General features: G+C 45.1%; 1 protein-coding gene and 1 non-coding gene across 3 annotated transcripts; one reads left to right on the top strand and one right to left on the bottom strand.

The window, feature by feature from the left end:
* Nucleotides 1–11,977: 11,977 nt before the first annotated feature.
* LOC144500989 (uncharacterized) lies at nucleotides 11,978–91,118 on the top strand. Of its 2 annotated transcripts, XM_078224491.1 has the most exons (4): nucleotides 11,978–12,108; nucleotides 43,570–43,704; nucleotides 70,970–71,172; nucleotides 90,941–91,118. In XM_078224491.1, the coding sequence occupies exons 1-3, from the start codon at nucleotides 12,055–12,057 to the stop codon at nucleotides 71,156–71,158; spliced, it is 378 nt and encodes a 125-aa protein (XP_078080617.1). In that variant the 5' UTR covers nucleotides 11,978–12,054; the 3' UTR covers nucleotides 71,159–71,172; nucleotides 90,941–91,118. The 2 variants fall into 2 exon arrangements, with proteins under 2 accessions (XP_078080617.1, XP_078080616.1); XM_078224490.1 differs by lacking the exon at nucleotides 90,941–91,118 and having other exon boundaries at nucleotides 70,970–71,650.
* A 5,061-nt stretch (nucleotides 91,119–96,179) lies between these two features.
* On the bottom strand, nucleotides 96,180–96,248 carry trnac-gca (transfer RNA cysteine (anticodon GCA)). Its single transcript has one exon. It is a non-coding gene; the product is annotated as a tRNA-Cys (tRNA).
* Between the last annotated feature and the right edge of the window lie 24,258 nt (nucleotides 96,249–120,506).

Here is a 120,506-nt window from a genome sequence, read left to right as displayed (position 1 = left end):
GACGACACAAAATTGGCAGGACTTGCAGATAGTGAGGAGCATTGTCAGAGGCTACAGAAAGATATAGATAGGCTGGAAATTTGGGCAAAGAAATGGCAGATGGAGTTCAATCCTGATAAATGCGAAGTGATGCATTTTGGTAGAAATAATGTAGGGAGGAGCTATACGATAAATGGCAGAACCATAAAGGGTGTAGATATGCAGAGGGACCTGGGTGTGCAAGTCCACAGATCCTTGAAGGTGACGTCACAGGTGGAGAAGGTGGTGAAGAAGGCATATGGCATGCTTGCCTTTATAGGACGGGGCATAGAGTATAAAAGTTGGGGTCTGATGTTGCAGATGTATAGAACGTTGGTTCGGCCGCATTTGGAATACTGCGTCCAGTTCTGGTCGCCACACTACCAGAAAGATGTGGAGGCTTTAGAGAGAGTGCAGAGGAGGTTTACCAGGATGTTGCCTGGTATGGAGGGGCTTAGTTATGAGGAGAGATTGGGTAAACTGGGGTTGTTCTCCCTGGAAAGACGGAGGATGAGGGGAGACTTAATAGAGGTGTATAAAATTATGAAAGGCATAGATAGGGTGAACGGTGGGAAGCTTTTCCCAGGTCGGTGGTGACGTTCACGAAGGGTCATAGGTTCAAGGTGAAGGGGGGGAGATTTAGCACAGATATCAGAAGGACATATTTTACACAGAGGGTGGTGGGGGCCTGGAATGCGCTGCCGGGCAAGGTGGTGGAGGCGGACACACTGGGAACGTTTAAGACTTATCTAGATAGCCATATGAACGGAGTGGGAATGGAGGGATACAAAAGAATGGTCTAGTTTGGACCAGGGAGCGGCACGGGCTTGGAGGGCTGAAGGGCCTGTTCCTGTGCTGTATTGTTCTTTGTTCTTGTTTGTTCTTATTCCACATGGTACGAACACCCCCTCCCCTCCCTGCCCCCCTCCCCCCCCATTCAACACACCAATATCCTGCAATACCCCACCCTTCCGCAACAACATGAGGGAGAAAGGAATAAAAGGATGTGTTGATAGGGTGGGATGAAGAGGGGTGGGACAAGACTCATGCAGAGTATAAACACTAGTTTAAAACCATTTGGGTGGAACAGGCTGTTTCTGTGCTGCAGACTCCATGTAACTTTTTAAAATTCATGAGATGTGTACATCGCTGGTTATGCCAGCATTTATTGCCCATCCCTAAATGCTCTCTAGAAAGTGGTGTCTTCCAGAACCCCTGCAGTCCATGTGGTGAAGGTGCACCCATAATGCTGTGAGGGCATGAGTTCCAGGAGTTAATTTTAATTTAATTTATTCATTTGTGGGACATGGGCATCGCTGGCTGGTCAGCATTTATTGCCCATCCCTAGTTGCCAAGGGCAGTTGAGAGTCAACCAATTGCTGTGGCTCTGGAATCACAAGTCGGCCAGACCAGGTAAGGACAGCAGATTTCCTTTCCTAAAGGACATTGGTGAACCAGATGGGGTTTTTCCGATAATCGACAGTGGATCTCATGGTCATCAGCAGATTCTTAATTCCAGATATTTTTTATTGAACTCGAATTCCACCATCTGTCATGGTGGGATTGAACCCGGGTCCCCAGAACATTCGCTGAGTTTCTGGATTAATAGGCCAGTGATAATACCACTAGGCCATCGCCTCCCCAAGTTTTATCCAGCGACAGTGAAGGAACAGTGACATATTTCCAAGTCAGGATGGTGAGTGGCTTGGAGGGGAACTTGCAGGTCGTGGTGTTCCCCATGTATCTGCTGCCCTTGTCCTTCTAGACGGTAGCACTCAGGGGTTTGGAAAGACACTTGCTTCAAAGGAGTCTTGATGAGTTGCTGCAGTGTATCTTGTAGATGATATACACTGCTGCCACTGTATGTCGGTGGTAGAGGGAGTGAATGTTGAAGGTGGTGGAGTTGAAGAGGTGCCAATCAAGTGGGGCTGTTTTGTTCTGGACGGGGTCAAGCTTCTTGAGTGTTATTAGAGCCACACTCATCCAGACAAGCAGAGAGTATTCCATCACACTCCTGACTGGTGCTTTTTAGTGGTGGACAGGCTCTGGGGAGTCAAGAGGTGAGTTACTCACTGCAGAATTCCCAACCTCTGACCTGCTCTTGTAGCCACAGTATTTATATATGGGGGCTGGTCCAGTTCGTGATATGTCTGACCCAAAATTTGCAAATCCCTCTCCCTGCTCTGCTATCCCCTACACAGTAAGAAGTCTCACAACACCAGGTTAAAGTCCAACAGGTTTATTTGGTAGCAAATACCATAAGCTTTCGGAGCACTGCTCCTTCGTCAGATGGAGTGGATATCTGCTCTCAAACAGTTCCGCACACATCCCGGTTTGGGCCGTCCTCATGTGCGCGGAACTGTTTGAGAGCAGATATCCACTCCATCTGACGAAGGAGCAGTGCTCCGAAAGCTTATGGTATTTGCTACCAAATAAACCTGTTGGACTTTAACCTGGTGTTGTGAGACTTCTTACTGTGCTTACCCCAGCCCAACGCCGGCATCTCCACATCCCCCACACCAGCCATCCTCAACCTAAAAAAAAACACCATAAGAGGCTCATGGAGTTTACTTTCTCACTAAGTTTAAAGTCACGCATTCATCCGCCCTTGCTGAGCCTCCTTGCTCACCATGCCAAGCCACCTAATACGCCGATATGCTGCGACACCCCTCCCTTTCATAACAAGTCATGAATTTACAAGCTTCTATTTTTGTGCTAAAGGGAAATAAATGACACAAGCATCTGTGGAGTATTTCTGGTCGGGGAGCTGCACCTGTTAACAACTAGCAGAAACCAGCGGAACAAAGGGAAAGACATGTAAAGGTTATTAAGGGCGAAAGTTTTTTTGTGTCAGAGTTAATTTGTGGAGGTTGAAATACGCCTTTCCCGTGACGCTCTGGGTTGTGGGCACGCTGACTGCTCATTCCTCACTCTGAACGAGGGGATTGTTTAAAAACCTCACAGCACGGGGTATTATCTTTCACTTCAAGGTCTTGCTCCTGAATGAATAAAGAGAGGGGGGAAAAAGGTGTGGTTTTATGCTCTGCCAGCATCACTGCAGAAATCTCTTGCCTCTGGAAAAGAGCCAATAAATATGAGGTAATGCCCTTTGATCCTGGCATTCCTCACTTTGACAGATGAAGCATGGATGGAAATAGGAGGAAGTCACTCCCTCTTGCTTATCTGCATTTTAGATCAACATTCGGACAGCATGGAAACACAATTCACTGGAAAAATACCCTCCAGCTGCACTTATAAAACTAAAAAAATTATTAATTCACAAGCATAATAAAGAATTACATTTATATTGTACTTATTTTAAATTTGTTTAACCCTGCTATTCTCTGTTTGCCTGAAGCAGGGTGCTGGGTGCTTTTTAGTCAATATTTTCCCCTTCGAACACTGTGAGTTGTGTGGACTATTTGGCCACTGAATGTACTTTTATTCGGGGGTTGTGGGCGTCCCTGGTTGGGCCAACATTTATCGCCCATCCCTAATTGCTCATGAACCAAGTGGCTTGCTCGGCCATTTCAGAGGCATTGAGGAATCAACCACATTGCGGTCGTTCTGGAGTCACCTGTAGGCCAGACCAGGTAAGGATGGAAGGTTACCTTTCCTAAAGGGCCTTACTGAACCAGATGTGATTTTACCACAATTGACAATGGTTTCATGGTTATCATTAGACTGTTTATTTTTTATTGAATTCAAATTTCACCATCTGACATGATGGGATTCAAATTGGGTCCCCGGAGCAGTACACTGGGTCTCTGGATTACTAGAATAGAATCATCGAATCACTATAGTGCAGAAGGAAGCCATTCGGTCCATCGAGTCTGCACCGACCACAATCCCACCCAGGCCCTATTCCTGTAGCCCCACCCATTTACCCTGCTAATCCCCCTGACACTAGGGTCAATTTAGCATAGCCACTCAACCTAACCCACAGATTTTTGGAGTGTGGGAGGAAATCGGAGCACTCAGAGGAAACCCACGCAGACACGGGGAGAATGTGCAAACTCCACACAGTCAGTGACCCGAGGCTGGAATTGAACCCGGGTCCTTGGCGCTGTGAGGCAGCAGTGCTAACCACTGTGCCACAGTGCAGTGACAATACCACTATGCCACCACCTCGCCCATTACACAATATTGATATGAACAAAAAACTGTAGGTATATAGTACCTTTAAACTAAACTGTTCCAAGGTGCTTCACAAGACATTATAAAGCAAAATCAGACCATATTTGATTTGATTTGATTTATTATTGTCACATGTATTAACATACAGTGAAAAGTATTGTTTCTTGTGCGCTATACAAACAAAGCATACCGTTCATAGAGAAGGAAATGAGAGAGTGCAGACCCTAACCTACAAACGGCAAGATTAGAGCAGGTGGCTAAATGTTTGTAGGTTTTAAGGAGTGTTGAAAAAGAGGAAAGCAAGATAGAGAGGTGAAGGGAGGAAATTTCAGAGCTTAAGGCCTAAGCAATCAACAGTAGAGTGGTTAAAGTTGGGGATGTGCGAGTGAGATGTTAAGGGGTTGAAATCTCGGGCATCTCATGTTACTAGAGCTTGCAGGATGCAGCTAACAGCGCCTTCTTCTTATTAAGCTAATTTGACATTCCGCTTGCCACACTTTGGGCCTCGCTGGCCCTTCTAAGATGGCTTCTGTGGTGCTTGCACTATGGTCACTGGGAAATAAAACAATACGTGCAGAAACTAACTGCAAGATTAATGCGTACGTGACTGACTGCAGGATCACCTGCGACCAGCATTCAGCTTGCGGTTAACCAGGGTATATAAAAAGCCCCAAGACAGACAAACAAATCCACTTTGGGGTCTGCTTAGCTTAAGAAAAGAGGAACTGAAACTTTAAGTCATGGGTGTAGTTAATGGTTGTTTTGAAAGGAATGTGATTGGAAGCTAATTGTAGCTAAGCGTTGCTGGCGTCCTAATTGGCTAGTTGGCTAATCACGCCCCAAATGATGCATCAATGAAGAATGCCATAAACACGCTAATGGTATAAAAAGGGGTCCTCCCCCTGCGTCTATGCCTAGTCCCAACACTGTGTGGAAGTTACGTAGCAAAGGCTTGCCAGCTTGCATGTAAGACACACAAATTACTTTTGAATCGGATCAAGAATGTAACGAGTCTCCTGAAAACGAACTTAACACGAGAGGCCAGAGTTGGATGAGCGCAGAGATCCTGGAGGTTTGTGGGGCTAGGAGGTGAAGAGAAGGAGGGGAGAAACTGTGGAGAGATTTGAAAACGGGTGAAAATTTTAAAATCAGCATGTTGCTGAATCAAGAGCCAATGTGGGTGAGTGAACACGGGTATGGGAGGTGAACAGGACTTCATGACTCCAAGATGGCACCACAGCGAGGCGACTTCCTGCGAGCTGTGCCCAGCATACCTTCTAATTCTACCTTTTACTCTCGTTCTATGCTTCTAAAACTTCATTCTAACTCTTTTAAACTCTCTAACAATGCTTCAATGCAATTCCTTACAGATTTGGCTAATGGACCTACCATGCATTAAGTTGATCTTTCTCTATACCCTAGCTATGACTGCAGCACTCTCTCCTTTTCTTCTCTATGAACAGTATGTTTTGTCTGTTTAGCGTGCAAAAACAATTCTTTTCACTGTATGTTAATACATGTGACAATAATAAATCAAATCAAAAAGACTTGGTGCGTGTAAGGACACAGGCAACAGAACTTTGGACAGCCTCAGATTTCCAGGAGGTAGAATTTGTTTTTGTTCTATTCAGGAGATGTGGGTGTCACTGGCTAAGCATTTATTCTCCATCCCAAATCATCCTTGAGTGGTTCATGATGAGCTGCCTTCTTGAACCACTGTAGTCCATGTGGTGGATGTACCAATGACTCAAGAACAGCTTTTTCCTGCTGTCATCAGACTTTTGAAAGGTCCTATCACACATTAAGCTGATCTTTCTCTTCACCCTATCGGTAACTGCAACATTATATTCTGCACCCTATCCTTTCCTAGGGGAATTTTGCAGTAACTTCAGTGCAGTGTTAATGTAAGCCTTACTTGTGACTAATAATAAATAAACTTTTAACTTTTTTTCTCCCCTATGTACACTATGAAAGGTATGTTTTGTCTGTAACAGCTCGCAAGAAACAATATTTTTCACTGTATCCCAATGCAGGTGACAATAATAAATAAAATTCAATTCAATTAAGTGTAGGTATACACCCTACATTTGCTGTTAGGGAGGGAGTTTCAGGATTTTGACCCAGCAACAATGAAGGAATTGCAATATAGTTCCAAGACAGGATGGTGAGTGACTTGGCGGGGAACTTGGAGGTATTGATGTTCTTATGTGTCAGCTACTCTGGTCCTTCTCGGCAGTAAAGTAACTGGTTTGAAAAGTGCTGACAAAGGAGCCTTGTGTTGCTTCAGTGCCTTTTGTAGATGGTACACAATACGGCCTCTGCACGCCAATGATGGAGGGAGCGAGTGCTGACGATGGTGGATAGGGTGCCAATCATGTGGGCTGCTTCGTCCTGAATGGTGTTGAAATTTTTCAGTGTTGTTGGAGCTGCACCTCACCCAGACAAGTGGAGAGAATTCCATCAGACTCCTGACTTGTGAGCGGTGGACAGGCCAATGGGAAGTCAGGAGGTGAGTTACTCGCTGCAGAATTCCCACCTGCTCTTGTAGCCACAGTATTCATATAGCTACTCCAGTTCAGTTTCTGGTTTAATGGTAACCCATAGAATCTTCACAGTGCAGAAGGAGGCCATTCAGCCCATTGAGTCCGCACTGGTTCGCTGAAAGAGCATTCTACCTAATCGCACTCCCCTGCTTTATCCACATAACCTCACACAATTCTCTCTTTTCAGATAGCAATCCTGTTCTCATTTGAATACTTCGATCTGCCTCAACCACCCTCTCAGGAAGTTTGTTCCAGACTTCAACCACCCTTTGGGTGAAAAAGGATTACCTCCCATCACATCTCCTCCTTTTGTCAATTATTTTGAACCTGTCCCCTCCAGTTCTTGATGCTCTCTTGTGTGGGAACAATTTCTCACTATTTACCCTGTCCATATCGCTCAGGATCTTGAATACCTCTATCAAGTCTCCTCTCAGCCTTCTTTTCTCCAAGGAAAACAGTCCCAACCTCTCCAATCTAACCCCCAGGGTGTTGATGGGAGGCCTGTCTGGTGTGTATTGGAACAGTTAACTCTAAGGTAACAATGGCATGGATCAGGATATTTAATTGTACTTTCTATTAAAACTGAATGAAGAGGAGCCAGGAGTAAGAACCCTGGCTGATATTTTGCCCTTCCGAGAGGCACCAAGACCAGCTTTCCTTTCGATTAGTGTCATATTTGCTTAGATCAACAGCATAGGATGTCTGGGACATCTTGTTGAAGTTGTACAAAACATTGGTAAGGCCACTCTTGGAATACTGTGTACAGTTCTGGTCACCCTATTATAGAAAAGATATCATTAAGCTAGAAAGAGTGCAGAAAAGATTTACTAGGTTGCTACCGGGACTTGATGGTTTGAGTCATAATGAGAGGCTGGATAGACTGGGACTTTTTCCTCTGGAGCGTAGGAGGCTGAGGGGTGATCTTATAGAGGTCTATAAAATAATGAGGGGCATAGGTCTTTTCCTAAAGGTAGGGGAGTCTAAAACTAGAGGGCATAGGTTTACGGTGAGAGGGAAGAGATACAAAAGGGTCCAGAGGGGCAATTTTTTCACACAGAGGGTGGTGAGTGTCTGGAACAAGCTGCAGGAGGTAATAGTAGAGGCGGGTACAATTTTGTCTTTTAAAAAGCATTTAGACAGATAAATGGGTAAGATGGGTATAGAGGGATATGGGCCAAATGCGGGCAATTGGGACTAGCTTAAAGCTTTCAAAGAAAAGAACTGCATGGACAAGTTGGGCTGAAGGGCCTGTTTCCATGCCGTAAGCCTCTATGACTCTATGACTCATAGCTCAGGATGATCATCAAAGCTGGAAATCTGTTGATCGTCTAGGCGACATAATGTCACTGATTAGCCCATTGATCCATTGGGAATCTAGAATTAATTTAATGTTTCTTACATAGAAAAGATCTTGGGTCCAAGTCCAACTGCGGAGACATATATAATCTGGCCTAATGCTTCCGTGCAGTACATTACTGAGTGCTGCACTGTTGGAGGTGCCGCATTTCAGTTGAGGGATTAAACCAAATCTTCCTTCTCGAGTGGAATTAAAAGATTACACGTCAGTGTTTCGAAGAAGAGCAGGGCGGATTCTCTCCCATGACCTGGACATTATTTATCGATCAAGCAACATTACCAGAACAGATTATCTGATCATTAATACATCTCTTGTGGGAGCTTGCTGTGTGCAAAGTGGATGATGCGGTTTCTACATTAAAACAGCAATTGGACCTCAAAATGTACTTCATTGACTGTAAAGCACTTCGAGAGATCCTAATGTCATGAAAAGCAGCATATGATTGAGCATCTTTCTCTAATGGCCAGACACAACAGTAACCGTGCCAAACTGAAGTGCGTTCTGCTATAATGCAGAGTTTAGAAAGCCACTCACAGAATCACAGAAGGAGTCCATTCAGCGCATCATGTCAGTGCTAGCTCTCTGAAAGGACCACAAATTAGTCTCACTTCCATGCCCTTTCCCCGGAGCCCTGCAATAGATTATTTTTTCATGTTTTTATCCAATTCCCTTATTTATTTCACCCTTTGTTTTGATAAAGTATCATGAAGAATACTATAAATCCACCATTTAAATCCAGGGTCAGTCTTTAATACAGGGGGAATGTCAGGGGGCCACTTGGCTCCCTTGCTTTTAAATCATTGGTTTCCTAACCTCCCTCCTAACCTTCATGCTTCTGCACCAGGTAACGGTCTAATAATTCATGTGTCACAGTTCTGATGGATTTGTTTCTCCTCTCTCTCTACATGTTTCAGCTGGGTTGCTGGTGGGAAGTGTCAAGGTCACAGTGGAAGATTGGAGGTGGGAGTCTCCAGGCCACGCAGTGTAAAGGTCACCTGCTGGTTAGTCCTAAAAGAAACTGGGAGCCTGTTGCCTGCTGTACCCCAGGAGTCAGATGTTGCACAGAGGTGAGGACGAAACATCTTTAAGAAAGGCGGTGAGACTTCCTTTGATGTGGCGCCTTCCACTATCTCAGGGCATCACAAAACACTTTCCAAGCAATAAAGTAAATTTGAAGTGTAGATTGACTCTTAGCTGCCCTCCAAAGGCAGGTGCTCTGCCCAAGACCGCAAGAAACTACAAAAGGTCGTGAATGTAGCCCAATCCATCACACAAACCAGCCTCCCATTCATTGACTCTGTCTACACTTCCCGCTGCCTCAGAAAAACAGCCAGCATAATTAAGGACCCCACGCACCCCAGACATTCTCTCTTCCACCTTCTTCCATCAGGAAATAAATACAAAGGTCTGAGGTCACGTACCAACCGACTCAAGAACAGCTCCTTCTCTGCTGCCATCAGACTTTTGAATGGACCTACCTCGCACTAAGACGATCTTTCTCTACACCCTAGCTATGACCGTAACACTACATTCTGCACTCTCTCCTTTCCTTCTCTATGAACAGTATGCTTTGTCTGTTTAACGCGCAAGAAACAATACTTTTCACTGTATGTTAATACATGTGACAATAATAAATCAAATGAAATCAAATCAAAAGCTGGCCTAGCAAGTCATTTAGCTGTGCAATATTGCTGCCAAGTATCCACAGAGACTGCAAAGGTTCAAGAAGGTAGCCCACCACTGTTGCATGGGAACTAGGAATGACAACAAGTGCTGGCCTTGCCAATGACTCCCAGATCCCAAGCATCAAAAAAGAAGTTTTGCACCAGAAAAAATATCCAAACTATTTATCCTCTGACTAACGTACTTCAATGTTATTCATGACAAGGAAATGCCCCATTGTAGGCCCTGAGGATTTTGATTGTGTCCTATTTTATCGGGACAGTAGACCGAAGCAGTATCTTTCAGTTATACAAGACCTGGTACTTTGGTCTGCTACAGAGGTTAATCTGGAACAACCAGTGCTCAGGTTTACTGCACAGAAGAGATCCTATTCAGTCCCTGTGAGGATCCCTACGATGAGTAAACTGGGCAGTGTTCAAGGAATTTCCCCTTCCTTGCTTTTAACATTGTCTTTATACAGCTGATCTTAAAATTATTGAATTCAAACAAAAGTTTGCTTTGCCTTACTGCTTTTCAACGAAAGCAAATATTTATTATCGTCCAGGTTTCTTACAGGGAATCTCCATTTTACAGATAATCTCCATCTGTGACTTTAAAGGGTGCTGTCCAAATGAAATTGAATTCGGCAGGGACATTTTCTCTCCCACGTCTTGCACCGCACCCCAAACATTTTCTACCCATTTCCTTCCTCTCCTTTCCTGATTTGTTCTGAGGAATGGCTCCAGGCATTTCCGATATGCCCTGGCACATTAGCCAAATGGTCTGACCATGTGGAAAGGTTATCATGTGGAAGCGTCGACTGTGAGTGTGAGGGGGCTATTTGACAACACGGGGCATCACAATTGAGTATGATTGGGATTGTGCCTCTGTCTTATATTCTTGCATGCCCCCATTAAGCAGAGGTCTATAGCATGAACCTTGGCTTATTTTTTTTTCTCTAATGCCCGAGGCAACCTACTACCAACCGGAATCGGCAAAAAGAGAACTAAATTTAGGTAGCCTCTTACGCAACCTCAGGACATGTCAAAGAGCTTTGCTGCCAGAGATGGAGTGTAAACACTAGTTTAAAGTCGGAAATGCAATCAGCCAAAGAGCACAGAGCAAGCTACCACAAATAGCAATGTGATAATGACCTGACAAAACTGTTTTAGTCCACACAGACTAGCAGCCTGACACCAGGGACAACTCTTCAAAATGGTGCTATGTTTCTTTACATCCACTTGAGAGGACAAACGGGGGCTGGGTGGGCAGTTGGGGGCTGAATTTAACATTCTCAACTGAAAGAGGAGGCACCTCCAACAGTGCAGCACTCCCTCAGCATCGCTGCGGGAGCCTCAACCTGAATTTGCTGCTCAAGTCACGGGAAGGGGAGTTGAAATCGGGACCTTCTGAGGATCCGAGGCAAGAGACTGATGAAGGGTCATCCAGACTCGAGACGTTGGCTCTATTCTCTCTCCACAGACGCTGTCAGACCTCCTGAGATTTTCCAGCATTTTCTGTTTTGTGCAAGTGAGTTCACCCCACCCAGTCCCAACGAACACCTGCAAAATAGTGAACAAAAAAAGGGACTGGTCACTTAGCTGGGAGTCTCAGAGTGGATGGTTTTTGGTGCTGTTCGATGGCTCCATGTTCACTTACAGGGTGACGCAGTTCAATTCCTGGCTTTGGCCACTGTGTGGAGTTTGCACGTTCTCCCTGTGTCTGCGTGGGTTTCCTCCCAGAGTCTGAAAGATGTGCTGGTTAGGTGCATTGGCCATGCTAAATTCTCCCTCAGTGTATCTGAACAGGCGCTGGAATGTGGCGACTAAGGGATTTCCACAGTAACTTCATTGCAGTGTTAATGTAAGCCTACTTGTGACACTAATAAATAAACTTTATTTCCTCTGACATGTTGAGCGTGCAAGAAACAATACTTTTCACTGTATGCTAATACATGTGACAATAAATCAAATCAAATCAAATGACAGGCAGCTGAAGACTCGGCAAATTTGAAGTTATAAGATAAACACTGAACTCTTGGAAGTGCAGAGAATAATGTTCCTGATATACATATCTCAGGAAAACCCCGGGAGGACAGCATTTGGACTCAAACGGGGAGAAATAGCAAATTTCCGACCAGCCAAGATCTCGTCCTCCTGGGGTTTTCACTTCGACTTGGTGACCCGGGAACCAAAATAAAAAAGGGGGCGGACATTGCAGTTTTATCTTCCGGCTGTAGTTTGAGCTTTTAGACCTTCCTGGTCGGTGCAAGATCACAAGTTAACAAAGCCTTCCGACAAGAAACGGGGCTGAGTGAACTTCTGCAGCGCCTCTGCAATGAATGGGCCCCGAGCTCTGAGTGTACAGGGGCAGCGCGCAGTGTCAGTACAGGTGAGTGGGACACAGGTTCCTTACCCATTGCAGTTGTCTGCTTTATCTGGTCAATACGAAAACATTATCAACCTTGTGCTGGACTATTATTTTCAGCCACCTTGGTAATTATTCTAAATACCCCCCTTTATTTTTTTTTAAAAATCAAGTGATTTGTGACTCTCTGACAATAATTCAAGCCTCTGACTCGGCAGGTTGTGAGTTTAATTTACACTCCAAAGACCTCACCTCATAACTCAGGTTAATCCACTCCGTGCCAGAGGAAGCACCCAGATAAAACGTTAAACTTCAGCCCTCTGGGGTAGTTGGTAAAAGATCCCTGGACACTATTTTGAAGAGAAGTTATCACCAGTGTCCTGATCAATATTTATCTATCAACCAAAAAATAGATTATAATAAATAAAAGCAGAAAACGCTGCATAAACTCAGCAGGTCTGGCAGCATCTATGGAGAGAGAAAGTCTTACCATTTCAAGTCATTATGACCCTACAAAATTATGGGATGGGATTTTATCCCACCCGAGGTCAACGGACCTTCACATTGTCCGCCTCTCACCCACTCCGATTCCTGTGGCGAGTGGGCGGGGTGGTAAAATTCCAGCGTAAATGTTCACTGTCACATTGCTGTCAGTAGGAACTTGCGGTGTGAAAATTGTGTTTCCTAAATTCCAGCAATGACTACATGCTCCTTCTTAATCTCCACCCCCTTCACTGTGCTGATTATCAAATACTGAACCACCCCCTCTGCTGATGAGTCAGTACTCCTCCGTGTTGAACACCACTTGGAGGAAGCACTTGGAGGGAGCAGTGAGGGTGGCAAGGGCACAGAGTGTACTCTGGGTGGGGGACTTGAATGCCCATCACCAAGAGTGATTTGGTAGTGGTACCGGGGTGGCACGGTGGCACAGTGGTTAGCACTGTTGCCTCACAGTGCCAGGGACCCGGGTTCGATTCCCGGCTTGGGTCACTGTCTGTTCTCCCCGTGTCTGCGTGGGTTTCCTCCGGGTGCTCCGGTTTCCTCCCACAGTCTGAAAGACGTGCTGGTTTGGGTGCATTGACCCAAACAGGTGCCGGACTGTGGCGACTAGGGGATTTTCACAGTAAGTTCATTGCAGTAAGCCTTACTTGTGACACTCATAAATAAACTTTAATACCATGAGAGACCAAGTTGGCCGGGCCCTAAAGGACATAACTGCTAGACTGAATCTGTGGCAAGTGGTGAGGGAACCAACGAGAAGGAAAACCTACTTGACCTTGTTCCCACAAACCTGCCTGTTACAGATTTATCTTGTCCATGACATTGTTGGTTGGTGTGACCACCACTCTGCGACCAGCCTGAACGAGTACGCCACCACAGTAACTGACTTCATTAATAGATGCATAGAAGACTGTGTGCCAAAGAAGCAAATCTGTGTGTTTCCCAATCGGAAACCTTGGATAAACAGGGATATCCACTGGTTGCTGAAGTCCAGGTCTGAGGCGTTCAAGTCAGGCCACCCTGACCTATACAAGAAAGCCAGATATGACCTAAGGAGATCCATCAAAGATGCCAAAAGACAGCACCGGACCAAGCTAGAGTCCCAGGCTAGCCACACTTACCCTCGCCAACTATGGCAAGGCCTGCAGGACATAACAGACTACAAGATGAAGGCAGGTAAAATCGTCGGCACCAACACACCCCTCCCTGATGAACTCAATGCATTCCATGCATGTTTTGGGCGCTGTTTTGAAGAATAGTTATCACCAGTGCCCTGATCAATATTTATCGATCAATCAAAAAATAGATTATAATAAATAAAAACAGAAAATGCTGCATAAACTCAGCAGGTCTGGCAGCATCTCTGGAGAGAGAAAAACGTGTTACCATCTCAAGTCATTATGACCCTACTAGATTATGGGATGGGATGTTATGGCCTCGTTCGCCCTGAAACCATAAAATCCCACCTGAGGTCAGCGGACCTTCCCATTGTCCGCCTCTCACCCACTCCAATTCCTGTAGCAAGTGGGTGGGGTGGTAAAATTCCAGCGTAAATGTTCACTGTCACATTGCTGTTAGTAGGAACTTGCGGTGTGAAAATTGGCAGTTGTGTTTTCTAAATTCCAGCAATGACTACATGCTCCTTCTTAACCTCCTCCACCCCCTTCACTGTGCAGATTATCAAATACTGAGCCACCCCCTCAGCTGATGAGTCAGTACTCCTCCGTGTTGAACACCACTTGGAGGAAGCACTGAGGGTGGCAAGGGCACAGAATGTACTCTGGATGGGGGACTTGAATGCCCATCACCAAGTGTGGCTTGGTAGTGGTACCGGGGTGGCACTCCACACTGTGGTGTCACAGCGCCAGAGTCCCAGGTTCAATTCCTGGCTTGGGTGACTGTCAGTGTGGAGTTTGCATGTTCGCCCCATGTCTGCGTGGGTTTCCTCCGGGTGCTCCAGTTTCCTCCCACATTCTGAAAGACGTGCTGGTTAGGTGCATTGGCCATGCTAAATACTCCCTCAGTGTACCCGAACAGGTGACGACTAGGGGATTTTCACAGTAACTTCATTGCAGTGTTAATGTAAGCCTACTTGTGACACTAATAAATAAACTTTAATACCATCAGAGACTGAGTTGGCTGGGTCCTGAAGGTCATAACTGCTGGACTGAATCTGTGGCAGGTGTTGAGGGAACCAACAAAAGGGAAAACCTACTTGACCTTGTTCCCACCAACCTGCCTGTTACAGATTTATTTTGTCCATGACATTGTTGGTTGGCGTGACCACCACTCTGCGACCAGCCTGAACGAGCAACTGACTTCATTAATAAGTGCGTGTGCCAAAGAAGCAAATCCGTGTGTTTCCCAACCGGAAACCAATGGATGAACAGGAATATCCACTAGCTGCTGAAGTCCAGGTCTGAGGCGTTCAAGTCAGGCCACCCTGACCTATACAAGAAAGCCAGATATGATCTCAGGAGATCTATCAAAGATGCCAAAAGACAGTACCAGACCAAGCTAGAGTCCCAGACTAGCAACACGGACCCCCGCCTACTATGGCAAGGTCTACAAGACATAACAGGCTACAAGATGAAGGCAGGTAAAATCGCCGGCTCCAACGCACCCCTCCCTGATGGACTCAATGCATTCTATGCCCGTTCTTTGTTCTTTCTTTGAATTTGATGCTGCTATATTGATTCCAGCAAAATGCACCAAGAAACACACGCATGATCCTCTGTTGCAAATGGTTCAGCGTCACAGCATATGGTACAGTAAGAAGTCTCACAACACCAGGTTAAAGTCCAACAGGTTTATTTGGAAACACGAGCTTTCGGACCTGACGAAGGAGCAGCGCTCCGAAAGCTCGTGATTCCAAATAAACCTGTTGGACTTTAACCTGGTGTTGTGAGACTTCTTACTGTACCCGCCCCAGTCCAACACCGGCATCCCCACATCACAGCATATAGTGTCATTGCCCAGGTGAAAACAAATGGATAGTTTGTTCACTTGAGCTTGGGATAGATTTAGTTAAAAATATGGTTTGAATGATTGATTAGATCACTTGAATTAAACATACCACTCTCTGCATTCTGTTGCAGAGCACTGCTCCCTCCTGATATGAGTGTATGTCTCCCACCCAACCAATTGTTCTCTGTCTTTTATTGCTGTTACGAATGGACAATAAGTAGTTTGCTTTTTCGGACAGTCTGTCACAATGTACAAATACCTGTAACCTTTGGTCCCTTTATATTCTGATAACATTCCACTGTAGGGAGTGAGATAGCAACATGCACGTCAGAAAGAGATTTGTTGACGTACCTGTATGTATTTTAGGATTCCATTTGCTTAACTCCTAGTAAAAAATAAATTGACTGATGTCGTAAATCACAACATTGGACCTCCGCGGGTGGCTGTTTACCGGGCAGATGATGGTACACAGGAATCCGTGCAAACCAGGAACATTCCAGAGGACCGAGAGAAAATGGGATGAACAACATAGGACCATAGGCATTAGGAATGGGAGTCAGCGATTCAGCCCTTAGAGCCCGCTCCGCCATTTAACCTGATCATGGCTGATCTTATCCTGGTCTCAACTCCACTTTCCTGCCTGCTCCCTTTATCCCGCCTTTCATCGGAAACATACCTATCTCTTTCTTGAATCTGTTGATGGATTCTGCCTCCACTGCACTCTGGGGCAGTGAGTTCCACAGATTCACAACCTTCTGGGAGATGCAGTTTCTCCTCATCTCAGTTTTGAACCTATCTCCTCTCATTCTATATCTATGACCTCTTGTCCCACAAAGGGGAACATCTGTTCAACGTCCACCTCATCAATCCCCTTTAGCATTTTATATACCTCAATCAGATCCCCCCCATTCCTCTAAACTCTAGCAAGTACGAGCCCAAGCTATCCAACCGCTCCTCGTATAACAGCCCTTTCATCCCTGGAATCAATCGGGTGAACCTCCTCTGAACTGCCTCCAGTGTCAGCACATCCTTCCTCAAGTAAGGAGACCAAAACTGGACACAGTATTCCAGCTGTGGTCTCACCAATGCCTTACACAATTGTAACAACACTTCTTTACTTTTAAAGATTCATTTGCCTTTCTTGTTATAAGCTGCACCTGCATGAAGATTCTTCTTCATGCAAACTGGTCTCATGTCCAAGGCTTGCCCATGTTTTTGACTGTATCACTTTGCAACAGTCTTCAAGACAAACAGAAGCAGTGCTGTTTAGTTTCTTCAGCATTACGGACTGAATGCCCTATTCTTGGAGTGCAGTTAAAGGACAGAAACAGGCCATTCAACCACAACAGTACATGTCCGGGGATTATCCAGCTTCCACTTAAATGTATCAAAGCTATTTGTCTTGATCATTGATAGTGGTAGCAAATTCCGCATTCTCACTACTCTCTGAGTAAGGAAATTTCCCCTGAATTCCCTATTGGATTTATTAGTGACTACTATATCGACAGCCCCCGTCTTGGTTCCCCCACAAGTAGAAACGTCTTCTCTGTGTCTGCCCTATCAAACCTCTTCATAGTTTTTAAAAAGGCCTCCATCAGGTTACCTCAGCCATTTCTGATCAATATTCCCTGGCAGATATAACCATTTCTCATATCAACCTTGTAAATTTTTATTGAATGTTCTCCAAAGCCTCTGTATCCTTCTTTACAATATGGACACCAGAATCTACCAAGGTAGGGGAGCATGTTTGTTCTATTCCACATCTCAAATGTGATGCAACGTTAGAAAAAAAATTCCATTTGCAAGATTCCAGTTATTTCACAGTTTATTTTAGAGTATCATTTATGTAACTGAAAGGCCCTTGTGGAATGGGAGTTGTGGAAAATGCATTTAAAAGCAAGAAATAACCCAGCGAGGGACCAAATGTTGCTGGCAAAGAGGTTAAGTTGGCGGAGGCTTTTAGTTAGTTAAAGTTTATTAGTCACAAGTAAGGCTTGCATTAACACTGCAATGAAGTTACTGTGAAATTCCCTGAGTCGCCACAGCCTGTTCGGGTACACTGAGGGAGAATTTAGCATGGCCAATGCACCTAACCAGCATGTCTTTAAGACTGTGGGAGGAAAGTGGAGCAAATCCACACAGACACGGGGAGAACGTGCAAACTTCACACAGACAGTGACCCAAGCCGGGAATCGAACCCGAGTCCCCGGCACTGTGAGGCAGCAGTGCTAACCACTGTGCCACCGTGTCACCCTGGCACTTTAAAAAAAAAATGAGGAGATGGAAATAGTGAGGTGGAAGGGCGTTATAAATTTCAGGTTAGCACCATGTAATTGCTGGTTCTGCTTCAACAGTCTCTCTAATAAGCAGGAGTCAACCCTCTACTTCCCAATATCTGAATCACACCACAGCATTAGCTAGAGTTTGTAAGAATGAAGTCACCTGTCATGTGAACTGTTTTGTTGTCAGCCTCGATTCAATGTAGCACAATCAGCCCCGAGTCAGATGCTCATGATTTCAATCCACAGATTTGGGCACTTAATCTGGGTTTACAGTTCAGTGCAGTACTGAGGGAGTGCGGCAATCTTAAAGGCGTCGTCTTTGAAATAAAGCATTTAAACTAGACTTCAAAATCTGCCCTTTTCAGGTGGATTGTTTAAAAATTCTTCCTCGGAAAGTGGGTGTCACTGGAAGGTCAGCGTTTCGTGTCCGTCCCTGAAAAGGTGGTGGTGATGAGTTGCTTTCTTGAATTGCTGCAGTCCATGTGATGTAGGTACATCCACACTGCTGTTAGGGAGGGTATTCCAGAATTTTAATCCAGTGACAGTGAAGGAACAATGATATAATTCCAAGTCAGGATAAATTATCAGTAATTTAGCGTTTTGACCTTGTGTTGTAAAGTTTATTTCTGTTTGTTCAAAATGTATGGAATTTTATGGCTTATTCACTGAGCAAGTGGCTTGAATCTCAAACTTTGTCCACTGTAAACAAAACAGTAAGAAGCCTCACAACACCAGGTTAAAGTCCAACAGGTTTATTTGATAGCACGAGCTTTCAGAGCACTGCTCCTTCATCAGGTAAGTGGAGAGTTGGGTTCACAAACAGGGCATATATGGACACAGACTCAATGGCAAGATAATGGTTGGAATGTGAGTCTTAACAGGTAATCAAGTCTTTACAGGTACAGACAGTGCGAGTGGAGAGGGGGATAATGACAAGTTAAAGAGGTTTTGAATTGTCTCAAGCCAGGACCGTTAGTAGGATTTTGCAAGCCCAAGCCAAATGGTGGGGGTTACAGATAGTGTGACATGAACCCAAGATCCTGGTTGAGGTCGTTCTCATGTGTGCGGAACTTGGCTATCAATTTCTGCTTGGCGATTCTGTGCTGTTGTGTGTCTTGGTAAACAAAACATTATTTATCCTTTACCAAATCTTACCAACAACTTGAGGATCTGATCTAGGATCGTAAAAACACTCAGGGCCCTCTGCTGCTGCACCTCCTTTAGAATTACTTGTTTAAAAATAACTCCTACGTTGAAACAGCTGAGAGAAGAATATCCTCACAATTATTAAATATTTGCTTGTATCAGCAGTAGTAATTTCTAGAATCAAAAATGTACAATTCTTTGCAAGAACAGAATGTTTTTTGTCTTTTGTTAATAGATCACCCTCGCATTCATGCTTTACCATTAGGTTTCAATCAAGCTTTGTATTACGGCCCTCTTTATAGAGTAATTTATACACTAGGTGGCATTTCCATGTCTATTAAAAGTCTACTCTCCAACTTATTTATCCTTCAGCATTGGCCATCAGAGTAGCAACCATTAGTGGGAGAAAAAGCAATAAAAATAAAATAAAACTGACCTCTCATTCACACTGGGCTATAATTTACATCAGCAGAACATCTGATGGAGCCTGCTGTTAGTGAGACTTGCTGTTTCATAGTCAGGTTTTAAGGTTATTTTGTAGTTAAGTTGCGGAAAAGGCGACTTGACAATGTCACAGCGAAGGAAACAACATCCTGGACCTGAATAACCAAGGCAAGCAACTGCGTATCTCCTTAACTAATCAGATTGAAGGGTTGTGAAATTAACAGCACAGGGACTGAGAAGGAGGTAAAGCTTGGGGCTGGATGTTACGACCTTCCGCTAACTGTGCCTCACATAGAATATGCTGGGTGGCTAGCAAAAATCGCCTTCCCGCCTACCCTTGAAACCCATCCCCATAACACAGTGGGTGCGTACAGCCCCTCTAGCCCTATTAACTGGGCAGCACGGTGGCACAGTGGTTAGCACTGCTGCCTCACAGAGTCAGGGACCCGGGTTCAATTCCTGGCTTGGGTCACAGTTGGTGCGGAGTCTACACGTTCTGCCCGTGTCTGCGTGGGTTTCCTCCGGGTGCTCCAGTTTCCTCCCACAGTCTGAAAGACGTGCTGGTTAGGGTGCATTGGCCATGCTAAATTCTCCCTCCGTGTACCCCGAATAGGCACTGGAGTGTGACGACTGGGGGATTTTCATTGTAACTTCATTGCACTGTTAATGTAAGCCTACTTGTGACGCTAATAAATAAACTTTAAACTTTAAAACTTTAAACTTACAACTTTAAAACGGAGACAGTCAGAGGCTTAATTCCTCCTCCTTCACTATAATACTTTGGAAGACAGACAAGACTGGGCAGGCTGGATTTTCACCGACTCTGATATTAAAAAAAGTGGTTAGGAAGGGGATACCTCCGCTGTTTAGGTGCATTGACCTGAACAGGCGCCGGAGTGTGACGACGAGGGAATTTCACAGTAACTTCATTGCAATGTTAATGTAAGCCTTACTTGTGACTAATAAATAAATAAACTTTAACTTTACTTTAAAGGATGCCCCGTGCACATCAGTACCCCGCTCAAGGTGGCATCCCCCAAGATGGCACACCACACCCTCCATCCACCCCCCCGCCCCCACATTCCCCTCTATAGACAGGCTGGGCTTGTTTCCACTTGAGTTTAGAAGAGTGAGGGGTGACTTGATTGAACTATACAAGATCCTGAACGGTCTTGACAGGTTGGAGGTGGAAAGGATGTTGTGGGTGAGTGCAGAACTAGGGGGCACTGTTTTAAAATTAGGGGTCACCTATACAGGACAGAGAGGAAGAGAATGGTTTTCTGTCAGTGGTTTGTGCAACTTTGAAACTCTCAGCCTCAGAGTGAAATGGAGATGGGGGTCATTGAGTATTTTTAACGCAGAGGGAGATAGATTCTTCTTAGGCAAAGGGATCAAAGGTAATCGGGGTAGATGGGAATTTGAAACACAAAGAGATCAACCATGATCTTATTGAATGGTGGAGCATGCTTGAGGGGCTGAATGGCCTACCTCTACTTTGCATGTTCCTTCTCTCCAGGGTGCTCAATCCCTCCATGCCCAGAATTCCCGGACTAGTGTTCAGTGCCCTTGTTATCTTCTCCATGGTGCTGCTAAAGCCCCACTCGTGAATTCTGGGGCTCTTGGCCAATCAGATTGGCCTCCAGTTCCTGATGGTCGGACTTCCTACCACTGGGGGGGACGCAAGTCTCAGTCTTTGTTTGTTAAGCCCGCCCACAGCGTATTATCATTGTGGGGCAACCTCTTTTAAAGTCAGTCGCTTTGTGATTGATTTTTCTAGTGGCACAGTGGCCCAGTGGTTAGCACTGCTGCCTCACAGCGCCAGGGACTCGGATTTGATTCCTGGCTTGGGTCACTGTCTGTGTGGAGTTTGCACATTCTCTCTCCAGGTGCTCCTGTTTCCTCCCACAGTCTGAAAGACGTGCTGGTTAGGTGCATTGGCCATGTTAAATTCTCCCTCAGTTTACCTGAACAGGCACCGGAGTGTGGCGACTAGGGGATATTCACAGTAACTTCGTTAGAGTGTTAATGTAAGCCTACTTGTGACACTAATAAATAAACTTAAAAATTAAACAAATGCTTCCCCTCCTGACAAACCACCCCCCATCCTACCGCGCCCAAGTTAAATCCTAAATAGAGTTCATAGAATCTCTATTGTGCAGAAGGAGGCCATTTGGCCCTTCAAGCCTGCACCGACTCTCCAACAGAGCATCTTACCCAGTCCCAGCCCCGCCCTATCCCCATGCATTTACCCCACTAATCTGCACATCTTTGAAATGGGGAGGAAACCGGAGCACCCGGAGAAAACCCATACAGACATGGGGAGAATGAGGAAACTCTGCACAGTCACCCGAGGCTGGAATCGAACCTGGATCCCTTGCGCTCTGAGGCAGCAGGGCTAACCACTGTGCCACCATGCCGCCCTTGGCTGGTGGGTTAATTCAATGTCAAATCAGATACAAAAGAAATGGAGAGAGAGGGAAAGAAAGATTGGATAAGGAGGGAGAATAATGCACAAAGTAAAAAATAATCTATTTCACATTTTTAACGTTTCTAAAATTAAAATCCGAAAGAATTGTAGCTAATTTTCAATACCGAAAGAGTAACTGGCAACAATAAAAATTATCATGTGGTTAAAAGGCTGCTTGGAGTTGAAATTCCTTGATTTAAGTCTCTGTGGCAAGTTTAGTTCCTATCAACCGACCAAGTACAGCAAATTCACAACTTTTAATTGTGAGTTTAAGTAGAGGTCTCCCTTTTAAGACAGAGATTAGGAGATTTTTTTTATCTCTCGGAGGTCACTAGTCTGTGGAATTCTCTTCCTCAGAAAGTAGTGGAGCCCGGGATCACTGAATTTATTCACGGCAGAGTTTTTGATAGTCAGCTTTTTGATAGTCAAGGGATACGACGGGACAATGGAGTTGAGAAACAGCTTGATCAGCCATGATCTTATTGAAGGGCTGAATGGCCTACTCCTGCTCCTAAATCCTATGTTCCTGTGGCGGATAACGAGATGCCATTTCCATGAAACGAAAGAATGAACAGGGATTTTTGGACAGCAACCTGCTGTTTACCATGCATCTTCCCTTGCCTGAAGTTGCTGTACGATTTGCACATGAATAATAATTTTGAGAGCAAAATCTGGGTCACGTATATAGATATAAATTTCAAGATTTAAGAGAGTCATTAGAAAACAGTGATAAAATTTCTAGCCTCTGATGATGGTTATGTATCTTGTGATCACACCTGTTCCCTACATAAGTATTATTCAATCTCCAACAAGCAACATTCTCCAGAAAATTGAACACTCTTTCATGCCAGTTGACTTAAAGGGTGGAAAAGAGCACCATAGCAAAAGCCGCACAGCTCCGTGGAATAGCCGTAACGACTGTGGTCACTGGTAATGAGGGAGTGTCGGCAGTAACAATAGACAGAAGCTCGAAAGTGAAAGTGCACAAGACCTTTTTTTTTGGTTACGAGTGTGCTCCAGATTATAGCGCTCTAGAATTGGCTCAAGTTTATAAATTATTTGATCTTTACTCCTTCTAGTTTATGGAGGTCATCCAAAGTCCTCTGGTGTGTTCGACGTGAAACTTGCTCCCAGCCATCTGTTCTCTCAATGCATCAGTTAATGTACCCCATCTGTGAGATATTACATTTGCTATTTGTCGCAATTATATTAAAAACAAAATCTGGGTACAAGATAGCAGCCTTGACAGAGCATTGGAATGGGCAGGTTTCAAATAATATAGAACTTCAAATTTTCTGTTAATAAGAACGGGATTGCAATAGTGTATCATATTAATATTAATTAGTGTATCACATTAATATTAATTAGTGTATCATATTAATTAAATCCTGCCTCTGTTGTGCAGTCATAAACCACTTGAAACACATTGCTTTGATTACAGAATTGGGCACAGTGTAAAAATACAAATGCACCACTTCACACCTCTTTTAAAACTGGTGATGATTTTATGGCTTCACTTTTTGCAAACAGAAAAGTCTGACTTTTTTTAAATGCTGGAAAGCTAAATTTCAGAAATAGGCTTTCTTTCTGGAGCTTTCAACATTTGATTTTTGATTTGATTTATTATTGTCGCCTGTATTAGTATACAGTAACAAGTATTGTCACTTGTACGCTACACAGAACACCTGTTCAGAACAGCGCTGTGAAGCTTGTCATTTGGAAAAGGGGTATCGTAAGAAGTGGAGCTATTTAGACAACTTACTCTGGGACATACTGATCTCTGAACCCTGACAATACCACTCACCCAACCAAACACTATCCAAACTTTGATATTCTTATTCACTAGTTTGTCTTGTTTAGACTTTTGTAGGTGTGTAGATTTGGAAAGGGTTCTGACACCTCATTGGAAAAATGATACTTAATATTATTGAGGGCGACATGGTGACACAGTGGTTAGCACTGCTGCCTCACAGCGCCAGGGACCCAGGTTCAATTTCAGCCTTGGGTGACTGTCTGTGTGGAGCTTGTACGTTCTCCCCGTGTCTGCGTGCATTTTCTCCGGTTTTCTCCCATGTTCTAAAGATGTGCAGGTTCGGTGGATTGGCCATGCTAAATTGCCCCTTAGTGTCCAAAGATGTATAGCTTAGGGGAATTAGTGAGGTAAATATATGGGGTTACAGGGATAGGGCCTGGGTAAGATGCTCTGTCGGAGAGTGGGTGCAGACTCAATGGGCCAAATGGCCTCCTTCTGCATTGGGATTCTATTTGATGATGAATATTGGTTACTATTTGCAGCTTAAAATTTATGCACATTAATGGGAGTAACCTTTTGAACTTTGCATAAGGAAACAACAACTTACATTTATTTGGCACCTTTCACCCCTGGAAACCTTCCACTAGCATGCCTCTGTGGCTGATAAAGACAAATCTTTTCTCATCAAATATTTCTGTTGCTATTGCAAACATAGTTGGAAATTTTAATGTCTTGTGCCATTCACTTGTTGAATATCTTTGTTTGCGGGCTAGTAGTTTTGACTATTGTTTTAATTTTCTACAGTCACTCTCAGTGATTCTTCTAAATCTTAGAATCTTAGAATCCCTACAGCACAGAGAGAGGCCATTCGGCCCATCGAGTCTGCACCGACCACAATCCCACCCAGGCCCTACCCCCATATCCCTACATATTTACCCACTAATCCCTCTAACGTACGCATCCCAGGACACTCAGGGCAATTTTAGCTTGGCCAATCAACCTAACCCGCACATCTTTGGACTGTGGGAGGAAACCGGAGCACCCGGAGGAAACCCACGCAGACACGAGGAGAATGTGCAAACTCCACACAGACAGTGACCCAAGCCGGGAATCGAACCCAGGTCCCTGGAGCTGTGAAGCAGCAGTGCTAACGACTGTGCTACCCTGCCGCCCCCGGTGCCTTATCCCAGTGAAATAAGTCACACGCAATGTGTGTGCAAGAGAGAGAACCTTTGTTTTACATATGTTACTAACAGCAACACGACCCTGCATCCTGAAACTGGTACCAAACAGGAACAGCTATCATCATATTATCATTGTAAGAAGCCTCACAACACCAGGGTTAAAGTCCAACAGGTTTATTTGGAATCACGAGCTTTCGGAGTGGCCACTCACCTGATGAAGGAGCAGCGCTCTGAAAACTCGTGATTCCAAATAAACCTGTTGAACTTTAACCTGGTGTTGTGAGACTTCTTACCTCAATCCAATGCCGGCATCTCCACATCATATTATCATTACATGACGATGCCTGAATATTTATTGTTTGTGAGTCTGATAGCACAATTAAAAAGAAATCCCTTCAAATAAAGAATGGCAAGATGCCTAGGGAGCTCACACTCAGAATTAGGAGCAGGAATCGGCTATTTGGTCCTTCAAACCTGCTCTGCCATTCAATAAGATCATAGCTGATTGGATTGTGGTCTCAATTCCCACATTCTGTCTATCCTTGATAACCTTTGTTTCCCTTGTTACTCAAGAATCTCTCTACCTCTGCATTAAAAACATTAATTGACTCTGCCTCCACTCCTCTTAGGGAAGAGAGTTCCAAAGATTCATGACCGTCTGAAAGGAACATTTTTTTCTCAACTTAAGTGGGAGACCGCTTATTTCTAAACTGTGTCCCCTAGTTCTAGTCTCTCCCACAAGGGGAAACATCCTTTCAGCTTCCATCCTTGGCATCTTAGATGTTTCAATAAGATCATCTCTCATTCTTCTAAACTCTAGTAGCAGATACAGGCCCAGCCTTCCCAAGCTGTTTTTGTAAGATAACTCTTCCACCATAAAACCCTTACAGTGCAGAAGTAGGCTATTCAGCCCATCAAGACATCACCAACTCTCCGACAGAGCATCGGTCCACCTCCCACCCCGTCCCTGTAACCCCACGCATTTACCCCACTAATCCCTCTAACCTTGGGCGGCACGGTAGCACAGTGGTTAGCACTGCTGCTTCACAGCTCCAGGGTCCCGGGTTCGATTCCCGGCTTGGGTCACTGTCTGTGTGGAGTTTGCACATTCTCCTCGTGTCTGCGTGGGTTTCCTCCGGGTGCTCCGGTTTCCTCCCACAGTCCAAAGATGTGCGGGTTAGGTTGATTGGCCAGGTTAAAAAAATTACCCCTTAAGAGTCCTGGGATGCGTAGGTTAGAGGGATTAGTGGGTAAAATATGTGGGGGTCGGGCCTGGGTGGGATTGTGGTCGGTGCAGACTCGATGGGCCGAATGGCCTCCTTCTGCACTGTAGGGTTTCTATGATTTCTACACATCTTGGAACACTAAGGGGCAATTTAGCACGGTCAATCCACCTAACCTGCACATCTATTTGGACTGTGGGAGGAAACCAGAGCGCTCGGAGAAAACCCACGCTGTTACTGGGAGAGCATGCAAACTCCACACAGACAGTCACCCAAGGCTGGAATCGAACCTGGGTCCCTGGCGCTGTGAGGCAGCAGTGCTAACCACTGTGCTACCATGCTATTCCAAGTATCAGTCAAGTGAACCCTCTCTGAACTGTTTTTAATACATTTATATACTTTATTAAATCAGGAGACCAAAACTGTACACAGTACTCTCGATGTGGGTCTCACCAATGCCCTGTACAAATGTAGCAATACATCCCTACTTTTATTTTCCATTTATCTAGCAATAAATGACATTATTCCTAATCACTTGCTGTACCTGAATACTAACTTTTCCTTATTTATGTCCCAGGACGACAGATCCCTCTGTAGCTCAGAGTTCTGTACTCTCTCTTAATTTAAATAATTTGCTTCTTTTCTATTCTTCCTGCTAAAATGGGCAAGTTCACATTTTCCCACATTATATTCCATCTGACAAATTTTTCCCCACTCCCTTTGCAGATTCCTTATGTCCCCTTCACAAAATACTTTCCGACCTATCTTTATGTCATCAGCAAATTCATTGACATAAATTGTAAAACGTTAAGGCCCCAGCATTGCCACTCATTGCATCTTGCCGACCTGAGTTTGTTGACTTCACTTCTTCTCAGGTTTATTCTGATATCCCGAGGGATTCACTCTCGTGGCTACCCGGGTAAGTATAGTTAAGTATACTTAAGACACTATAGTCAAGAAAGCCCACCAACGTTCTCAGAAGACGAAGGAAATTTGGCATGTCAGCTACGACTCTCACCAACTTTTACAGATGCACCATAGAAAGCATTCTTTCTGGTTGTATCACAGCTTGGTATGGCTCCTGCTCTGCCCAAGACCGCAAGAAACTACAAAATGTAGCCCAATCACACAAACTAGCCCCCCATCCATTGACTCTGTCTACACTTCCCGCTGCCTCGGCAAAGCAGCCAGCATAATTAAGGACCCCACGCACCCTGGACATTCTCTCTTCCACCTTCTTCCGTCGGGAAAAAGATACAAAAGTCTGAGGTCAAGTAGCAACTGACACAAGAACAGCTTCTTTCCTGCTGCCGACAGACTTTTGAATGGACTTACCTTGCATTAAGTTGATCTTTCTCTACACCCTAGCTATGACTGTAACACTACATTCTGCACTCTCTTGTTTCCTTCTCTATGAACGGTATGCTTTGTCTGTATAGCGAGCAAGAAACAATACTTTTCACTGTATGTTAATACAGGTGACAATAATAAATCAAATCAAAATCAAATCAAAGTAGAGATTTTCAGGAGGTGAAGACTATCACACTTCTGTTTTGTCAATCATCAGGTGTTATATTTTTCTGTACTTAATGACTTGTATGTTATATGGAAATGTATCGACAGTTAGTGTGGTTACATTACCTGACCCCTCACTGGGCGTCACTTCACAGTCATCTGTGTTATACACTTATCATTACAAGGGGGTAAACAACCGCCCTTAGTAAATAACTGGGTTAACGAGTCTTGCACTGCCATTAATAATCATGGGTGATAAGAATGTGGAGCTCACTACCACATGGAGTAGCTGAGGTGAGAACATAGATACATTTAAAGATTAGCACATGAAGATGATGAATAGAAGGATATGTTGATGATGTGAGAATGGGGGGGGGAGGAGGCTCATTTGGGGAAAAGCCACCCACCTGATTTGGCAAAATGGCTTGTTTTTTTAAAATATAGAATCCCCACACTGCAGAAGGAAGCCATTCGGCCCATCGAGTCTGCACCGACCATAGTCCCACCTGGGCCCTATTCCCGTAACCCCACGTATTTATCCTGCTAATCCCCTGACCCTTAGGGTCAATTTATCATGGCCAATCCCCCTAACCCGCACATCTTTGGGCTGTGGGAGGAAACCGGAGCACCCGGAGAAAACACACGCAGACACGGGGAACTCTTTTTTTTCCCAACCAAATAAACGAAATCAAATGAACTTCGGGACAACTCAAAAGGGGCAGCTCCCTAAAAGGAGGGGAACCACCTGAAACAAAAGACAAAGTGGAAAGGAAACTTAAAAATCAAATTAAAATGTGATTAAAGGGGGTCAATAATACACCTCAGTCCCTGCGGTGCCCAGCGGGCACGGAAGGCATCAACGGCGTCCTCGGACATCGCATGCTCCCTTTCCAGGGAACCCAGCCGCGAATGTAGCCACGGTAGAGGGGCAGACAGTCAGGTTGGATGACCCCCTCGATCACCTGCTGTCTGGACCTGTAGATAGCTAGCCCTGATGTGAAGATGCCGGCGTTGGACTGGGGTAAACACAGTAAGAAGTCTAACAACACCAGGTTAAAGTCCAACAGGTTTATTTGGTAGCAAAAGCCAATAGCTCGCCTTGCCAGGCCGAGGAGCAGGTTCACAAGGAGGTCATCCTCCTTCCCCGCCCCACCTCCGCACCAGGTGCCCCTAGATCAGGAGCGTGGGACTGAATGCAAACAAAACATCAACCAAAGGTTTTTGAGAAAACTGAAAAGGTTGTGCAGCCTACAACACAGAACATAGACATGGTTCATGGACTCCACAAGGTTGCAAAAAGGGCACACTTGGGAGCCCGTGAACCAGTGCAACCTATGGTTGTACGGTACTGCTGCGTGAAGCATCTTCCACCCCAGGTCCCCAAGATAGTGGGGGGAGTTCCCTCCATAGAGGGGCCTCCACTGGGAACCTCCGCCGCCCGGTGGCAACAAGGCCCGCCAAGGTGTGTCCGGGCGACGGGCAAGGGCACGGTAGTAGAAGGTGTGCAGCAGCAGCCCGTATAGGAAACACCTCTGTGCAGTAGCAAAGGGCTCGGAGGGCATTTCCACAAGGTGACTCAAGCTGGGGCCTGACCCAGGAGAGAGGGTCTAGGCTTGGGGCCAATGTGAAATTCCGTCCGAGCAGGGGAATGCTCGGGTGGGATCCCACTGCACAGTTGCGTCTCCTCGAGACTACGTGTGCCCTCGGGTTCGAGCACGACTGTCCTAAGGTCTTGGATGGCTTTGGCCACGCACCTGACAACCACTCAGCCAGCACGTGGGGGTTCATCCAGCCCGCTCCTCTGCCATCCAGCACGTCCCCGATCCTGGTCACCCCGGCGTCCACGGCTCTCCTCTCCGCCAGCCACCTGAAGTTAAACGGTTGGAGGAGCGGATTCCTGAGCAGTGGCTCTTGCACGAGAAGTGCAAACACGGGGAGAATGTGCAAACTCCACACAGACAGTGACCCGAGGCCGGAATTGAACCCGGGACCCTGGCGCTGTGAGGCAGCAATGCTAACCACTGTGCCACCGTCTTTGTGCCATAAATTTATGTAGGCCTTATTTATTTATCCGATGCACCATCAATTCACGAGGACTATAGCGAGTGTGAAATAAAACAGGCTTTTAATCCCAAAGAACTGGAACACACCCTTGTAGCTAGCCTGGTCCAGACTGAGGCAGAGGGGAGGAACCGTTACCTTTATACCTCGATCAGGTGGAAAGGGAGGAGTCTCGGGTCAGGCGCAGCAGGGGTGTGTCCAGGCATATAATACGCAGTTACAGTGGGTCACCACATTCACCCCCTGTTTAAAAAAAAGAGTCCGGCAGGGGTGAGATGGGTGGAACAATATATACAAAGTCACAGAATATATACAAAAGTCACGGCTGAAGCAAGATGTTGACACCTCACAGGTTCAGCCTGTTGGGCGGTTTGATCCGTCGCTGCGACCGCCGTAGTGCTGGTTGTGGTGTTGTTTCAGGTGGCAGCGTGAATCCGCTCGAGTCCGCCGTCGTCCCTTCCGATTGGGCACTGCGTGGTGACTCCGAGGGCTCAGGCGAGCTGCACACGGGGGACAGAGAAGTAAGCGGACCTGGTGCTACCTGAACAACAGAGGGGTCTAGGGATGTGGGGTGGGGGGTCATAGTGGGCTCCGGGGCACCCGCAGGCGCCAGGTCCCGGATAGAGACCGTGTCCTCCCGCCCATCGGGGTACGCCACATGGGCATATTGGGGGTTGGCGTGGAGGAGCTGGACCCTTTCGACCAGGGGATCTGACTTATGGGGCCGCACATGCCTCCGGAGCAGAACTGGGCCTGGGTACGTCAGCCACGACGGTAGTGAGGTCCCCGAGGAGGTGGAGAGCGATGCGTCTGACTTCACCCTGGCCGCCACCCTTAACCAGGCGGGCAGTTCTGTTGAGGACGTCCGGCCTATAACCAGACACTGCCAGGTCTGCGCGGAGTGTAAGCTGCACTTCTATCGGCCGGACAGGGCACACCTCATCAAAGCTGCCCGCCTGGTTAAGGGTGGCGATCTTTCTTTGCTTGTTTCCCCGTTCCCTCAGAATTGAGGAGTAGGCTTGTGTGCCTTATGCACATTTCTTGAAGCTGACATGGAATTGTTGTATTTAATATCAACAATTGTATTAAGCAGTATCCATTCAGAAATGATCCTTGGGCCTCGCGACCCTTTTTTTTTGTGGGGTGGGGATGTGGGGGGAGAGAAATATTTGCAATGTTTTTCCACCTCGACAATGACAGACCCCCGTGTATCCAGAGGGCATTTTTTTGGTTGCAATATCCCTTTCTCCATTGCTTTGTTTTAAATAAAGAGATTGGAAATCTTGAGGAATATTTTCCCAGACATTTCCCTGCAGCTATATAATTTACTTTATTGCCGATTGACAGCAAAGAAAAATCAAGTAATCCCGTCAATTAAAATACAGCACTTCCCACTTTAATGTAAAACAGAATAGGTTAATTCAGGGAGGCAGGAAGAATTCTGTGATCCAAATGGAATATTAACATTTAGCTGTTTTGGTTGTAAAATGGGGTTAGGTGATGTTTTCCCAGTTGTTGCTAAGATCAGGATAGGTCTTCCTGGCTACAGTTCTTCTTGCTTCCTGAATCTTCTGGATAACATTTGTTTCAGTGAACATTATCATAGAATCCCTACAGTGCAGAAGGGGACCATTCGGCCTATCGAGTCTACACTGACCACAATCGCACCTAGGTCCCATTCCCATAACCCCCCATATTTACCCTGCTAGTCCATAGAACCATAGAAACCATAGAAAATTACAGCTCAGAAACAGGCCTTTTGGCCCTTCTTGTCTGTGCCGAACCATTTTTTGCCGAGTCCCACTGACCTGCACTTGGACCATATCCCTCCACACCCCTCTCATCCATGAACCCGTCCAAGTTTTTCTTAAATGTAAAAAGCATTTACCACTTTATCCGGCAGCTCATTCCACACTCCCACCACTCTCTGCGTGAAGAAGCCCCCCCTAATATTCCCTTTAAACTTTTCTCCTTTCACCCTTAACCCATACCCTCTGGTTTTTTTCTCCCTTAGCCTCAGTGGAAAAAGCCTGCTTGCATTCACTCTATCCATACCCATCAAAATCTTATACACCTCTATCAAATCTCCCATCATTCTTCTACGCTCCAGGGAATAAAGTCCCAACCTATTCAATCTCTCTTTGTAACTCATCTTCTCAAGTCCCGGCAACATCCTTGTGAACCTTCTCTGCACTCTTTCAACCTTATTTACATCCTTCCTGTAACTAGGTGACCAAAACTGTACACAATACTCTAAATTCGGCCTCACCAATGCCTTATATAACCTTACCATAACATTCCAACTTTTATACTCGATACTCCGATTTATAAAGGCCAATGTACCAAAAGCACTCTTTACAACCCTATCCACCTGTGACGTCATTTTTAGAGAATTCTGTACCTGTATTCCCAGATCCCTCTATTCAACTGCACTCTTCAGCGTCCTACCATTTACCCTGTACGTTCTACTTTGGTTTGTCCTTCCAAAGTGCAATATCTCACACTTGTCTGCGTTAAATTCCATTTGCCATTTTTCAGCCCATTTTTCTAGTTGGTCCAAATCCCTCTGCAAGCTTTGAAAACCTTCCTCACTGTCCACTACACCTCCAATCTTTGTATCATCAGCAAATTTGCTGATCCAATTTACCACATTATCATCCAGATCATTGATATAGATGACAAACAACAATGGACCCAACACCGATCCTTGCGACACACCACTAGTCACAGGCCTCCACTCAGAGAAGCAATCCTCCACAACCACTCTCTGGCTTCTTCCATTGAGCCAGTGACTAATCCAATTTACTACCTCCCCCATGTATACCTAGCAACTGAACCTTCCTAACTAACCTCCCATGTGGGACCTTGTCAAAGGCCTTGCTGAAATCCAGGTAGACAACATCCACCGCCTTCCCTTCATCCACTTTCCTGGTAACCTCCTCGAAAAACTCTAATAGATTGGTCAAACATGACCTACCACACACAAAGCCATGTTGACTCTCCCTAATAAGTCCCTGTCTATCCAATATTTGTAGATCCTATCCCTTATCACACCTTCCAATCACTTGCCCACCACCGACATCAAACTTACTGGCCTATAATTTCCTGGATTTCTTTGGGAACCTTTTTTAAACAACGGAACAACATGAGCCACCCTCCAATCATCCGGCACCTCCCCCATGAATACTGACATTTTAAATATGTCTGCCAGGGCCCCTGCAAGTTCAACACTAGCTTCCCTCAAGGTCCGTGGGAATATCTTGTCCGGTCCGGGGGATTTATCCACTCTGATTTGCCTCAAGACAGCAAGCACCTCCTCCCCTTTAATCTGTAAAGGTTCCATGACCTCCCGACCTGTTTGCCCTATTTCCGTAGACTCCATGCCCGTTTCCTCAGTAAATACGGATGCAAAAAAACCATTTAATATCTCCCCCATCTCTTTTGGTTCCATACACAGTCTACCACTCTGGCCTTCAAGAGGACCAATTTTATCCCTCACTATCCTTTTGCTCCAAACATAGCTGTAGAAGCCCTTTGGATTTTCCTTCGCTCTGTCTGCCAAAGCAACCTCATGTCTTCTTTTAGCCCTCCTGATTTCCCTCTTAAGTAGCTTCTTGCACTTTTTATACTCCTCAAGCATCTGATCTGTTCCTTGCTGCCGGTACATTTCATACAGCTCTCTCTTCTCCTTAATCAGTGTTACAATCTCCCTTGAGAACCAAGGTTCCTTATTCCTATTTACTTTGCCTTTAATCCTGACAGGAACATACAAACTCTGCACTCTCAAAATTTCTCCTTTGAAGGCCTCCCACTTTCCATTTACATCCTTACCAGAGAACAGCCTGTGCCAATCCACACTTCCCAGATCCCTTCTCATTTCATCAAATTTGGCCTTTTTCCAGTTCAGAACTTCAACCCGAGGACCAGATCTATCCTTATCCATGATCAGGTTGAAACTAATGGCATTATGATCACTGGATCCAAAGTGTTCCCTCACACTCACATCCATCACCTGCCCTAACTCACTTCCCAATAGGAGATCCAATATCGCACCCTCTCTAGTTGGCACCTCTATATACTGATGTAGAAAATTTTCCTGAACACATTTTACAAACTCTACCCCGCCTAAACCTTTAACAGTATGCAAGTTCCAATCTATATGTGGAAAATTTAAATCCCCTACTATCACAACTGAGTGTTTCTTGCAGTTGTCAGCTATCTCTCTGCTGATTTGCTCCTCCAATTCTCACTGTCTATTGGGTGGTCTATAATACAACCCCATTAATGTGGTCATACCTTTCCTGTTTCTCAGCTCCACCCATAGGGCCTCTGTAGACAAGCTCACTAATCTATCCTGCCTGAGTACCGCTGTAACATTTTCCCTGACCAACAATGCCACCCCCCCCCACCTTTTATCCCTCTGCCTCTATCCCGCCTGAAACATTGGAACCCTGGAACATTGAGCTGCCAGTCCTGCCCCTCCTGTAGCCAAGTTTCACTAAAGGCTATAATGTCATATTTCCATGTGTCTATCCACGCCTTCAGCTCATCTGCCTTCCCCACAATACGCCTGGCATTGAAATAGACACACCTCAAAAGGTTATTTCTACCACATTCAACCCTTCCATTTGTGATTTTGCTTGAACTAACCTGTCTTTTTACCCCTGCTCCACTATCTGCTCTGGCACTCTGGTTCCCATCCCCCTGCAAATCTAGTTTAAACGCTCCCCAATAACACTAGCAAACCTCCCTGCAAGTATATTGGTCCCCTTGTAGTTTAGGTGTAACCCGTCTCTCTTGTACAGGCCCCACCTGCCCCAGAAGAGGTCCCAATGATCCAAGAATCGGAAACCCTGCCCCCTACACCAGTTCCTCAGCCACGTGTTCATCCACCCAAGCATCCTACTCCTGCCCTCACTGGCACGTGGCTCAGGTAGCAATCCTGAGGTTACTATCCTCGGGGTCCTGCTTTTTAACTTCCTTCCAAGCTCTTTGTACTCACTCTTTAGGACCTCCTCATTCTTCCTACCTACGTCATTTGTACCGATGTGTACCACGACATCTGGCTGATCACCTTCCCACTTTAGAATGCTGTGCACACGACCAGAGACATCCCTGACCTTGGCACCTGGGAGGCAACAAACCATGCGGGAGTCTCTGTCCCGACCACAGAACCTCCGGTCTGTACCTCTGACCATTGAGTCCCCTATCACTACTGCTCTCCTCTTCTTCATCCCACCCTTTTGCGCTGTGGAACCAGACTCAGTATCAGAGTTCCGGCTGTCGCAGCTTCCCCTGACACTAAGGGTCAATTTATCATGGCCAATCAACCTAACCTGTAAATCTTTGGACTGTGGGAGGAAACCAGAGCAGCCGGAGGAAACCCACGCAGACACAGGGCGAATGTGCAAACTCCACACAGGCAGTGACCCGAGGTTGGAATTGAACCCGATCACTGGCGCTGTGAGGCAGCAGTGCTAACCCACTGTGCCACCGTGCCATCCTATTCATCAATTCTAAAGTGGTAAAGATGCTGGATAAGTGTCTCCAGGAACAATAAGGTACCAGTATTAAAAACAGAAAATGTTGGAGAAACTCTGCAGATTTGGCAGCATCTGTGCAGAGAGAAACAGACTTTTGAGGCCAGATGACCCTTTATCAGAACTTTGGTCTTCTGTGGGTGGCACGGTGGCACAGTGGGTAGCACTGGTGCCTCACAGCGCCAGGGATCCAGGTTTGATTCCCGGGCTTGGGTCACTGTGTGGAGTCTGCACGTTCTCCCCGTGTCTGCGTGGGTTTCCTCCGGGTGCTCTGGTTTCCTCCCACAATCCAACAGACGTGCTGATTAGATGCATTGGCCATGCTAAATTCTCCCTCAGTGTACCTGAACAGGTGCTGGCGACTAGGAGATTTTCACAGGAACTTCATTGCACTGTTAATGTAAGCCTACTTGTGACACTAATAAATAAACTTTCCAATGAAGAATCATATTGGACTCGAAGTGTTAACTCTGTTCCTCTCTCCACAGATGCTGCCAGACCTGCTGAGTTTTGCCAGCATTTTCTCTTCTTATTTCAGATTTCCAGCATCTGTAAGACTTTGCTCTTATTCCAGGGTATCAGCGTTGATCTGCATTCCTTCATTACATTACACACATCGGGACATCAGTCCCAAGATTTCTCCAGTGTCGCTTATTCACTTGTTGTTGTATATAAAAATATAATTTCTTTTCAAACTAAAGAATTACAGTTTTGGGGAGGTTTGCTTATCATAAATAACCTGGTTGACAATTGAAAGTGATCTCCAAAATGCATTGATAGCAAATTGATTAGTTGTGTTTGGCGCAGTGTCTGAAGCTCTAGAACCCAAACTGGAAACCACACTGGGCTTTTCCCAGGTCAAAAGAAAGTTTGGAAAATCAAAGCCATATCCGGATAAAGAGGCAAATGATACACGTTAAAGCCATCCTACAAGAAATGGTACAATTAAATGCAAATTGGGGGGCAGCATCTAGAATCTTACAGCATAGAAGGAGGGCCATTCAGTCCATCATGCATCTGCCAGCCCTTTGAACAACTATCCAATTGGTTTCATTAATTTATCCAGTAAACCCCACTCCCCTGTCCCTATCTCCTCAGCTCCCCTACAATGTTCTCCCATTCCAAGTACTTATCCAATACTCTTTTGAAACTTGAGAAACATCTTCATACTTATGATTTGATTTGACTTATTATTGTCACATGTATTAGTATACAGTGAAAATATTGTTTCTTGCGCGCTATACAGACAAAGCATACTGTCCATAGAGAAGGAAACAAGAGAGTGCAGAATGTCGTGTTACAGCCATAGCTAAGGTGTAAAGAAAGATCAACTTAATGCAAGGTAAGTCCATTCAAAAGTCTGACAGCAGCAGGGAAGAAGCTGTTCTTGAGTCGGCTGGTACGTGACCTCAGACTTTTGTAACCTTTTCCCGACGGAAGAAGGTGGAAGAGAGAATGTCCAGGGTGCGTGGGGTCTTTAATTATGCTGGCTACTTTGCCGAGGCAGTGGGAAGTGTAGACAGTGTCAATGGATGAGAGGCTAGTTTGCGTGATGGATTGGGCTACATTCACGACCTTTTGTAGTTCCTTCCGGTCTTGGGCAGAGCAGGAGCCATACCAAGCTGTGATAGAACCAGAAAGAATGCTTTCTATGGTACATCTGTAAAAGTTGATGAGAGTCGTAGTTGACATGCCAAATTTCCAGTGAGTGGTTGGGGTCTGGAATGCACAGCCCGAGAGTGTGGTGGAGGCAGCTTCGATCGGGGCATCCAAGAGGGCATTAGATGATTATTTGAAAAGAAACAATTTGCAGGGGTTACGGAGAGAAGGCAGGAAAATGGCACTGGGTGAAATACTCGTTTGGAGAGCCAGTACAGACACAATGGGCTGAAAGGCCTCCCCCTGTTCTGTAACAATTCTGTGACTGTGCCAATTGAATTTCCCTCCACCAGCCTTTCGGGCAGTGCACTCCAGATCATCATCAATTGCTGGCCTCTGGCCAATGACCTTAAACCAATGTCTTGCACCAAATAAAGTGGCGTGGGGGATGGGATTCTCCCAGTCTGCTGTGCTGCTTTTATAGTGGGCCGGGAGTCTCAAGCGGAGGCTGTTTCGTGGGCTCCCCGCTGAGTGCCAGATCCTCTGCACGCCTCCGGCAGCCAGATTTCTGCATAAATTATTCAAATTGGCATTTTAATGTATTTGAATATCATTATCGGGCCCGGGACTGAAGTCTCGGGGCCCATCAGCCTCTCCCCCGCTGCCCCTCCTCCCCAGGCCAAGAGTGGTTCACTCCATCGGGGTTTAGTTTGGCTCCCAACTTGTGGGAGTTGGCGGCCTGACCCCGCTGGAGTGAAGGGGGGGACAATCAAGACCCTCCAGAGGGTCGCTGGTAAGGGATGTGTCCCCTGGGCATTGCCATCTTGACAGTGCTAGCCTGGGCCACCTGGCACTGCCCAAGGGACAAAATAGCAATGCCCAGGGGACCTATTGGCACTGCCCACTGAACATAGGGTAGTGCCAATGGGGTGGGGCGGGGCCTGGTCTAAAGGGGCATTGCCTCTGGGATCGATCATTGGGAGTGGGGGGGGGGGGGGGCTGCCACTCTGCACTTTGGGCTGAGTAACAGAGGGAAGTCAACAATCGGAGCTGGCCATCGGGTGGCGGAGGCAGCCTGCTAGGAGGTTTGGGCCTGCAGGGGGGGTTTTCGGGCTGCTGGGGGAGGATCAGCACTGCAGGAAGGGGCTGGGGCTGCTGTTCGGGGGACATCGGGAGTTTGGGGCTGCGGGGAGGGGTTCGAGGCTGGCTCAGGCATCTTCACGGGACCAGTGATCAGGCTGAGGGGGTGGGGGAAGGGCCGGCAATGCGGTGTCACGGGGCTGACCAGTGATCAGGAGGCCGGCAGACAGAGGCCACAGATCGGCACATGCGCAGTGGCCTGCGCAGCGCTATGCTGCCGACCTCTCCATGGGGATAGGCCCTTCCCATTGATTTTTAGACTGATTCACACTAGTGCATTGCACAGAGCGTGGGAGATTCATTTTGAAAATCCCCCTGAAAAAAACCAACAGGATTTACTCCAATTTTTACACAAATTCAACACTTAAATTTTTTGGGGGGAGAATCGCCCCACGATTCCTGGTCCCCAATTTAAAATTGCACAAATATAATTTAGCCTCTTTTCCTCGCCCCTTTAATACTTTAACCATTCAGAGACACGTCACCCACTTAATAACTGGAAATAACTTTGCCTTGAGGAGGGAGGCGAGTTTATTTATGGTGAGGATTATGGTGAGCGGGTGGTAAGTGGAGCTGAGTCCACGAAAATATCCGCCATGATCTTATTGAATGGCAGGGCAGGCTCAAGGGGCCAGATGGCCTACCCCTGCTCCTAGTTCTAATGTTCTTATTTCAATAGAAATCAGAATTGGGGGTGTCACCAACACGCATGTGGCCAGAGCTCTGCAGGTTGGAACACAAATTTCCTGCTGCCGCGGCAAAGCAGCCAAGGAACCCCATGTACATTCTCTCTTCCAGCTTCTTCCGTCGGGAAAAAGATACAAAAGTCAGAGGTCAGGCCAACCGACTCAGGAACAGCTTCTTCCCTGCTGCCATCAGACTTTTGAATGGACTTACCTTGCATTGAGTTGATCTTTCTCTGCACCCGAGCTATGACTGTAACACTACATTCTGCACTCTCTCCTTTCCTTCTCTATGTACGGTGTGCTTTGTATAGCCCGCAAGAAACAATACTCTTCACTGTATAGCAATACATGTGACAATAATAAATCAAACTGCAGATGGTGAAAATCAGAAATACAAACAGCAAACGCTGAAAGCACTCTTCCAGCTCTGATGAAAAGTCATCAATCTGAAACCTGCTAAATGTTTCAGGCAGCAACTGACTTGACTCTTTGTGATGTTTTTCTCTCTCTCCCCTGTGGTTTAATAGCGTCAGGTCATTGTCAGCCGCTTGTACACTGAGCTGATGTTTAGTCAGGATGGCAACTGGCCATTAAACTCAGGTGTGTTACTCCCCCTGAGATGCCACGAATTTGCATTGGGGCGTTTTTGACTTGGAAGGTAAGTTGCTCTGCTTAAAAATTGAGACACCCCCAGGAAACACACCTGCATACCCACCCTACTAAATCCAAACCTCTCCACCAGCACTCCTACATTACAAGCAAACGTGGGATGATTGGGATTTAACGGCTCAAGCAGTCCTTAAACAGCACAAGGAGACACAGAGAGATCTCTCGCTTCCCAGAACAAGCAGATACTGGCACTGAACACACCCACAAACCCTCACCCCAAAACGAAAACCCGCACCTGAACCCCCAAATTATCCTCTTCACAGCCTGCTACTCAAAAAAAAATGAACCGACTTGCAGCGTTTGAAACGCAGACGAGATATCATGGAAACCAGACCCCGGGTCTACTTGGCACAGTGAATATAAACACTACTGTCTGGACCTCCTCTCTCTCCCCCACTCTGTCTCTTTCAGTCTCACCGTCGCACGCACATCCAGAAAAAAGATTTTCAGATGTTGCCAGGGCTCACAAAGGACAAACTCCTTCAAAACCCTTCCCAATTCTTAGACTCACCTCCCTTTTTTTTATACAAAGATCTCGCTCTCTCTCCTTTCTCAAATATACATTAAATTTTTACACGTGTTTATTTATTTTTCCCCTTCGTTCAAATCAGGAGATGTTGTCAATTTCTGCTTCCGATATTTACAGTTCTCACGGGATAGTAGATTCCGCAGACTTAACATATCACCCAGCTAAACTTAAAAACCAAATTTATCTTGGAAAGGAAACCCTTTTTTTACCCACCAGAATCTTCAGTCTGTGAATTACACTGAATTGATGGGAAGCCATGTTCACTTCGCGTTGACTTACATTCAGAAAATTAATTTTGGACCAGTTGAGGGGTTTTGATAAATTAAGGTAAATGTTTCAGAATCTGCTGCCTAATATAAATATATATATTGTTAAGAGTGGGGGAAATGTCGAATTGAACCTAGTCTGCGCTGAACGGGAGCTTCCCGACATAGTCAGGATTTAATCCTTTTATTATATATATGTATGTATGTATTTTTATTCTTGACTTGATAGTGAATCTTATTTCCCTCACTGCCGGTAATTGTGGACATCGAATGTATGGACCTCTCCAGGCACCCCAAGGTTGAAGGATATTTTACTGAGTAAACAAGAAAAAAAAATCTAATTTCCTTTCAAATTAATAAGATAAACAGAACCCCCTCTAGACTCAATCGTTTGTTTTACTAGATAGTCCAATAGATCTAGTTGTGACATGGCTCTGGGTGTAATTCCCAAACACTTGGCAGTGAGGAGAAGCAGACTTGGCACAGGTTTAAAGGGATTGCCTTGCCCATCAGCTGAAACAAAAAAAACCCCTGAACTTTTAACAACCCTTTGTTCCCCGTCATATTCAATCCTGGGATCATACAGCACTAAAAAGAGGCCATTTGGCCTGTTCTCTGTATGACAGCTCTTCAAAAGAGCTATCCAATTAGCCCAATCCCCATCCTCTTTCCCCAAAGTCCTGCATTTTTTTTCCATTTCCAACAGTCATTCCCTTTTCAATGTGCGGACAGCAGGGTGGCACAGTGGTTAGCACTGCTGCCCCTCACAGCGCCAGGGACCCAGGTTCGATTCAGCCGACTGTCTGTGCAGAGTCTGCACGTTCTCCCTGTGTCTGCGTGGGTTTCCTCCGGGTGCTCCGGTTTCCTCCCACAGCCCAAAGATGTGCAGGTCAGGTTGATTGGCGATGCCAAATTGCCCCTTAGTTTCAGTGGGATTAGCAGAGTAAATACCTGGAGTTACAGGTTTGGGTGGGATTGTTATAGTGCAGGCTCGATGGGTCGAATGGCCTCCTCTGCTCTGTATGGATTCTATGATTCAATCTGCTTTCACATTTCTGTTGGAATGACAATTTACCTTAACTCCTGGTGTTATTTGATTTATTACCCAAATGTATAGATCTCTTGCACAGAAATACATAAAAGTCCTTCTAATATTTCTTGTATCAGAACAATGTCTACATGTAAAGCATACTTCATAGACTGTGAACTAAGTGCTTTGAGATGTACTGAATGGTGCTACATAAAGAAAAATCTTTCTTCAGAACATTCTGCCGAACTCACCCATGGTCGGTGTTTACCCTGCACACCATTACTCGTCCAAATAACATGTGCCTACCGCTTTCCATATACTTTACCTATTCCCCATTTATTGATATAACCTTCACTGAAATGTTGATATAGTCTCCTGCCAAGGTATATTAAGTAAGAAGTCTCACAACACCAGGTTAAAGTCCAACAGGTTTATTTGGTAGCACAAGCCACTAGCTTTCAGAGCAGCACTCCGAAAGCTTGTGGCTTGTGCTACAAAATAAACCTGTTGGAATTTAACGTGGTGTTGTGAGACTTCTTACTGTGCTTACCCCAGTCCAATGCCAGCATCTCCACATCAAAGGTACACTAACCCTTTCTAGTTAGCTCCTCACCCCTCCCCATCAGATTGACAAAACAGTGTTTAAGTCACGATTTCATTTTTAAAATAATCTCACCCCTCAGCCCATGCCCCCAGTCAACGATGTTGATTGTGGCTTAGGTATGATTCCATTGGTGTTGCCAACTTGTTAATGCTTCATCAGAGTGTGGTGATGATGTGTGAACATTGGCGATCTTTGTCAGGGTGCTATGGGGCTGAGACTGGCGCTACTGCAGTCTTTTCCCGACCTCTGTGAATGTCTGTTTCCCTCTGTGTGTCCTTGGACACTGACTGGGAAGAAACACTTTTGCTGAATATTGTTTTCTTCTGTTTCCAGTCCACCCATACCTCAAATTTAAAATTCTCATCCTTGTTTCCGAATCCTTCCATGGCCTCGTCCTTTTTTTTTCCTTCTTTCATGGCTGGGCCAGCATTTATTGGCCATTCCTAATTGCCCTTCAGAAGGTGGTAGTGAGCTACCTTCTTGAACTGCTGCAATCCATGCATGGCATGGTGGCACAGTGGTTGGGCGGCATGGTGGCACAGTGGTTAACACTGCTGCCTCACAGCTCCAGGGACCGAGTTCAATTCCGGCCTTGGATCACTCTCTGTGTGGAGTCTGCACGTTCTCCCCGTGTCTGCGTGGGTTTCCTCCGGGTGCTTCGGTTTCCTCCCAGTCCAAAGATGTGCAGGTTAGGTGGATTGGCCATGCTAAAATTTCCCTTAGTGTTCCAAGATGTATAGGCTAGGGGATTAGCGGGGTAAATACAGGGATAGGGCTACAGGGATAGGGCCCCCCAGTGGTGTTAGGGAGGGTAGTGTCAGGATTTTGACCCAGCAACAATAAAGGAACGGCGATATATTTCCAAGTCAGGGTGGTGTGTGACTTGGAGGGGAACTTGTAGGTGGTGGTGTTCTCATGAATTTGCTGCCCTTGGCCTTCTAGCTGGTAGCGATCACGGGTTTGGAAGGCGCTGTCGAAGGGACCATGATGAGTTGCTGCCTATCGCTGTAACTTCCACCGGTCCCACAACCCTTCACCATCTTGCTGTTCCTCCAGTTCTGGTTTCTCAAGCATCCCCTGCTTTAATTGCCTCACCACCCTGCTTGGTCTGGATCCTATAAAACTGGAGCTAAGGACATTGGCTGAACCTGTGCTGTTTCAAAATCTGCTGCTAAAGTTTGAGGTTCTGTCTGACACCCTAAGACACAACTTAAACAAGGCCTATCTTTATGAGTAAACTTAAAAAAAAACAACTGTTTTGTGAGGGGAGGTGATGGCCTAATGATATTATCGCTAGACTATTAATCCAGAAACTCGGGACCCGGGTTCGAATCCCGCCACAGCAGATGGTGGAATTTGAATTCAATAAAAAAAAATCTGGAACTAAGAATCGACTGATGACCATGAAACCATTGTCGATTGTCGGAAAAACCCATCTGGTTCACTAATGTCCTTTAGGGAAGGAAATCTGCCATCCTTACCTGGTCTGGCCTACATGTAACTCCAGAGCCACAGCAAGGTGGTTGACTCTCAATTTGGGCAACTAGGGATGGGCAATAAATGCTGGCCCAGCCAGCGATGCCCATGTTCCACGAATGAATGAAAAAAACATTGGCTTTCTTTGAAAGCTATTGCTCTGAAAAGGGTTTTTTGTATGTATAACGATATCAATAAATACTTCAATAAAAACAGAGATGGGGGTCCTAACTACTCAATGAAACCTGTCACTGCTGACGATTAATGCAGAAGGAAAAGTCCAACGTTGTGACTAAACTGGCTGTCAGTTGCTAACCGTAACAAGCAATGATAATGAGAATCCCTTGGGCACCAGAACCACCAACTAACATTTTTGTATCATTTTGTCTCCTTCCATGCACAGATAAGAAATCATTGGTACTGCACATCTACTGCTGCACCAAAGAGAGCTGTCATTGCAGCCAAACATCCCTTTGAAGCAGAACTTAAAGCAGCGAGACTCTACGCATGGTGTGCCTGTGGGCGCAGCAAAAAGCAGGTATTTATCCAATGTCTGTATATTTAACACTGCTGAGCTACCTGTCGCACTGATTACGGGCACAGGGCCCTTTTTGTCCTCAGAGTGGATCGAACATTATTCTGTACATGTCCCCATGTGACGTGCTCAAACCCACTGGGCAATTTTCCAAGTTCGTACAGCCTTACTTGTTGGCTAAACACTTCAGGAATTCCCAGGTATTACACCCACAATTTTCCAACCATTAAGACGTCCAGATATTTACCCAGTTAGGTGTGGTCCCGGCATTAGCACAAGGCTGTCAAAATAGAAAAAGATTGAAAATGTAACTTCACTACTAACCTCCTTCACTTTGACAAGAGTGAGAATTAACCTCAAAGTTAGCCTGGTGTTAATTCACAAACATTCTCGCAGTCAGCCCCCAGTGATTGCTTCAAATAATTTCCGCTCACACACTGAAATGACAATACACCTTTTCTGACAAAATAACAGTTAATCTTTAGGTGCCCCAGGAAATAAAATCCTTTTGATCAGGGTCAATGACATTGCTGGTTTTATTTAAATCAAACCACAACACACTTTTTTTTTAACATTTGTTTCCGGATGTGGGCAATTCTATGGCTTTGGGCCCTCGAGCAATTGCTTACTGGGTCTCTTCAGAGATCATTTAGAGTCAACTGCATGGGTTCTAGACTGGCACTCCAGTATTGAAGGAGTGCAACATGTTCAGAGGGACCATCTTTTGTGGGTGACATGATGGCACAGTGGTTAGCACTGCTGCCTCACAGCACCAGGGACACAGGGTCAATTCCTGGCTTGGACCACTGAGTGTGCCAGGGACCCGGGTTCAATTCTGTGCAGAGTTTGCACACTCTCCCCGTGTCTGCCTGGGTTTCCTCCGGGTGCTCCGGTTTCCTCCCACAGTCCGAAAGATGTGCTGGTTAGGTGGATTGGCCATTCTAAATTCTCCCTCAGTGTACCCGAACAGGAGCCGGAGTGTGGCGACTCGGGGATTTTCACAGTCACTTGATTGCAGTGTGAATGCAAGCCTACTTGTGACACTAATAAATAAACTTTGAGCAAATGGATTTTGCAAAGAGCAGCTGATCCGCTTGGACAGATTTATTTCTGTCAGCGAGGGAGCCGTCCTGGGAAATTGAGCGGAATGGGTCTATATTCTATGCATCTTCGAAGACTGAGAGGGGGTCTCATTGAGATATGTAACATTCTTGAAGTGCTTGCCAGAGTAGATACTGAGGGACTGTATCTATCCCCTGGATGGTAATTCTTGAAACAAGAACCTTGATCCCAGGATAAAGAGATGAGGAGAAATTTTTTCACTCAAGAGGTTTATGACTCTGGAATTGTGGCTACACAGTTGACAAGTATAGTCAGGGCTGGCATCAATAGACTTTTTGACAGTATGGGAATCGTGGAGAATGGGGGGAGAGCAGGAGAGTAGAGCTGACGTAAGAACTCAACATTGACCTTATTAAATGGAGAGGCGGGCTTGAGGAGTAGTATAGCTTACTCCTGTTACTGTCTTATCATGAAAGTGAAGATTCCCTGCTGTGCCTAAGTTGGGAAACAAATAATAATCTATTTAATTTGTCTCATAAATGGCCATTATTTATATGTAGGTCTTAACAGCATCAACAGCTATCAGCATACCCTCTTCCATCTTCTTCTGTAGGGAAAAAGATACAAAAGTCTGAGGACACGTACCCACCGACTCAAGAACAGCTTCTTCCCTGCTGCCGTCAGACTTTTGAATGGACCTACCTTGCACTAAGTTGACCTTTCTCTACACCCTAGCTACGACTGTAACACTACATTCTGCACCCTTTCCTTTCCTTCTCTATGTACGATATGCCTTGTCTCTATAGCACGCAAGAAACAATACCTTTCATGATATACTAACACATGTGACAATAATAAATCAAATCAGCAGGAAAGCATCAAAAGTTCTGACACATGCATTTCAGGCAGAGACAGTGATCAGGATTGGTGCATCCGGTCAATTCCACTCTTTTTTTTCTTTATTCTTTTATTGGATGTAGGCATCGCTGGCTGGGCCAGCATTTGTTGCCCAACTCTAATTGCCCTTGAGTGACTTGCTAGGCCATTTCAGAGGACAGTCAAGAGTGAGCCACGTAGCTGTGGGTCTGGAGGCACATGTAGGCCAGACCAGGTAAGGACGGCAGATTTCCTTCCCTAAAGGACATTAGTGAACCAGATGGGTTTTTCCGACAATCGACAATGGTTTCATGGTCATCATTAGATTTTTAATTCCAGAACTTTTTATTGATTTCAAATCTGCTGTGGTGGGATTCGAACCCGGGTGCCCAGAGCACCGTGGGGTGGCATGTTGGCACAATGGTTAGCTTTGCTGCCTCACAGCGCTGGGGATTCGATTCCCGGCTTGGGTCACTGTCTGTGTGGAGTTTACATGTTCTCCCCATGTCTGCGTGGGTTTCTTCCAGGTGCTCCAGTTTCCTCCCACAGTCCAAAGATGTGCAGGTTAGGTGCATTGGCCGTGCTAAATTGCTCCTTAGTGTCCCGGGATGCATGGTTTAGAGGGATTAGCAGGGTAAATATGTGGGGTTATGGGGATAGGATATAGGTGGGTTTGTTGGGGATAGGGTCTAGGTGGGATTGTTGTTGGTGCAGACTCGATGGGCTGAATGGCTCCCTTCTGCCCTGTAGGATTTCTATGATCTTCATCCCTTAACTGTGGGTGGCTGAATGCCGATTGCAATGGGCAGGTTTTGCTGTCTGGTCTCTGGTGGTCTGTTGCCTGGTTACGGCAGATTACGGTGGTACTCGAAGGAAGATAGATCGTAATATTTTTTAAATGATGCAAGGCTGAGAACTGTAGAGGAGCAAAGAGCATGAGGAGTCTCAGTACATAATGAAATAATATTGGAAATAATTTAAAATGGCTGATGGAACATGGGTTTTACCTCAACGGGGCTGGAATAGAAAGGGCTGGAAATTATGTTGCAGTTTTATAAAGTTGGGTTAGACCCCATTTAGAAGGCTGCATCCAGTTCTGGGCTTGGAGCTCCGAAAGCTTGTGTGGCTTTTGCTACCAAATAAACCTGTTGGACTTTAACCTGGTGTTGTTAAACTTCTTACTGTGTTTACCCCAGTCCAACGCCGGCATCTCCACACCAGTTCTGGGCACCAGACTTTGGGAAGGATATATTGGCCATAGGGGATGCAGTGCGGATTCACCAGGTTAACTTTAACTTTAACTGTTCAGGCTAATGAAAATTTCAAAGCTGTGTTTGATAAATATTTATTAGGCAAGGTTATTAAAGATGATGTGGAGATGGCAGCATTGGATTGGGGTAAGCACAGTAAGAAGTCTCACAACACCAGGTTAAAGTTCAACAGGTTTATTTGGAATCACGAGCTTTCAGAGCGCTGCTCCTTCATCAGGTGAGGGTTTCCTCTGGGTGCTCCGGTTTTCCCCCACCCTCCAATGATTTGATTTATTGACTCAGCTGAGGAAGGGGCAGCGCTCCGAAAGTTCGTGATGCCAAATAAACCGGTTGGTCTTTAACCTGGTGTTGTGAGACTTCTTACTAAGGTTATTAAAGGTGAAGGTGCCTGGATGAGTGGATGCTGTTAACATGGAGCTATGATCTGATGTGAATAGTGCAACCAACTCGAGGGGCTGAATGGCCTGCTCCTTTCTCTATGGTCTTATATTTCTGGTGGCTGGTTGCTGATTGAGGATTTGATTTGATTTGATTTATTATTGTCACATGTATTAACATACAGTGAAAAGTATTGTTTCTTGCGCGCTATACAGACAAAGCATACCATTCATAGAGAAGGAAACGAGAGAGTGCAGAATGTCATGTTACAGTCATAGCTAGGGTGTAGAGAAAGATCAATTTAATGCAAGGTAGATCCATTTAAAAGTCTGACAGCAGCAGGGAAGAAGCTGTTCTTGAGTCAGTTGGTACGTGACCTCAGACTTTTGTATCTTTTTCCCAAAGGAAGAAGATGGAAGAGAGAATGTCCGGGGTGCATGGGGTCCTTAATTATGCTGGTTGCTTTTCCAAGGCAGCGGGAAGTGTAGACAGAGTCAGCGGATGGGAGGCTGGTTTGCGTGATGGATTGGGCTGCATTCACAACCTTTTGTAGATCCTTGCGGTCTTGGGCAGAGCAAGAACCATACCAAGCTGTGATACAACCAGAAATAATGCTTTCTATGGTACATCTGTCAAAGTTCTGGTGGTGACAGTTGATGGGTTGACTAATCTGAAGAGTCTGTATAGCTCAGCTGCTTCATTAGATAAAAATTACTGTAGGTAATTTTTAACCTTGCTATAAGGGCAGTAATCTTGCAAAACACATCAACTGCTCTTTACAGAACAAGCTAGATTGTCATTCTATCAATGATGATGCAAAGAAAATTGGATGAGTTCTATCAATGGTTTAGTGATCCACTCTTCCAGGTTTATTGCCCATGCACAGACCAGGAAGTATTGCATACTCCACGATTAATCAAATTACCATTGCTGAATCCCACACTATCAACATCCTGGGGTCACCATTGACCAGAAACTGAACTGGACCAGCCCTATAAATACTCTGGCTACAAGAGCAGGTCAGAGGCTAGGAATCATCCAGCAAGTAACCCACCTCCCCAATGCCTGTTCACCAACTACAAGGCACAAATCAGGTATGTGATGGAATACTCTCCATTTGCCTGGATGAGTGCAGCTCTGACAGCACGCAAGAAGCTCAACACCATTCAGGACAAAGCAGCCGGCTTGATTGGCACCCCTTCCGCAACCGTTCACTCCCTCCACCAGCGAAGCACAGCACCAGTGTGTACCATCTACATGATGCGCTGCAGGAACTCACCAAGACTCCTTAGGCAGCACCTTAATCCGAATCCATGACTGCTACCATGTAGAAGGGCACCAGCCATATGGGAGCACCACCACCAGGAGGTTCTCCTCCAAGCCACACATCATCCTGACTTGGAACTATATTGCTGTTCCTTCACAGTCACCGGATCAAAATCCTGGAACTCCCATCCCAACAGCACTGTGGGTATACCTACACCACAGGGACTGCAGTGGTTAAAGAAGACAGCTCACCACATTCTCAAGGGCAATTAGAGATGGACAATAAGTGCTGGAATAGCAACACGGTGGCACAATGGTTAGCACTGCTGCCTCATAGCGCCAGGGACCCCGGTTTGATTCCTGGCTTGGGTCACTGTCTGTGTGGAGTTTGCACGTTCTCCCTGTATCTGCGTGGGTTTCCTCTGGGTGCTCCGGTTTCTTCCCACAGTCCAAAGATGTGCACGTTAGGTGAATTGGCTATGATATATTCTCCCTCAGTGTACCCAAACAGGCGCCGGAGTGTGGCAACTAGGGGATTTTCACAGTAACTTCATTGGAGTGTGAACGTAACCTACTTGTGACACTAATAAATAAACTTTAAACTTTAGCCAGTGACACCCCATCCTTAAATGAATAAAATGGTCTCTTTTAACTGCAGGGTGTATTTTTTTACATCTGGAGGTATTATAAACATCAAGGCTTGTGGTAAATAAAATTAACAAAATATAATTCAAAACACTGGCACCTAATAAGAACATAAGAAGAAATAAGAAAGCATGAGAAAAACTGAACCCCCCCCCCCCCAGCCATCCCAAACAAATTTCTTGCCTCAAGAAAATCATTTCTGAAATTGCCAGATCAGCACTGATGATAACATGCCCTTCACAGCTGAGAGAGTGAGAATGATTTATCCTGGTTGTCAAAGGTAGCAGCATCAAACAGTAACTGTTCAAGACCATTCGTGGCCTTTCTCCACCCTATCTCTACAATCCTCTTCAATCCTCATTCTCAAAAGCTACCCTCCACTCTTTCTAACCTTGTAGTGCTGTTCGCCCAGTTCACCGTCGGTAGTGAACCAGTCTTTACCCAGAAAATGGTTAGGACGTGAGACTCGCTACCACAAGGAGTAGCTGAGGCAAGTTATGCATTTTAGTGGTCAGCACGCGGGAGGGAAAGGAATAGAATAGATAGAGAATACACTGAGTGGGAGGAGGTTCGTGTGGAGCACGAGTTGGGTGTAATGGCCTCTATGTGCTGTCGACTCCATGTGAAACCAGTTTCACAGTATGAAAGGCTGTATAGAAATAGGAGCTTCTAGGATTTTGCTAAAAATAACAAGGATAGGGAATGTTACTGCTAAATATATAATAGCGCTACACATAGCAATCAGGAACTTATATCTTGAAGTTACTGAATCATATCAGCTTTATATGTACTTTATATGTATGTACTTCTAGGGGTTTAGTGGTGGTGGGGGGGGCGATCACTGGTAACTGGAGAGAGCGGAACTGTTGATTAATCCCCTCCCCGTGACCAAAGGTGAAGTCAGTTAACCCGTGCCAGGGCGCCATGGTAGCACAGTGGTTAGCACTGCTGCCTCACAGCACCAGGGACCCGGGTTCGATTCCCGGCCGGGGTTACTGTCTGTGCGGAGTTTGCACATTCTGCCCATGACTGCGTGGGTTTCCTCTGGGTTCTCCGGATTCGCCCACAGTCCAAAGATGTGCTGATTAGGTGCATTGGCCATGCTGAATTCTCCCTCAGTGTAGCTGAACAGGCGCCGGAGTGTGGCGACTAGGGGAATTTCACAGTAACTTCATTGCTGTGTTAATTACCTGTGACTAATAAATAAACTTTAAAAACTTTTAAATTTTAAACTCTAATTCGGTCTGGATCGGGAATGTAACCTGGGCCATTTCTGGCTGGTTTGAGCTGTGACTGAGGATGTCATTAAGTCCATGGTGCTCATAAAAACCACATGCAATGCATTCCAACTCACACTGAGGTACTGCGGTATTTCTTGAAGTTCCTATGATTTCTTGGGAGGTGTAATGCTGACTCAAGGAGACCAGAAAGTTTTTGTTTTTAAAGGAATAATTTTCATTAATATAGCTCCTTGCTTCTTGTGCCAAAGCATTTCACAGCTCCTGACGTCAGGTTAGTGTTTTAATACAGGATATGGGCAGCACGGTGGCACAGTGGTTAGCACTGCTGCCTCACAGTGCCAGGAGCCCGGGTTCAATTCCGGCCTCGGGTGACTGTCTGTGTGGAGTTTGCACGTTCTCCCCATGCGTGTGTGGGTTTCCTCCGGGTGCTCCTGTTTCCTCCCACAGTCCAAAGATGTACGGGTTAGGTTGATTGGCCATGCTAAATTGCCCCTGAGTGTCAGGGGGACTAGCAGGGTAAATAAATGGGGCTATGGGGCTAGGGCCTGGTTGGGATTGTTGTCGGTGCAGACTCGATGGGCCGAATGGCCTCCTTCTGCACTGTAGGGATTCTATGATTCTATGATTTGGGGCAGCCAATTTCCTCGCAGCAAGTTCCTACACACAGCAATGCACCAAAGACCAGATCATCTGTGTTAGTGATGTCAACTGAAGAATAAATGTTGGCCAGAGAAACAGAAAGAACACCTCTGCTCTTGAAAATAGTGTCATAAGAATGGAGAGATGCGACCATGGCTTAATGTCCTGAACCAAAAATGGTACCTCCGACTGTGCACTGCTCGTGCAATGCTTGGCTGTGAGTGACAGTCTGGTGTCAGTAAGTAAGTGAACAACTTACTAGTATGTCCCTAGAGTGGGGGTTGAATTCACAGCATTCTGACTGAGAGGGAAGAGAGCCTCTCACTGAGCCAAAGCTGGGCACTTGAGTTGGGTAGCCTTAACTAGGATGGTGGAAGGGGGTAGGAGGACTACAATTGGTTTCATTGCTTCTGGACCAGAGACAGGTGATAAAAAAATCATCCAAGAATTCCACTCTTCATCGCTAACCAATGACCAATATTGGAAATTGCATCCTTCTGGATGTTGATGAGGTTACATGAGGTTGATGAGGTTATAATTGGGTTTGTCTATGGTCACCCAGTAAGGTCAAATAGCCTGGTCATCCCCACTAGCTACAGTCACACATGATAGAATTCCTACAATACAGAAGGAGGCCATTGGGTCCATCGGATCAGTACAGACCACAATCGCACCCAGGCCGTATTCCCATAGCCCCACACATTCACCCTGCTAATCCCCCTGACACAAGGGTCAATTTAGCATGGCCAATCAACCTGACCCACACATCATTGGACTGTGGGAGGAAACCGGAGCACCCGGAGGAAACCCACGCAGACACGAGGAGAATGTGCAAACTCCACACAGACAGTGACCCGAGGCCAGAGTTGAACCTGAGTCCCTGGCGCTGTGAGGCAGCAGTGCTAACCACTGTGCCACCATGCCGCCCACATGGCGAACGGCCACTTGGTCAAGGTAGTGAGAGAGTTCTAGACGTCCATAACCACACGATATACTGATATCTGCTGCTCTGATGTTCAAAGGTCATTATTATAAGACAACTGTAAGTCATCTCTGCTTTTCTCACCATTCCATTGGCCTCCATAGCTCTGTGCAATGTAACAAAATATTACCTTGAATATTCTTTTTCAGGGAACATGCTGTGTCAAATGTGACTTATAACATAGAAATCTTGTAAAGCAGGGTTTTTAAAACCTTAAACTATGGATAAATTCAGGGGATTACCCACTAGAAACACTATATTAAAGTTTTTGACTCATTTTGGTACTTTACTGTAATGACTCAGTAACCACACTCTTTAAAAAGTGTTGCTTGACAGTTTAAACTTGCACCCAGTTGCATGCATGGGCAGCTGTGTAGTCCTGCGCCATGAACACTTGTGCACCGTGCTGTCATTCCTCTTCTCTTCCGTTCCTAGAAGCATGTGAGAAAATCAATTTCCCCTCCCAGCATACTGTGCTCCAGCTCATTTTCAGAACTCCTGATGTGCCTTATGTGCCGCCCCCACAACCGCCTCCCACGTGCACCCCCACCTACTGGGCATATTTTCAGTGAGTGTGTCACGGGGGCGGGGGGACGAGCGACGAGCTCACACCTTCCTGCTCGCCCCCCCATTGACCCAAAGAGAACAAAGAAACTTACAGCACAGGAGCAGGCCCTTTGGCCCTCCAAGCCTGCACAGACCATGCTGCCCGACTGAACTAAAAACCCCAACCCCATATCCCTCTATTCCCTTCCTATTCATATATTTGTCCAGATGCCTCTTAAAAGTCACTATCGTATCTGCTTCCACTACCACCCCCGGCAGCAATTCCAGGCACTCACCACCCTCTGTGTAAAAAAACTTGCCTCGTACATCTCCTTTAAACCTTGCCTCTCGCACCTTAAACCTATGCCCCTTAGTAATTGACTCTCCCACCCTGGGAAAAAGCTTCTGACTATCCACTCTGTCCATGCCCCTCAATCTTGCAGACTTCTATCAGGTCACCCCCCTCAATCCCCGTCGTTCCAGTGAGAACAAACCAAGTTTCTCCAACCTCTCCTCATAGCTAATGCCCTCTGTACCAGGCAACATCTTGGTAAATCTATTCTGTACCCTCTCCAAAGCTTCCACATCCTTCTGGTAGTGTGGCAACCAGAATTGAACACTATATTCCAAGTGCGATCTAACTAAGGTTCTATAAAACTGCAACATGACTTGCCAATTATTAAACTTGAAGCCCAGGCCGATGAAGGCAAGCATGCTGTATGCCTTCTTGACTTCTTGACTACGTTCTGCAAAAATGGTAGGAAGGCGCCAAAACCAGCGCTAAAAATAATTAATCGGCAATTGAATTCATTAACAAGCCAACTGGCTTCCTTGCTTCAACTCACCACAACCTTCCATTCCTTTCTTATCTATCTATCTAGCTTTCCCTTAAATGTATCTCTATTATACATCTCGGCCACTCCATCTGATAACAATTTCCACATTCTGACCACTCTTCGAATGAAGATGTGCAGACCTTAACTTCAGAAAAAGCATTCTCAGTCATGGCCTTCCTCAGTGGCACTCTCGTTTCTATATGAGTCAGACGGTTTCAGTTTCAGGTACCACTCCAGAGACTTTGAACAGAAAAACCTAGGCTGAAACATCCAATGTGACATTTGAGGAAGTGCTGCACTGTCAGAGGAGTCACTAAAGCAAGATCCTCTCAGGTGGACCGATTCAAGAACAGCTTCTTCCCTGTTGCCTTCAGACTTTTGAATGGACCTATCATTTATTAAGCTGTTCTTTCTCTTCACGCTATCTGTAACTGCAACACTATATTCGGCACCCTCTCCTTTCCTTCTCCGCTTTGTACTCTATGAACAGTATGTTTTGTCTGTATAGTGAGCAAGAAACAATACTTTTCACTGTATCCCAAAAATGTGACAATAATAAATCAAATCAAAGATCCCAAGGCACTATTTTTGAAAATGATGAAGAAAATTATCCCCAGTGTCCTGATAGTTATTCCTCAATCAACATCATTAAAATAGATGATCTGGCCATTATCTCATTGCTGTTTGTGGAACCATACCATGCACAAATTGACTGTAAAAGTGCTCTGGGACATCCTGCAATTGTTGCAAAGTGCTATGGAAATTAAAGTTCTTTTCTTTCGCTCAGCTCCACTCTGATGTTGCCTGCAAGAGGCATCCTATAGCTTGAGTCAGACTTCCCGATTGGTGCTGAATTGGGGAATTGTGCTTATGGCCCATTTTAGAAGTCAATTGACACTGACCAAACACTCATTGTACATAGGTACCCTACTGAAACGCAGTGGTGTAGTGGTAATGTCACTGGACTAATGGATTCAGAGTCTCAGGTTAATGATCTTGCCAACACCTGTTCAAATCCCGCTGTGGCAGCAGGTGGAATTTAAAGCCAATTAATAAAATCTGGAACACTAAACTAAACTTACTATTGGTGACCATGAAACTATTATTGAATTGTATAAATGCCAACTGGTTCGCTAACACTTTTAGTGAAGGAAATGTGCTCTCTTTTTCTGATCTGGCCTACACGTGACTCCAGACCCGCAGCAACGTGGTTGATCCTTAACAGCCCATCTGGCCTAGCAAACCACTCTGTTCAAGGGCAATTAGGGATGGGCAACAAATGCTGGCTTTGCCCACAACATTCACATCCCGTGAAAGAATTTAAAAAAAGACAAAGGAACTTTCAACTGGTCAATGTGGTTGGATTTGAGCCTTGGTTCTAGAATCATAGAACCCTGACAGTGCAGAAAGAGGCCATTTGGCCCATCTGAACCAGGGTCCTATCCCTGTATTTACCTTGCTAATCCCCCTAACCTAGGCTTGGGACACTAAGGGGCAATTTAGCATGGCCAATGCACCGAACCTGCACATCTTTGGAGTGTGGGAGGAAACTGGAGCACCCAGAGGAAACACACACAGACACGGGGAGAACATGCAAACTCCACGCAGACAAGTAACCCAAGCTGGGAATCGAACCTGGGTCTCTAGCACTGTGAGGCAGCAGTGGTAACCATCGTGCCACTGTGAGACGATAGAAAGGTCATTGTCTGATGAACTAGCCAGCCTGTAGCTTGGAGGGGTTTGGAAAGTGAATATCCTGTTACGCTTAAACCTTTATGTGGTCATTTATTGGCTGGTTCTCAATATTAACTTCAGGCAGGAAAAAGAACTGAGTTAGAGGGACATTAATCTGCACAGTCTATAATGTGCAGATATTAAAAAATAAACATTTTCATAAAACTTCACAAATATCAGCAGAGGAGGAAGTTATTTCGTTTTGCTTGATGTCGGTCGGTTCATTAAAGTTATCGACTCCAATCCAATTTCCCATCTCTTTCTCCACATACTTTAATATTTTTCTTCGAGTGTTTTATTAAATTTTGTTTTGCATGCCATGAGTGACTTGGCTTGAAGAGCCACTGGGGCTTATTCACTCCATATTCTAGTACCTCCCGTATATGGAATCCAACCTCCCCCAGGATGCTTTTACAGTTCGAATCCCAAATTCATGCCTCATTTATTGGCATCTATTTAGTGACCAATAAAAATAGTATTTCACTGTTTATATTTTAAACTCTTTCAACTTTTTGAATGATTCCAGTAGCATTCCATTACACGCTAACTCAGTCTGTGGCAGAAAGTCCCAGCTTCTTCTTTCAATCATCTTTAGAAACAGTTGTGACATGGTGGTACAGTGGTTAGCACTGCTGCTTCACAGCGCCAGGGACCCAGGTTCGATTCCTGGCTTGGGTCACTAAGTGGAGTTTGCACGTTCTCCCCGTGTCTGTGTGGGTTTCCTCCGGGCGCTCCGGTTTCCTCCCACAGTTTGAAAGACATGCTGGCTCGGTGCATTGACCCGAACAGGCGCCAGAGTGTGGTGTCCAAGGGAATTTCACAGTAACTTCATTGAAGTGTGAATGTAAGCCGACTTGTGATTAATAAAATAAACCTTGCTGAAATTTTCATAGAATCACAGTGCAGAAGGAGACCATTCGGCCCATCGAGCCTGCACTGACAACAATCCCACCCAGGCCCCACCCCCATAACCCCATGCATTTACCCTGACACTATGGGTCAATTTAGCATGGCCAATCCACCTAACCTGAACATCTTTGGAGTGTGGGAGGAAACCGGAGCATCCGGAGGAAACCCACGCAGACACGGGGAGAACGTGCAAACTCCACACAGACTGTCACCCAAATTAAACCTGGGTCCTTGGCGTGCTGAGACAGCAGTGCTAACCACTGTGCCACCGTGCCGCCTGCGCGGCAGGGGTACCACTAACGGGCCTAAAATGGGGTGGGGGGGGATGTTGGGAAGCGGTGAAGAATTACCCAGGTTAAGCAGTTTGTGGGACCTGGGGCCGTATTTAACTAAATGGGTTAATTGGTTGCCAGCGGGGCTCTAGTCCCCATCAAATCTCACTAGCTGTCCCAAGGAGTAGTTGGCTCCTCCTCTCACTGGGAGCAGTGGCCGCACCTGGAAGAAGAGGGTGCCATGGAAGCACAGTGCCTTCCCAACTTGGTCAGTGGGGCCTGGGTGCCCAGGGCCAATCATGGAGACCTCGATGTGGTGATGGTGTTTGTTGAGGGCAGATGGCACCATTGCCACAGTGGTTGGCCTTTGCCATGAGGCGGTGCCTCTCTATGGGCCAGATAGCTTCCATATGAAAACAGATGGAGCTCGGGAGGAATACAGAGAGAGTAGGAAAGATCTCAAACGGGGAGTTAGAAGGGCAAAAAGAGGTCACGAGATGTTCTTGGCAGGCAGGATTAAGGAGAATCCTAAGGCATTCTATTCATACGTTAGGAACAAAAGAGTTGTCAGGGAGAAAATCGGACCTCTCAGGGACGAAGGAGGGGAATTATGCTTAGAACCCAAGGGAATAGGGGAGATCCTAAATGAATACTTTGCATCGGTATTCACAAAGGAGAGGGGCGTGTTAACCGGGAGTGTCTCGGAGGGAGGTGTTGACCCGTTAGAGAAAATCTCCATTACAAGAGAGGAAGTGTTAGGTTTTTTAGGGAACATTAAAACTGACAAAGCCCCAGGGCCTGATGGCATCTTTCCTCGACTGCTCAGGGAGACGAGAGGTGAAATTGCTGGGCCTCTGACGGAAATCTTTGTCGCTTCTTTGGACACGGGTGAGGTCCCTGAGGATTGGAGGACAGCGAATGTGGTCCCGTTGTTTAAGAAGGGTAGCAGGGATAACCCAGGAAATTATAGGCCGGTGAGCTTGACGTCCGTGGTAGGGAAGTTGTTGGAGAGGATTCTTAGAGACAGGATGTATGTGCATTTAGAACGAAACAATCTCATTAGTGACAGACAGCATGGTTTTGTAAGAGGGAGGTCGTGCCTTACAAATTTGGTGGAGTTTTTTGAGGAAGTGACAAAAACAGTCGATGAAGGAAGGGCCGTGGATGTCGTCTATATGGATTTCAGTAAGGCATTTGACAAAGTCCCACATGGCAGGTTGGTTAAGAAGGTTAAGGCTCATGGAATACAAGGAGAAGTGGCTAGATGGGTGGAGAACTGGCTTGGCCATAGGAGACAGAGGGTAGTGGTCGAAGGGTCTTTTTCCGGCTGGAGGTCTGTGACCAGTGGTGTTCCGCAGGGCTCTGTACTGGGACCTCTGCTCTTTGTGATATATATAAATGATTTGGAAGAAGGTGTAACTGGTGTAATCAGCAAGTTTGCGGATGACACGAAGATGGCTGGAATTGCGGATAGTGAAGAGCATTGTCAGGCAATACAGCAGGATATAGATAGGCTGGAAAATTGGACGGAGAGGTGGCAGATGGAGTTTAATCCGGATAAATGCGAAGTGATGCATTTTGGAAGAAATAATGTAGGGAGGAGTTATACAATAAATGGCAGAGTCATCAGGAGTATAGAAACACAGAGGGACCTCGGTGTGCAAGTCCACAAATCCTTGAAGGTGGCAACACAGGTGGAGAAGGTGGTGAAGAAGGCATATGGTATGCTTGCCTTTATAGGACGGGGTATAGAGTATAAAAGCTGGAGTCTGATGATGCAGCTGTATAGAACGCTGGTTAGGCCACATTTGGAGTACTGTGTCCAGTTCTGGTCGCCGCACTACCAGAAGGACGTGGAGGCATTGGAGAGAGTGCAGAGAAGGTTTACCAGGATGTTGCCTGGTATGGAGGGTCTTAGCTATGAGGAGAGATTGGGTAGACTGGGGTTGTTCTCCTTGGAAAGACGGAGAATGAGGGGAGATCTAATAGAGGTATACAAGATTATGAAGGGTATAGATAGGGTGAACAGTGGGAAGCTTTTTCCCAGGTCGGAGGTGACGATCACGAGGGGTCACGGGCTCAAGCTGAGAGGGGCGAAGTATAACTCAGACATCAGAGGGACGTTTTTTACACAGAGGGTGGTGGGGGCCTGGAATGCGCTGCCAAGTAGGGTGGTGCAGGCAGGCACGCTGACATCGTTTAAGACTTACCTGGATAGTCACATGAGCAGCCTGGGAATGGAGGGATACAAACGATTGGTCTAGTTGGACCAAGGAGCGGCACAGGCTTGGAGGGCCGAAGGGCCTGTTTCCTGTGCTGTACTGTTCTTTGTTTGTTCTTTGTTCATATCGTTTTTATATTGAGACACAAAACTGCGACCTAATGAGTGCTTTGCAAAGATTCATCATCAACTCCTAGCTTTTGTATTCCATGTCTCTAGAAAGTGTTCAAAGTACAGACTTTCATTTGCCCCTTTTAAAGATTTTTTGTATGTGCAATCAAGCTTTCAAAAATCTACAGATATGATCCATCAATCTGTTTATTCCAACCCATTAATTTCTAATTTATGTCTCAGCAGAATGTCAAGCAGTAATCTTCATCACTGACACTAATACTTCTTTCCAGTCAAGGTTTTACCTTTCCCCTGTTATAGAGAGCCATTGAGCAATATGGTATGGAAACAGGCCCTTCGGCCCAACCAGTCCCTGCTGACCGTGGTGCACGTCCAGCTAGTCCCAATTGCCTGTGTTTGGCTCAGGTTGTGGGTTCAAGTTTCACACCAGAGACTTGAAGGTTGACATTCACAATACAGTAGCAAGGGAGTGCTGCACTGTCAGAAGTGCAGTCTTTCAGATGGGACTTAGAGGGGCTACAGTATACAGACTGAAAATCCATCTGTCCTTTCAAGTGGATGTAAATGATTCATTAGCATTGTTTCAAAGAAAAGTAGGGGAGTGCTTCCCTCATGTCCTGATCAAATTTATATCTCAACCAATATTACCAGAGCAGGTTATCTGTTGATATTTATATTGCTGTTCATAGGAGATTAGAATCATAGAATCCTGCAGTGCAGAAAGAGGCCTTTTGGCCCATTGAATCTGCACCGACCACAATCCCACCCAGGCCCTATCCCCATAACCCCATGCATTTACCCTAGCTAGTACCCCTGACACTAAGGCGCAATTTAGCTTGGCCAATCCACCTAACTCGCACATCTTTGGACTGTGGGAGGAAACCGGAGCACCCGGAGGAAACCCACGCAGACATGGGGAGAACTTGCAAACTCCACACAGATAGTGACCCGAGCCGGAAATCGAACCCGGGTCCCTGACGCTGTGGGGCAGCAGTGCTAACCATTGTGCCACTGTGCTACTTGCTGTGTGAAACTTGGCTACTGTGTTTTCTACTTTACATTGCAAAGTACTTTCATTGGCTGTTCAGTGCTTTGGACATCTGGAGGTTGTGAAAAATCATTTAATGCCACACCACTTTAAATTTCATCTGTTCAGTGCTTCTCAGTGATTATATTAATCCATGGGACTCGATTGATACAAAATATTGTCCCAGAAGAGAATAGTGTAAAATATCGCTGTGATTGGAATTGATCTCATTGGCACTATTTTGAAGACGTAATAAGTTCTGGTTTCAGAAATAGTCCTTCAGAAATCAACCAGTGGTATGAATGAATATATTGACAAGACAACATCTTGTTGAAGTTGAAAAGACATTGGTAAGGCCACACTTGGAATACTGTGTACAGTTCTTGTCACCCTATTATAGAAAGGACATTATTAAAATAGAAAGAGTGCAGAAAAGATTCATTGGGATGCTACCGGGACTTGATGCTTTGAGTTATAAGGAAAGGCTGGATAGACTGGGACTTTTTTCTCTGGAGCGTAGGAGGCTGAGGGGTGATCTTATGGAGGTCTATAAAATAATGAGGGGCACAGATCAGCTAGATAGTCAATATCTTTTCCCAAAGGTAGTGGAGTCTAAAACTAGAGGGCATAGGTTTAAGGTGAGAGGGGAGAGATACAAAAGTGTCCAGAGGGGCAATTTTTTTACACAGAGGGTGGTGAGTTTCTGGAACAAGCTGCCAGAGGTAGTAGTAGAGGCGGGTACAATTTTGTCTTTTAAAAAGCATTTAGACAGTTACATGGGTAAGATGGGTATAGAGGGATACGGGCCAAATGCGGGCAATTGGAACTAGCTTAGGGGTTTAAAAAAAGGGCGGCATGGACAAGTTGGGCTGAAGGGCCTGTTTCCATGCTGTAAACCTCTATGACTTTCAGACTCTGTGACTGTAAAACACAAGCTCCAATTTAATCCTTCCCCATTTTAATCATTACCTTTAGTCTTTAAGAGGTGGGAAAGATTCCGTGACAGGGATTTATTATTGTGCTCACTTGACTTAGTTGCTAAAATGCTCAGACATGCTTTTATTACCTCCAGGCTTGACTTGACCATCCCAAAATCCCCTGACCATCTTCCCATTCCTCCACCCTCCATAAACCTGAGCTCGTCCAAAACTCTGCTTCCCTTATCCTACCTCGCACCCAAGTCCCATTCACCCATTGCCTATGATCACTCAACCCACATTGTTTCTCGGTTCAGGAACACCTCACAAGAACACAAGCAATAGAAGCAGGGGTTGGCCACCAGGCCCTTCAAACCTGCCCCACCCTTCAATGCCAACCTCGACTCCTTCTCTGTGCCATTTCCCCATACCCCTCTATTCCTCGATCTATCAAATATTTATCCACCTCCACTTTAAATACTTCGAATGAACCAGCCTCCACCACCCTTTGGGGCAGAGAATTCCAGAGGTTCACCACCCTTAGCAAGAAGAAATTCCTCGGCACCTCAGTTTTAAATGACCGGCCTTTTATCTTGCAGCAATGTCCCTTTGTTCAAGACTTTCCCACGAGTGAAAACACCTCACCATCTACCCAATCAAGTCCCCTCAGGATCTGATATGTTTGAATAAGGTCACCCCTCACTCTTCTAAACTCCAAGGAATACAGACCCAGACTATTTAGTCTCTCTTGATAGGACAACCGTCTCCTTCCAGGAAATAGCCTGGTGAATCTCCTTTGGACTGCCCCCAATGTTACGATATCCTTTTTTAGGTAAGGGGACCAAAACTGTACACAGTATCCCAAGTGAGGCCTCATCAACACCCTGCAATTGCACAAACACAATTGCAACAAAACCTCCCTATTTTTAAACTCCAACCCATTTGCAATAAAGGCCAAAATGCCATTTGCCTTCTTCACCACTCGTTGGACATGCCTGCTAGCTTTTTGTGATTCATGCACTAGAACACCTAGATTTCTCTGTACTTCACTCACCTGCAATCTCACTCAATTTTAAAATTCTCATCCTTGTCTTAAAATCCTTTTAAGGCTTTTCCTCTCCCTATCTCTGTGACCTTCTCCAACCCTATAATCCTCCAAGGTCTCTGCCCTTCTTCAATTCTGGCCCCTTCTGCATCCCCCATTTCAATCATTACACCATGCTATCAGTTGCTTAGACCTTAAAACTCTGATGTTCCATAGAATCCATATAGTACAGAAGGAGGCCATTCAGCCCATCGAGTCTGCGACGACCACAATCCCACCCAGGGCCTATTCGCATAACCCCACATATTTACCCTGCTAATCCCCTGACACAAGGGTCAATTTAGCATGGCCAATCAACCTAACCCGCACATCTTTGGACTGTGGGAGGAAACTGGAGCACCCGGAGGAAACCCATGCAGACACGGGGAGAATGTGCAAACTCCACACACAGACAGTGACTCGAGGCTGGAATTGAACTCGGGCCCCTAGCGCTGTAAGGCAGCTAATCATTGTGCCACCGTGCCTCCCCGAACCGTCATCCCTACCTGAACCTCTCTATCTCTGTAACTTTCTTTAAGACGCTCCGTAAAACCCAAGTCTTTGACCAAGCTTTTGGTCAACTGTCCTAATATCCCCTTATGTAGCTCACTGTCAAGTCTTGTTTGCTAATGCTCCTATGAAGCACTTGGAATGTTTTATGGCATTGATGGGCTATGTAAATGCATGTTGTTGTTAATAGCACTCTTACTCTGAAGTTAACAAATTCAAGCCTCATACCAGAAGCTTTTTGTCATACTCTGGACTCATTTCTTTGATTATGTCTTAAGCCAAGCTTCCAAATACTTGTTGTGCTGGTTTGTAAGTGTTAAAAATACATTGCCACAGTATGAATAACAGTGATTTGGTTTAATTTGATTTTGATTTTATTTATTATTGTCCCATGTATTGGGATACATTGAAAAGTATTGTTTCCTGCGCACTATACAGACAAAGCATACCATTCATAGAGTGCATAAGGGAGAAGGAAAGTCATAGCTAGAGTACAGAGAAAGATCAGCCTAATATAAGGTTGGTCCATTCAAAAGCCCGATGGCAGCAGGGAAGAAGCTGCTCTTGGGGTGGTTGGTGGTTTTAGCACCATGTGGCGGCACGGTGACACAGTGGTTAGCACTGCTGCCTCACAGCACCAGGGACCCGGGTTCGATTCCTGGCTTGGGTCACTGTCTGTGTGGAGTCTGCACGTTCTCCCCGTGTCTGTGTGGGTTTCCTCCAGGCGCTCTGGTTTCCTCCCACATTCTGGGAGACGTGCTGGTTAGGTGCATTGACCTGAACAGGCAGTGGACTCTGGCGACATGGGGAATTTCACAGTAACTTCATTGCAGTGATAATGTAAGCCTTACTTGTGACTAATAAATAAAAACTTTAAACTTTTAAAACATTTCTTCCTCGACCTGTACCATGAAAATCAGAGGAATTGACCATTTATTTCATTGGTGTTTGTGAATTCTTGCTGTGCACAAAATGGCTGCCATGTCCCCTGCATAGTAACAGTCAATGTACAGTATGGAGATAATCATTCCACATGAAACACTTTTAGGATAATTCAGAAATCTGAACAACATAGTACATAAGAAATAGGAACATAATAGACTACCCTTTGAACCTGCTCCGCCAGTCAATAGAATCATGGCTGATTCTCTACCTCAATTTTAGGGAAAGAAATCTGCTATCTTTACCTGGTCTGGCCCAGGTGCGACTCCAGACCCCACAGCAATGTGGTTGATTCTTACAATTCCCTCTGAAATGCACTCAGTTCAAGGGCAATTAGGGTTGGGCAATAAATGCCGGCCCAACCAGTGATGCCCACATCCCCTGAACGAATAAAAAAAACTGCACTCTTCGACTTCACCCTTATTCCTACACTGACTGCACCCCCCAGCTCTCACATCTGAAAATCCACTGACCTCTGTTCCACATGCACTTAACGACCCACAGCGCCCGGGACTGGGAACTCCGGAAATCCACAGCCCTCGTGGTGAAGAGCCCCCACTTTAAGACCCATGACCCCTCTCCCGATCCCCAACTCCAGGACCCCCAGCCAAAGAAAACACTCCTCCCCCAACATCCACAGAAAATGCTGGAAAATCTCAGCAGGTCCAACAGCATCTGTGGAGAGAGAATAGAGCCAACATTTCAAGTCTGGTTGACCCTTCGTCAGAGCAATGGCTGTCAACATTTTCTGGCTGTCTCCAGCATTTTCTGTTTTTGTTTCAGATTCCAGCATCCGCAGTATTTTCCTTTTACCCACAACATTTTCTATGTTTGAACAAGACCACCTTCTACCCTTCCAAATTGACCCCTGTGTCAGGGGATTAGCAGGGTAAATATGTGGGGTTATGTGAATAGGGTCTGGGTGGGATTGTGGTCGTCACAGATTTGATGGGCCAAATGGCTTCCTTCCAAGGGAGCACGGGACCAGTTTACTCAATCATTCCAGATAGGACAATCACTCAGCTTTGACAAAGGGTCATCTGGATTCGAAACATCAGCTCTTTTCTTTCCTTACAGATGCTGCCAGACCTGCTGAGATTTTCCAGTGCTTTCTCGTTTGGTTTAGGACAATCACTCACTTCCCCAGTGGTATTTAAGCGAAGGTTTCATTTGACCGTTGTGGTAATTTGAACGGTGATTTTTGGGAAGAGAGATTTGGACAAAATCTATTTCTTCCCCGGAAAAACCAAGCCATCAAAATCCCAACCAAGGTCTGGCAAAACTCAACCAATTTGCGACAAATGTGTCTTCATTATCAGCCAGCCCAGGTCATCGAAACTTGCAGCTGAGAGCAACACGTAGAAGCTCTTGAACATCTGGACGCAAAATTGAGATCATTCCTCCCCTCACACTTTTTTAAATCCATCTTTTGACAGTTCTGCTTCTGAACAGGAATGTAAAGTAGATCGGATCAACTCTGAATTTATAGCATTGAACTCACTCGACATGGACAAGTAGGGGATTTTTCTCAGAGAAAAAAAACTATGTTGTCGCCTTAAGGGTCCAGCTGTACCTTTACCATTATCCATTTACATATCAGCATCATCCTGCGTTAGAATGATCGCAAATGCGTCGAGAAGGAGTGCAAAGATTCAACTTTCTTTAGGATTTTTAGGTGTTCATCTAGTAGCCAAACAAATTTTGGCAGCAAAGTTGAGAAATAATCCGGTTTGGAAATGAGCTACTGATTCCCTCTCATATCTACTTCAGTCCAGCTGTCAATTTGTAGGGCGGCACGGTAGCACTGTGGCTAGCACTGCTGCTTCATAGCTCCAGGGTCCCGGGTTCGATTCCCGGCTCGGGTCACTGTCTGTGTGGAGTTTGCACATTCTCCTCGTGTCTGCGTGGGTTTCCTCCGGGTGCTCCGGTTTCCTCCCACAGTCCAAAGATGTGCGGGTTAGGTTGATTGGCCAGGTTAAAAAAAATTGCCCCTTAGAGTCCTGGGATGTGTAGGTTAGAGGGATTAGTGGGTAAAATATGTGGGGGTAGGGCCTGGGTGGGATTGTGGTCGGTGCAGACTCGATGGGCCGAATGGCCTCCTTCTGCACTGTAGGGTTTCTATGATTTCTATGATTGTAATGAAAATTGAATTCTGATGGGAGAACTATCAGTGGCAACTTGATTAATGTCCTCAGACCAGTATCTCCAAGTAAAACAGTAACTGAGTTCAGACAAGGATTACTTTTCATCTATGACAAGTGACATATTGTGATTGCTCCAAGCATCTTTGCAAAGTTATACACTTGATTTTTTTCTCCTCTATCTTCCTTTTTTTTGAACCCATTTTCTCTGCGCTTCCCCTAAAGGCATTGACCCCTTCCTGCTGTGTGGTTCTGCACATGTACTTACTGTCTTACAGTGCACTTAATGACTGTTCTTTAAGTTAGTTTTAGGAGGCTGGTCAAGTGTGAGACTCATTACAGCTGAACTAGATTCTATTCGCAGTCCAGATCCATCCACATGAGTCTTGCTTTCTCTCTTTCCATCCATCTCTCTTTCTCGTTCTCTCGTCTCCCTCGCTCCCATTTGGAAATGATTGCTGGAGGATAGTCATGAGCAACAAACTGTTGATCCTTTTTGAATGGAATTGTAGAAACCCATAGAGTCATAGAAACCCTACAGTGCAGAAGGAGGCCGTTCGGCCCATCATGTTTGCACCCACCACAATCCCACCCAGACCCTATCCCCGTAACCCCACATATTTACCCTGCTAATCTCCCTGACACTAAGGGGCAATTTATCATTGCCAATCCATCTAACCTGCACATCTTTGGCCTGTGGGGGGGGGGGGGGGAAACCGGAGCACCCGGAGGAAATCCACGCAGACACGGAGAGAAGGTGCAGACTCCACACAGACAGTGACCCGAGGCTGGAATCGAACTCGTGTCTTTGGCGCTGTGAGGCAGCAGTGCTAACCACTGCGCCACCGTGCTGCCCCATAATGGAGACTGGAACCGGTTGATAACATCACTGGTGTCATGTTGGACAAATTCAGATCCAATGGGCTGAATGGCCTACTTCTGCTCCTATGCCTTATAGTCTGAAGATGAATTGAACAGAAGTCTTCCTGGTTTTTATATCTCAGCAACTTTTGAACAAATAAAGGAGCTTATCAATTAGTTTTTTAAAAAGCTATCTTTTGCAAGAGCAATGTGATTTTCACCAAAACAGTAAGATTTAATTCAATCAGCAAAATTCAAAAGTGTAAATTGGAATAATAAGCATAATTATTGATGAACTTGGCTTCATTGAATAGAATCGTACAGATGGAGGCAATTCTGCACAAACTTTGAGACTAAAAATGTGAACTGGAATCATTAGTGATGAACATAAGTGCTAAAAAATGTAGATTGTGGTTAAAATAATAAGAACAAAACACACCACTGTGAAACCACCAAATACTGTTTTTTAAAAGTCCAAGTAACAGAAGAAAACATACCCTACATGTAGATAATCCTGTGAAATATTTCTAGGGAGTTCCTTAAGTGATGATTCTACAGTGAGTCAAGCAGGTAGTTTCCCCTGACAACATCCCGTGACATACCCAGTGAATTTCTACATGTCCCTCAGACTTTGATGCCAAACCCATGCCAATAGATGAAAAGAAAATTCAAGAGAGAGGGTGGGAGAGAAAGAGGGGGGAGAGAGAGAGGGGGGAGAGAGAGAGGGGGGGAGAGAGAGAGAGATAGAGGGGGGGAGAGAGAGGGGGGGGGAGAGAGAGAGGGGGGGAGAGAGAGAGGGGGGAGAGAGAGAGTGGGGGGAGAGAGAGAGTGGGGGGAGAGGGAGACTCATTTAACCATCATTCTCACCCACAGCATAAGAAAGGGAAACACAAAACAAGAGGTTGTGCATCTGTCACCTGCTATGCATGCTGTTCAATGTTCAGTTCCATTGACTGCTTTATTGTGTCCCTGTTCAATTCAAATTTCAGCACCAGCAGGTTTGGGAACCTGCAATTGGGGAAACTTTCCCCTTTTAACGTGACTTACAAGCTTGTGGCACTTAAACCCATTCAAGGATACAGAAAATACCAGCTTTCAGTGGGGACATTTTTTTAAAGTTGCAACAAAACTGTCAGAAAAATTTATGTTGTCTCTTGCTGACCTGAAGATGTTGAGAAACAGCCCCCTCAACTTTTATTCATTCGAGGGACATGGGCGTCGCTGGCTGGGCCAGTATTTATTGTCCATCCCTAGTTGCCCGAGGGCAGTTGAGAGTCAACCACATTGCTGTGACTCGAGAGTCACATGTAGGCCAGACCAGGTAAGGACGGCAGATTTCCTTCCCTAAAGGACGTTAGTGAATCAGATGGGTTTTTCCGACAATCAACAATGGTTTCATGGTCATCGGTAGATTCTTAATTCCAGATTTTCTTTTACTGAATTCAAGTTCCACCATCTGCGGAATTCGAACCCAGGTCCCCAGAACATTAGCTGAGTTTCTGGATTAATAGTCTAAAGATAATACCTCTAGGCCATCGCCTCCCCTAAAACTCCTCCTCAAACAATTGTAATTAGAAGGTACTCACATTTCAGAGTTGGAAGCTCGGCCGGTTTAGTCGTTGGAGACCTGTTCAAATCAAGGATTTGATGGATTGATGTAAAATACATGGATGCATTATCATTATATTTCCACCCAAAATTCCATGACTTATAAGCTGTGAGATTGCTTTATGGTTTATGCTGGCATTTTGGGTGTATCTAGGGGGACACTAGAGGTTATAGGTATCGGATAAGGGGTCTGCCATTTCAGGCTCTCCATGAGAAAAAAATTCCTTCACTCAGAGGGTTGTGAATTTTTGGAATTCCATACCCGACAGAGTTGTTGATGTTCAGTCATGTTCTATTCCAAAAAACAGTGGCAAAGGATAGGACTGGAGCTAACCTTTATAATTTTTGTATTTATTTACAGAGTTATACATTGCAAGCATATACCTCCTAACCTGACACAGTTTTAGTCTCTGTCCATTTTCACACTGGTTCAAATGAATCCCGAGTTAGTGCCCACCCAGTTAAATATAAGTTAAATATAATAATGTACAATTGGAAGTCATTGAATATATTCAAGATACAAGTCAAAAGATTGTTGGATACTTAAGGAATCAAGAGATCTGGGAATAGAGCAAGAATGTGGAGTTGAGGTGCAAGGTCAGCCATGATCTTACTGAAAGGTGCCTGCATGACCTTATAGAACCTTAGTTAGGCCGCACTTGGGATATAGTGTTCAATTCTGGTCGCCACACTACCAGAAAGATGTGGAGGCTTTGGAGAGGGCACAGAAAAGATTTACCAGGATGTTGCCTGGTATGGAGGGCATTAACTATGAGGAGAGGTTGGAGAAACTTGGTTTGTTTTCACTGGAACATCGGAGGTTGAGGGACAACCTGATAGAGGTCTACAAGATTATGAGGGGCATGGACAGGGTGGATAGTCAGAAACTTTTTCCCAGGGTGGAAGAGTAAATTACTAGGGGGCACAGGCTTAAGGTACGAGGGGCAAGGTTTAAAGGCAAGTTTTTTACACAGAGGGTGATGGCCTGGAACTCGCTGCCAGGGGAGGTAGTGGAAGCAGATACGATAGTGACTTTTAAGGGGCGCCTTGACAAATACATGAATAGGGTGGAAGTGGAGAGATATGGTCCCCGGAAGGGTTGAGGGTTTTAGTTCAGTCGGGCAGCATGGTCGGTGCAGGCTTGGAGGGCCAAAGGGCCTGTCCCTGTGCTGTAATTTTCTTTGTTCTTTATGACAAATTTCTTTCCCTAAAGGGAATTAGAGAACCAGTTGTGTTTTTATAACAATCCAGTAGCTTCATGGTCACCATTATTGTTATTTGTTTTTTTGTTTAATTTATTTTTTATGGATTTATTTATTAAATTTGCCAGCTACCACAGTTGGATTTGAATTTATATCCCCTGATGACTTGTTCAGACCTCTTGGTTACCAGTCCAGTAGAATAGCTCCCATTCTATAATTATCCCTTAACATATCAATTGTCAAGCAAATCTGTCAGGATCACACACGAATAACTTTCTGTTGGTAATATTCTGGTTATATTTTAAACTGTTGGGATATGTGAGTGGTCATTAAAGCAAGGAATAGAGCAAATGTTTGATACATTATTGTATCAAACTGGGGCTTTGATACAATAATGAGCCCAGCAATGCTTCAAATAGATGCTAACCTAGGGCGGCACGGTGGCACACTGGTTAGCATTGCTGCTTCACAGCACCAGGGACCCGGGTTCAATTCCTATCTGCACGTTCTCCCCGTGGTCTGCGTGGGTTTCCTCTGGCTGCTCCGGTTTCCCCCCATAGTCCGAAAGACAAGCTGGTTCGGTGTATTGGCCATGCTAAATTCTCCCTCAGTGTACCCGAACAGGTGCGGGAGTGTGACGGCTAGGGGATTTTCACAGTAACTTCATTGCAGTGTTAATGTAAGCCTACTTGTGACTAATAAATAAACGTTTTTTGTTTAAAGTAAAAAACTATCAACTAAAACTGATTTACACTTAAATAAGACAATAGCTTCACAAAGTACCAATGCTTTAATAGTTCCAAATGATCTTAATTTAACTTCCTTCAGAGTTAACCTTCCCTGAATGTTTAGCACACCTTTTAAGATCTGTAAAAGTCTTTCACCACACAATGCCTGTAATTGTATCTTGGGGCACTCTCTGAGGTTAACAGTAGTTGGCTTTTCAGATTTGACCCTGTTCCCACTACTTTCTAACTTGATTGAGGCAGGAAGGTTAGAGAACAGAAATAGATTTGAATGGGTTGTTGTGATTCAAAGTTGCCATAGGTAAAGTATGGACAGAGTGAGTTTACTTTTCTTTTAAATTCTAATAAAGAGAGTAAATTGATTAATTCTGGGAGAGAGCAGTTCTAAAGAGACTGCGTGAGACAATGGAGAGATCAAAGGGAAATAACGTATTTAAGGAGATACGGAAACCTATGAATGGAGTTGTATTTGAGCTCAGCAGACAGCAGAAATACCTGGTCAAACTCCCAGAAAGTAGAGTGAACAGAATCAAATCTGAAAAGCCAACTACTGTTAACCTCAGAGAGTGCCCCAAGAGACAATTACAAACATTGTGTGGTAACAGTTATTGGACTTTTATAGATCTTAAAAGGTGTGCTGAACAGATAGGGAAGGTTAGCTCTGAAGAAAGTTAAATTAAGATTGTTTGGAACTGTTAAAGTATTGGTACTATGTGAAGCCATTGTCTTATTTAAGTGTAAATCTGTTTTAGTTTATTGTTTTTTTCCTATTTCTTAATAAACATTTACGTTATTATAAAATAATTACAGATACTCGGGGACATCGTTTCTGGATTTCAGAATCCCTCCTCATACTACACAAATTGCAAACACAAATGTGGGGGCAATTGTTTCAAAGTTCCCTTCTGGGATTTGAACAGCTTGGCATCAGCTGTGCCCTTGACATGGCCGGAAATTCGCCAGCTGTTCATGCCCCGCCAGTGAGAATGGAGAATTTGGCGCTCAGCCAAATCTCCAAAACTGCAGCGGAACAGGAGAATCCCAGCTGCGAGCGAGGTCAAATACTCCGGCCTGCCATGTACTGCTTCATGAATCTGTGTGTCATCCTGTCCCTATTCTTTAATGTCAGATGCAGACGCAGCCCAAGCTTTAAAGCCAGTGTAGATTGTGATTTATGTGTGTTCTTTATCTAATAAGTAGCTTTGTTTTCTTCTCTTTAGCCATTCTGTGATGGGAGCCACAAATCCTTCCCTGGGGCTCCCGAACCACTGAGGTTCAAACTGGAGGAGGCAAAGCAGGCGTGGCTGTGTGGTTGCAAACAGACCAAGAATCCTCCGTACTGTGATGGCACTCACTTGGAGGACTGGATTCAACAGGCTACTCTCCATGCAAGCTCTCCTTTGAAATAGTGCTGCATCACAAGGTGCCGTGCAAGCAACTGACACACGCTGCAAAAAACATTTCTGTTCACCCGTTTTAAGTTTTTTTTTTAAAGCTGTGATGCGCTATCAATAAGGCGAAAGACTACCGATATGCCAATATAAGAGTAGGCTTTTATTCACAACAGAATCAGGAGCAGATCCCAACAAATAACCAACCTGGACTGAACAAGGGGGAGGAGACAGCCACCTTTATACTAGGTGCCGAGGGGAGGACCCAAACTGGAAGGGGATGTGTCCAGGTATGACGAGCACACACAACGGTGGTCCATATAGGACAAAGGCACAACTGAGGTCCACCACAAGCTGTTAAGGGTCATAAATTCCTGTCTTGTGAGGAGGTAATGAAAACTTGAGTTAAAGTTAACAACAGTTCCTGGTCAGGGTAAAAAAAATTCAAATCAGAAGGACTGAAATTATTTGCAGTAAAACTTAACATTAAGGCAATCGCTCCATGGGATTTTCACTGTTATGCTTTAATAAGGGGCGGCACGGTGGCACAGTGGTTAGCACTGCTGCCTCACAGCGCCAGGGCCTCGGGTTCGATTCCCGGCTTGGGTCACTGTCTGTGTGGAGTTTGCACGTTCTCCCCGTGTCTGCGTGGGTTTCCTCCGGGTGCTCCGGTTTCCTCCCACAGTCCAAAGATGTGCGGGTTAGGTGGATTGGCCATGCTAAATTGTCCCTTAGTGTCAAGGGGACTAGCAGGGTAAATACGTGGGGCTATGGGGATAGGGTTTGGGTGGGATTGCGGTCGGTGCAGACTCAATGGGCCGAATGGCCTTCTCCTGCACTGTAGGGATTCTATGAAAATACTTATTTCTGGTTTAGTTGCAAACTTGTAAATGTATTTAAAAAACATAGAACTCTGTCTCCTATATATTTTAGTTTTGTCTTGTGTTTAAATTGCATTGGTTCAATAAACAAGTCACGCAAATGTGTCACAGAATCAGTTGAAAGTGATTTGGATTCTTACAGGAGGGTTGCAGCTTATGTGGGATTTTTGGTGGAAATTTGGGTGAATTCTCAGGGTGCTGATCCAAAGTCCCTAGGAAAAATAATCCCAACCGAAGGGAGTTTTGCCCAGCACCCTGCTAGGTCCTTGGCAGACATCCAGATAAATGTTCCCCCCTCAGTAGTTTGCACCACTTTCCAGTGTGGCACAGTGGTTAGCACTGCTGCCTCGGGTTCGATTCCCGGCTTGGGTCACTGTCTGTGCAGAGTCTGCACATTCTCCCCAGGTCTGCATGTGTTTCCTCCAGGCGTTCCCATTTCCTCCCACAGTCCAAAGGCGTGTGCGTTAAGTGCATTAGCCATGCTAAATTCTCCCTCAGTGTAACCCGAACAGGCGCCGCAGTGTGGCGACTAGGGAATTTTCACAGTAACTTCATTGCAGTGTTAATGTAAGCCTACTTGTGACACTAAAAAGTAAACTTTAAACTTTAAAACTCTTTCTGTGGCCATCTCTCCAGGGATTCCACTAATCTCCCAACACTTGCCACAACGAAAGTCTGGGAAAAGCTTGCAATCCTATAGAATTTCAGGGCCTACGTGTGGGAAAGGGTCCAAATGATTAATTTTCTATCTGTCGATGGAATTTTATTTCACCCTCCACATTGTATCTCCTCCAGTTGGGCACCATCTCCAAGCTCATGAATAATTAGGAAAAAAATCTACCTCTGATTTATAAGTTTATTTATTAGTCACAAGTAGGCTTACATTAACACTGCAATGAAGTTACTGTGAAAATCCCCTAGTCGCCACACTGTGGCGCCTGTTTGGATACACTGAGGGACAATTTAGCATGGCCAACGCACCTATCCAGTATGTCTTTGGACTGTGGGGGGAAACCAGAGCACCCGGAGGAAACCCACACAGACACGGGGAGAACATGCAAATTCCACACAGACAGTGGCCCAAGCTGGGAATTGAACCTGGGTCCCTGACGCTGTGAGGCAGCTCTGCTAACCGCTGTGCCACCATGCCGTGATTTATGGATTGCAAATAAATACTGGGAAAACGGCAAAGTCTAAAAACCCTAATTTTAACCTGACCTGTCTGCTTCAGGATCAGGCATGCTTTTACAATCTGTTTTGGAGATGCACACACCCCTTTAGCCGTCACCACACTGCCTATCCTTAAACTGGTAAATTGTAGCTTCCACCTGCCTGGATTATCTGCCTGCAAGATGATACAGTGCCTTTTTTAAAACAGCTATTTAAAAAATGTGAGCGATACAATAAATCATTGCATATTTTTCCTGGGGATTTCCCTCTGACAAGAGGTGTGCACTGTTCCAGCTATTTAGTACCCTGTGCAGATGGTGGGTGGTCAGAGCTGGCCCTGTGTACAGCTTAATCCTTGCTTTAATATTTCAGAGATTTCTTTCTGCACCCAACCCATTTTTAAATCCTACCTAAAGCACTGATTTTATTTTTAACAACAAGAATATTATTTACTAAACTGCTAGGACAATATTCTATGTGTCATGAAGAGCAGCAAGGCCATTAATTAACTCTTCACAATATCTCAGAGTGTTGTGTGTTAGGTCCCGGTATGAAGGATTCAACGCATTCATTAACCTTACTTCAGCTTAATGGCAGAAATGTGTACAAAGAATTTCAGGAAGCCTTTAACGCTATGATTTTCTAGTCATTCTCCCTTAAAAAATTGATACTAGGAAGAAAGGACTTGCATTTATGTAGCAACTTTCCCAACCTTAGGACAACTTTATGTGTAGCAACTTTCCCAACCTGAGGGCAGCACTGTGGCCAGGTCCCTGCCTCACAGCGCCAGGGACCTGGGTTCGATTCCTGGCTTGGGTCAATGTCTGTGCGGAGTCTGTACGTTCTCCCCGTGTCTGCGTGGGTTTCCTCCGAGTGCTCTGGTTTCCTCCAAAAGTCGTGCTGGTTAGATGCGTTGCTATATTCTCCCTCAACGTACCTGAGACAGGTGTCAGAGAGTGGTGACTAAGGGATTTTCACTTCATTGCAGTGTTAATGTAAGCCTACTTGTGACACTAATAAATAAACTTTAAAACATTTTGCAACCAGCTCAGCCGTAGGACATCCCAGGACAACCAGTAAGGTATTCTTGAAGTACAGCAACAGTTGTAATGTGGGAAAACATTGCAAGAGAGACTATACTTCACTGGCATTAATACCTTTAGCTTTATAGTCAATGAATAACCTTTGAAGTCCAGTGCAAATATTTGCTAGTTTAATTAGCTATTCTGTTGTCTTTGGTGTAGAGATGATTCACTATGTTATAAAATACCACAAAAATAATTTTAGCCTGCATTGATACTGCTCACTGCATCATGGTGAATTGTAAAATTGGGATTTTATGACTGAGGTTGCGAGGCATTGTGACAGCCACATCTTTATGCTACAGGAAACGGACACATGAATTGCTCTGTGGTGACTACCAGATTCATTTCCAGGTGGTCTGTGTGCATTCTTTAATGCTGATGTGAATTTCAGATCACCAGTGCAACATGCACAATGAACCTTATCATTGGGCAGTAACCACAATGCATGGAATTGGTTAGGGAAGCAGCTGGAAGCTATGAAGGGGATTACTGTGGGCCCTTGCTAGCTCAGTGGATGAAGTTGGACTGAATGGTCTTTCTCATCCCAGTCTTTCTTGTTTCTTGTTTAAAGCAAGATTGAAACAGAAAATCTACCATTGCAACAATGCAGTGATGTATCAGTCACTCATTGAGTATTAGGCTTACCTCTGAGACAGAAGGCTGTAGATTTAAGCCCCACTCGAGCTGGTACTGTCGGTGTGGTACTGGGAGAGTGCTATACTGTCAGAGGGACTGTCTTTCAGCAGACACATTAAACCAGCACCTCTTTGGCTTTTTCAGGGAGATGTAAAAGATCCCATGGGACTATTCTTGGGCAAGAAAATCAGGAAATGCTCCTTGATGTTCTGGCCAATATTTGATGCCTCAACCACCATCAATAAAATAGATTATTTGATCATTAACACATTGGGGTGGGATTTTACAGCCTAGCTCGTCCCGAAACCGTAAAATCTCACCCGAGGTTAACAAACTTTCCCGTTGTCCGCCCCTCGCCCGCTCCGATTCCCGTGGCGGGCGGGGCGGTAAAATTCCGGTCATTGCTCTTTTCAAAACCTTGCTGGGTGCAAATTGGCTGCCCTCTCAACAGAGCTTACATGCCAAAGTATTTTGTCACAAAGAGCATAGGAGTGTCATGGGGATGTGAAAGGCGCTATATAAATGCAGGTCTTTTAAAAAATCTTTTAATTTGACTTTTCAGTGAGTGATATTTAACTATAAGAAGATCTAAAATACAGTTTGATCAGGGGTGTCACTCGTTAGAGTTCATGAGTAAGAACTGCGACTGATTTGCCCTTCCGTACACAGGGACTCTGAGGCCATTGTGTGGCCACCTCATATTCAAGGCTGACATCATGCACCTTGCCAGAATTAAACGTGAATCTCCCTGTCCATATTGCTCGATGGATAAACTTGCTCAGTCAGTGAGCGGCACGGTGGCGCAGTGGTTAACACTGCTGCCTCACAACACCAGAGACTGGTGTTCAATTCCGGCCTAGGTAACTGTGTGGAGTTTGCACATTCTCCCCATGGGATTCCTCGGGGTGCTCCGGTTTCCTTCCACAGTCCAAAGAGGTGCAGGGTAGGTGGATTGGCCGTGCTAAATTACCACTTAGTGTCAGGGAGATTAGCAGGGTAAATACATGGTGTTATGTGGTTTGGGCCTAACTGTTGTCAGTGCAGGCTGGATGGGCCGAATGGCCTCGTTCTGCACTGGAGGGATTCTATGATTGTTTGATTGGACTCTTGCACTGTCAATTGTATTTCCTAGGAGCTGTTAAACTGGATGCTGCTAATATGACAGGCCATTTTGATTTTGTTTCATACAGTTTAATCTATTTATCTGTGCGTCTTCATAAGATGAAAAAAAATTGATGTGAAATGATTCTATGATTCTATGAAATAAGTGTGTCCAGTCTGAGATCCATAAATCCCAACGTAATTTTGTTGATGTTAAGAATGTGTTTACTTGATATGATAATTAAAGGTATTTTACAATGCGTGTTGGTTGCTTGAAGATTATTTTGGTGTTTGCTGGTTTGTCTCAGAAATAGCCCTTCTTCTCAGGGCCCTGGGGTCTGGGTTATCAAAACCTTGTCAAAGTGAAGTCAAGAAGAAATTAGATATAGCTCTTGAGGCCAAAGGGATCAAGGGATATGGCGGGAAGGCGGAGTCAAGATATTGAATTCGATGATCAGCCATGATCAAAATGAATGGTGGAGCAGGCTCGAAGGGCCGAATGGCCTACTCCTGCTTCTAGTTTCTATGAAGATGATAGAGTATTGGAACAGAAATAAGACAGATAAATCCAATATGAGTGCGTGAAGGGGAGGCCTTGTCAATCTAATGAACTGTTTTTTGTTAAGATTGTGATAAATCAGGACTTTCTAAATTCATTCATGGGATGTGCGCGTCGTTGGTTGACTTGCATTTATTGCCGAAGGGCTGTTGAGAGTCAACCACATTGCTGTGACTCTGGAGTCACATGTAGGCCAGACCAGATAAGGACGGCAGATTTCCTTTCCTAAAGGATATTAGTGAACCACATGGATTTTTCCAACAATCGACAAAGGATTCATGGTCATCAGTCGATTCTGAATTCCAGATATTTTTTATTGAATTCAAATTCCACCATTTGCCATGGCAGGATTCGAACCCGGGTCCCCAGAACATTAGCTGAGTTTCTGGATTAATAGCCTAGCGATAATACCACTAGGCCATCACCTCCCCCTTGATAGAGGTAAATGAGTGGATGTGGTGTACTTGCATTTCGGTTAAGGTCTTTCATTCAGTTCAACTTTGGTATTAAAAATCGAGCCATTATTGGTGGGAATATTTTACAATGTTTAATCAATTGATCAATAGCACCCAGCAGATGGTGAGACAAGGATCATCAGCAGCATGGGAAAAGGTTAGCAGTGGGGTCCCACGGGGATGTTTTTGGGGCTGCCTTTGTTGAACATCTTCACAAATGATCTGGAGTTAGCACTCACAAACCCAATGGCAAAAATACAGATGACACAAAGCGACTGAAGACCCCATCACTGAACAGGATGCCCAAGCTTTTGGTCACCAGTCCAATTAGCTCCTTAAGTAGCTGAGGGTGTCAAATTTTGCTTGCTGACAAAATCGCGAGGGGGAGGCAATGGCCTATTAATCCAAAAACTCAGCTAATGTTCTGGGGACCCAGGTTCAAATCCCGCCGCAGCAGATGGTGGAATTTGAATTCATTAAAAATATCTGGAATTAAGAATCTACTGATGACCATGAAACCATTGTCGATTGTCGGAAAATTCCATCTGGCTCACTAATGTCCTTTAGGGAAGGAAATCTGCTGTCCTTACCCGGTCTGGCCTACATGTGACTCCAGAGCCACAGCAATGTAGTTGACTCTCAACTGTCCTCTGAAATGGTCTAGCATACCATTCAGTTCAAGGGCAACTAGGGATGGGCAATAAATGCTGGCCAGCCAGCAACACCTGTGTCCCATGAATGAATTTTTAACAATTCCCTTGAAGTACCTGAGGACGTTTACTGTGTAAAAGATGGTGCGATACAAATTCAAGTTGAATTTATTTGGGAATTGGATTAAATTATAGAATGCTATGGAGGATTTTTCATTGTTATCCTCCCTACACTGAAATATCTCTCCTTCCTTTCTTGGTGTCACCAGACTATGGATGGGATTTTACGGCCTTGCTCGGGTGAGACCAGAAATTCCCGCCCGGGGACAACGGCGATTTCCTTTGTTGGACCCTCGCTCGTGCTGCTTCCGTGGCAGGCGAGGTGGTAGAGTTCTGGCCTATGGGTTTGGGAGGGCAACTCTGCAGCTTCAGACGCCACCTCTGCCACTGTTTGACAGGTCACTGATGTGGCTGATACTGCTACTGTCTTCCCACCTCCATCCCTGTGGCGGGGGTAGAGATGAGGGGCCCGATTTTACCAAAATTCCGCGCCCATTTTCGGGCGCAAAATCGTGGTAAAGTTGGGCGCGGGCCTAAAACGCGGTCCAGACCCGACCCAAGGCCAATCGCGCCTTTACCAGCGGCCGATCCAGGTGCTGATCCGGCGCGCGCATGAATCGGCCAGCGGGCTGATTTAATTGCATTTGCATGCATTTAAATCGGCATAATGAAGCCCGCGCCCAACTTACCCAAGGATTCCCACTTTACGAGGCTCCGATCCGATCGGCACCTGCGCATTTACCGTGTTGCTGAATTCAAGTCCGATAGGGCTTCAACTCAGCAGCTGAACCGCCGAATCGCCCCCGACCACCCTTCGCGGACCACCCCCGCGAACCACCCCGGCAGCCCACTCCCCTTCCCCGATCGGACCACCCTGGGACGCAGGCCCCGCCAGCAGCCTCCCCCCCCCTCCCCCCCGGGATCGGACCCCCCGGGCCCCCGACCTACCTTGATCGCTGGTGTCCGTCGAAAGCATCTTGCGATCCTGGATCCTGGCTTTGCTCCGGGGGTCCTGATGGGTAGGATGACGTCCCTTCACTGAGGGGGGGGGGGAATGTGACATCTCTTCCCTGAGGGGAGGGGGGGGGGCGGTAGGGGGGGATGTGACGTCTCTTCCCTGAGGGGGGGGGGGTGTAAGGGGGGGAATGTGACATCTCTTCCCTGAGGGGGGGGGGGGGTAGGGGAGGGATGTGACATCTCTTTCCTGAGGGGGAGAATAGGGGGGGAATGTGACGTCTCTTCCCTGAGGGGTGGGGGGGGCGGGGATGTGACGTCTCTTCCCTGGGGGGGTGGGGGTGGGGATAGGGGGGATGTGACGTCTCTTCCCTGGGGGGGGTGGGGGTGGGGAGATAGGGGGGGATGTGACGTCTCTTCCCGGGGGGAGGGGGGGGTGCGAAGGAGGGGGATGTGACATCTCTTCCCTGAGTGGGGGGGGGGGGGAGATAGGGGGGGATTTGACCTCTCTTCCCTGAGGGGGGGTAGGGGGGGATGTGATGTCTCTTCCCTGAGGGGGGGGGGGGGGGGGGGAGGGGGGGATTGTGACATCTCTTCCCTGAGCCGGAGGGGGGGAGTGGTGGGGGGGAATGTGATGTCTCTGCCCCTGGGGGGGGGGGGGCGGCGGAGCCATCACATCCCCCCCCCACCTCCCCCCCTCAGGGAAGAGACATCACATCCCCCCCCCCTCAGGGAAGAGACGTCAGATTCCCCCACCTACCCACCCCCCCAGAATCTGCACATTCTCCCCATGTCTGCGTGGGTTTCCTCTGGGTGCTCCGGTTTCCTCCCACAGTACGGAAAGACGTGCTAGTTAGGGGCATTGACCATGCAAAATTCTCCTCCAGTGTACCCGAACAGGCGCCAGAGTGTGGCGATTGGGGGATTTTCACAGTAACTTCATTGCAGTATTAATCTAAGCCTACTTGTGTCACTAATAAATACATAAACTTAAACTTAGATTGTTATAAAACCAACTTCATTCACTAATGTTGCTCCTTACCTGGTCTGGCCTGTATGAAACTCCAAGTCCACAGCTCAGCTGCATCAAACCATTTGGGGAAGAAAGTCTCTCGGGCGGCACGGTGGTCAGCACTGTTGCCTCACAGCGCCAGGACCTGGGTTCAATTCCGGCCTTGGGTCACTGTCTGTGTGGAGTTTGCACATTCTCCCCTGCATAGGTTTCCCCCCACAATCCAAAAATATTCAGGTTAGGTTGACTGGCCATGCTAAATTGACCCGAGTGTCAGGGTGATTAGCAGGGTAAATATGTGGGGTTACGTGAATAGGGCCTGGATGAGATGTGGTTGGTGAAGACTCGATGGGCCGAATGGCCTTCTTCTGCACCGTAGGGATTCTATTCTATTCAAGAATAAAACCAGAGGTAACACCCAGCAGCGGTCCAGGCATTGGACATGATGCAGGAACCGTGGATGTACCTACACCACATGGCTCGCCATCACCTCCTCACAGCCAATTAGGGATCACAGCATCTCATGAATGTACAAAGAAACACATGCCAATGCCCAACACAGTGCAAGCTTGTTAGGAATGCTGACCGGAATTCTCTGCTCTCGCACACCCTGCTACTGCCAGTGAGAACAGAGAACCTGGCGCTCAGCCAAATCTTCGTCCAAAGCAGCGGGACTGGAGAATCCCAGCCCCTGGCGAGGTCGGAGAATCGGTCCCGCAATGCCTTCACTTCCTTCGAATGGCTGATGATTAAATCTGCCAAAGAATTTACAGGGAGGGAGAAAACTGTGGTTTGGCAAGGATAATAAAGGGTTATGGAACAAAAGTGGTGTTAAGATACAGATGAATTCATTGAAAGGCAGAACATGCTGATGGGTTGAATGGCCTTCTCTTGTTCCTCTGTCCCTATTGCCTTAAACAATGATTCAACAGAACAAAATCTTTTCAGCATCGACTTTGCAAGAATGAAGGCAGTGTACTGGATGTTGAAAGAAAATTGGGATTAGAAGGGGGGGTGCGGGGAGGAGGGAAGAGATGTACTGGCTTGTGGATTACCAGGATAGTTTATTGAATTGTGGAATACTACATATTTAAGCAATGGTTAAAAGAAAACAAGGATGCAATATTACCCAATCCACTGGAGACCGGGTTTTCTCCTCATGTAGCCTCCAGTCCCTGCTTGTATATTCATTTTCACATCCTGCCTCCCATCTAAGGAGTGGCTTTTCCTCTCTTTCTTGTCAAATCACATGCTTTTGTTACCATGATTACAGACTCAACAATGTTTCCCATGTTATCAAGTTTGCGAGAGAGAGATAGCAGAACCGATGCTCACATTCTCCTCGTTCAGATCAGCCAAGATCTCATTAAATAGCAGAACAGGTTTGAGGGGCTGAATAATGTCCTCCTGTTTCTGTGTCTCTTTATAAAGTCTAACACGTGATCTGTATTTACAGTACAGATCTTTTGTATCTTCATTTGACAATGTGGTGCTAGCTTTGGGCAGTAGTGGGAGAGTGATTCCTGGGATGGTGGACTGATGTATGAGCAGAAGTTGAGTCGGTTAGGATTATATTCGCTGGGTTCAGAAGAATGAGGGGGAGTCTCATAGAAACCTATAAAATTCTAACAGGGTAGATGCAGGGAGGATGTCCAGGGACATGTTCAAAGGAACCATTTAGGACAGAGATGAGGAGACATTTTTTCACCCAGCGAGTGGTGAGCCTGTGGAATTCATTACCACAGAAAGCAGTTGAGGCCAAAACATTGGGGCGGCAGAGTGGCACAGTGGTTAGCATTGCTACCTCACAGCACCAGGGAACCAGGTTCAATTCCAGTGAATTGTGGAGTTTGCACATCCTCCCCATGTTTGCGTGGGTTTCCTCCAGGTGCGCAGGTTTCCTCCCACAGCCCAAAGATGTGCAGGTTAGGTGGATTGGCCATGGCAAATTGCCCCTTAGTGTGCCAAGATTTGGAGGTATGGGGATTAGTGGGGCTAATACGGGGGTTACAGGAATAAGGCAGGCGGTTGGGCCTGGGTAAGATGTTCTGTCGGAGGGTCGGTGTCGAGTCAATGGTCCGAATGGCCTCCTTCTGCACTGTAGGGAGTCTATGATTGTGGGGTGAATTTCCCCATTCCGCCTGCCACGAGATTCTTTCCGGGTCAGGCGCAGACCAAGGAAAGGTCCGTTTCAGAGTGAACGTGACAGGAAAATCCCGCCCCAGAAGTTTTCAAGAAGGATTAGATATAGCTCTTGGGCGAAGGGGATCGAAGGAATTGGAGGGGGGAAGGTGGGACCAGGCATGATTGCTGGATGTTCATTCCGGATCATAATGAATGGCAGAGCAGGCTTGAAGGGCCGAATGGCCTCCTCCTGCTTCCATTTTCTATGTTCCTATGAAGAGAAGGACAGAAAGAATTCAAGGTCCAGTGTATGTTTTGTGTAACTCTCCTTCCTCGCTTTATTTCTGAATATTTTGGGCTTGGAGTACTATTAGCCAAGCAGTCAGTTATTAATACCATCCACGGGAATCACAAATAAAAGCTGTCAGTGTTACAGATTTCACTACATGTTTGACAAACAGTTACAGAAAATAAGCTGATACTTTTCACCAGCCACTGCTAATCACCTAAATACTGTCAGAATTCCACCAAGGTTGTTCCGTGACATTAGATTTAAATGTCTTTTTCTTTCCTTTCTGTTGTTACTTAAAATAAACCATGGCCCTAAAATGTTTTAAATGAATGTAAACGGGTGAACGAAGCCCAGGCCATCACACAAACCAGCCTCCTATCCATTGACTCTGTCTACGCTTCCCGCTGAGTCTGAGGTCCCGTACCAACCGACTCAAGAACAGCTTCTTCCCTGCTGCCATCAGACCTTTGATTGGACCTACTATATATTAAGTTGATCTTTCTCTACACCCCAGCTATGAATGTAACATTATATTCTGTATCCTCTCCTTTCCTTCTCTATGAATGGTATACTTTGTCTGTATACTGCGCAAGAAACAATACTTTTCACTGTACACTAATACATGGGACAATAATGAATCAAATCAAATCAAAACGCAAGTTGACATTGCGGGTGTGACTTTTCATCCAAAAGCCCCATCACTGGGATGTTGTTCAAGAGCTGATTGATCTGCTGCATGTTTCCCATCATTTTGTTTCTTGTGAGTTATCAGGAAGAAGGACAGCGAAGGCTTGGGGGCGGGGGGGGGGGGGGGGGGGGTGGCGGGGGGGGGGGGGGGTGGCGGGGGGGGGGGCGGGGCACGGGGGTGGAAAACACAAGAGGGTGCAGCAGCCACTGAACCTTAAGGGGAAGGTGCCCAAAATCAGAAGGGGGCTTCTGTTGGAGACACCCCAACCTCCTCCACTTCCCATCTGAGATCTAAGCCTGTTCTTTTCCAGGCTACCCCCTCCCCCCCAACCCCACCTCCACCCCAACATGCCAGTCAAATCCTCCAACCAGCCTAAAAATTGAGGCTGGGGTGGGAATTGGGACAAGGCCCTGCCTGCCCTGGCATAAAGTCACTACAAGGCTGAGACGGATGGGAACCCAGAGGGAATCCCATTCCTTCAATTTCACGTTCCCTCCCTTCCTGCCGAAAATCCTCCAGTTGGAGAGTGTGAAATTTAGACCAAAGACACTCACACACACGCATATACGCACACACAAACATGTGTGCACACGCACACGCATGCGTGCACACACACACGCATGCATGCACATGCATACACATGCGTGCACACACACGTGTGCACACACAGACATGCATGCACACACACACATGCGTGCGTGCACACACATGCATGCATGCACACACATACATGCACATGCACACACACATGCACATGCACACACACATGCACAAATGCATGCACACACAGTGTGCAATCACACACATGCAGTGTGTGTGCACAGACATACATGCAGTGTGCATGCACACATAAACACAGGGTACACATGTATGCACACACACATGCACCACACACATGCATGCACTTGCACACACATACATATGCGCGCACACAAGATGATTGCACAGTTGAAAATGGAACGCATTGTGTTAGGGATTTGATATGAAATCATTCAAGTCTATTGCATTTGTGGTGCCTCAGATGCAAGTCAATCTTTAGTTTATTTCAATGATTCTACACCCTTTTCAATTTACTCATTCAGATCTCAGTGGGGGGTCTCAGTTCTGGTGGGTTACAAATCCCATTCGAGACACTGCGCAGAGACTGTCTCCACCCGAGGTCTCATAATCATTGTTTTGATGTCCTAAACACCTCCAATAAATCATCCGACAAACCCAATCAAGTCCAGATAATTCCAGCCCTGATCCTGACACATAATTCAAATGTATTGCTGCTACTCATTCCTGATGCACAGACATCTCAATACACTGGTAATCCCCAAAGTACAAAGCATCAAGGCGATGGAGAGCAGTTATAGACTTGTCAGGATTAAATGGTGTTGAGTTTTATTGCATGATCAAAGCATAGATCACAGCAAAGCAAAATCATATTCTTGCTCCTTGTAAAAATAATATTAAGCATTTTCTTTTTGCTTCATTAGGTTTTGCAAACCAATGCTAGAAAATAAAATGAAAAGAGACATTTTGATCAAATCAAATCTGCTCCAAGAGACTATTATTCAAATCAGTGGCACATGTGGTTTGCACAATAATATACTAGCTTAGGTAAGGTAGATTGGCCATGTTAATTCTCCCTGAGTTTACCCGAACAGGCGCCAGAGTGTGGTGACGAGGGGATTTTCACAGTAACTTCACAATGTAAGCCTACTTGCGACACTAATAAATAAACTTTGAACTTTGGCTGGAATCATGTTCATGATATGTTTGGGGAGTGTCTTAGACAGAAGTTAGTTAAAGACAAAAAAGGCAGACCTTGTGATTCTTCTGATAGCCAGTTGGTGAACAATGAAACCAGACAATCTTTATTCAGTTTAGATTTATTCAGAGCGAAACATTACAAATAGATACTTCCTAACCTAGCTACACCACAGTGTCGGCTTTGTCAAGGGGAGGTCATGTCTGACAAATCTGTTAGATTTCTTTGAGGAGGTAACAAGGAAGTTAGATGAAGGAGAACCAGTGGACGTGATTTATTTCGGTTTCCAGAAGGCCTTTGACAAGGTGCCGCAAAGGAGACTGTTAAATAAGTTAAGTGCCCATGGTGTTAAGGGTAAGATCCTGGCATGGATAGAGGATTGGCTGACTGGCAGAAGGCAGAGAGTGGGGATAAAGGGGTCTTTCTCAGGATGGCAGCCGGTGACTAGTTGTGTGCCTCAGGGGTCGGTGCTGGGACCACAACTTTTCACAATATACATTAACGGCGGCACGGTAGCGCAGTGGTTAGCACTGCTGCTTCACATCTCCAGGGACCTGGGTTCGATTCCGGCTTGGGTCACTGCCTGTGTGGAGTTTGCACATTCTCCTTGTGTCTGCGTGGGTTTTCTCTGGGTGCTCCGGTTTCCTCCCACAGTCCAAAGATGTGCAGGTTAGGTTGATTGGCCATGCTAAAATTGCCCCTTAGTATCCTGAGATGCGTAGGTTAGAGGGATTAGTGAGTAAATATGTAGGGATATGGGGGTAGGGTCTGGGTGGGATTGTGGTCGGTGCAGACTCGATGGGCCAGATGGCCTCTTTCTGCACTGTAGGGTTTCTAAGTAAGTTTCTAAGTTAACAATTTGGAGGAAGGAACTGAATGCACTGTTGCTAAGTTTGCAGATGATACAAAGATATGTAGAGGGACAGGTAGTATTGAGAAAGCAGGGGGGCTGCAGAAAGACTTGGACAGGTTAGAAGAGTGGGCAAAGAAGTGGCAGATGGAGTACAATGTGGAAAAGTGTGAGGTTATTCACTTTGGAAGCAGCAATGGAGGCATAGACTATTTTTTAAATGGGAAAATGCTTCGGAAATCAGAAACACAAAGGGACTTGGAAGTTATTGTTCAAGATTCTCTTAAGGTTAACGTGCAGGTTCAGTTGGCAGTTAGGAAGGCAAATGCAATGTTAGCATTCATGTCGAGAGGGCTAGAATACAAGAGCAGGGATGGACTTCTGAGGCTGTATAAGGCTCTGGTCAGACCCCATTTGGAGTATTGTGAGCAGTTTTGGGCCCCATATCTAAGGAAGGATGTGCTGCCTTGGCAAGAGTCCAGAGGAGGTTCACAAGACTGATCCCTGGAATGAAGAGCTTGTCACATGAGGAACGGTTGAGGACTCTGGGTCTGAAGGATGAGGAGGGATCTTATTGAAACTTACAAGATACTGCGAGGCCTGGTTAGAGTGGACGTGGAGGGGCTCTTTCCACTAATAGGAAAAACGAGAACAAGAGGGCACAACCTCAGGCTAAAGGGACGATTCTTTAAAACAGAGATGAGGAGGAATTTCGTCAGCCAGAGAGTAGAGAATCTGTGGAGCTCTTTGCTGCAGAAGGCTATGGAGGCCGGGTCATTGAGTGTCTTTAAGACAGAGATAGATACATTCTTGATTAATAAGGGGATCATGGGATTAAGGGGAAAAGGCAGGAGAATGGGGATGAGAAAAAAAATCAGCCATGATTGAATGATGGAGCAGACTCAATGGGCTGAGTGGCCTAATTCTGCCCCTATGTCTTATGGTCTTATGGTCAGTAAATGTCTCTTTATATGTGCTCAAGTACAATGCAATCAATATCTTCCACTGAATCTAGTTCACCATACGGGTGGCACGGTGGCACAGTAGTTAGCTGCCTCACTGCACCATGGACCTGGGTTCGATTCCCGGCTTGGGTCACTGCCTGTGTGGAGTCTGCACCTCCTCCCTGTGTTTGCGTGGGTTTCCTCTGGATGCTCCGGTTTCCTCCCACAGTCCAAAGATGTGCGGGTTGGGTGGATTGGCCATGCTCAATTGCCCCTTAGTGTCAGGCGACTAGCTAGGGTAAATGCATGGGATTATGGGAATCGGGCCAGGGTGGGATTCCGGTCAGTGCAGACTCGATGGGCCGAATGGCCTCCTTCTGCAAAGAACAAAGAACAAAGAACAAAGAACAATACAGCACAGGAACAGGCCCTTCGGCCCTCCAAGCCCGCGCCGCTCCCCGGTCCAGGATTGAATCCTGAATCCAGGATCCCCGCCCAATTTTCCAGCCTATCTACATACCAATATCCTATCCACCGAGCTGTCCCTCACAGCTATGATGCTTTGTTCATTACAACCTATTAACTTACCCCCACCCCCCCATTCCAGACCATGTGATCTCCAGGGAGAGGCGAAAACCCAGAGTGAAAAACCCCAGGGCCAATATGGGGAAAAAAAAAAATCTGGGAAATTCCTCTCCGACCCCCTGAGGCGATCGAAACGAGTCCAGGAGATCACAATGGCCCCGATCGGAAAATGCTTCCCAACCCTAGTCATTTCCACTTCCACGAACACCATATGAATTCCCTGCCCCCGAGACAGGTTCCCAACTATCCGCAGTCTCACTCTGTACTGGCACCAGCAAGATGATCGTAGAATGAAGCCTTGAAGCGAGAAACCAGGAACAATTAGCCCGCGCCGCTCCCTGGTCCAAACTAGACCACTCTTTTGTATCCCTCCATTCCCACTCCGTTCATATAGCTGTCTAGATAAGTCTTAAACGTTCCCAGTGTGTCCGCCTCCACCACCTTGCCCGGCAACACATTCCAGGCCCCCACGACCCTCTGTGTGAAATATGTCCTTCTGATATCTGTGTTAAACCTCCCCCCCTTCACCTTGAACCTATGACCCCTCGTGAACGTCACCACCGACCCGGGGAAAAGCTTCCCACCGTTCACCCTATCTATGCCTTTCATAATTTTATACACCTCTATTAAGTCTCCCCTCATCCTCCGTCTTTCCAAGGAGAACAACCCCAGTTTCCCCAATCTCTCCTCATAACCAAGCCCCTCCATACCAGGCAACATCCTGGTAAACCTCCTCTGTACTCTCTCCAAAGCCTCCACGTCCTTCTGGTAGTGTGGCGACCAGAACTGGACGTAGTATTCCAAATGCGGCCGAACCAACGTTCTATACATCTGCAACATCAGACCCCAACTTTTATACTCTATGCCCCGTCCTATAAAGGCAAGCATGCCATATGCCTTCTTCACCACCTTCTCCACCTGTGACGTCACCTTCAAAGATCTGTGGACTTGCACACCCAGGTCCCTCTGCGTCTCTACACCCTTTATGGTTCTTCCATTTATCGTGTAGCTCCTCCCTACATTATTCCCACCAAAATGCATCACTTCGCATTTATCAGGATTGAACTCCATCTGCCATTTCCTTGCCCAAATTTCCAGCCTATCTATATCCTTCTGTAGCCTCTGACAATGTTCCTCACTATCTGCAAGTCCTGCCAGTTTTGTGTCGTCCGCAAACTTACTGATCACCCCAGTTACTCCTTCTTCCAGATCATTTATATAAATCACAAACAGCAGAGGTCCCAATACAGAGCCCTGTGGTACACCACTAGTCACAGGCCTCCAGCCGGAAAAAGACCCTTCCACTACCACCCTCTGTCTTCTATGACCAAGCCAGTTCTCCACCCATCTAGCCACCTCCCCCTTTATCCCATGGGATCCAACCTTTTTCACTAGCCTACCATGAGGGACTTTGTCAAACGCTTTACTAAAGTCCATATAGACAACATCCACGGCCCTTCCTTCGTCAACCATTTTGGTCACTTCTTCAAAAAACACCACCAGGTTCGTGAGGCATGACCTCCCTCTCACAAAACCATGTTGACTATCGTTAATGAGTTTATTCCTTTCTAAATGCGCATACATCCTATCTTTAAGAATCTTCTCCAACAACTTCCCCACCACGGACGTCAAGCTCACCGGCCTATAATTACCCGGGTTATCCTTCCTACCCTTCTTAAATAACGGGACCACATTAGCTATCCTCCAATCCTCTGGGACCTCACCTGTGTCCAGTGACGAGACAAAGATTTGCGTCAGAGGCCCAACGATTTCACCTCTCGTCTCCCTGAGCAGCCTTGGATAGATTCCATCAGGCCCTGGGGATTGCACTGTAGGATTCTATGATAGTTCACCAGTGCAGCATGGTGGCACAGTGTTTAGCACTGATGCCTCGCAATGCCAGGGACCTGGGTCCAATTCTGCTCTCGGGTGACTATCTGTGTGGAGTTTGCACGATCTTCCCGTGTCTGTGTGGGTTTCCTCTGGGTGCTCCGGTTTCCTCCCACACTCCAAAGATACGTGGATTGGCCATGCTAAGATTGCTCCCTAGTTTCAGGGAGATTAGCGGGATAAATATGTGGGGTTACGGGGATAGGTCCTGGGTGGGATTGTTGTCAGTACATGCTCGATGGACCAAATGCCTCCTTCTGCATTGTAGGGATTTTATGATTCTATAACAAGCCTTGCTTGTTCACCACCTCAGGATAGGTTAAAGTGACTTACAGCAATTAATTAATTTTGTAGTATAGTCACGTTTGTAATGTTTAGGCAACCAATTTGCACAAAGCAAGCTCCAACAAACAAAATGAAATAACTAGCCAGACAATCTGTTTTCGTGATGTTGGTTATGGGATAATGATTGGCCGGGGCACTGGGAAAAATTTCCTTTGTGTTTTTTTAAACATTGCCATAGAATGTTTTTGCACAGCTGGGAGGGCAGACAAGGCCTTGGTTTCACGTCTTAACCAAAAGACGGTACCATACCTGCGAAGATACAGCAATTCCTCAGTAGCACACTGGAATGTCAGCCTTGAGCTTAAGCTCAAGTGCCTGGAGTGGGACTTGAACCCACAACATTCTGACTCACAGGCATTGAGCTATGGCTGACTCAAAGGAAAATGGAAGTGTAGGTATCAGTCAAAGGAAACCTACTTTAAGACGCTCCATTATTCGATTCAATGGCGCATGTATTCTGAAAACTGTAGGAGCCACAGGATGCTGCAAGCAACATTGCTGTTGGTGAGCATGATGCACAATAGTAGTTTATGTTCAGGACAGCACATCACCTGTAAATTGTCACAATCTAAAGAGTGGGACAGGTTATACAATAGAAAGACACCGGTTGGGTTGATTTTACAGACAACACAACATGCTGAAATATATTACACACAGAATAACAGCACAGTGCTGAGATGAATAGCTTGCATTTCAGAAAGCCACTTACCACATCCTAAGGATGTTTCAAATGCTTTCAATCAAAGAACCACCCTCTAATCTGCAATCAATGTTGCTATGTAGACAAAAGTAGCAGCCATTTTGTGCACAGAAATATATCCCCCAAGACAATCTATTCTTTCTAAGGACACAGCAAGATATAGACCGGTTGGAGACTTGGGTGGAGAAATGGCAAATGGAGTTTAATCTGGGCAAGTGTGGGATGGTGCATTTTGGAAGGTCCAATGCATGTAGGAATTATACAGTAAATGGTAGAACCCTTAGGAGTATTGACAGGCAGAGAGATCTGGGCTAACATGTCCATCGATCACTGAAAGTGGCAACACAGGTGGATAAGGTAGTCAAGAAAGGATACGGCATACTTGCCTTCATCGGCCGGGGCATTGAGTATAAAAATTGGTGGGTCATGCTGCAGCTGTACAGAACCTTAGTTAGGCCTCATTTAGGATATTGTGTATAATTCTAGTCACCACACTACCAGAAGGATGTGGATGCTTTGGAGAGGGTACAGAAAAGGTTTGCCAGGAGGTTGCCTGGTCTGGAGGGTATTAGCTATGAGGAGAGGTTGGATAAACTCGGTTTGTTCTCACTGGAACGACGGAAGTTGAGCAGTAATCTGATAGAGGTCTACAAGATTATGAGTGGCATGGACAGAGTGGATAGTCAGAAGCTCTTTCCGAGGGTAGAAAAGTCAAGTACTAGGGGGCATAGGTTTAAGGTGCGAGGGGAGAAGTTTAGAGGAGATGTGCGAGGCAAGCTTTTTACACAGAGAGTGGTGAATGTCTAGAACACACTGCCCGGGGAGGTGGTGGGAGCAGGTACAATAGCGGCTTTTAAGGGGCAACTAGATGAATACATGAATAGGATGGGAATGGAAGGATACGGGCTCCATTTTAGTTTAGGCAGGCATCATGATCAGCGCAGGCTTGGAGGGCTGAAGGGCCTGTTCCTGTGCTGTAGATTTCTTCGTTCTTTGTTCTTTGTTCTTGGTGATGAGCGATCACAGACCTGAGACATCATTAACTCTGTTTCTCTCTCCACAGATGCTGCCTGCCCAGCTGAATATTATCAGCGTTTTCTGTCTTGATTTCAGATTTCCAGCATCTGCAGTAATTTGCTTTTGTGTTGAGGTCGGTCCAGTTTGCCTTTTGGTACCAGCACCTTAGGCCTTCTTAAGCGAAATTCTCCCTCAGTGTACCCGAACAGACGCTGGAGTGTGGCGACGAGGGGGTTTTCACAGTAACCTCTTGCAGTGTTAATGTTAGCCTACTCGTGACCCTAATAAATAAACTTTAAAAACGTTAAACTCTTTTTTTAAAGAAAAGAACTTTAAAAAGCGTCTCATTTGAGAGACAATGCGATGTTCTCCCTATGGTACACTGATGAAAGTATTGACCAAGATTATGTGCCAGTGGGCTGAATGAATCATACACCACAGAGCCAGACCAATGATAAAGCCACGATGCAGATACAGATACACTGTGCTACCAATCAGCGACTGACAGACACAGAGTGTGATTTGCAGGCGGCAAGATCCTTGCTGTAATCCATGGTTGCAAATTGCATTCTCTCCATTAGGAGAGATCTTCACGGGTTCAAAGTCCTGTTCTCAACCAGCAAATTTTCAAGCTACATGCTATGAAATATCATGCATAAACAAGAAGTACTATTTGGCACAATTATTGATCACATTTCTATTGTAAATTGCGATGTCAACTGTCCTCAATCAATTTTATTACCTTCAAATTAGTTGCAGGCCCTGACCACTAGATGGCCTTTAGGAATGAATGTCAGATCTCTCAGTGTCTTGTGTTTATTAAAATAAACCTCTTCTCCATCGGATGAAAGTAGGGAATGGCAATTTACTCGTACCTTACTTGAGCAAGAATAGTCACAAGTTTAAAATATACTCACAAGAACCAATCTGAGCAAGTTTTAAAACCTAACTTGTCATTGTACCTGCTACCAGGCAATTCAAACAATTCTTCCAAATGATTTGATTCGATTTATTATCGTCACGTGTATTGGGATACAGTGAAAAGCAGTGTTTCTGGCGCGCCATACAGACAAAGCATACCGTTCATAGAGTACATAGGGGAGAAGGCAAGGGGAGGGTGCAGGACGGTGGCACAGTGGTTAGCACTGCTACCTCACGGCACCAGGTACCCGAGTTCAATTCCTGGCTTGGGTCACTGTCTGTGTGGAGTTTGCATGTCCCTGCGTGGGTTTCCTCCGGGTGCTCCGGTTTCCTCCCACAGTCTGAAAGACGTGCTGGTTAGGGTGCATTGACCCAAACAGGTGCCAGACTGTGGCGACTAGGGGAATTTCACAGCAACTTCATTGCAGTGTTAATGTAAGCCTTACTTGTGACTAATAAATTAACTTTACTTTACTTTTTGCTTTGAATATAAAAGAGTTAGACTACAGTTTTAAAAGCATAGAACGAAAGTAAAAGATAGAATTGGAGGGTATGCTGGGGATAGCTCGCAAGAAGCTGCCACGTTTTGGCGCCATCAAATAGCCATCAGATGGTTTCACACCCATGTCCTCTGAAGCCAGATTGAACTGCAGTGACACTGCTTTCCACTTGTACTAATGTTAGGAGAACAAGCATACACTCACATAACACAGGTCAATTGATAACACAGAAATTAACCATCATTCAGTGACCAAGGACATAAAGCACTCACAACATTCAAAAAATGTTCATCCACTGTTCTATCAGAAGACCACACAAAGGTAAAGTTCACACAGACACGTCTTGCAAATACGAGTCTTCCCAAAGACAGCATCTATCGTTCCTTTCATTCATTAATTGGAAATGCTACCAGATATATATCTTTATTTCCACTCACTGCAGTCACATATCACTCAGAGTTAATGTGTATAAGTCACACTTAACTTGTTCAAACCAGCAAAGGGTAAATTTAAGACTGATACCAGGAAACACTTTATCGCACAACAAATGAGCATCTTAACATAGAAACTAGAAGCCAGTAGACCATTCGACCCTTCGAGCCTGCTCCATCATTCATTCTAATCATGGCTGATCATTAAATTCAATATCCTGATCCCCACCCCCCCTTACCCCCATACCCGTTGATCCTACAGTGGCACAGTGATTAACACTGCTGCCTCACAGCGCCAACGACCTGGGTTTGATTCCCAGTTTGGGTCAGTGTGTGTGTGTGTTATTTGCATATTCTCCCTGTGTCTGCATGGGTTTCCTCTGGTTTCCTCCCATAGTCTGAAAGACGCGCTGGTTAGGTGCATTGGCCATGCTAAATTCTCCCTCCGTGTACCTGAATAGGCGCCGGGGTATGGCAACTAGGGGATTTTCACAGTAACTTCATTGCAGCGTTAATGTAAGCCTACTTGGGACACTAATAAATAAACTATATCTAATTTCTTCTTGAAATCACACAATGTTTTGGCCTCAACTGCGTTTTTGTGGAATGGGCTTCCAGAGAGTGTTGACCTCGAGACCTCGAAACTTCATTACCTCTGGACTTGACGATTCCAATTCACTCCTGACTGGTCTCGGACATTTTACCCTCCGTAAATGTGAGGCCATCCAAAATTTTGCTGCCTGTGTCTTAATTTGCAGCAAGTCATTTTGCCCATCACATCCTGTGCTCACTGATCCACATCGGTTCCCAGTCAATCAACGACTTGATTTTAAAATTCTTTCCCATGTTTCCAATTCCCTCCATGGTCCAGATCCTCCCTGTTTCTGTAATCTCCTCCAGGCCCACAGCCTTCCAAGACATCTGCATCCCTCTAATTCTGGCCTTATTCCCAAACATTACCTCTTCACCAGTGGAGACTGTGCCTTCAGTTGTCTCGGTCCCAAGCTCTGGAACTCCCTCTCTATCCTCTCTACCTCCCCACCTCAATTCATAGAATCATAGAATCCCTACAGTACAGAATGATTCCATTCAGCCCATCGAGTCTGTACCGACCACAATCCTACCCAGGCCCTATTCCTGTAACCCCACATATTTAACCTGCTAAACCCTCTGACATTAAGGGTCAATTTTAGCATGGCCAATCAACCTAACCTGCACATCTTTGGACTGTGGAAGGAAACCGGAGCACCCGGAGGAATCCCATGCTGACAAGGGGAGAATGTGCAAACCCACACAGTGACCTGAGGCCAGAATTGAACCTGGATCTCTGGCACTGTGAGGCAGCAGTGCTAACCACTGTGCACCTTGCCGCCCATATTAACCCTCTCAAGACACTTCCGTAAACCTCCTTCTTTGAACAAGCTTTTGATGATTTTACCGAATGGGTCCTTATGTAGTTCAACGTCACACTTTGCTTTATAAGGCTGCATTTGCGGCAAATGCCATGCATGTGCAGTTGTATGCTGATAGTAGACCCAGGTTAGCATTGCCATTCTTATAGTGGGCAATGTGCAGTAGAACACATTCACGGAGTCATCACTGTGCCTGACAGCAGGAGGAGAGAATGTTGTGAATTTCCATTCTGGACTGACAGTGATGGATTTCAGAAAATCTTTTCCTTGTGGGATATTTTACTGCAGTCACATTGGTCATAGAGTCATAGACATCAACTTGTCCATTCCGCCCTTTTTTTTAAAACCCCTAAGCTAGTCCCAGTTGCCCGCATTTGGCCCATATCTCTCTATCCCACCTTACCGATACAACTGTCTAAATGCTTTTTAAAAGACAAAATTGTACCCGCCTCTACTACTCCTCGTGGCAGCTTGTTCCAGGATGTGGAGATGCCGGCGTTGGACTGGGATAAGCACAGTGAGAAGTCTCACAACACCAGGTTAAAGCCCAACAGGTTTATTTGGTAGCACATGAGTACATGATGAGTACATGGGACTTAATAGGATGAAGGGTTATAGGTAGGCCTAAAAGGTAGGGATATGTTTGGCACAACTTGTGGGGCCGAAGGGCCTGCTTTGTGCTGTAGTTTTTCTATGTTTCTTCTATGTTTCTAAATCTTATGGACTTTAACCTGGTGTTGTGAGACTTCTTACTGAGATTATTCCAGACACTCACCACCCGGTGTGTGAAAAAGTTGCCCCTCTGGACACTTTTGTATCTCTCCCCTCTCACCTTAAACCTATGCCCACTAGTTTTAGACTCCCCTACTGAATGGTGAGTTTTTCTAAAGCCTGTCTCGCTATCCCAGTGGTGTAAATGGATTGTAGGTCATGCCAGTGTTAGACTGTTGCCTCTCCTCATTCTTCCCCCGTCTTCCACACTCAGTTCCATGCTGAACGCTCCATGCAGTGGCATCGTTGGATTTCAGCGCACGCATGGACCAATACGTATGCACAAATGGGTATCAGTGGGCATCCTGCTCCGCAGAGACGTCATGGGTTAATGCTGTGTTGGCTCCTGATCCAATATCAGAGACAAACACACCAAGATCAAACCAGACTTTATTAGCTTTTCTGGAACCAATGCTTTTTCTGACTGTCAGTGTCTCAAAGCCCTAAATAACTTTGTCTCTCACTCTGCCCTCTCTTTTCTCCCCATTGCACTGTACAAACAAAGTAGGATGCTATAACTGAAGGACCAGAGCAATATTTGTGTTGCTACTGATGTTTTTGTATTAGTCTCAGATGTTAAACATTAAAGGTTTTCGAGCAGGCTGGGGGCAGCAAAGTGACATCTGCGTGGAGCAGTCCGCAGGCACAGATGGCCGTATCGCACTGGCCTGAGACACAGCCGACTTTTTAATAATCCTGTGAAGCTCCTCAAGACATTTCATTAATCAAAGGTCCTATATAAATATAAGCTAAGGGGGAAACCTTATTATTACTATTAAACTAGAAAGAGGGCAGAAAAGATTTACTAGGATGCTACTGGGACTTGACGGTTTGAGTTATCAGGAGAGGCTGGATAGACTGGGACTTTTTTCCCTAGGGCAAAGAAGATTTAGAGGTGACCTTATAGAGATCTATAAAATAATTAGGGGCATAGATAAGGTAGATAGTCAACATCTTTTCCCAAAGGGAGGGCAGTCTAAAACTAAAGGGCATAGGTTTAAGGTGAGAGGAGAGAGATACAAAAGGGTCCAGAGGGGAAATTCTTTCACTCAGAGGGTGGTGAGTGTCTGGAACAAGCTGCCAGAGGTAGTAGAAGAGGCGGGTACAATTTTGTCTTTTAAAAAGCATTTATGGGTAAGATTGGTATAGAGGGATATGGGCCAAATGTGGGCAATTGAGACAAGCTTAGTGGTAAAAAACTGGGTGGCGTGAACAAGTTGGGCTGAAGGGCCTGTTGCTGGAAACCTCTATGGCTCTACCTGGATTTGAACCAGGGACCTCTTGATCTGCAATCAAATGCTCTACCACTGAGCTATTCCCCCTTTAGGTACATAACATAATGCTGCAGCTGATTCTGTCCAAGCTGAAGACGAGGGTGTCGAGCAACATAAACCTGACAGACACCAAGCTGTGAGTCTACCACACCTGTATCTCAGCGCACTCCACTATAATGGTGATACCTGGACAACATATTTTAATATTACACCTGCTCTTTACAGCCAAGATTGCCATTATTGTTGTTACAATCATTGTTGCAGTCATTCTTTCTCTGCCTACACTCGGCTGGAGAAAATGCTGAATAGATTCCACCTTTGCTGTCTCAGATGTATCCTCAGCACCACTTGGCTGGGCAAAGATCACCAAACCAGGACCTTGGGGTATGTTAAAAATTACCTTTCATTCTTTACTAAGTCAACAGTGTCTGCATGTCTGACCATGTTTTTGAGATGGATGATGGCCTTATACCTAAAGAGCTCCTGTACAATAAACCTGTCATTGGGTCACAACCTCGGGAAACCCATAGCTTCATTACAACACCTGGAAGCGAGATATGAAGATGGTGGACACTGATAGTGACAATTGGAAGACTGTTGTTGATGGTCCTGGCCTCTGGAGGCTGACTGGAAGGATTATGGAAGCGGTGAGCAGAAATGAGAATCGCAACCAGCTGAGAAGTGGGTCCAGAGAAAACAGAGGCCAGCGAAACGTGCACCTTCTCAGCTCAATCACTTCCTTTGCAGCAGAGACGGCCATGCCAGAATGGGGCTCCTGAGAAACACCAAGGGATGGTTAACACAGTTTGACCAACACGATGCAAACCATCATATTACGAGAATGAAGGCTACAACTAAATATAAGTTGTTGGAGATGTAAAAACTCCAATTAATGAAGGTGTTGAGATCCTGTAATGAAGCCCAACTGGAAAGGGATATAGTTTATTACAGAATGCAAAATAAAACCACTACCAGTGTGTACACACACTAGTCCCTGCCTGGGACTACCGTTCAGCAGGCCCAGTCCTGTGCCTGCCTTATAAAAGGCTCAGGTAAGGAGTTCCAATTGGGCAGGCCACTGTCTGTTACCAGGGGAACTCATACTTAACCAGCCCCACAGGGAGACCAATCAGAGATTTCCCATGGACCGCATGGGATTATCATAGATCCCTTGGAAGGGATGAACTTCCAAGGGATGTCCTTTCTTAGAAGGGTGACACAGTGGCACAGTGGTTAGCACCGCTGCCTCACAGCACCTGGGACCTGGGTTCAATTCCTGGCTTGGGTCACTGTCTGTGTGGAGTCCGCGCATTCTCCCCATGTTTGCGTGGGTTTCCTCTGGGTGCTCCGGTTTTCTCCCACAGTCTGAAAGATGCGTTGGTTAGGTGTAATGGCCATGCTAAATTCTCCCTCAGTGTACCAAAGTGTGGGGTCTGGGGGATTTTCACAGTAACTTCATTGCCGTGTTAATGTCAGCCTACTTGTGACACTAATAAATAAACTTTAAAAACTAAGATGGGTAGAATGACTTTCCACAAAATAATTATTTGGAGGAGACAGAGCAGTGTGAGGGGAAACTAAAACCAAGACAATAAGATTTGACACAAAGGCCGTACTGAGAGATACCACAATTACCTTGCAATAATCACCATCCTTTCCAGAGAGAAATCACTTGTTCTGAACATGACATTTCTTTGAGTCTGATGGTTAACTCCAAAATGATAATTATGTATTTTCCTAAACTTAATATGGGACTTGCGTCACGAGCTGGAAAATGCATCAGTGGAAAATGCAGTAAAAGCTATACAATTATTTTTCATTTGATAAAATCAAGGTGGAGAATTTCAAAACACAATAAAACTACACAAGAATTTAAGCTCTTTATCTACAGTCTCGGGAGTCCCACTAAAATCTTTCAAGACTTATAAAATCTTTTAAAAGTCTGCACAGCCAGTGGTGGACGGGAACATCTGAAGTGGATTTGTCTCAATCTGCTTCAAAGGATTGAGATCTTGAAGATTTCTTTTGGCCATATTAAAATATCAAGAATCTGAGGTCAATAAAAGCTCTCCCATGACCCTCAACTCCTGGTTGGCAGAAATCCTAGATTCATGTACAATTTGAATCTGGACTGTGGAATGCTACTGACAACACATTGCTTTCAGAACTAACAATTCACTATTCAGTGTAAAGCACCAGTACATAAATTGCTGCTGCATATTTTCATTTCATTGTGTTTAACTTGCGCTCTGGTAGTTTGACAGCTCTCCGCTACTGCCTCTAGTCTATTTAATGCTGCTGCTCTTTATCCTTTTAACTGGTCTGGAAAAATTTAGCAGCTGCAGCAGTCAGCAGCTGGTGCAAGCACACACTTTCAACCCCTTTCGTAGATCCCAGTCTTGGCTCAGTGGTAACGTTCTGGCCTCTGAGTCAGAAGGCTGTGGGTTCGTAGGTCCCACTCCAGAGACACGAGGTTGGCACTCTGGTGAAGATCAAAAGAGTGTTCAATCAACTATCAATACCATCAACATCCCTGGGACTGACCATTGACCGGAGTCTGAACTGGGCTAGCCGTATAAATACTGTGGCTACAAGAGCAGCTCATAGGCTGGGAATCTTGCACAGAGCAACTGGCCTCCTGACTCCCCAAAGCTTGTCCACCATCTACAAGGTGCAAGTCAGGAGTATGATGGAATACTATCCACTTACCTGGATGAGTGCAGCTCCAACAACACTCAACAAGGTCAACACCATCCAGGAAATAGCAACCTGCATGATTGGCACCCCATCCACCACTTTCGACATTCACTTCCTGCACCACAGACGCACAGTGGCAGCAATGTGTCCCACTACAAGATGCACTGCAGCAACTCACCAAGACTCATTCAACAGCACCCACAACATCTACCACCTAGAAAGGCAAGGACAGCAGATGCATGGAAACACCACTACCTACCTACAAGTTTCCCTCCAAGCCACTCACCAAGCTGACTTGGAATTATATCGCTGTTCCTTCTCTGTCGCTGGGTCAAAATCCTGGAACTCCTGTCCTAACAGCACTGTGGGTGCACCTACAGTACATGGACCACAGCAGTTCTAGAAGGCAGCTCAACACACTTCCTCGAAGGCAATTAGCGATGGGCAACATTTGCTGATCTAGCCAATGATGCTTACAACCCATGGAAGGGTAAAATAATAAATTGCATTGTTCGAGGTGGCATTTTATTGGATGAGACATTTAATTGGGTTGAGTTTAGATAGATAGGTATTTTGGCTGTAGACACTTTTTAGCCAGCATAGGATTGACAGGCCCAATGATCTCTTCCTGTACCATAAATTTTCTACGTTCTTCTGTTTCTTTCTGCAAGGCCCTCAGGTAGGCATACCAGATCCGACAGCAGCTTTTGAACACCTGCCAAGCTTCACAATGCTTGTACATCACGTTTTTTGGGGGAAGGTGAAGATTTGGTACAAAACAAAACTCACAAGAAATGTACAATCCCCTCAAGGGATTTATCCCATCACAAAACATTGAAAACTTTCGCTCCTTTCTCCTTACCTCAAAATGTAATTTGTCCTTCAAGTACATGGGGTAAAATGTTCAGATTGTTTTAACAACACCAGGTTAAAGTCCAACAGGTTTATTTGGTAGCAAATGCCATTAGCTTTCGGAGCGCTGCTCCTTCGTCAGATGGAGTGGAAATCTGCTCTCAAACAGGGCACAGAGACACAAAATCAAGTTACAGAATACTGATTAGAATGCGAATCTCGACAGCCAACCAGGTCTTAAAGATTGTTTTGTGCCAGAGGTACATTGGCAGCTTTACGCCACCTCATTCAAGAAGGCAATGTCTAAGCTTCAATCATTGTCCGAAAGAATGGTTCAGCTTAAACAATTCCTTGCCCAGCAACCATAAGCTTATCTACGAGGGTTCAAACAACAACAATCAGAATTTCCTCCTATCTTATTCCAGGTATACTGAGGGTAAACACAGATCCCTGCAAGTCCAATTGGCAAATCCAACCCAAATAAAATTGTTTCCAATCTACACGGTCAACTGCAGTTGAGAATTGGGAGATTAATTCACTGTGGTTTCAGGTACTGCTGTCTCACCTTAAGTCCTGTGAGGTTCCACTGCAGCTTTTGTTTCTTCAGTGTTTGCTGGCTTGTTGCATTCTTCCTAGCAATGTGGGTAAGCCTATGAGTGCAAGCACAGCATGGCGCAAAGAACTAATGTGAAACTTATTACTGTGTTTATGACACATCATACTGTTTCAAGTCTAAAATCACTACAAGCAATTGTCAAAGTCAAGACTATCTTTCCTCCTGATTTCCATCCCCCCCCCCCCCCTCCCATACCCCCACTTTTCAGAAGATGTTGACTCAGATTCCATCACCCCATTGAATCATAGAAATCATAGAAACCCTACAGTTCAGAAAGAGGCCATTCGGCCCATCGAGTCTGCACTGACCACAATCCCACCCAGACCCTACCCCCATATCCCTACATATTTTACCCACCAATCCCTCTAATCTACGCATCCCAGGACACGAAGGGGCAATTTTAGCATGGCCAATCAACCTAACCCGCATGTCTTTGGACTGTGGGAGGAAACCGGAGCACCCGGAGGAAACCCACGCAGACACGGGGAGAATGTGCAAACTCCACACAGACAGTGGCCCAAGCCGGGAATCGAACCCAGGTCCCTGGAGTGGCCCTCCAGTGCAACAATTAACTGGTCCATTTTGAAATCTGAGGCCAGACAGGCTATAATTTGTCCTTACCCTGCCTCATAGGATACAGGAGACCATTTGGCCCATCCTAGCTCCTCAATCCTGGAATACCTCCATCGAATCATATATCTGGCTTGCAAATGATCCCACGTTGGCAGTCCTAGGAGATCACTGTTCATTCAATGATTGAAAAAATCCTGACTATCAGTCCTAATTCTTGCTTTCACGAGGTTGAACACAATCCTACTGCCATAGTTACCTTAGAACATAAGAACACAAGAACAAGGAGCAGGAGTAGGCCATCTGGCCCCTCGAGCCTGCTACACCATTCAATAAGATCATGGCTGATCTTTTTGTGGACTCAGCTCCACTTACCCGCCCGCTCACCATAACCCTTAATTTCTTTACGGTTCAAAAATGTAACTATCTCTGCCTTAAAAACATTCAATGAGGTAGCCTCAACTGCTTCACTGCACAGGGAATTCCACAGATTCACAACTCTTTGGGTGAAGAAGTTCCTCCTCAACTCAGCCCTAAATCTGCCCAACCTTATTTTGAGGCCATACCCCCTAGTTCTAGTTTCATCCGCCAGTGGAAACAACTTCCCTGCTTCTATCTTATCTATTCCCTTCATAATCTTATATGTTTCTATAAGATCTCCCCTCATTCTTCTAAATTCCAATGTGTATAGCCCCAGTCTACTCAGTCTCTCCTCATAAGCCAACCCTCTCAACTCTGGAATCAACCTAGTGAATCTCCTCTGCACCCCCTCCAGTGCCAGTACATCCTTTCTCAAGTAAGGAGACTAAAACTGTACACAGTACTCCAGGTGTAGCCTCACCAGCATCTTATACAACTGCATCATAACCTCACTGTTTTTAAACTCCATCCCTCGAGCAATGAAGGGACAAAATTCAATTTGCCTTCTTAATTACCTGCTGCACCTGCAAACCAACTTTTTGTGATTCATGCACAAGGACACCCAGGTCCCTCTGCACAGCAGCATGCTACAATGTTTTACCATTTAAATAATAGTCCATTTTGCTGTTATTCCTACCAAAATGGATGACCTCACATTTACCAGCCTTGTACTCCGTTTGCCAGACCCTCGCTTACTCCCTTAGACTATCTATATCCCTTTGCAGACTTTCAGCATCCTCTGCACACTTTGCTCTGCCACTCATCTTAGTGTCATCTGCGAATTTTGACACACTACACTTGGTCCCCAACTCCAAATCAGCTATGTAAATCATAAACAATTGCAGTCTCAACACTGAACCCTGAGGTTCACTAGTTACTGATTGCCAACCAGAAAAACACCCATTTACCCCCTACTCTTTGCTTTCTGTTAGTTCAGAACCTTGAACCAGTTTACCTGATTTACCCTTTTCTCTGCAGCTTCCTGTTTATGTACCAGGGTATATAGCTTAGTGGTGGAATATTTAACAGCAGGTTAAAATATTTCTGACTCAAACTCAGGTGTTCCATCATTCATTTATAGTGATTGATAGATTTTTGATTAAGAGGTAATTAAGAGATATGGGGATAGTGTGGAAAGATAGAGATGAGATCGAAGATCAACCACGATCTATTAAATGGTAAAGCAGGCTCAAAGTGCCAAATCAACTACACCAGCTCCAAATTTTATGATCTTATACCTTTATGAGGTTTTCTGTGTGATGTTAGTGTACCTTTAAGAAAGGTTTTTTTTTAAATTATGATTTCTTAGCTCACAGCCTCAGTTGGTGTCATTATTGTTGCCCGGTGGGCTACCAGATGTCTTTATATTGCCCCTTAAGTGGTTTGGATGGGGGTTGTTTGTTTTTACTTTGGGATTTTTAAAAACTCTGCATTGTTAGGAGGAAAAAAAAATTCGTTGGCAGGTCAGGTGACAGAAGTTCTTCATTTTCAGTTCTGAGCTACAGTTTAGTTTTAGAAGGGACAGCAAGCTAAAAAGGAGTGTTTTCCCTCTCTCTCTGTTGTTTTGGAAATTCTGCTGGTTATCTGAAAGAAAGGCCTTACCTTCCTGCAGTAAGGACTCTGCAGTTGGTGGCTTTACCAGAGAATCTCTCCCTGGGGTTCGGAGAAGCTGTTTTGACTTCAACTTGTTCTGAGTGAATCCAGAATTTCCAGTATCACGTGAGCATTAAGCTTTGCTGTGCTAAACTTGTTTAAAGGGTTTTGCCTATGGAAGGTTTTGGCTTTCATTGGAACATCTCAGATATATTCACTAAGAGTTATACATTATAGTGGTTGTTTCGTTTCTTGGTTTGTAATTGATTAAAGTTCTTGCTAATTTTCTTACTATACATGATAACTATATTCTTAAATAAACTTTGCTTGATAAAAGCTCCCTCGTGGGGAGGTGAAACATCTCTTGCTGACCCTAGCCAAATTCAAGGTGCAAAACCTATCATCCAGGCGGGCTCCATGAAACACTTTGGAGTTTCTGACCTGAACCATAACACCTGTCAGTTATCTCCATTTAAAGCTAAAATGCTTTTCCGGTGTTAGCTTAGCTTTTTGATGCTAGGCGGCAGTTTTACAAAGATTCTCTAGGGGCGGCATAGTAGCACAGTGGTTAGCACTGCTGCTTCACAGCTCCAGGGATCTGGGTTCGATTCCCGACTTGGGTCACTGTCTGTGTGGAGTTTGCACGTTCTCCCCGAGTCTGCGTGGGTTTCCTCCGGGTGCTCTGGTTTCCTCCCACAGTCCAAAGATGTGCGGGTTAGGTTGATTGGCCATGTTAAAAATTGCCCCTTAGTGCCCTGAGATGCGTAGGTTAGAGGGATTAGTGGGTAAAATATGTAGGGATATGGGAGTAGGGTCTGGGTGGGATTGTGGTCGGTGCAGACTCGATGGGCCGAATGGCCTCTTTCTGTACTGTAGGGTTTCTATGTTTCTATGTTTCTAATAACAATTTGGATGCGGGCGCAAAATGTGATAATTCCAAGTTTGCAGATGGCACAAATGTAGGCGAGAATGTGTGTTGTGAGGTAGATGCAAAGGAGCTTCAAGAGGATTTGGACAGACTGTGTGAGTGGACAAGAACATGGCAGATGGAATATAATGTGGAAAAATGTGAGGTTATTCATTTTGGTATGAGGAACAGATGTGCAGAGTATTTTTAAATGGTAGGAGATTAGAAGATGTAGATGTACAAAAGAACCTTGATGGCCTAATCTTTATCCACTGAAGGTTAACAGTGCAACAAGCGATTAGGAAGGTTAATGATGTGTTAGTTTTTATCACAAAAGGATTTGGATACAGGAGTAGCAAACTAACTCCTGCTTCAATAAAACCTTGGTTAGACTACAGCTGGAGCACTGTGTACAGTTTTAGTCCCCTGACCTTAGGAAGGATATTATTGCCATGGAGGGAGTGCAACGAAGGTTCACCAGACTTGCACTCGGGATGTTGGGAATGTCTTTTGGAAAGATTTGGGAAACTAGCCTGTATTCTCCAGAGCAGCCATTCCCAACCAGAGCGCTGCGGCATAAGATGTGCCAAGAAGGTTCTCAAGATGTGGCACAAAATACGATTCAAAGCTACTAATTTACATCTGCTTTTGATTTAATTTGATTTATTATTGTCACATGTATTAGTCATAGAGTCATAGAGGTTTACAGCATGGAAACAGGCCCTTTGGCCCAACTTGTCCATGTCTCCCTTTTTTTTAAACCCCAAAGCAAATCCCAATTGCCCGCATTTAGCCCATGTCCCTCTGTACCTATCTTACCCATATAACTGTCTAAACGCTTTTTAAAAGACAAAATTGTACCCGCCTCTACTACTGCCTCTGGTAGCTTGTTCCAGACACTCACCACCCTCTGTGTGAAAAAATTGCTCCTCTGGACCCTTTTGTATCTCTGCCCTCTCACCTTAAACCTATGTCCTCTAGTTTTAGACTCCCCTACCTTTGGGAAAAGATATTGACTATCTAGTTGATCTATGCCTCTCATTATTTTATAGACCTCTATAAGATCACCCCTCAGCCTTCTACGCTCCAGAGAAAAAAGTTCCAGTCTATCCAACCTCTCCTTATAACTCAAACCATCAAGTCCCGGTAGCATCCTAGTAAATCTCTTCTGCATTCTTTCTAGTTTAATAATATCCTTTCTATAATAGGGTGACCAGAGTTGAACACAGTATTCAAAGTGTGGCCTTACCAATGTCTTGTACAACTTCAACAAGACGTCCCAATTCCTGTATTCAACATTCTGACCAATGAAACCAAGCATTAGTATACAGTGAAAATTATTGCTTCTTGCACGCTATGCAGACAAAGCATACCGTGCACAGAGAAGGAAAGGAAAGGGTGCAGAATGTAATGTTCCAGTCAAAGCTAGGGTGTAGAGAAAGATCAACTGAATATAAGGTAGGTCCATTCAAAAGTCTGGTGGCAGCAGGGATGAAGCTGTTCTTGAGTCGGTTGGTATTTGTGCTCAGACTTTTGTATCTTTTTCTCAATGGAAGAAGATGGAAGAGAATATGTCCACGATGGATAGGTACCTTGATTATGCTGGCTGCTTTTCCGAGGCAGCGAGAAGCATAAACAGAGTCAATGGATGGGAGGTTCGTTTACATGATGGACTGGGCTTCGTTCACGACCTTTTGTAGTTTCTTGTGGTCTCGGGCAGAGCAGGAGCCACACCAAGCTGTGGTACATCCAGAAAGGATACTTTCTATGGTGCATCTGTGAAAGTTGGTGAGAGTTGTAGTGGACATGCCAAATTTCCTTAGCCTCATGAGAAAGTAGAGGCATTCGTGGGCTTCCTTAACTATAGCGTCCACATGGAGGGACCAGGACAGGTAATTGGTGATCTGGACACCTAGAAACTTGAAGCTCTTCACCATTTCCATTTCATCCCTATGATGTAGACTGGGGCATGTCCTCCGCTACGCCACACAAAGTTTTTGCTATTACAAAATCAACCTAACCTCAGTCTCCAGCTCCATGGTCAACATCTCCAAGGTCAGTTGCACATGTGCCAATGTTGCACATGCGCGGTTCAGATTCTTTATGTTGGTCAGGTCCATGGGCATACGTGGGAGACTCGAGGATCATCAGGACTTGGAGATGTCGACCTGGGAGCTGAAGACAAAGGCTGCACAAAAAGCGAAAACTCTCAGGAGAAGCAAGGGAGAGAGCGAGAGGTCGATAAAACCGGAAGAGAAGGCAGGAAGAAGTTAAAAAATGAAGTTTCCAGTAATGGAAGAAGACAGAGGTACGAAACTGGAACCAATGATGCAAAGAAAAGGAGAAGCTGGTTCTAGTTGGAGAAAGGGCTGCGAGGAGCAGACCAAAAGTGAAGTGGGCTTTAGAGAAACCCCAAAGATCTGAGAAGGCAACAGAAGGTTGACAACTCTGTGCTGCGGTGTGTTGGGGCCACCTGTCTACCTGTGGTAGACCTTTGGAGCAGTAGTGTGTGGCCCAGCCAAAGGGCTGAAATTGTCCTTGTAAGTTGATGCTGGAGGGTATTTATTGTGTAGTGTAGTGCGTTTGAACACAGTTTGCCATGGAGAAGTTCTTGAAGAGAAGTGAAGAATCCGGTTCTGATTCAGAAAGAACAGAACCTCGGGAGGAAGAAGCAAGGTTCGTACACAGGCAGTGCAGCAACAGGGTCTTTGGGTTTCCGTGGACTGCTGGAGTTTCCTGCCCTGTCCCAGAATGTGTAATTTGAAGGGGGAAGCTCTCAAATGCTGCAGTGGTACCAAGTAAATTGAAATATCATTTCAATACAAAACACCATTCAATCTCCAGCAAGGATCATAAAATCATAGAATCATAGAATCCTACAGTGCAGAAGGAGGCCATTCAGCCTTGACCACAACCCCACCCAGGTCCCATCCCCATAATCCCACGCATGTACCCTAGCTAGTTCCCCTGACACTAAGGGGCAATTTAGAATGGTCAATCCACTTAACCAGCACATCTTTGGACTGTGGGAGGAAAGCAGAGCACCCGGAGGAAACCCGCGCAGACACAGGAAGAACAAATGAGTGAAAGTTTTGTCCTGCAGATTGATGGCTCCACAGATAACATTGGGCACTGCCAGCCCTGTGTCAATGTCAGGTACATTGATGGAAATTCATTCAAAGAAAATTTCTTCTTTTTTGCAAAAAATCACCCAGTCATGCGACCAGAGAAGAAATCTTTCACGTCACAACGGCTTATCTGGAGGAAAACCACCTTAACTAGATCAAATGCAATAGCATCTACACTGATGGAGCAGCTAGCATAATGGGAAAAATCAAAGGATTCGTGAGTAAGGTGAAAAAACAGATTCATGGCATCCTGGTCAGCCACTGTATCCTGTGCCGTGAAGCCCCTGTTGCCAAAATGATGCCATCTGAGTTAACTGCGGTATTAGACCAAAGAATGTAAATTGCGAATTGTGTCAGTCCAAAGATGTGCAGGTTAAGTTCATTGACCATGCTAAATTGCCCCTCAGTGTCCCAGGATGAGTAGGTTAGCGGGATTAGCGGGGTAAATATATGGGGTTGGGGGAAAAGATCCTGGGTGGGATTGTTGTTGGTGTGGGCTTGATGGGCCAAATGGCCTCCTTCTGCACTATAGGGAATCTATGATCGATGGTCTATGTGAAACCTCATCCTTTGAAATCACACTTGTTTATTATTGTGTGTGAAGAGATGGGAGCCAAGGTACCAGGGTTTACTATGTACACAGGAGTGCAATGGCTCTCTCGGGGAAAGATCCTCCCACATGTTTATGAGCTCCCTAACAAGAATTTAATATGGGATGTGTCTTGGTAGATCAAAAGACCGGAAGACGTAGGAGCAGAAGTAGACCATTCAGCCCATCAAGTCTGCTCCACCATACAAAGACACCATGACTGATCTGATCTGTTAATCCACAACTCCACTTTCCCTCCTTATCCCGATAACCCTCGATTCCTTTACTGATTAAAAATCTGTCTATCTCAGCCTTGAACAGACTTAATGCTGTGGATGATGGAATGTATGATGATGCTGGCTGCTTTGCCGAGGCAGTGGGAAATACAGACAGAGTCAATGGATGGGAGGCTGGTTTGCGTGATGGACTGGCCTTCCTTCACTTTCCTCTTTTTGTAGTTCCTTGCGGTCATGGGCAGAGCAGGAGCCATACTAAGCTGTGATACAACCAGAAAGAATGCTTTCTGTGGTTCATCTGTAAAAGTTAAAGAGAGCTGTAGTGGACATGCCAAATTTCCTTAGCCTCCTGATAAAGTAGAGGCGTTGGTGGGCTTTCTTAACTATAGTGTTGGCATGGGGGAACCAGGACGGGTTGTTGGCGTGTCAGGCGGAAAGTGAAAATTCCTACCTTTGTGTCATCTTCACCACTTGCCTTCCCACCTATTTTTGTGTCACCCACAAGCTTGGCAATAGTACATTCGCTTCCCTCATTCAATGGTGGGGGGGGGGGGGCAGCATGGTGGCACAGTGGTTGGCACTGCTGCCTCACAGCGCCAGGGACACAAGTTTGATTCCCTTCTTGGGTCACTGTCTGTGGGGAGTTTGCACATTCTCCCCGTGTCTGCGTGGGTTTCCTCCAGGTGCTCCGGTTTCCTCCCACAGTCCAAAGATGTGCGGGTTATGTGGATTGGTAAATTCTCCCTCAATGTACCCGAACACGCGCCAGAGTGTGGGGACTAGGGGATTTTCACAGAAACTTCATTGCAGTGTTAATGTAAGCCTACTTGTGGCTAATAAATAAACTTTAACTTTTCATTAATACCCATTGTAAATAATTGTGATCTCTGCACTGATCCCTGTGGCACTCCACTAGTTACAGGTTGTCACCCTGAAAATGCCCTTCTTGACTGAGCTCTCTGTCTTCTATCAGTTAGAAGTTTAACAACACCAGGTTAAAGTCCAACAGGTTTATTTGGTAGCAAAAGCCACACAAGCTTTCGGAGCTCCAAGCCCCTTCTTCAGGTGAGTGGGAATTCTGTTCACAAACAGGGCATATAAAGACACACACTCAATTTACATGAATAATGGTTGGAATGCGAATACTTACAACTAATCAAGTCTTTAAGAAACAGTTAGCCAATCAGTTAGCCAATCCTCTATCCATGTTGATATACCCTCAAGACCAAGGGCTCTTATCCCATTAAGTAGTCTTTTGTGCAGTATCTTATTGGACGCTTTTTGGAAATCCAAATCTTTCAGACATGTTCAGGCATCTGAATGAGCTGAAGGTTGAAATGCCGGGAAGAAAATGAGAACACTCTCTGACTGCCACCGGTAAACTCCAAGGCTTCAGATCAAAACAGTCCTTTGGCACGATAAAGTGGCAAGTAGGATGGTTGAGATTTTGAAGCTGGCCTCAGCAAAAACTACTGGCAAAACCATACTCAACCTCGGGACACATTTACCGCCCACCCCCCACAACCCTCCACCCTGGGCCACCATTGGTGGAGGCGGGTGGTGGATTCAATGTGAATTCCCATTGACAGCGACGGGACCAGAAGTTGCCGGCGGCGGCCAACAACTAACCCATGGTGGATGTGCACCATCTGTGGGACTAGAAGATCCCATTGGCCGGAAGGGTGGGGAAATCTCACCCCTCATCTCTACATATGTTAAAATACTGCGAGAGGTTTGAATGCTTCTTCCCCTCCACAAGTATAGAAGACGCTGACTGGGCACATGATCCATTTAGTTCACTTTCTTTTGAATCATCGAATAAATTATCATTAAAATAGCATCAGGAATTTTCAGAGATCAAGGTGGATTGTATGCTGAAACTTAAATTTGCAGAGTTACCTCTGGACGCATTGTGGTTGCTTGCAAGGCAAGGATATCTGACTATTTCAGATCATGTTCGAGCAATATTTTTATCATTTCCCACAACCTACCTGTGTAACACTGTTCTCAGCACTAGCTTATGTAAAAAACAAAAGGAGGAAGGTTTATTACGAGGATTAAGTGGGGCGGCACAGTGGTCAGCACTGCTGCCTCACAGTGCCAGGGACCTGGGCTTGGTTCCCGGCTTGGGTCACTATCTGTGTGGAGTTTGCACGTTCTCCCCGTGTCTGTGTGGGTTTCCTCCAGGTGCTCCAGTTTCCTCACACAGTCTGGAAAAATGTGCTGGTTAGGTGCATTGACCCAAATAGGCACCGGAGTGTGGCGACTACAGGAATTTCACAGTAACTTCATTGCAGTGTTAATGTAGGCCTTACTTGTGACTAATAAATAAACTTTAAAAAATGAAGTAAAGTAAAGTTTATTTATTAGTGTCACAAGTATGCTTACATTAACAGTGCAATGAAGTTACTGTGAAAATTCCCTAGTCACCACACTTTGGTGCCTGTTCGGGTACACTGAGGGAGAATTTAGCATGGCCAATACATCTAACCAGCACGTCTTTTGGACTGTGGCAGAAAACTGGAGCACCCGGAGGAAACTCAGGCAGACACGGGGAGAATGTGCAAATTCCGCATAGACAGTGACCCAAGTGGGAATCAAACCCGGGTCCCTGGCGCTGTGAGGCAACAGTGCTAACCACTGTGCCACCGTGCCGCCAGGTATGGAGGGACTGCCATATGAAGAAAGATTGAACAGGTTGGGTCTGTACTCCTTGGAATTCAGAAAAACGAGAGGTGAAATGATTGAAGCATATAAGATTCGTCGGGGGTTAGACAGGGTAAATATTGGGAGGATGTTTCCACTCATGGGAGAGGGTAGGACCAGAGGGCACGGTCGCGGAATAAGGGGGTGCTCATTTAAGACGAATTTGAGGAAAAAAAAATTCTCTCAAAGAGTGGTGAATCTTTGGAATATGTTACCCCAGGAAGCTGTGGAGGGCGAGTCCTTGAACATTTTCAAGGCTGAGATTGATAGGCTTTTGATCAGTTGGGGTTACAGAGATAAGGCAAGAAAGTGGACTTAGTGAGTGTTAAATCAGCCATGATCTTATTAAATGGTGGAGCAGGCTCGAAGGGCTGAATAGCCTCTTCCTGTTCTTAATTTGTTTGGTCTCATGGTCTGTCACTGCAGTGAGACCTGTGAGTTGCCCTGCCATCAGTTCCATCCTGGATGTAGAGACTGGGCAAGACCATATATCAGACTAACACTGCCAGTGTGATGCTGCTCACAGCCTTTCCTTCATTTATGAACTTTCACATTGAGAAATGCAGACTTAAAAAAACAATTGAAGACACTTGAAATCTTTAATGGGAAACACTTCCAAATTGTGTACATTTTCAATAAAAAATATTGTATTTGATGATTGACTGGTGATAACGCTTTCATTGTAAACTTCTTAAACTAACGAAAACTGTATTAGATGGTGGCTTGATTTGTTTCAGGAGGTTTTAGAGATTTAAGGTTTTTGCTAGAGGGCAGCACGGTTGGAGAAAATAAAGAGGTGTGCCTCTAAATCTTTTATAATAGAGAAGTGTGCAATGACAGAAAGAAAGGATGGAAACTATCTAGAGTCTGGAATTTTGAAGATTGAGAGGGGATCGCATTGGAACCTACAAAATACTTAAAGAGATAGACAGGGTTGATGCAGGTAAGATGTTTCCCTTGGTTGAGATGTTTAGAACCAGAGATGCACTTTCAAAATAAGGGAGAAGTCACTTAGGACCAAGATTAGATTGTTTTTTTACTTAGCGAGATGTGAACCTTTGGAATTCACATCTTTCTAAGCTTCTAATGACTGAAGCTCAGTCATTAGAAACATAGAAACATAGAAGATAGGAGCGGGAGGAGGCCACTTAACCCTTCGAGCCTGCTCCGCCATTCATCACGATCATGGCTGATCATCCAACTCAACAGCCTAATCCTGCTTTCTCCCCATAACCTTTGATCCCATTTGCCCCAAGTGCTATATCCAGCTGCCATTCAATGTTTGGCATCAACTATTTCCTGTGTAATGAATTCCACAGGCTTACCACTCTTTGGGTGAAGAAATGTCTCTTCACCTCGGTCCTAAATGGTTTACTCTGAATCCTCAGACTGTGACTCCTGGTTCTGGACTCCCCCACCATCGGGAATAACCTCCCTGCATCTACACTGTCTAGTTCTGTTAGAATTTTATAAGTCTCAATGAGATCCCCCTCATTCGTCTGAACTCCAGCGAAAACAATCCTAACCTAGTCAATCTTCTGAGTATGAACATAATCATTGAATCATTGAGTTTTGAACATAACCATTGAGTGTGTTTAAAGGAGAGATTGATAGATTTTCTAAATAATAATGACATTAAAGAGTATGGGGATAGTGTGGGGGAAAGACACTGAAATGGATGGTCAGTGTAGTGGCAATGTTGCTGGGCTAGAGATCCAGGGGCTGAAGCTAACGCTTTGGGGCATGGGCTCAAACCTATGATTCTGCCAGCTGGTGGAATTTGAAATTTGAAATCAGCTAATAAATCAGGTATTATAAAGCTAGTCTCAGTAATGGTGGCCATGAACCTATCATAATTTAAACTTATGAAATTATCGTTAGAAGCCCATCAGGTTCACAGATGTCCTTAAGGGATAAAAATCTGCTGTCCTTACCTGGTCTGGCCTGCATATGACCCCAGACTCACAGCGATGTGGTTGACTCTTAACTGCCCTCCGCAAGGAACTACAAAAGGTCGTGAATGTAGCCCAATCCATCACACAAACCAGCCTCCCATCCATTGACTCTGTCTACACTTCCCGCTGCCTCGGGAAAAGCAGGCAGCATAATTAAGGACCCCACGCACCCGGGACATTTTCTCTTCCACCTTCTTCCTTTGGGAAAAAGATACAAGAGTCTGAGGTCATGCACCAAGAACAGCGTCTTCCCTGCTGCTGTCAGACTTTTGAATGGACCTACCTTGCATTAAGTTGACCTTTCTCTACACCCTAGCTATGACTATAACACTACATTCTGCACTCTCTCGTTTTCTTCTCTATGAACGGTATGCTTTGTCTGTATAGCACGCACGAATCAATAGTTTTCACTGTATGTTAATACATGTGACAATAATAAATCAAATCAAATCAAATCAAGTTAAATATTTGGAACTTGTCCTTTTGGAAAGTGCAGTTCCACAATAGTCCAAGACTTCACTTCCCCAAAGTTCTCAATGATGTTAGTCAGACATGATCCCTTCTGAAGCCATGTTGGTGATTACAATACAATTGATTACAATTTTCATAGAGGTAATCTTTACATTCACTTTGTTCCATCACTTCAACCAGTTATGAATCAAAATTATTTTCTGTAGTTGTCAAGATCTGCTCTGCCACATTTATTCAACATTTGAACATTGTTCATTCACTCCTCTGTAATGACTATCAGCGTCTCAAAAATCCATCCTTTATCTCTCCTCGGATAAATGGGGATTCATTTATTTTCAGCCTTTTAATCTCCCTGATGATCTCTAACTCATTTATCTGACTAATGTCAATTATAGAAGCCATGTTACTCATGCCTTCCCATGTTATTATTTTGATCTGTAATCTTTTAATCTAGTGACTATTTCATTGTCATCCAGTCTTAACCCCATTAGTATCTTTTAGATTGTCACCTCTTTTCTGAACGTCCTCTTCCTGCAAGAGTTTCTTATTCATGTGCTTAGCATCTCCAGCTGTCCTTACTGATCAATTCCTCTTTGCATTTCGAGCCCCTCTTTTAATCTGTTTCTGAATGTACTTATATCCATCTCAGTTCACCATTCACCCTTCAGGATTTGTAGAAGTTTTTTTTACCTTGTTTTGTTTCTTGTAATTTCAGTTGTCCATTTAAGGTTGCTCATTCAGTCTGTATTTGTTGCGGGTGGCACGGTGGCACAGTGGTTAGCACAGCTGCCTCACAGCTGGCAGAGACCTGAGTTCAATTCCTGGCTTGGGTCACTGTGCAGAATTTGCACATTCTCCCCGTGTCTGTGCGGGTTTCCTTCGGGTGCTCCAGTTTCCTCCCACAGTCTGAAAGATGTGCTGGTTAGGTGCATTGGCCATGTTCAATTCTCCCTCAGTGTACATGAACAGGTGCCGGAGTGTGGTGACTAGGGGATTTTCACAGTGACTTCATTGCAGTGTTAATGTAAACCTACATGTGACACTGATAAAATAAACTCCTATTTGTTAATCTTAGGGTGACCTATCATTGCATGCTCAGCTGTTTGCTTTTAAGGGTATATTATAGACTTCTATTTGAGTGTTACAAAAAATCCCCCAAATGAGTTTCCCCACGTTTGTACTTCATTTCCCTGAATTAGCATGTTCAAAATTATATTCCAAGCTTAGTACTGATAAATCCAGATCATCTAGAATTTAAGTATTCTCTGGTTTGCACCACCCCAGGGATCCTCTGTTTCCGATCTAATTACCTGGATCATGAACCATTACCAAGTCAAGATGTTTCTGATACATTAGATGATCAAACCCTCAAATAAAATGTTTACTTCCATGATCTTCCTAGATACATTAAGTTGGGTCATTCCCACCCACTAGATTAGAAGCATAGGATTGGATTAGCCCATACTTAAACATATTTTGCATTCAAATCACTGGAGTAGGTTTGAACCCACAACCTTCCAACTTGGAGTCAAGAGTGTTATTGCCCATGGTGCTGCTTGAGCCAATTTGACCACTCGCTTTGATTACTGCTGATCTCACCTCCCCATTTCTACATGCCATTGTTATTTTTCCATGGAGTAAAATGCCAACCCTCCAATTCAGATTTGCTAATCTGTAGCATCCTTTAATAGTAAACTTGCCCCTTCCGCATTAACATAGCATTTCAAGCAGAACCCTATTAGGGGATTTATTATTATTAACCCCATTAGGGAATCCCCCCGGGGGATTTTCACAGTGGCTTCATTGCAGTGTTAATGTAAGATTACTTGTGACACTAATAAATAAACTTTAAACATTAAAACTTTATTAGATACCAATTAGATTAACTGTTTTAACCTCCGTAGCATACAGGGCTACATCCCTTCCACTCCTATATTCACTGTCCTCCCTGAGCATCCAGTTCGTTTATATTGTATCTATTCCCATTGTCTGTGATTTCTGTTTCTCTAACGATCTTAGCTCCTGTTGTTTGCTACTAGCTGGTATTTCACTGAGTTACATCCATTTTACATACATTCTTCAATTAATCTTATTTTGGGATCATATTTTCTTTACCCTCCCTCCCACACACCCATCCCTTAAATTCAAATACCCCTCATCAGCTGTTCCATATTTTTCTCATAAATTTCATGCTCTGTCTGGTTGCATTTCTTCTCTAGATTAGCAGAGACATATAAAAGTGACACTTACTTAAATCCTCAATATTCCAGGTGAATTCTTGTCCTTTGCCAAGGGCAGGAAATATGCTAGAATTCATTACTTTGCTGCGCCTCTTTCTGGGTTTTATGGCCAATTAAGTGCTTTTAAAGTGTGGCGTCTGTTGTAATGTAGGCAACGCGACTGCCAGTTTGCTCAAACAGGGCAATCCTCATGCGTGCATCCTTTAAAGCTCCTGAATAATTTCTCCCTTAGTTCGGTGGTAGCACTTCCACCCCTCGGTCAGAAGATTATCTACTTAAATCCATCTCCAGAGATTTGAGCACGTAATCTAGACTGGCACTGCAGTGCAGTCCTGAGGGAGTGATACACTGTTGGAGATACTGTGTTTTGAATGAGACATTAAAGCAAGGCCCTGTCTGCCCTCTGCGTTAGATAGAAAAGAACCCATGGCTCCATTTCAAAGAATAGCAGGGGAGTTCACCCTGGTGCACTGGCTAGTATTCACCCCTCAACTAACTTCACTGCACCAGATTATCAGGTCATTATTTTATTGCTGTTTGTGGGACCTGGCTGTGTACACATTGGTAGTAGCGTTCAATGTAACAGTGAATATTTGAGAAGTACTTCATTAGCTGTAAAGTGCTTTAGAATATCCTGAGATGATGAAAAGCGCTATATAATTTCAAGTTTCTCTCTATCTGCATCACTTTTCAGTTTTTCTGTATAAGTCCCTCATTAGACCGTACTTCGTTGAACACTAACTGTGAAATTATCTTCAATTGCACATATTCATTAAACTTAAAGGCTATTAGAATCCCTTTTCAAAAGGTATCTTTTTTTTGCATAACTTGTATTTCTAGTGATTATTTATCATATTTGTGTACACTGTAAACAGTAATTGTGGGCACTAGTTTAAAGGAGTACAAACCCAACAGAATAAAGAAAAGCTTAATTAACATTCACAGATGAAGCAGACACTTCTGAGGTTAATCTCTTCCCTACTGATGTCAGTTCAGCATCCCTGCAATGTCAGACTTAGTAATAAGTCCAAAATAGTTCCCTTGATAATATTATCGGCATTTCCTGTTTAAGCAAAACATTAAATAGATAGATGGCAAAGAGCAGAAGAATGCTTAATAATTAATGGCAATTCCTTGTAACTGACTTGTGAAAGAATATTGATGGTGACACCTGCTCCTTAAGCAAAAAATGCTCATATAATAAAAATGTTAATCATAATACATTGTAGGCATTAGATTGTTGGGAGGATTAGTGAGGGTGACCTTCCAGCTTTAGTTTAGCAAATCAGGAAAATGCAGAGTAGCACAAAATTTCACTGCCTTTGTAAATAGATTATGTGTTGTTGTACTGAGCCATAGAATTCAATAAAGACTCAGATTTATATCAAGTTAGCCAGTATCAGTTGGCTTACGTGTGTGCCATTGTGTGTGCATGGTCGTGCAGTGGTTATTTTCTGGGCGAGCAATGCGGAGTCTGGGCTAACAAACAGGAGCAATAAATTCAAATCCCATCACATCAGTTGGGTATCTTGTTTTCAGTTAATTGAATAAAACCTGGAACAAAAATCTAGCAATAATCATAATGACCATGAAACTAACTGGCTTGTGGTAAATAAAAACCCCATCTGCTTCACTAATATGTTCCTCGTATGAGGAACAGCTGAGGACTCTGGGTCTGTACTCGTCGGAATTTAGAAGGATGAGGGAGAATCTTATTGAAACTTACAGGATACTGCGAGGCCTGGATAGAGTGGATGTGGAGAGGATGTTTCCACTAGTAGGAAAAACTAGAACCAGAGGGCACAACTTCAGGCTAAAGGGGTGATCCTTTAAAACAGAGATGAGGAGGAATTTCTTCAGCCAGAGAGAAGTGAATCTGTGGAACTCTTTGCAGTAGAAAGCTGTGGAGGCCAGGTCATTGAGTGTCTTTAAGACAGAGATAGCTAGGTTCTTGATTAATAAGGGGATCAGGTGTTATAGGGAAAAGGCAGGAGAGCGGGGATGATTGAATGGTGAAACAGACTCGATGGGCCGAGTGGCCTAATTCTGCTCCTATGTCTTATGGTCTTAATACACATTAGGGGGAGAATGTCTTCTGTCCTTACCTGGTCTGGCAAGTATGCAACTCCGCATAGGGTTGACTCTTAATTGCTCCCTGAGTCCCTCCCAAGTCATTCATTTGTATTCAAGAGGTGGCTCTGCATCATAATTTCAAGGACAATTCTGGCCTTGTCAGTGATGACCACATCCCGTGAATATAAAGTTAGCAATTTGACATTACAATCAATGTAAGTTAGAAAGGTAGAAAACATATATGCAAACCAGGGTTCCAACTCCTAATTCCATTTCCATGATCTTTGCCAGAGGTATACATTGAGGTATTGAGTTCAATCAGCTAATGATATTCTGTGCAGCTCACTAAGCTGTTAATGCACTCGCTAGCTAGACGACACACAAAGAATCGATCAAGTTGGCAGAGGATTGGGGTGGCACAGTGGTTAGCACTGCTGCCTCACAGCGCTAGGGATCCGGGTTCAATTCCGGCCTTGGGTCACTGTCTGTGTGGAGTTTGCACATTCTCCCCATGACTGCATGGATTTCCTCCGGGTGCTCCGGTTTCCTCCCACAGTCCAAAGATGTGCGGGTTAGGGGAATTAGCAGGGTAAATATGTGGGGTTATGGGAATAGCGCCTGGGTGGGATTGGGTCGATGGGCCAATGGCCTCCTTCTGCACTGAAGGGATTCTATGATTCTATGATTGTGTAATTTATCCTAACCTGAATCATGGTATTTAGGAAATGAGTCACAACATGAGAAATCAACAGCTACATGGTAAATGAATTTACATGGTAGAAACTGTTTCCAGTTCTACCCCAAAGAGATGTGTGTGCATCCATTGTTCTGTTTTATGTGTGTGTGCTGTGTGTTCACATGTGTACAGTTACCTCAATACGTTTGGTGTTCCATTTCTTTCACAAACCTCCAATTCATCCATTACTTTATCCTCAGAAATATGTGTAGACTGTTACTGTTGGTTTATCCAGGTTTCTGACATAATAATATTATCTAAAATAACTAGTGTTAGTTTTAAGTCAGAAAGTTGAAGGTGTCACCATGTCAGGACATTTTTTCTTGATTTACCTATGAATCAACAAAAATAGAAATGATGTTAAAACAATGATTATTTAACCAATATATGCATGCTACAAATAATCTAGATAATCTAGAGGATTTTGATGAAGTCAGAGGGATTTGTATATCCTTGTCTCTAGGAACAGAGCTCTTGTTTCTGACGTAGGAGTTTGTAAGTTCAGGTTTCATTCCAGAACTTGAGCATATAGTCAATTAATATCTGCTGGAATTTGTCCCAATTATCTGGCATAACGTTGATGAACGAATCAAAGTTCTGAAATCTAGACAACATTTACACCATTTTCCCGGGGGTTCCTTTTCAAAGGTTACAGAAAATAATCAAATATTCTTCCCCATAGTCTATGCTGATGTGTCAGTTCAGTAATGAGGTAGCATTGCATTGCTGACTGGTCCATTCTTAGGATGAAGCACTCAACCAAAGCTCTGCTTTACTGGTCTGGTAGTTGATGTAGGATGGGCCCCACGGTGGCACAGTGGTTAGCACCTGCTGCCTCACATCGGCAGGGACCTGGATTCGATTCCCGGCTTGGGTCACTGCCTATGTGGAGTTTCCACGTTCTCCCCGTGTCTGCATGGGTTTCCTCCGGGTACTCTGGTTTCCTCCCACAGTCTGAAAGACGTGCTGGTTCAGTGCATTGATCCGAACAGGTGCTGGAGTGTGGCGACTAGGGGAATTTCACAGTAACTTCACTGCAGTGTTAATGTAAGCCTTACTTGTGACTAGCAAATAAATAAACATTATAAATAAAAGGAACATCGGTTAGGATCAGAAGCAGGTCATTTAGTTTCTTGACCATGTTCCAACTTTCAGTGAGATTCTGGCTGATCTGGCCCTCAGTTCCATTTTCCCATCTTTGCTCCATATCTCTTTATACCATTACCTAACAAAGAATCTATTGATTTCAGTTTGCCCTCTGCCTTCTGTGGGAGAGAGTTCCAAATTCCTCCTACTATTTGTGTGAAAAAGTGCTTCCTGATTTTGTCCCTGCATTGCATGGTTCTAAATTTACAATTTTGCTTCCTGATCTGGATTCCCCCATCAGAGCAAACATTTTATTTGCATTTATCCGAGTTGCTTTAATGTTTTAAACACCGCAGTGACCTATTTTCAAGGGAATATGAGTCAACAAGACCCTGTGATATTTGAAGAAAAGCTGGTCATTTTACCCTGAAGTTTGCAAGCATCCTCCCTCATCCAATGTCATTTAATGGAAAGTTATTTTACATTTAAATTCTGATCCATCATAAGTTGCCTTACATGTCACTTGCAGGTATGTGTAATGAATATTTCACACCGGTGCACTATTGCTGCCAAGCTGCTGCCATTGATATTTGCATTTATATAGCACCTTTTCACATCGTCAAAATGTTTCAAAGTGCTTAACACACTGAATTACTTTTGGAATTTAATGTCTGTCAGAAGGTCAGGAACCAGAGAACACAAATTTAAGATAATTGCAAATACTCCAGGGAGGAGATCATAGATTCATAGAACTCCTACAGTGCAGCAGGAGGCCATTTGGCCCATTGAGTCTGCACCACTGATGGAATATTCCCTCTCCCCCACCCTATCCCCATAACCCCACACATTTACCATGGCTAATCCCCATAACCTACACACCGTGGGACATTAAGGGGCAATTTAGCATGGCCAATCCACCTAATCTCCACATCTTTGGACTGTGGGAGGAAACTGGAGCACCTGGAGGAAACCCATGCAGACATAGAGAGAACAGGCAAGCTCCACACAGATGGTCACCCGAGGTTGGAATTGAACCCGGATCACTGACTGTGAGGCAGCAGAGCTAACCACTGTACTGCTGTGCTGCCCAGCTGCAGAGAAATATTTTTATGCATCGAGTTAGTTATGATCTGGAGTGGATTGCTGAGAGAGTGGTGGAAGCACATTCAGTAGTAACTCTCAAACGATAGTTAGATATGTACTTGAAATGAAACATTTATAGGGCTATGGGGAAAGAGCAGGGGATTGGAATTACCTGGATAGTTACTTGGCACGATGGATTGAATGGTCTCGATTTGGCAATACAATTTCTTAAAACTGTTGGGCACAGCATAATATTGAACTAAATGATCTTGGAAAGAGAAGGTCCTGGCAAATTCTGTCAACGGTCAATCATGGCATGTGTCAAAAAATAATTCCAGGGTGATA

The sequence above is a fragment of the Mustelus asterias genome, chromosome 11 (genome assembly GCF_964213995.1).
Source record: "Mustelus asterias chromosome 11, sMusAst1.hap1.1, whole genome shotgun sequence".
Taxonomy (NCBI): domain Eukaryota; kingdom Metazoa; phylum Chordata; class Chondrichthyes; order Carcharhiniformes; family Triakidae; genus Mustelus; species Mustelus asterias.
Note: the sequence above shows the minus strand (reverse complement) of the source record. Positions and strands in the feature narration are given on the sequence as shown.

Bases quoted from the DNA above. Each gene is read 5' to 3' on its own strand.
- LOC144500989 (XM_078224491.1), top strand. From the start codon at position 12,055: ATGAATGGGCCCCGAGCTCTGAGTGTACAGGGGCAGCGCGCAGTGTCA. The intron at 12,109-43,569 runs GTGAGTGGGACA...TTCCATGCACAG, and splicing joins AGCGCGCAGTGTCAGTACAG to ATAAGAAATCATTGGTACTG. The intron at 43,705-70,969 runs GTATTTATCCAA...TCTTCTCTTTAG, and splicing joins GTGGGCGCAGCAAAAAGCAG to CCATTCTGTGATGGGAGCCA.